The sequence below is a fragment of the Solanum dulcamara genome, chromosome 7, assembly GCF_947179165.1.
Source record: "Solanum dulcamara chromosome 7, daSolDulc1.2, whole genome shotgun sequence".
NCBI lineage: Eukaryota > Viridiplantae > Streptophyta > Magnoliopsida > Solanales > Solanaceae > Solanum > Solanum dulcamara.
Genome location: NC_077243.1, coordinates 270,852 through 378,761, shown reverse-complemented (window position 1 = coordinate 378,761; position 107,910 = coordinate 270,852). Strand labels below are relative to the sequence as shown.

Sequence of the window (107,910 nt, the reverse complement as noted above, 5' to 3'; positions counted from 1 at the left end):
TGAGTAATTCTCATGCCCAAAATTTGCTTGGCATGACCCAAGTCTTTCATAGCGAAAGACTTACACAGGCCTTTCTTCAACTTGTCAATCTTGGAAGTATTCCTGCCCACAATCAACATATCAACCACATATAGCAAGAGGATGATAAAATCATCGTTAGAAAGTTTTTGTACAAATACACAATGATCTGAAGAAGTCTTCTTGTAGCCTTGCTCTCCCATAACAGATTCAAAGTTTTTGTACCACTGTCTAGGAGCTTGCTTTAGCCCGTAGAGACTCTTCTTGAGTTTGCACACAAAATTTTCTTTACCTTTTACCTTGAAGCCCTCATGTTGTTCCATATAAATATCCTCTTCTAGGTCATCATGAAGAAAAACTGTCTTCACATCCATCTGCTTAATCTCTAAATTAAGACTAGCAGCTAACCCAAGAACTATACGAATGAAGGACATTTTCATAATAGGAGAAAATATTTCGTCAAAGTCAATACCCTTTCTTTGACCAAATCCTTTAATAACCAATCTAGCTTTGTATCTGGGCTTCAAGCTGTGTTCTTCAATTTTGACTTTGAACACTCACTTGTTCTTCAAAGCTCTCATGCCCTTAGGCAATTTCACCAACTCATAAGTGTGGTTCTCATGCAAAGATTTCATCTCATCTTGCATGACTTCAATGCACTGATCGTTATGTTCATCTTTCATGGCCTCCTCATAACACTCCGGTTCACCCCCATCAGTGAGTAACACATACTATGGCCTCCTCATAACACTCCGGTTCACCCCCATCAGTGAGTAACACATATTATGGCCTCCTCATAACACTCTGGTTCACCCCCATCAGTGAGTAGCACATACTCATTAGGTGAATAGAAAAAGGAAGAAATACATTGTCTTGTGTACCTCCTAGGAGGAATATTTGATTCGTCCACAATTTCATGAGCATGAGCATCATCAATAACAACATCATTGTTGTCATCAACATATTTATCTGTAACTTGATTCTGAGTATCACCATGATCATCAAGCCCACCAACGTCACACTTATATGAGTAACTTGATCAAGATGGACTACTCACCTGAACTTGAAGATTTTAACTTCTCTGCTTTGTCAATATCTTCAATGGTTTGATTTTTCATAGAGACGACATCGCGACTTGTTACCAACTTCTTCTCAATTGGATCATATAGTCTGTAACCAAATTCATCAAGGCCATATCCAACAAAGATGTACTGCCTTGTCTTAGCATCTAACTTTGACCTCTCATCTTTCGGCACATGTACAAAGGCTTTGCAATCAAATACTTTCAAATGGTCATAGGAAACATTCTTTCCATACCAAATTTTATTTGGAACATCACTTTGCAAAGAAACCGCAAGAGATAAGTTAATAACATATGCAACGGTCAATAAAGCCTCACCCTAAAAGGAGTTCGACAACTTTGCTTCAGAAAAAAAACATTTAACTCTTTCCATCAAGGTCCTGTTCATCCTCTCAGCCAACCCATTAAGCTGAGGAGTCTTAGGAGGAGTCTTTTAGTGTCTAATACCTTGATGCTTGCAGTATTCGTCAAATGGTCCACAGTATTCATCACCATTATCAGTACGAATACATTTCAGTTTACTTCTGGTTTCTCTTTCAACTGAAGCCTGAAACTTCTTAAAGATACCCAACACTTGGTCTTTAGTCTTCAAGACATAGACCCAAAGTTTTCTTGAGTAGTCATCAAGGAAAGTGGCAAAGTAGAGTGCACTACCTTGAGTGTTTGTCTTCATTGGACCGCATAAATTAGAGTGCACCAACTCAAGCAAATCTGTCTTTCTTGAAGGAGGATTAGACATAAAGGAAACTCTATTTTGTTTTACAGCCAAGAAGTGCTCACACTATTCTAATTTAGCACTTTGGAAATCTAACAGTAATTTCTTCTTGGCTAGAACATTAAGTCCTTTCTCACTGATGTGGCTAAGCCTTTTGTGCTATAACGTTGAGGAGTTATCGCTCTCACATGCATTCACCATATTGGCACATGTAGAAGCCGCAGTCCAGTATAAACCACGACGTTTGTTACCACGAGCCACAACTAAGGAACCCTTAATAAGTTTTCATTTTCCACCGCCATTGGTACTAACATATCCTTTATCATCTAGAACACCAACAGAAATTAGGTGCAGACGAATATCAGGTGCATGTTTTACATTGTTCAAAAATAGTTTAGTTCTAATACTAGTTTCCAAACAGATTGTACCAATGCCAACCACCTTAGATACAATCTCATTACCTATACTCAAGGTTCCAAAGTCACCAGGAGCATAGGAAGAGAAAAATTCCTTCCTTGATGTCATATGAGATGCGGCACCAGTGTCCACAACCCAGCTTGACTCATCACAAGTAATATTTATCAGATATGCATCAAGGACTATAACAAGATCTTCGGTGGAGTCGGTGGCTAGGTAATTTTCATTGTCATCTTCTTTATTTTCCTCTTTGTCTTTGTTCTCCCTCTTCAATTTCCTGCAGAACCTCTTTGTGTTCCTTTTCATGCCTTAATGATAGCACTCAATATTCCTAAGTCTGCCTATGGATTTGCTCCTACTATGTTCTCTATTCTGAGAACCACGATTTTTATTTCTCCCCCTAGAGCCAGTTACTAGGATATCCGACGAAGAAGAAGAACCTTGAGATTTTTTTCTCATTTCTTCATTTAAGACACTATTCTTGGTGGAATCCATAGAGATCACACACTATTCGAAGTAGAATTTGACAATGAAGTTCTAAATATTTTCCAAGAGTCTGGTAGGGAATCAAGCCTTGAATTTCTTCGTCAAATTTAATGCCCATAGCAAATAATGGATCATGATTCCCTGAAAATTATTCAGGTGATCTGTCGTCTGAGAACCATCATGATATTTTAAATTTAACAACTGCTTTATTAAGAATATTTTGTTGTTCCCAGTCTTCAGAGTATACAAGCTTTCAAGATGCTCCCATAGGGTACGCGCATGTGTCTCCCCAGAAATATGGTTTAACATATTATCGTCAACCCATTGCCTAATAAATCCACACACATGTCTGTGCAACAAATTTCACACTTCATCTGTTTTATTATTAGGTTTACAGTGGTAAAAACTGATTGATAAAAATTATTGACATAAATCAGATCTTTCATTTTTCCTGTCAAATGGCATAATTAACACCATTCAATGTAATCATTCTACTAGTGTTGACTTCTATCATTCCCCCCACCCCAAAAAATATAACTATAACAAATCAAAGTAAATCTTTTCTGATATGGAAGTTCAGACTATGCTGCAATCATAGAGCATACTCAGATAAAACCTTGCTCTGATACTAGTTTGTTGGAAAAATGCGGATAGCACAAAAATATATATAGTCAAAATGGTAGAAATAAAATGGAAAAAGTAATGACACCAAGAATTTTACGTGGAAACCTTTTTAAATAAAGGAAAAACCGCGGGCCAAGAGGAGCAACTGATATCACTATAGTAAAATTTTTTACACTGGGTAGTACCAAGTACAGCACTCAAAATAGACTACCATACTCAAAAGGAATAACACTCTTTTGATCTCCCACCTTACTAAAAATATCGTTCACACTCTATTTTTCTTTACACACTATTTTCTTATAGTCGTCGTCGTCGCTCGGCTTCAGCTACGACTTTGAATTTGGATTTGGATGGATTTGGTCAATTGATATGATTGATTGATAATCTTTTTGGACGAAATTTTCTTTAATTTTTTAATTAATATTAATTAATTAATTAATTAATTGAAAATCCTGATCCGTGACCCGGCCCATTTCTTTCTTTTCCGGATTAATTTAAAATATTTCCCTCCGTTTTTTCCAACAGATTTTTGAAAGGTTGCCTTGTCCGAAAAGTTGCAAACCTTTTCTCAACGGACAAATCTTTTCTCAATAGGTGCCTTTTCTTAAAAGGTGCAAACAGGCTATATATATTTGTTAATTCTCAGAATATTTCATACGAAATTTCTGAAATAACATCTTCTTCTTCTTTCTGCACTTCCTAAAATTGTGTGATAAACAGCCTTCGAGTAATTCGCAGTCACCAGAATTTGCAGTACCTCTATTTTGGTGAGTAAATCGTTCTATACTGAGAGGAAAGATTTCAAAACCTCGGGTACTTTGAGGGGAATAATTTCCTTAAGGACACACTGTGTATTCAGTGAGCTCGATTTTGTTCTTACAATAATTTTTATATACTGTTATTATTTTCAGTTTCAATCCAGATTCTGTCTTTTATTACTTTCAGAAGTTATTGTTACCGGTTTAATATTTTCCAATAGAGTTTATTAACAATTTCTTAAGCATGGATTGTAGTTTCCTCCCTAATTTTTGTAAGAGACTTTTATTTTGTAAGCGTTGAACGGTGTCAACCGCCTCATCTAAAGTTTTAAACATAGGTGAACTTATTCAGGTCATCATTGATGAACTTTCTCATGTTTTGATGCTTGAACTTCATTACCAAGTTACCTTAAAATCTGATGTTATCTTTCCCTATGAAACTATCCTTTTTAGTTATATTAATAATATTTCTAATGTGAACGATTCCCTGTGAAACTAGTCTTTCTTTCTCAAAAACTAACCTTTTTAGTTATACTAATATTTCCTCTACTAGGATGAATATATTATTCGAGTCAAATCTACTTATTAAAGTCCACAAGTATCACTTAAAAATTGATGGTTAACATAAGTACACGATTTTTCTTATGTAAGGACAGTGAAAATGATCTTGACCGTGTTTATGAAAGCAAACTATCTGAAAATTTTGAGTGCCCTTCTATACCTTTCTGAATTTTTTGTTGAAAGCACTCTTATGTTATTCTGCTCATCGAGTTTCGTCGTTGGTTAACCAATCTTACTCTGTAAGCATGGCATTCTGGAATTTAGGTATCTTGAACTATTAAGATACTTATCTTATGATTATACATCCCATCCTGCAGGATTAATTCATATAAAATAAAATATCTTTCGGGAAGATTTATTATATTTGAAGATGATCAAGTGCAGCAACATGAATCATGGACTATATCCTGTGTTAGTTGATCTTGTCTTGTTAATACAGATGAAGTTAATGGTCGTCTGATTGCAGCAGAGCCTGTCGAGGTTCTTACTATTTACTTGTTTGATTTCAAAATTATCATTTTTTTAAAAAGAAAATCTTTTAGTGTGCGCCAACTATGGATTTGAAGTATGAGGTTCTATCTCACCCGAATATCCTGCATGTTTAAATAGAATAATCATTATCTCAGACATGAATTTGTGTATTTTGTTTGTGTTCTAATCTTTTTCAGGTTAATGTAGATTAAAAGGTTCATCCGAGTAGTTTTAATAATTCTTTTTCCGACTTTTATATAATCATTATTATCACGAAGTTATGAAGGATGAGTAATTTGGCGTTCTTGCAGGTTACAGTTTGTACTTATCCTATAAATTCAAGAACATGAAGTGAAAAATTGAAAGCAAATCTAGTTTGCTACTGATGTTTCTCTATCAGCATTTGTGCTTCATCTCCGTCAAAAAATGTAGCCTATAATTTATGGAAAACCTTAAAACTTGTTTTGGATGATCTGTAATAGTTGAGTTCCTCTGTGTTGGCGTGTGTGTTTTGGCCATGTAGTAATATGGGTTGCAGCCTCCCCACTCCACAGTGCGCATTATACAGGGGATCTTAAAAAGCTATAAGATACATTCTTTTTACAATTTAGAGATTGCCTCCTCTTTGTGCTGAAATTTTACCCTATTTATGTTCTTTTTTCATCAGTGTCTCCAATGTGATATTCATATCACTATTTATAGAATTATATTGAGGGATATAAGGGGTTGACATGAACATGACATTTAATCCATTTGAATCATGGAGAGGTTGTGGACGTGTGAGAAATAGTGGACATTTTAAAACATTTCTCTTGTATGTCATAATGTGTCTCATTAAAATTTTACTAAAAAAAATTATAATAAAGAAAAAAATAGACTTATTTGTAATAATAATACAATGCATATTTTACTCCCTATGATAAAATATCTTTTGATATTCCAAAGACAATATATTCAAATCTTGTATATCAACTTTTCTAACAAATGTCTTTTCTAACAAATCTATTAAATTGTCACTTGAACTTCTTGAATATCTTTTACCATTCTTTTGAAATGATGAGTGAAATTACTTTTGGGGAAATGTGTTTTCTTTTATTCCACCTTCATCTTATATTCATAAGGTTTTATTTTCTAGTGCTCCAATTTTTTAGTATTCTGGAGAATATCAAAAATTGTAATATAAGTTGCTCAAAATTGACTATTCTATTTGCAATCCAAAAGTTTTCTGATTAAAATTTAGCACCAAAACACGAATCTGTTCTCTCCATTTTCACCAAGGGAATCTCCCCTTCTCGGTCTGTTGTAAAGGCTTTTCCTCAGTTTTTACTTTTTCAATTTTGGAGTACTTGAGGTAAATTAAAAAACTCTCTCCTTTTTTTTGGCAGAATGAAGCATGGATACTGTTCAGATGCTTATGAAGATTAAGGTGAGTTGTACAATTATGGAAAAATATTTAAAGGTTCCCGCTTATGTTTGAGATGTTATATACAGAATTGATAGACTTAATTACAACTGTTGTACTTTTTTTATTTTTGTAATCTCTTGCATCATGTGTTAACTCCATTGTTTTAACTTGTCTCTATTTGGGAATTCAGTTGTGTTGTCATTGTCCCCTAATGTCTTGTGTATTAAAATTGTTGGCACTGGTAGAGGGTCTGCCTTTTTACGTGATCTTAATGTTTTTAACAATGTAGGCATTATCCTTATTAAGATGTCACTATACTCCTTGATTGAATGCGTCTTTCTTGTTTTCTTTTTGTCTTGGTAGTAGTGGGTTTGGGGATTGAGGGCAAGAAGAGTTGACCTTTCGGTTTGGGTACCGCCATGTTGATCAAACATGATCCGTTGAATCCTAAAGTTTGGATTGCGCTTTGTTAATACCTATGAGTAGGATTATGTCTGTAAAAAGAAGTAGTCAAAGATTTTTCATTTGGGACTTATTTGAATTATGTGCTTAGTCAGGAAAATCAATTATAGTTTGGAAAAAAATAGACTGCATTAATTAATTTTCCAGTTTGTAATCTAGTCTGGATTGCCCTCTAAAACCCCTCTACAGACTATATATGTCTTCTATTCTTGGTAATATTGCTTCAAAGCAGACGAGCCTAAACAACAAATAAAAATGGGAGATGATGTAGCAAAAGATTCTTCTGCTAAGAGTATGGATTACTCATGGGTGCTTGCCCTCCCAGCCCCTTCTTTGTCACGGTCTGTAAGGCCTCCACAGCCTAAAGAGAAGAAACCTCGTGTCAATGGTACTGGCTATCCAATTTTTATTTGGTTGTATATATGTTGATTTTGATTTTTTTCTGAGGTTTGTTTCACAGTAGTCTTGTGTTTTCTAAATCTATAGATTTACAAAACCTCTACAAAGGAAAGAAAAGGATTATGGAGAATGATTCTCTCTTTCTTTCTTTCTAGATTTCTTGAGATCTAATCCCTTTTATTAACCTGTGAACTTGTACTTTCTCTCATCCCCCTTATCAACCCAAAAGGGAAAAAGGAAGAAAATCTGTCTCCCCCCCCCTCCCATCGCGGTGGAAAATAAAATAAAAGTAAAGTTGATAGAAAGCAAGTTGAATGTACAAATGTTGCGCAACATATACCTATTGCTGAAAATATATCTTATAAGGTCAGGTCTAATGTGTCTGTGCATAAAAAATAAAGAGGATTACGTGTTATAGGTCTAAAAACTCTCAACTTACCATACCCTTTCGTTTTTGCAATCTAATGTTGTACTTTTGGTGGAGAGACTAGTCATGATTATGTGCTACCCAGATAATGGTTCTGATGAGATATGTTTTTTCTAGAGCTGTTTGCATATTTTACGTTGATTCCCCTGGACACATATGACATATTCAGTGCTACTGTCAGTTCAACATTTATGTTGTGCATGTAGTAGCACATTCATTGAATAATTTAATCCATGTATAAATCCTGAAACTTAACATTCTTATTACATTTATTTTTGCAGAAAAAAAGCATGAAGAAACACATTGGAATACCCTGACTATCAATCAAGGACAGGTCTTACATTTATACTTCTCCAGTGTTCATATTCTTTTGGGCTTGAACATCATTTTTGTTCTGTACGCTATTTTCTTCTCTAATATTAGTATTTATATGGTATGCTTTTGTTTTGGTGCCTCCGTAATTTTCTGATTGTCCTTTCCGTGTAATGCATTTTCGATTCCATTCAAGTTTGCTTCATTATATTCAACTTTTTAGATGGTTACTTTGTATTTTTGGGTGGTAAATTGAACCAAGACCTGAATTATGACTATTGTGAGTGGATTGTGGATGGAGACTAAGGTCATAAATTATACGTTCATCATCTTCTAAGGAGATGCCTTTTGATTTTCATTTGTTCAAAACATTCTTTGTTGCTGATGATTTCTTGTCACTACCAAAACTTAAGCCAAACCTTCCAGAAAGTTCTCATTCTGTTCATAAAACCTTCATTTCTTAGCCAAAATACAAAAACGCTGTTCGTTGCACATTAAACGTTTTGAAAGCTTTCTAGAATTTCAGATCAATATTGATCAAACTTTTCGACAAAAGACCCTTTTGTCCCGTGGTCTATCCTAGAAGCTTGGGCTTAAACTGCACTTATCCTTTTCATATAGCTCTTCATGTTGCCAATAGCATTTTCATGTTGGTTAAAAGTACATTGCAATCCTTGAGATCAATTTCTTGAGAATAATGGTGATATTTGGGCCAACGTTCGTGCCCTACACCACTGAGTACTTGAATTCTCCTACCAATATAGGTACAAAATAACTTTCCCCTTGACTTAGGTAATAATAAAGAAGTCTCTTAGCTTTTTTTACCATGTTGGGATTCAAGCGCCAGTCTCTCCATGGTCATCACTCCAACACCCTTGAGGGCTCCCAGAAACACAGTCCCACTGCTGATATCTTGACCACTTACCTATTGCATGACTTCCTAGTAGCAAGACTAACTATTTTTCCAATGACCATGATAGAGTAGTCACTTTTCAACATTTTCTTTAGAAATTTAGTGCAAACCCATAGTCAGAAATAGGAAAACTCAGATTGTTTGGCTGTAGAAAACCATTGGTTAAGTTTTCATTCATTCACCGGAGAATCCATTGGTGTTTGAAGATTACATTAACTTATAAAAAATAAATAAATTGGTGTTTAAAGATTACATTACTGGCTTGTACTAGCTTAATGTTACGTAAATACGTGGATCATCGAAATTCAATGTGACCTAAGTGTAATGCCGTTGGTGTAGGTTGTATTAGGTAGTTGCCTATGTCGTTAACCATTTGGAAACATAGTTCATTTGTGTCCATTCTGCAACATAGTTCATTTGTGTCCATTCTGCTCCATTGTGGCCCTATATTCAATCAATCAACTTTGCGTCATTCTTAAACTAGTTTGGGTTGGATAAATATATCATCCGAGTCCATTCTGATCTATTGTTATCCATTTCATTCCAAAATTATACCATTTATCTTTTGAGGCAAATTAGGATTTATTTAGGTCTCACATATTCCTATATAGATATATAACTCCCGAACTGTGAGACTCTTGGCAATCACTGAACTTCATGTACTTTGCATGCTCTCCGTTTTCTTTTACTATGTAATGGACTTTTCAATAGAAGTAAGCAGGCTGTACATAGTGAGTGATTAAAGTGCACTCAAGGAACTCCATTTACCTTTCAGGATATTGGAGAGGAAGTTCTGACTTATTTTCGGAACAGAACCAAGTCCGAAAATTCCAATGGCCACGCATGGATGGGCAAGATCATCTCATCTGTTGGTTTTGTTATGCACCCGATATTGAATAGAGAAAATTCACCATCTTCTGATAAGGTACCTGATAATCTTATTCACATTATTTCTGTTTGCATCTCAAGTGTTTAGTCCGGAGCATTGATCGTGCTACATCATTACAATGAACTAGAACGTTGTTGCTGAATAGATAATGTGCATAGTGGATCTCTACTTTTCTCGTTCAATAGATGATGTACATAGTTTGTGTTATCTAGATATATATCTCGAATGAGATTTCTAATGTTATGCGTGTGAGCATTCTGACTGGTAAGCAGAAGCTCATTAGGTGTAGAAGCTAGACTGTGTTTAAATGCTAGAACCTAAAAAGGTATGACATTAAAACAATTCAATGCTTGTTATTTGCATGATTGCCTTGGAATTTAGCAGGCAAATCTAGATTTAATACTGCTTAAGAAGGCTAAAGCAAAACTCAAGCCTGCCAGGCTTTTCTTATAGTCACGACACTCTCATTTATAGATACAATTATTAACATTCATTAGACTCGACGAGTATGCATGGTTGGTCTAAAGGGTATTGAACACATTACTGCCACAACAATTAGCATTGGACAAGCTAATAAATATACTGCAAACTAGTTAGGATGACGTTGTTAAGGAAGTGTTGGGAATTCAGTTTCATAATATAGATGTACTAAAATATTGTGGTAACTCATTCTCAATATAGATAAATATTTATATAGTAGTAAATCTTCTCTGTAAAACATGGGATACTTTTTTTTTTACCCTATTTTGGACGCTTCAAAGTTAAGGATACTTATCTTATGACTATGCATGTCATCCTGCAGGGTTCATATGATATAACAAGTCTTAAGGGAAGTTATATTATATCTGAAGATGGTCAAGTGCAGCAGTCTGGACCACTGACTATATTGTGTGCTGGTCCAAGTAATGATATTATTGGAGGTGCAGTTATTGGCCGTCTGATTGCAGCAGGGGATGTCGAGGTTCTTACTATTTACTTCTTTGATGATAAAATTACCAAATTTTCTTTTTTTGAAAAAAAAATTTGGATTTGAAGTATCAGGTTCTATGTCTCCCAAATAAGTACTAGTAATGAAGCATTTATCATTATCTCGGACATGAATTTTATTTTGTTTTTGCTCTAATCTTCTTCAGGTTAATGTAGATTAAAAGGTCCGTCTGAGTAGTTTCAATTATTCGTGTTTTTATGTAATCATTCGTATCATGAAGTCATGTATGATGAGTAATTTGGTGTGCTTGCAGGTTACGGTTACTGCTTTTCATATACCCAGTTAAGATGAAGAAATGAAGAAAAAGTTTGAAGGGTAGCAAGCACATTTAGCTTGCTACTGATGTTGTTTCCTATTATACTTTTGAAGCAAAAATGAATTGGCTACATGTTCTCTTGACATTGATCAAGATAGTGCAACTGATGTAATAATTTATGGAAAACCTTAAAACTTGTTTTGGATGGATGATCTTTTAATTTGTAGTAGGTGTGTGTGTGTGTTTGGCCATGCATGGATTTGAAAGGTGAAATAATATTGTGCAAAAACTAAAGACCAAAAGGACGTTTGGCCAATTTTGCATGTATTATTCTGCAGTCAGGTGAAGTAAGTTTTTACTTGACACGATGTTCGAAAGGAGATTAATTCAATCTAAAAATAAGAAAATTTTCTAGTTATATACAATTAAACTGCCGAAAATTATTTCTAGTTCTAGAAAAATAAGAGAATTTCTAGTGTAATGGTAAAGAGTTCAATTTTTTTTTTGAATGACAGTTAAATATCACTAATTAAGTTCTATAACTTCGTCTCAAATTAATAGAGTCTATATTTTGCATTTTACGTATATATTTTGAAAGCATATCCTTACCTAGATATGAGTGTCTGTCAGCCATGAGCTCAATATAGTCAAATTTTTTATATATTTTTGAAATATATGAAGTTGTTAATTATTAGTTTACGTCATTTTCTAATATTGTATGTTACCTCCATTGTTTCAATTTATATGGCACAAATGGAATATGGAGAGCCAACCAAATTTTTAATATGGCTTTTAAATAATATAGTAATTTTTACATAATTTAAAATAATATTTGTTATTCTCCCTGTCTTAATTTAATAGAATTTCAAGCGTTAATCAACTTCTTTTTATAAATATTTTAAATTGTTAATTATTGTAATTTATAGTATTTTTTATATATTTTCAAAGATATAATCGAATATATTAAGTTATTACTTATTGTAATTTTATAATATGTAACATATTAAAAAGGAAACTAAAATAAATAAATAAAAACAAAGAGAGTATTAAAGTATCTCCCACGGGCCACGTCCTTGGGTATAAGCACACAATTCAAGCATACATGTTGTCCAACATAAATACCCTATTTAACAAACAAAAAAAAAAAGGGTGAAATAAAAACTAGTGTAGAAAAATAAAATTTCTGCCGTGGGGTTTGATGTGGTTGCTTCTTTCGGATTTGCCATCATTTCTTCTCCCAATCCTTTGAGTTGAGAAAAAAGAAATGACTATCCACCTTCCAACTTCAACTCTTTCCCTTTCGACTCATCTCTCTAAAATTGCAGCTCAATTCACCTTCCCCAAAACGAACCGTCGTCCAAGATTTTCAATTGGGTCTCTGAGATGTGCAGTTTCGGTTGTTTCTGAGCCAATTCTATCTGATATAACCAACAATGGCAAACCATCCCCAGCTGAGGTCTCGAGGACAATTCTGGAATTATCTTCAGTTGGCACTTTATCCACCCCGACCCAAGATGGTTGGCCTTTAGGCATTGGTGTACGTTTCGCTGTTGACCCTAATGGCACTCCTCTACTCTTTCTCAATCACTCAACTTCCAATTTCGCTCTCAATTCCAAGTCTAGCTTCCTTGTTCAGGTCACCTTCTACTCTTTTTTACTTTCTTTTTTTTCCATATGTCTCTTTCCCAACCTTTGATTTTCTTCTTCTATGAACCCAAAAATTTGAACTTGACATCAGTTAGAGCAATATGGGTTGCGGACTCCACAGTGTACCATACAGGGGACGCTACAAAAACCACAAGATACCACAGCTTTGAAGGTGATATAAGGATTATCTAATTTACACATCCCCGTTATGCTTTATATGCTCTCCCTGATACTGCTTAGATTGTGATGAAATGTAGGATCGTAGCGATTTAATAATCTACTGACTAGTTTTCAAAGAAGGTATAGCCTATTCATTCTTGTAACGGCCACCGTTCTCTTCTTCAATACTTTGCTAGTGTAGGAAAAAGTAATGTCATTTAGAAAGAAATAAATACACAATAACATATTCATGAGATTATCTGATTAATTTATCTCTGAGCGTGGTATTCACTATTTTTCAATAATTCTGTGCAGTTGACAGTAGTAATCATGTGTGACTGATGCACTTCTTTTTTGTCCAATTTCAACAATGCCATGTGTTCTAAGCTGACGCTTCATTAGTGATGAATTTTATCAAGTTTGTTTCTTCAATGATAAGCTGAACTCTCTATTGATGACACTAAAGTTTCTTCTTTTAGAAGCTTCATTCAGTTTGGGAAAAAAGATTTGGGCATGAAGTAGATGAGGATCGCTTATTTTTGCTTTCTGTCGAACGGGTACTTCAGATTGAAGATTTTGCAGAGGTTTGTTAGTCTATTTCCCATGAAGAACGGATTATTTTACCATTGGACCACTCATAGCTTTGTTTTGGCTTCTTTGGTAGGGATTGTTTTACCATATTTAATCTCCATATTAAAACCAAGTTTGGTTAGTGTATGTTAAAAAAAAATCATCTTGTTCTAATAACCCTACTTATCATTTGAACAGAACAAGTTAGTTTAAGTCAATCATATAAGAACATGTATTTAAATATGAGAGAAAATATTTACATTATGCATACCAAGCAGCCATTCAAGTTTATTCTTTTGCCCTGAATATAGTAGTTCATGCTGATTACTGATTGTGCAGCTACATTAATGATAATTATACGATATATACTTTCAGGATGGAATTTGGGTCACTTCATCAGACTACAAGTCGGCAAACCCAGATCCTCTTAGAGATTTTGCAGAAAGAATGATTGACGAGATAAATACTAACAATAGGGAAGACATCTTACGGTTTTGCAACATCTATGTAGATTTGGATTTCCAGGTTTGTAATGAACATAACATTGTGACTTTCTCTTACTCCTAATTTAGTTTTAAATGTTCACTTTTGTTTTGTTTTTTAGTATAATAGGTCTAGGTGAAAAAAAAAAATCTGCTTCAAGAAGGGTAGAGGGACCAACCCATTATCCACCAAAATTTGAGATTGGAAACAACAAATTTCTCAGTTATAAGAAAAAGAGTTGAAAATTGAGTTGTTCAATGTTTGTTCAAAGTACCCACAACCATGCTTTTGATTTTTTTTTTTGTTAAGAGAAGAGCAAATTATAGGACAAAGTTTGTTGAATCGAGTAGAAAAATATTTATCATTGTCCTCCTTAGAAAGGTAACAATGTTTTAGAATAACTGAGGAAGGAAAGCAGGGCAGCATTTTTTGGGACAGTGGAATGTTAATAAATCCATGATCTGTTAGGGTAAGGGCATATAGACCACTGAACTGTAGATTATAACTGAAGATAAATAAAAATCAGAGTTCCAAGGGTGATATACAAAAAGCTTTTGGTAAACCTAATCACTGGCCATACATGATCAAACTTTTCAGAGCTTAGGCTTTGGATTATGATATAGGATTAGCAGTGGCATCGTGATGGCCCTAGGTTCACATTAGCAGTTGATTATGTGCCTTTTTACCTGGCTCAAGTGTTTTGTTTGATCATTGTCTCACTCTCTTTTCTAGTTTGATAGGTATGATTTGGTCATTTTCTCCATGTTCCATTTTGACCAAATAAAAGCTCTCTTAAGTTTATAGTAGTAGATTTGCATGCAATGTTATCCATTACCTAGTAGTCTGGTAGAATGCTCAATTGTTTATATATTTCATATGTGCTCTGGGTGAGGGAAGCAAGCTGAGATTGTTCGGCATGTGAAGAGGAGGTGCGTGGATGCGCCAATAAGTAGGTGTGAGAATTTGGTTGTAGCAGGAGATGAGAGAGGTAGAGATATGCTGAAGAAGAATTGGGGGGGGGGGGATTATTAGATAAGAAATGACAAAACTTCAGCTTTGTGAGTGTTGTCGCCTTTAGATGGGAGAGGCAGGAGGCTAGCCACATCTCCTCACAGCCTTAACAGTAGTAGTTTTTAGTAATTACGTAGCGTTTTTATCCTTCAAGGTGTTTTACTATGTGTTGCTTCATCTTACCCTCCCCAAACCCCACTTGTGGAATGTTTTACTAGCGTTTTTTTCTTTTCTCCGGGTTAAGGAATGGAATGTTCTCCTAGTCTCTTGTGTACTTTCAAGAAGTATGTTACGATTTTGAACTGGTATTTTTTCGCCCTTATTTGGGGGCTTATTTGTTTTCTTGCAGGTTTGCGACGCGAAGATGCTGTGGGTTGATAGATTAGGTTTTGATGTGCGCTTCAGGTCTCCTGTAAATGATGTATTTGAAGCTCGTATCCCTTTTCCGAGAGAAGTTACAGATGAGAAGGGTGCAAAATCATCTTTCAATTGTATGTCTCAATTTGCTTGGGAAGTAGAAAAGAATTTCCATGCTGCAGATTTTGAAAAGGTGAAACAAATGAAAAAGATGGAGCACAGAGGACTCTGATCAAATATATCTGTGCCGATGGTTGTGGAGTTATGAGTTGTAATATGTTGAAAGAGCATTCTTCAATGTTATTTTTCATTAGGATGGGTGAGTTAGAATTGCAGCGGGAATGTAAATGTGGTGGAAGAAGGAACATGCCGGCTAATCATGTTGGAAAAAAAGAATATAAAAGGCAGTACTAGCTTAAGAAAATGGGATTCAGTCTAGGCTGTCTAAGGTGTTACCCTTTTACAATGTTTGGTTATGCAGTAACATTGAAAATCAAAACAGACAGGCAGGCAGGCTTATTTCACTTTAGTTTTGTTGAGCAAGAAAATGGTAAAGTGTTGTTTTGGAAAAAAAGTTTGTGATGTTCTCTAATAATTAGTTTTTGCTTTTTCTAACTAAAATCCATAAGAGTAGTAGTAGTAGCAGCTCAACTGCCTTCCTTTAATTCCGGATGTAAAATTCGGAGCTGAATCAAGATTAATTTTCCTAATAATATTGAGTAATTGTTTTTATACTCCATTTACTAAAATCAAGGAAAAGCCATCAATCAAATCTTTAACGAGGTTTGTCATTTAGGTCAAATGACATCACTTGCTTGTCAATTTAGACAAATTTTATTCATTAATTATATATTTTGAAAATGTCAAATTCACGCATTTGTACAAGTGAGGAAATTAATAATCTTTAGGGGTTTGTTTGGTAATATGAGAATAGTTATCCCAAAGACCAAACAATCCCCAGCACTCCATCGTTTGCAATTGGTTTGAATAAAGAAAAGAATTGGGGGCAGCAGATGGTCAATTTAGTATGCTCACTTGCCTTTAATTACGCCACAATCTTCGCCCTGCTCCTCTCCTTCCTTATATTAAGTAATTAATAAAACTAATAGCAGGCCAATTTGCTTGACTCTCTTTTTATTGGCTGCTATATATTACTACTACTTGTGCTTCAATAAATAAAATGTAAAATACTGACACTCTATCTCTAAATCTCTGCTTTTATGATAAAACATATCATCAAGAAATTACAAAAAGGAAATTAAATAAAGGAAGAGGAAGTTACGAGTACAAAAGAGTGAATAATTGATGGAAAGATGAGAATCCGTGAATTATTAGACCCAAAAAGAAACTAACCCATTCATAATAGTAATAATAGATTTGGTTGAGTCAGGTCATTCACTCAACATGTCATTCACTCGTGCACAATGACATATTCAATTTATACTAATATTTAGTAATTCAAATTAGTACTAGTTTATGGTTAAATAATATACAAGATGTGAAATTTACTAGTACAGTTTTGCTAAAAGAAGAAATGTAAAATTGTGTTTATGTTGTTACTCAAGGTTGGAAAGTGTCGGTGGAAGGAGACACTACAGATCCGACACACTTTTTAACTTACCTTACCTTACACACAAATATTTAAAAAGTAAAAAATATTATTAAAAAAGAAGAAGATAAAGATAAAGACAAATGATCAGTAGGCTCTGCTCTGTAAGCAATTTCCTTTCTCGTATTATATATATGCCTTTGTAGTAATAGTTTGTCCCCCCCCCCCCCCCAGAAGCAGAGTAAATATGGGTGTGGATGCGAGGCAAGTGTTGGCTGGAGTTCTTACTATAACTATGTTCGTTATGCTCGGAGACATGATCAAAAGGGACCACTTTGATTCCCTTCCTGTAATCAATAATTTCTCTCATGCTCTGTTTTTGTCCCTCAACCTCTTCCAAGCTTTAATACTTTCTGTTCAAATCTATGATTAAATTTGATTAAATTCCTTTAAGGTGGATTCTGAAGCATCAATTCATGGTACCAGTAGAAAGCAAAGTCTAGTTAGCAATGGAGGTGGACCTTGGAAACAAGATGGAGAATCCCTAAGCTCCTGTTGGTCTAAACCAGTTCTCGGTGACAGATCTATCTATCAATTAGAATGGACTGACTACTTTTTTATTTTATTTTAAATCTCTTGTTATATGTAACAGAGGAAGCTGACGAATCACAAGGATATGTTACCTTCTCACTCACTAATGGTCCTGAATATCACGTCTCTCAGGTATTCAATCATAAATTGGTACCGATCGAGTAAATTTAAACATGCATATTAATTTACTTAGTGTTTTAGATTGCTGATGCGGTAGTAGTAGCAAGATATCTGCGAGCAACTCTCCTCCTCCCAGACATAAGAGGAAGTGAACCTGCTCATAAAAGGTCACTTCTCTTCCTCTAGTGGACTTTTTACACATTCAGTTTTACTGCAAACAACTTCTTCACATAGAGAGAAGCTAAATTAGGTGCACACTTTATTAAGTATAACCCAAAATTTTGCGACATTTCAGGAAATTTGAACATGTCTATGATGTTGAGCAGTTTGTGAAAAAACTTGATGGGGTGGTAAAAGTAACAAAATCTTTGCCATCTAAAGTCTCCGGAAGGAATCTAGCAGTTGTCAAGGTTCCTAGCAGGGTTACTGAAGAATATATTGCTGAGAACATCGAGCCAATTTTCAGATCAAAGGGAAACATTAGGCTGGCCACATATTTTCCATCAGTAAACATGAAAAAAACCAAAGAGATGAGCAACATCGACTCAATTGCATGTTTGGGGATGTTTGCAACTTTACAGCTTCAGCCTCAAGTTAATGGAGTAGTTGAATCGATGGTGGACCGCTTAAAAACTCTGAGTAGCAAGTCAAACGGACAGTTTATCGCAGTGGATCTAAGGGTTGATATACTGGAGAAAAAGGGTTGCCAAGGAAATAGTGCTTCTAAATCCAAGAGTTGCTATGGTCCACAGGAGATAGCCATGTTTCTGAGAAAAATTGGTTTCAACAAAGATACAACTATATATCTTACTCAATCTAGGTGGGATAGCAGCCTTGATGCATTAAAGGATCTCTTTCCTAGAACATATACTAAGGTAAAAATTTCTTCTGCATGCTCAATATGTGTTTAGTTTTTGACTCTTTTCTCTGTCTTTGAATTTGCAATTGCAGGAAAGCATAATGCCCATCGACAAAAAGGCAAGATTTCTTGACACAGAGAATTCTGAAGTGGAGAAAGTTATCGACTTCTACATGTGTTCTGAGAGTGATGTATTTGTACCAGCCATCTCGGGTCTCTTTTATGCCAATGTGGCTGGCAAGAGAATCGCCTCTGGAAAGACTCAAATACTAGTTCCTGCTGCTCATATTTCTGCTTCCTCAACGGACTACATATCTCATTACGTCTCAAAAAAGAACCACTTTGCCTATTCCTGCTTCTGCTAGCTCCTCCTGAAGAAATGACCCAATATATACAGTAATAGTAAGATGGGAAATGGGTTCTCTCTTGTCCCCTCTCCCCTTCAACCCCTAAACAAATAGTGTTGATGTTTATCATTTCTTGGACATATGGTATTGTCATACGAATATAGTGATTTTGGATGGAATATTTTCAGTTCCATTATGTAGCTGTCCACTTAACGTTTTTGTTGAGATGAAGTACTAAGCACGTATTTCAAATTTGTCACCCTGGGGAAAACAAACCCTTCATTTTCCATTTCAATCATAAATCGTACAACTCTTTGCCCGATGATCAATTTGTCAGATTCATGTATTCGATTTCAGCTTCTTGTTGTTTGACATGCACAACCGTAATATTAGCGCAAAGTAGAAAAAAGATGAAACCAATAGCACAAAACACCTGTAATTTACACATGGTTCTGACGAGAATTATCAAATTTCGTGCACTGAAATATTAATATAAAATACGAGGTTCTAGCCATGGCACACGTTAATTATGGCTCTTCCAGTTGGCATTTGTGAATGCAAACACAACCAAAATTAATACACCTACCTGTTCGGTGTAACATATCTTCCATACATATCCGTACAACCATACAAATTACCTATAATCTCAACTCCTGTTCCGTAAAAGAAAATATAGATATTTATATCATTATATGTACTATAAGCAACATACTTTATGGTTGCTTTCTAATGGACACACCTGTCATAACATATACAAATTACTATAAACAAGATTTACTTGCTACTATTCTTCTGTAAAAGAAATATATACATATTTATCATGCATGCAACATACTTGCAGGTTGCTTTCTAATGTCGATCTCAATCTTATTGGGGGGGTTCTCTTTTCTTCCAATTCAGCATTATCAAATCCTAAATTCCTATATTGTATAAACTATTCTACAACCTAGTGGTGGGCAGTATACATATTTGTTATGTACTATAAACAACATACTCAAGGATTGTTTTCTAATGTTTTTTGGCTTCTTTTTTCTTCCAATTCAGCATAAACAAAAACTAATCATACATACTACACATATGCACAGTAGATCGCAAAGAAACAGCTGCACGAAAGCAATTCATTTATGCATTACGAGCTGCAATGCATCGCTGATATAACTTGATGAAGACCTTAGCCACAGGGGTCTTTGGAACTGGGATCAATTTTCCCGCAGCAGCAAGAGGCAAACTGTGACAATAAACAAAGATGTTAAGATGCGGATGACATAATGGCTAGTCAACCCAACAAAAACCCTGTTGTACGATACCTGATAATACCAATCACAAGTGAAACTATCCATAATTTCCAACTGAGTCCAACTGTAGATGCAAATTTTCCAAGGAACTCAATGATAATGATCTATTGTACGGAAGAATATGATGGTCAGTGACGAAAAAAGAAAGAATTCTAATCAGAAATTTATCCATGTTGAAAGATCTCTCACCTGAAGTATGAAAGTAGTTCCCACAACACCAGTAAAGAGGTGGTTTTTGGTCACGCCAGTAAAGACATTAATTTCATCTGGCTTTCGAGCATTAACCTCATTGAATATCTGCATTTGAAACTAGTTAGATGTCTGAGCCTTGAATAAGACAAGTGAACAAAGAAGATTATCGATAGCGGGAATAACCATTTAAAGAAATACACAGCATACACACTTTTCCTTTTTCATCAGATAAGACAATAATTTTTAAATGACATTTCAGACACACCCTTTCTTCTCCTAATTTGCACTAAGATGAAAAACTTACTTGGCAGAAAACAAATGCGTTGAATATTAAGGTATTCTTCACCATATTAGCATGTTTTGGGTCATCATTCTCTAAGCTGAGAATACTCTTGCCCTGGAAATTGAGAACAAGAAGGATTCCGATTTGGTAGAGAGCCTGCAGAAAAGAAAAAAAATGAATTTGTTGATACAAAAGTGTGCTATTAAAGTTTCTTTTTTAAGGTGAAAATAGCAAGATAGAATGAAACAACAATGTGTTATATCACTGAGGCCACAAACCTGAATTAGCAAGTTCCTCCACATGATATTTGTTACCAGAGGTTCCCTAAGTTTCACAAATGATAGTGTCAGAGCATGTAAAAAGCCTGAAAGAATTCTTGAGACACAGTAAAATAAGCAAAATAACACTCTCTGGTTAAAGAAAAGAATTTTGAAGAAAATCAAGCACACCAGGTGCGTGTCATAACTAGAAATTCACAATTCTAGAGAGTCTCAAGTTTCCCATAGAAAGCATGTCTAATTTTTTTTTTCTTCACAAGAATCATATACGGAGCCGTGAACTAGAAAAACCATGAAATATTAGGGAAGGTGCAAGGCAGTTTATTTTAGATAAAGAATATGTGTTCCATGATGAATTTTATTCCTGTAAGTGAAGAGTTCTGAGATTAAATAAACAACACAGAAGCTAACAAAAACAATTAGTAAAATTAACATATTGATGCACCTTTTGGAAAGAACTGGATAAAAGGTAGATGCATATTTACACTAGGGGAGTCTCTCACAATTAGTTGAACCATCATGCGCAGAAGATGCCAATGAAAGACTTTGAACATCACATCATGTGAAATGGAAAAAGATGCATATAGCATAGCGGTAGTTTCTTCACAATAATATAGAACACTTCAAGCTTACATTCACAGAAATTATAATAGATATTCTGATCATGCACCATTTTTGAACTCAATCTAGCAGGCTCTGTGGCTTTATTTTATTTTATGACAACCGGAAATCATAAAAAAGCATTATCATATATAAGGAGATAGCATGCTAAATCCCCATTTTGAAGAGTTGCTCACCTTCGACCAACAGGTGGTCTATGCATAAGATGGTCAGTTGGTGGTTCAGTAGCCAAAGCTAGTGCTCCAAGAGTATCCATAATGAGATTGACCCAAAGAAGCTGCAAAAGAGTATCCTTGAGCAAAACGAAAAAAGAAGAAGATTTCCAACAGTCTACAATATGCAAGTCCTCATTACCCTCTGAATGATAAACACAGTAAACATATACACTATATATCATTCCCAAAAAAATAAATATACACTATACATATACATAGTTATACCTATGAAATTACAATTAATATATGCACTCCTGCATCTGACTAGGTCAGGAGAGAGAGAGAGGGGGGGGGGACCTGCACTGTGTTTAGAGGAACATCACCAGAAGAAACTGCTGCCACAACATTGATTACAAGAGCTGCGACATTAACAGTGAGCTGGAACTGAATGAATTTCTGAATATTTGCATAAACAGAACGGCCCCAGCGTACAACCTACATTGAGATAAATTAAGTCAAGGACCATGGCTTTTCATTATGCTAGTACCCTAAGCCACCACAAACTAAAACCAGCTGTTACAACAAAGATATGGATTAAAAAGACACATCATCTGCTTCCTCAGTGTTCGGCTGCTTTCTCCAAGTTGTCAAATAAACATGGCTCAAAGGATGGGGTGCCAGTCAAAGAAGAATAATATCCACTAGGAAATTTGACGATGCAAAGGCAAAGGGATGCAATAATAAGATAAACAAGAAGCTTGCACAGCTTGTTTCTCGTTATCTGACTCCACGTTTTTGCCCTTGCACTCCCTCTGTCGCTACATCATCTAACATATATATCTGCGGAACTTTGATTTTCATGTTGACTTTCAGCTCATGTTACACGTGTTTGCAAAATCAATGAAAGTTCAGAGTATATTCTAATACCTACTGGTTAAAAATGCTCAACATCTACATGGTTGATGCAAAATAATAATTTATGATCTCAGAATAAGTGGTCACATTTTTAGAAGCATTATCCGTTAGTCCAAGTCACCTTCACAAATTCAGCGAAATTACCTTTCAAGATCAAAATAAAAAAATACAGAACATGAATACATGTCTGAGTTTTCATGTGCTTTCGACCTTCAAAACCCACCTTTCATAGTTCAAATAAATGTTCTCATCAGATTTCTGAAGTTCTGATAAATATGCTTATATTTAACAGTGAAGACGTAATAAGCATTCACAACATCACATGTAGTTGAGGCGTAATGAAAGTTCAGACTACGAATAATCAGTGAAATGTTTTAGAAAGTACCACCTAAACTTAAAAGGTAAGTTCTACAGAATAGTGGTTAGACCACCGTTGTTATATGGAGTAGAGTGCTGGTCAGTAAAGAACTCTCATGTTCAGAAGATGCATGTTGCGGAGATGAGGATGCTGAGATGAATGTTTGGACACACTAGGAGTGATAAGATTAGGAATGAGGTTATTCGAGAGAAGGTGGAAGTGGCATCCGTGGCAGACAAGATGAGAGAAACGAGACTGAGATGGTTTGGGCATATGCAGAGGAGGGGTGTCGACGCCCCAGTTAGGAGGTGCGAGCGGTTGTATTTGGCGGTTATGCGGAGGGGCAGGGGTAGACCGAAAAAGTATTGGACAGAGGTGATTAGACAAGATATGACGCTACTTCATATCACCGAGGACATGACCTTAGATAGAAAGAAGTGGAGATCGCGGATTAGTGTAGAAGGCTAGTAGGGATAGAATGGTGTCTTGCCGTGTGTCGATTTAGGGTGGTCGTAGGTCTAGACGTGCCTTTATAGTTGTGTTGTTATTGACTTCAATTATCACATTACTTTGCTATCGTTATTGTTTTTTTCTTGTAAAATTTGCATCGCTTTTCATTTTTTTTGCCATTATGCTATATATATTGTTTTTCTCTCTTACTTGGGACTGTGACTTTTAAGCCGAGGGTCTTTCGGAAACAACCTCTCTATCTCCATGAGGTAGCGGTAAGGTCTGCATACACCCTACCCTCCTCAGACCCCACTTGTGGGATTTCACTAGGTATGTTGGTACAATTCACCTTCTTTCACAGCTTAGGAAAATTACCTTACAAGATTGAAATAAAAACATATCTATGAGTTTTTGACCTCAAAACCCACCTCCATAGGTCCACAGATGTTTTCATCAGAATACTGAAGTTTATGATAAATGTGCAGTATTTTAATGGTGAAAAGATTTAATAAGCATCTCTGACATTCTACATAGTTGAGACTTATAATCACAGAAAATAATTTCTAAAAAGCAAACTAACATTTTCTTCAAACACCAAAAGAGATTTTCCAACTCACCTTCACCACTGTAGCAAAATTATCATCCAAGATAATGATGTCAGAGCTTTCTTTTGCGACTTCTGTTCCTTGGATGCCCATGGAAAGACCTATATCGGCCTAAATATTGAAACACAACGAAATTAATAAACACAGAAAAATCACTAGACAATACAAAATATAACGTTGAATAAAATGACAGCTAATAAAGCATTCAAAAAGAATAATGTAATTAGGCACCAAAAGCTGCTATTCCAGACCATATACAGCACCTGAACTTTGGCAATATTCTTAAGAACCCTGAACATCAAGTGATGGGTATATTACTTACTCAGGAGAATAATTTATATTTGAGATATTGAAGCAGATAAGACAGTGGTCCAATTGGAGATATGTAAGACCCCATAAATTGGACCTTTGTACCCGATCTAATTCGGCTTAAGAATCTTAAAAATCCCACCAAAACTGGAATGTGGGACCACCTGAGGATTTTAATGACAAAGTATTTCAACAGATTAGGACGGTATGGAAGCACGGTGAGAGGGACAAAGGTCCGGAACGATTAAAGATTTTATAGTGTGACTAGAAATAATGTTTGAGTTCCAAAGGAAGCTACAGACTAGTACCATATCTCATGGACATGATAATAAGTATAGGAAATGTGTCAGAAGTGATTTAAGGTCTAAGGAGAGCTCTAGCATTAAGTTGAGATTGGAAGCTACACCACGGAATAAGTTTTCGAATGAGCTTGCACAAGGTCCAACTTCAAACAAACATATCTACCCGTGTGTAGACTTTTATGCAACAAACCGTTCATCAATGAGCTTTATACAAAAAAATATGTACGTTTTACTGAAGTGCAATCGAACTGGCTTGGCGCCACGTGGCCCACATCGCGCTAAGACAACTTCAGGAAGTCGATTTTTTTCATCAGTGCTGGCACTCCGCATCGTGGTAGGGAAAAATTCTGCTTGTTTCTTCTATTTTATGGTCTACAAAGTGAGAGAAAGAGGAGCATATGTTTGGACAATTTTGGAGCTTCTCTCTCTAGTTTTTCTCCCCAAAGACCTCCCACACCAAGGTAAGATATTCCTTACCTAATTTCCTCACCTACTACATGGATTTACTCATGGATTCTCATGCGGATTTTAGAGCTCTCAAATTTCTTCACAAGAATTCAAGTGAAGGATTTTGCAAGGGTTTCTTCCTAAAGGTAAGACTACACCCTCAAACTCTCATGCATGAATAATTGAGGATGATTAGAAGCCATAAGTTCATGGCTTTTAGTTGATGAAAATGGTAGAGAATGGAAGACTGATTGTTATGGTGAAATTGTGGGATGAGAGCGAATTTTTGGACTCATTGGCAATGAAGGAAGTTGTTATGTATCTAAAAACGGTTGTAGTGTCATTTTTTGACAAGGAGAAGGGTTGTTGGATGAAAAAACACCATTAGTGGAGGTTGTAGAGATTCATGCTCAGTGCCTAGGCATCCTCCAAATGGGATATCACATCTTTGAGAGGGAAACAAGAGAATAGTATTAGGAAAAGATGAAGCGGAAGACGGTGGAGAGAAGATCATCTCCATCATGCATCCGTCTACATCCTACGTGCTCCTTCCTCTTCTTTACTTGTTAAGGTTTAACAAAGACAGTGATAACTCTTTGATGTTCTGCAGTAGAATATAGTTAAGTTAGAAGCTTAGATATAAAAGGTGCTTACTATATGATGGTTTTTAAAATATTTTTATCTTTGTTCCTCGTTAAATTATGCATATTTTATGATAGTGATATATTCCTCATGTTTAGTGAAGTTGAAAAAATTACTTGCCCAATTGTATTTGAAGGGATGACATCTAACGAGGTTTGGATGAAAGAAGTAGACTGAATGCAACGCTACTCAAGAAATCATAGAATATGACATAAAGTTAACTAAATTCCTAGCTTCCTTGTGTCGATAAAGTGCTAATATTAAGAGGAGCTTTCTAGTTTTTCCAACATCTTGGACAAAACTAGATTAGAGTCACTAAAGGGACATTCAAATTTAGGAATTAGAAGGTAGTCAATGCTATCCATGATAGTTATAGAATATTAGGGAGTTCCACCAATTTATGAGATCGGTTCCATATTTCTTAAGGTATATTGACCAAGTCTAATTAAGAACCTACTACACTGAAGCAGCCTTAAATATTAGAAAAGCTTAAAGTAGGAAATCCTACCAAAAATAATGATTATAACTCAGGCAATGAGTAGCAACCTTCATCATTAGAATGAGGTTTAGTTGAACCCCTAACCTTCATTTACTATTAAGTTTCCTTAAGTTCGCCTCTAGTATATAGAGTGCTCTCTGCATCATGTTTATCTTTTTCTTCTTTTTTAATTTATAATGACCGACCAAATCTCAATCGTTTATTTCTCAAGTGGCATAGAATCAAACCACTTCTTCTTAAAGTTTGTTTTACTGCTCAGAGACCAAACATGTACCAAGGATCAGCAAGTGAAGACACAAAAAGCAGAAGAAAACTAAACAATTGAATAAACATAAAGTGATAAGAAAGTCATCAAACCTCATGCAGTGCAGGAGCATCATTAGTTCCATCACCAGTAACAGCAACGACTTCCCCTAGTTTACGCAGAGTTTGCACAAGCAAAAGCTTGTCACTTGGTGATGACCTTCCCATAACCTAGAAACCAGCTTTCTACTTTTAACAAGATGTGCCAACATACTACTGGAGATACAAGTTGGAGATACAAGTAGATTAAATATATAAATCAGTTATTATCTCTTCATGGATAACATACCGACATTCTTTTTGCAACTTGTTCTCGCTCCTTCTCAGACAACTCTCGGAAGGTCTTCCCCTCAATAACTTCAAATTCTGTGACTTCAGTATTTGAAGTTAAAATTCCACACTCCAAGGCAATTGCTCTAGCTGTTTGAATATTATCTCCAGTTACCATGCGCACCTAACGATTCTCAAGAGTAAAGTTTTCTCTTATAAGAACGAATGCTTAAGCTAAAATGCATTCCAGATATCCTCAAATTGGGAGTTACAGTCATGTGGCTAAGTGTGCACACCCAACCATGACAAATAGTGAACTATATGCATCCTGAAATGGCTAATAATTGAAATATTTTAAAACCATTCAAGACCTACCAAATTTCCCAATAAATTTCCTGTAAAGAGGAAGATAGATTTGATAGAATAAACATAAAAAATTAGTATAATTAACTGGTTCAAAATGTTTGAAAATAGGTTCAATTAATTAAAAGAAAACACCTTGGACCAAAGTAAAAGTCTTCTTCCTGACAAAGTTATATATGATTATATAGTCGATCATATCACCTTGTTAGCTATTATTACATCCAAACAAAAAGATTACCTTAACACCAGAGTCCCTGCACTGCCTCACTGCATCCTTGACACCTGGCCGACAAGGATCCTATGTAGAAGGGCAAAGAAAGAAAAATGAGAACTTGCACAACTCACGAAAAATTAAATGCTGCGTCGAATAGTTTTTTTTTTATAAGGAGGTATCTCAGACAGCTGGGCCACACCTCGACTAACTCACGGGGTACCTACTATTTCCCACCGGTACAGGTACCCGATAACTCCACTACCCAAAACTTAGGCAAATGAGAAAATTCACCTAACGTTGATGTTGTACACTCCATCCATCTCATTTTGTATATCAGTTTTAGTTTAGTTGTCCACGAAGATTAAAAGTCAATTTAATATATAATACTTTAATAATATTACTCTATAAAATGCCTTCAGTTCTATTTTTAAATAGGATGTGACATCATTTAATCCTATCATAACTTCAATAATTGTTTACACATGTATCAAACAGAATAACTGAATTTAAAACCATTTTCTCTTAAACCCAACGATAGTTGCGCTAGGTCAAACTTCATAGAGGAGTAGGATGGAGGGAGTACATGTGCTGCAGACATAAGATTGCAAAGTAAAAGGATAAGGTATCGTATTTGTCATAAATTACCAGGTAGAAAAACTCAAGATGAGAGAGAACATGAGTAGAACAATATTCAAGAAACTATGTACATCCCAACTACACGACTTTCCATAACATGTACCTTTATTTTATATTTTGAGCTGCAAAAGTATGATTAAGAATATGTACCTTTATACCGAGTATAGCAAGCAAAATAAGGCCATCTTCTGGTAGAATCCATTGAGCCAGTTGTTCTTCATCAGTTGGAACCTCATCGACATTACAAGTTTGGTATGCAATGGCAACACACCTCAAACTTTTTGCTGCCATATATTCAATGGCTTCTTTCAAAGAACCCTGCAGCCAACATAATTACTAAAAAGAGATGAAAGGATAAAGCCTGCACGAAAGTGTCCTTTTGTGATTCATAATTTTCTTAGGTTTTTAATGGCCGTATTTGGGACAACATAAAGTCAACAGAAGTGTTCACAGGACTCAATTTTATCAAAATTTTCTCTCCTAGAAAGTAGTCTTATCTTCTTCTAACCTTCTCCGTTTCAATGGATTGTAAGCAGCCATTTGAGTCAAGGTATCCAGTACAAGATGCCAGTATAATTTCAGCTGCACCCTTCCAATGTATATGAACTTGAGAGCCACTCTGCAAAAGAAGAAAGAGAAACCATTAAATATATGATTAATAACCTCATGCATGTGTAGATAATTTAAAAGTTCATCCACTCAAATATATAGATTTAAGGAAATCAGAAGTGTGCATCAGTAGAAGAAACTATCATGCCACAGCGCGTCTGCTAGCTCTCATCCTACGAAGCCCTTATTTCATGAGTGCTTATGTACCTGAATGTCATAGTCCAAAAGCTAACTCTATTCTTATCTAACAACGGATAATCATACAATCAAGTGAGACAAATGCTACAACGGATCCTAGGTTAGTCCGAAAGAATCACTAGCATTGGGGCTTATTATATAATATTTATATCATTTATAGGAATTTTCTGGTTCTTAAAGCCTTGAGGACCTTTTGATACGATCTTTTGATTTGAAACACAAGTAGATTATAACTTAGCCTATGACGTCGCGTGAAGAGATAACTTGTTGCAGTAGATCATCCAACAACCCCTTACGTACAGACTACAACCTTGATTCTTGATTTTAGCATAATACTTGAAGCCTCACAAGGTAGGTTTTAATTACAAGTTAGGAAAAGAAATATCACAAAAAAGCTAAGTTTCTCTCATTAAATTGATTATGTGGAGCAATAAATCCCTCTAAATGGACATAATTATGTCAAATTTAAAATTAAAGAAAACTTAATAAAGAGAACAGGATTATGAAGCTGTAAGCATACAAATATCAGATAAGTTGATTACCTGCTCTCTAACTGCAACACCTCCTCTCTTCTTTGTAGAATTAAAAGGAGAGACATGAAGAATTATGGATTGTGATCTGACAACATCGAACTTCATTCCAATCTGAATAAATTGTGCATTAGTTGAATAAGCAGATTTTGTTTATATATAAAAGTAAATGGAAAGACAAGTTATTAATACTACCTTGACGCCCCATGAAAGAATGGCTTTTTCAGTGGGAGATCCTGAAACCTCTGTTCCCTTGCCATCCTACGAAGAGGGGAAACTGAGTCAAAAATAGAATGAACCAAAGGTAGTATAGAGTATAGACATGCATAATAAAGTAAACAAGAAAATCATTTCTACTGATTTGATAAAAGTATTGAGCATGGTGAGGGAGGGAAAGATGAAGAGGTGCAAACCAGTTGATCCAAATACTACTGCAAATGTGCAACAAGAAAGACAATGCATGTTTTTTCCTTTGAAGAGTTGATCTGTGGGAACTTATATTCAAGAGCATTTGAGTAAATGTCATCTAAGAAGACTATTAAGAATTCTCATCTCAAACTTTATCATGAATGCCTGTCACCCTAAAGCCATCAAAATACATGGCACATGTATGAGAGAGATGCAGAGATAACTTAGGGAGAAACAAGGAAACGGGGTGAATACCTTGGAAGTAAAGACACTGCCGGATGTATTCTGTGTTATGCCCTCATTCAGAAGAGAAGAAACAGCTGAATGCAACTGCGATCCATCTTCAGGTGAATCGAGCTTCTTTTCCCCAATATAGGCTTCTACGACTGTCATCTGCACGAACCCAAGCATATAAGTCATCATATAATCTGTGAATTAGAGTAGATATGTAAATGAAGTGGCAGTTTGAAGATCAAAAGCACGAAACAGCAATGTAACCTGATTCAAAGTCAGTGTTCCAGTTTTATCACTACAAATAGTTGTAGCAGAGCCCATAGTTTCACAAGCTGAAAGTCTGCGCACCTGCAAATTAATTAAAGAAACTATTTCAAGCATGCTTACCATAGTATCAACATTCTTACCTATTTTACTAAATAATCAAACAGATATAGCAAAGGAGAAAAGACATATGTACCAAAGCCTTGTCAGCCATCATTTTCTTCATTGAGTATGCTAAACTGTCACAACATTTAGATCAGGCAATGATTTAAGAGAACTATGAGGCACATGAAAATTAAGTCAATAGTGTTAAGAAACATTTTTTGATACTTACGTCAATGTAACAGCTAAAGGAAGACCTTCAGGGACAGCAACAACCACAATTGTGACCTGAAAAGAATTTATTGCATTAGATAGACGACTCGAATTGTAGGTAATGAATCTGTCAGACACTTAATGTCTTCCATGGACAACAAAACATGGACTAATAGTTTTGTACAAAATATACAACCATTCATTATTGGAGACTGAAACAGAATCAAAATATTAAAACATATGGGCACTTCTAACAGATTGTTGAATCCATTTTGGAGCATTTTTTAACATCTTTAAATATTTTATCGACACTTAACGTTTTGACCATAGAACAATGTGGAGTCCTGGAATATATTGTCCAAAAAAGGTGACCATTTGAAATAGACACTATTTAGGAACATGTCTCTTCCATTCTCTTTGTTTTTGAGCAATGCAAGTCTATGCAGGCAAGTTTACTTGAAAATCTCAAAAGTTCCACACTGTGGGCCTCATTGAGATAAGGTAGAAGAAAGGATAGAAATCTATAACAAAGAATAAATACAATTTATATACTATGTTAATTGTTAAGTTCTAATAATATGCATACACAAAGGGGATATAGAGAACTCATATAGCCGACCCCAACAAGTTCAGGGTTCAAGTGTGTAGTTGATTGATTTATCTATGACAAGACTCCACTTCTACATTCATTGATAGGTAAATGCATGTTATTATTTCGAAAACTAAACAAAACAAAAAGTCCTTCTGTAGTGCACTGTCTGTTCAATCTAACCCAGACATCTTACTAGAATCTTATCTCCCATGTCAATAATCCTAATTGGACATGACAAATAGCTTTCTGAACTACAGTACTTAAGAAAGGTGGAAATCAATAGAAAAGGGCTTTTTCAATTCTTAGATAGTGAAACCAAAATTTGCAACTCCACTGGTATCCATTGGAATCCACAATATATATAGTGCATGACTAGTCAGAGACTAAAGGGCAAATCCTGTAAGATAAAAAACTTAACAACATTGATCAGCAAGAACGTACAGCTGCAGTGATAATGTGTACAACTCCATCCATTGTTTTACTAACACTGGTCTGTCCACGGACAAACTGGGTAGTCCCGTCTGGATTTTTGCTATTTCCAGTTAAGAACCTGGGGGACATGATATTTAAAGTCATATGCAATATTTAGCATGCAAACCATACAGAAAGGATTTGGAAGGAAGCAATGTCTGTACCTGCTTAAAAGAACAATGAGCACAAAGAGAGCAACAGCAAGGCCAACGATGCCAATAAAGGTGGCAACCCCATTCAAGCGCACCTGCCATATTTTCATTGAAAAGCTAAACACAGAATGGATATAACAAGTAGAGAAATTGATATTCAAGGACAGCATGTTCTAATTATAACCTGCAAGGGAGTTTCTTCACCAGTATCCTCTGATATACTCGCCATCAACAATCCCCATTCAGTATTGATTCCTACACCAGTTACCTAAATAAAAATATATGTTTAAGGAGATAAAGATGAAGGTAACTTTGTTTTTAAAATAGAACAGGAGACGGTCTTTGAATATGGGATGTTTGGATAAAATTTAGCTGAAGTTGAAACAAAAGAGTATGAAGTTGAAGTTCAAAAAAGAGTAATTATACATGTTTGTACATGAATTTCACTTGAAAAAAAAAGTTAAAGTTTTGTGAGTGGACTACTATTTCATTTGAAATACATCAAATCAGTCTTCCAACTTATATTCTCTATTTCAAGAACTAATGGACCGAATTGTAAGACAAAAATCGGTTTGCAAATAATGATTTGAGTTTTTAGTTGAGATAATGAAATAAAATTTATGGCCAAATGGGGAAACAATGTCTAAAAGGCCATTTGCTCCAAATGGAAATTATCTCCTAAATCCTCAAAGGGATGGGGGAGGTCGGAATAAAAGAAAACAAAGAAAGAAATAAGATGATCTTACAAGCATGGTTCCAGCACCATCTGCTACCTTGCAACCAGCCATCAAGAAAGGTGCCTTTTGATTTTTGTTTACCTTCAAAAATGATATGATATTTAAGATCATTTGGATCACTGAGCCAACACATACTATGCAAGAAGGTCTAACCAACTTACAATCTTGCTTTCGCCAGTCATGCTAGACTCATCAATTGCCAGAGAATGACCAGAGATCAAGACTCCATCTGCAGGAACCTAAAAGAATACCAAAGCTTTATCTCTTTGATCTAAAAATGACTAGAGAAGAGGCAGAAAAAATCTTTATTGCCACCTTTACCTGATCGCCTATCCTGAGAGGAACAACATCACCAACAACAATTTCGTATATTGAAATTTTTTCCCTCCTGCCATCTCTTATAACCTTTATAGATCATTTTGAAGCAGTTAGTTTATCATCTATAAGATAAGAATCGTAATTAATATAATTGTCATGAGTCTATGATTCGTAAATTGCATTTACCTGTACTTGGATATTTCGCTTTTCTTCATTTAAGTTCTGAAATCGCAAGGACTGTCTGTAGTCACTTGTTGCTAAATGAAAATTTACAAAACAAAATAAATCAAATCAAAGATGAGTAGTAAATAAGGATTGGTAGGGGAAAAAAAGCTCCCCCACCCCCCGCCCCACCTTCTCATCATATTAAAGGAGTGTGGTTCTACCAATGAACTAAACACCTCAATCCCGAAATATACAAACAAATCCAGAAAATGATAGGAACTTGCAAATCCACTCTGAAAAGATAGACAAGTTACTTTATTGAAAAAAACATGCAACGAGGACAACCACATAAATTGAACTATCCTTTCAAAGAAAAAGAAAAGAAAGTTATATTATGATGATCAACTAGCAAGATTCCAACTCATGAATTGTTCAATTGCAATACTCACAAAATACACCTCACCCTAGAAATTCAAAATCTGGAATAGCAAACAGCCAACGCTTTTGTTTTATCAAGAAAGAAGAGAAGAAGATCGGTCTGATAAAAAGAATAAGAGTAAACATAATTAAGCTTAAGAACAAATCAGCGAATAGCTCTTGAAGAACATTAAAAGAACCTTTTCATTATAAAGAGAAACAGAATAATCAATTTATTTGATAGGAAGGAAAATGCCTGTAAGAATGCAACTTGTTATGTGGAGAACTAAAGCTACCATTAGCAAACAGAAGAAAGAAACTATATTCTAGCAACCAAAATAATAACTAAATATGATAAAAAATCTGCAACACGAATCTGGTGAGGCTTGACCAAGATAAACACGTGAATAGAGAGAGAGAGAGGAGGAAGTATACAAAAGCAAATTATTAATGAATATTTTTCAATTTATTCCAATAGTTAATACAATTTTAGTATCCTGAGATTGACAAAAGAGAAAGCAGCCAAGCCATTGTAGAATTTAATGAATTCTATAAACCCATTCACTTGGATTAAAAGTAGTAGACAAACAAGAAGCAAAGTAGTTACCTGTTACAAAAATAACAAGTAGAATTTAATGAATTATAAAATCCATTCACCTGGATAAAAAGAAGTAGACAAACAAGAATCATAGAAATTACCTGTAACAAAAATAACAAGAAGTACGGCAAAAGTTATGCTTCCACCATCATACCATCCTTCTTTCAGGCCCTGTATAAATAATCATGAATGAAACTATTAGTAACAATCATCATTAAATATAACATCATCTTCTGATTTCCTAAAATAATAAGGACCATCATTAATTTTCCATTTTATACTTGCTTCTGTTTGGTAAAGAAATGGACATGGACCTAACTTAATCTGCCCAAGACATATAAGGAGTCCAAGTGCTTATCTCACAAACGATGTGGGACTCAACACCACCATCACCCCTCGCACGCTCAGTACTGGACATAGCTGGAGCATGGACAATGTAATATGGAGGCCCAACACTGGGATTGAGCAAGAATTGGGGTAAGCCTGTACTGATAACATGATAAAGAAATGGACATGGGTCTAACTAAATCTCAAAAGCTAGCTCATAAGGGTCATTTGGAAAAGGCAAAACTAGTATGAAAAGAAAGGAAAAACTTTGATCGAGTAAGAGGTATTGGCTGCGCATCAGAGAAAGCGAAGCCACATCTGTTTATGCTAAGAATATAGCAATTCTGATAGCATGTCAAAAGAGGAAAAAGGAAGAAAGAACATTTCTTATTAATATATTTACAACATATATTCATATAAAGGTGATCCTTTTTCAATAAATTACAAATGTGTCCTTATGTTAACATAACAGTTCAAACTGCTTTGTGTTTTCCTAAAATTGGGTCTATACTGGTTGCTATAGATATCAAGTTGACAAGTGACAACTCTAAATATCCAGATATTTGGCACTTTCCAATAAAAGGTAAAAGATAGGGGGAAGAAAATATAGTACAATGCTGCAATATGAAGAGCAAAATACCTTTGTGTGTATTCCAAGTGCCAGTGATAGTACAGCAGCTACAATTAAGATGATGAGAGTCAGATCTTGCCAAGCCTCCCAAAGGAATCTCTACAAAGAACAAAGAGAATAGTCAAATCTCACTTCTCCTTACAGAAATCAATTCAACAAGACAACTTAGGAGAACTTAATACCAAGTAACTGCGACCCTTTTTCATGGGATACGTATTTGCCCCAAACACATTTTTTCTTTTTGACAATTCAACATCATCATCAACAATTCCTGAATCAATATCTGTTTTTAACTTCTCTGATAAACCTTTGGCCTGAAGATGTCAACATCAATATCAGTATGCCGATATAGATGAATCCCTACTAGTAGCATGGTTTTATGTAAGATAACTAAAACTCTCAGTGAAGTTAACTTACTCCTCCGTATTGTTGCAGTGCAGAAAGATTGTGATCCCTGGTCACCGAAGCTAGCTGTTCAAGTGAAATTCCATAGTCACCACAAGGAGGTAGAGGAGCAACTTCAGTACCCAACACTAGCAAACAGAACAAACACCAAAAACAAAGCAAATGACAGAGTTTAAGGTCCGTTGTTACTGATACGAATAGTTAGTATCTAAGATACCAATAGTTAAAGACAGAGGCTTGCAGTTAATTATATCCTCGAATTCATTTGATGTTCAAGATGTTGAAACTTTGGCTAGCACTTTATCTTTAGGCAGATTGACTACCTTGTATGTGCTTCCAAAAGACAAAGTGGGAAACAATAGAACAAACTAGAGCAAAATTTTCATTTGTTTCTTGCTTAGTTCACCAAACAATAGAATTATGTGCTCATAAGATAGATTTTTTGATAGAAAAATCATGCAACCATGAGACAAAATGACTGCGCTTACTTCACCTGTGAACCAACACGTCAAATGTGATAAAATATTCACCTAGAAAAGAAGAAGACTTTTACAAGTAGATGATCTCAATACATAGGAGAAAAAGAGGACAATGGGGTGAGACAGAGAGAGGGGGAAGAGAGTTCGCAAGCAATGAGTTAAGAAATAAAGCAACTACATTTACAGATATACTTCACCTGTGAACCAAAAAGGTCAAATGTGATGAAATATTCACCTAGAAAAGAAGAAGACTTTTACAAGTAGATGATCTCAATAGATAGAAGAAAAAGAGGACGAGGGGGTTAGACAGAGAGAGGGGGCAGAGAGTTCGCAAGCAATGAGTTAAGAAATAAAGCAACTACGTTTACAGATAAATCAATCAAAAAAAGAGTTCAGAATTCTCCATGTGATGGATGCTTTTCCGGGAATCTAAATTCTCCATTTAATAGTAGACATTCAATCCCAAATGCCAGTGATCTATCAGCAGTACTTATTTTACCAGTGTTATGCAAGATAAGCCACAATATTTAGTAGATATTTCAAGATAAAACATTAGTAGAAAAGGATTTGCAAAGTATATACCAATAGCTCGTTGTCCAGCGAGTTTAAAAAGTAGTGCTGCCTACAAAAGCAAACCAGTGATGGTGAGATATTCATCAAAGCAATCAAAAGAACACCATAGAAATGAATTTCTTCATTACTCTTATGACTTGAGCATGTGCTCTGATCATCCTTCTTCTTTGTTCTTTCTCTTCGGCTTTTTTCAAGTCGAGAGTATACCTAAATCGGCGTGAAGCATTAAGCACAAGTGCAGCTTCCTGTCAGTGATCAAAGGTTAATCAGAAAGATAAAGGGCGATGTTGATCAATTATTTCTTAAGCTATAGACAAGAAGAATGAGATATTAATGCGTCAACACAGATTACTTCCTTAAAATGTACTAGTCACAAATTCTAACACAAAAGAACACTTTAGCCACCATGAAAATTACAGAGCAAAAGAAAGGAATACATATAGAAAACTATCAAGGCACCATGATTCAATGGTTCAAATATCAGAGGTCATCACCTGACAGATTGTACTCATGACAACAAACTGCTAATTAAGACACGCAATTTTGTATGACTCGTAGGAGTTCATTAGCATATTTGTAGTCAAAATTTAATCATTGAGAATCGAAACCACATCATAGAGAAGTCCAACAAAGACAGATTGAGTTGAACCTGAAAGATAAAATGACTTACCCTCCAGCGTTTAAGAGCGTGGAAAGATGCATTCTTGGTATTGGCAATGTCGAAAGGATCAGAGAAGTCGCCTTGGATAGAAGAGTTGAGATGGGAGGAGCCGGCCTCCAGATCGTTGAGTTGCATGGTAACGGGCGTATGATCACTTGAAGCAGTCTAGATGGCACGGCCTCTTCAATGGAGCCAGCCACCACTCTCGCTCGGGGAAGTGAAAAATAGACAAGAGAGAATCGGAATGCAGAGAAAGCAGGGCCCCTATATACAAACAAAAATAGTAAATGAAAGAAATACATACATTTGTAGTAAGAAGAGAGCCAAAAATGTAATGAGGTCGAGCGACTATATAGGGAAACCACAAACCTTGAATTGGGGTTTTTGCCCAAGTACGCGCGATGCCGCTAATTACGAGTTTTTAGTTGATGGCAAATCTTGATAAAGGTTTTCTCACAAAACGCGCAATGCCGGTTGGAGTTCAAATTGATGGCTTGTGCTGAACGTTCATCATCATTGTCACCCATAATGCAACCTTTAACAGCATCACTTAATACTGACACTATACAACCAACATTGTCCTGTTGTTTTACGAATTTCATATCTAACAATCACCCATTATGGAGTTTCATACCTAACAATCACCCATTATCCATCAAAATTATCTTAAAGCTGATTAGACCAAATATTTAAAAACATTCATCAAAAAATCCTGACAAGTTAATTTGCCATAAAATTTCGTCTAGTTGATGATTTCACCTAGTAAATATAAATATTTGATAGTTCACTAAGAAACTGCAAGTTTGTTTTGGGCTATTTGAGCCGGTTTGAAAGCCTTTTTTTTTTTTTTTGCTTTTGAATGTGTTTGTCTAATGGTAACTTTAAACTATAAAGTTCTTAAAGTGAGCCAAAAATGAAAAGTTAGGATTTTTAACTTTTTTTTAAGGGCTTATAACCATTTTGTTTGACCATATAAATTACTTTTATATCCCTTATATTTTAACTAAATTCTCAAACTACCCTTATTATTCTTTTAATCCTAAAATTCAAACATTTATTTTCAACATAAGCACTTTTATCCAAACACTCAACTGCTTATTTATAAAAATAACTTTCAGCACTTCAAAGTTCTAAAAGCACTTCATACATAAAAGTTATTTTTTTTAAGCCCATCCAAACGGGCTCTTATTTCTTTTTAAATATTTTCTGCTTAATTTTTTTAATTATCTGCATTGGGGGTCGCTTAATTTCCTTAATTATCTGCATTGGGTGTCATATGGCATTCTTGAAACGAAGTGTTACAGACATTACAGTGAATTAAGCATTTGATCGTAACATGCTCACGGGGAGGCACCAATTGAATTATGTGCTTCAATGTCGACATGCTTAATACCAGGGACTATTTCCTGGATTTCCTTCTCTAGCCGATCAACTTCAGCCCCTAGTGCTGTCACAACTTCTTCACATGCCAAGATAAAGAAGTAATAAATTCATGAATTTGGGTGTCTAATATTCTCTGTCAACAAGAAAAAGAAAATTACACACGAAAAGTCTTTGAACCTATCCATACCATAATGTGACATGACTTCCATGACACTGCATCATCCTTCTGCTTTGAAGCCCTGCGAAGCTATAAAGAGGATATCACAAAAACTGTAAGATACAAATCTTGTGATTTCATAGAAGATTAATATTGAATTCTATGGGAAGCTAGCTAATCAATCACCTGTTTAGCCCACTGTTTGCGTCCAGCTCTGTTGAGATAATTTTGTACCAGCTTCACGCCATTGAAGTCTGCAATATAAAACCATGATACATACTAAATATTAAGAGATGTACTAAGAAACAAGCTGAAGGTGGATGCACTGGATTCAATCACCTATCTCAGCCTTAAACCTAAAGAAGCTAGGTCCAATCACCTCACTTTTGTAATCATCAACAGAATCGACAACCTGCAGTGACAAGAATATTTCGATACTTTAGTTAATTAATCAACCAGATTAGGAAAGAAGAGCAGTCCAGAAAGCACATACTGGATCATTTTTCAAAAACTTCGTAACTTTGTTCAAGGCTTTGTCATCAATTGCTCTACCAATTAAAGCATGTCGGTTCCTCAGAATTAAAAATACAGCAATCTGCAATTCATATTCCATTTGATGAGCCCGAGTTTTAATTATTCCATCCTACAAAGTGAATGCCAAATCATGCATCACTAACAACAACACGTACAAGTAGCTAGCTAGGAAGTCCAAATAAAAAAAAGACAATGTCTATCACCTCAGTCATGACAGCTACAGCTGTAGGATCATGACCACGCCAAATATACTCTCTCACTTTCATTCCTTCTGAGGCAGCACCTTTTCTCACGGATTGTATGGCAACTACAAGAGAAACACCTAAATAGATCGAGAACTCAAAATGAGACAGAACATTAACTTGAAAAGAATGGACAATCATGCTACAGCCCTAGTGATTATCGTTCTTAACCCCTAAACAACTTGACAGTGTATGATACTGATCATTGATCATTGAAGGAGAGGAATTAAGTGTGCTACATGAATCAAAGAGAGAGAAATGGTAAAACGATGTTGAGACGTACGGATGGGTAGAATCTGGTGCACGTTTAGAGCTATTTAAAACATATGCAAGGAGTGCCTACAGTAGGTATAGAGATGTTTGATCAATGGGTAGAGGGAATCCAAGTGGTAGATGAATGAGTTGAAGAAGGAACCTGATTTGCAATATCGGCAAGTGAATGTAGAGCTTCAGCGAGAATGACATGACTGGAGCTGACAAGCCAAACCCCAAGCTTTAGGGAAAGAACAAGAAAATTGCACCTTAAAGCTGTTGTGACAGCTCGCTGGCTACAAAAAACATGCATATTAGGAATGCAAAGGTGAGGCAAAAGTGGAGTTATATAGGACTTGGGCGTTACCCATGATCATCATGAATCTCTACCGCCTTTGTCTTCTTAGATGACTTAGTGAATAAACCTGCAAAATGAATACATTACGCAAGTAGTGTATTTGGGAGGAGAACATGTTTATTATAGGGACAGGTGGTTGGGTCTCACTCACCACGGGAGAAAATGAGGTGTTTACTGGAAAACGAACAAGGTAGAGAATTGATGATGCGAGTGAAGAGGAGGAAGATGGTCCCCTGCCTCCAATCAAATATTGTGAACCACTGAAATGAGGTTCAGGCTTCTCTTTGTCATGATCAAAATAATAATAAATAATTATTATGGGGAAAGAGTGTGCCCGCTGGAGAAGAGAGTCGATAACAATAAGGATGGCGAAGCAAAGAACCAAAACAAGCCATGGAATGGAAAATCAATAAACAGAAAAGAGTAGAGTAGTTAGTATCATGTGTGTGTTATATCATAGAGTCAAGGGACACCATTATCAAAGGGCATTCTTTCGCGGTGAGCGTACAGGGGAGCTATTCTTTCGCTCTTTTTACCACACTGACACAAGGAACGTTCCCTAGTTCCTAGTATAAATATGACTACCTGTCCATTGAAAGGAATAATTCCTTCACTAATAATTCAAAATTATTCTCTTCAACTACAATATCACTTCCAACTCTCTCTAATATGGCCTGCTCCTCTTTCCATGTGTATTATCTCTTTGTTTTGTTTCTCACAACATGGAGTGAATCAAACCCACCTTTAAATCCAAATTAAGATGCATGATGCAACTTCTTTCCTTTTGATATGGTTCACAATAACTTCTTTCAAAACTGACTAGAATTTAAAGTGAACTATTAAAAATGACAATGACTTCCATTTCAAAAACGTATGGGTAGTACGAGGATAAAATTATCCAGTGAATTCGAACAATGATTATTTGCATGCCAAAATATGAAATTCAACTGCATGCCTTACTAATTTTAATAGTTTCTACTATTGAACAGCAAAACATTCTTAAGATCACTGAGAATTGTATGGTTTCTTGGTTCGAAAAAGTCGTTCAGAATAACAAACCATAACATAGCCAAACCTAGAAATGTGATATCGTTAAAAAAAGGTTTAATCATTAAACTTGCTGAACCTAACGACAGAGGCATGTAACTAAGAAAAACGTATTAGATATATAGTGTCGCAAAGATATTGCATTCACAAATTCAGATACATATAAGAGATAACTCCAATCCCTCTCGAGGGAAAAAGATTGTAAGAGTAGCAAATTGCTCATCGAGCCCAAAAATGTAGAGCCGCCGGCCAAAAAAAAAAAAAAGTTGTCCTCTACAGTACACCCCAATATAAGAGGTGAACCTAAATTGCTATGCTACATACAACTATTGCTCCATGTTAGAGCATTTTATAAACTACAAAGTAAAGCAATACATCCAATTAATCCAGCCAATCTGGAGTTAACAGAGGGCAGATCCTTCATCTCAAATGCAAGATTAATGAGGCTAGCTAGCACTTTCTTGGTGAGTGGATCCCATTATAATTAATCAACAGCTCGATTAATGATGAACGCGAAATCGACCTTCTTTCCTGGTTCGCAACTGCCTATCTGATTCTTGGCTTCCACCTGACCTTCCAGAACTCACTGCCCGATCATTCCGGGTAACAATTTTTATGGGGTGGGCTTCTGTATTGAAAACCCACTCATCTAGGGGGATAACTGATGAGGGAGAAAAAAGAAGATACAGATATTTAAGAGTCTCGGCAAGAAAGAAGCTTTGCATCATATTATCTTTGACACCAGTGTTGACCTGGGCAAAACCAGCAAAAATGTGTTAAAACAGATGCTACATGATATATGAACCAAATCTTCACAACCAAATTTATTGATAACCTTTGAAAAAACAGGAAAAGCAATCATACTAATGATTACAAGCACAAAACCCTGAGTACTAGAGGTTCTCAATGACTTTTGACTGCTGACCATGAAGTCACGTCATCGTGATAGAAGTTGGCAATTATACATGCTAAAGTTAGTTGCAACAATTTAATTACAATCTCAGAAACTAAACACCTTGCATGTCAAAAACCCTCCACTTCATTATTATCTTCACAATTTCCTTCATAACTGGAGAAACATTGATCTAAAAGGATGGAGTCAAGTTCTAGCTGTGCCAGGACAATAAATTTAGCTTCAAATAGGAGAAGATGCAACGAAAAATATTGAGAGCATCTATAAAATAGGGTAGCTTTGATTTTGAGCTTCAAGTGAGAGAAGATAAAGATCAGAGGCAGCAAGAAAACAAAAAGGGGTTCTCAGCTAGTTCAATGTTGCTCTTTGCTTACAGTTGTGTAATGGATGGTGGGCTGGCAGACGTAAACCTTTTCAAGGGTTGGTTACTTCGTTCTTCATTAAATATTATAGTTGCTCAATAAATCAAATTTGAAACCTGACTGTGGCTAAAGTACAGTAAAAGTCTGGTGTTTACAAAAGAATAGCATCAAGTAGGAGCACCAGGTTTTCTATCAAACAATATAACAACATACCCAATAATCCCACAAGTGGGTTTTCTATCAAACAATAGCATAAAAAATCGCATGCATGTATGTTCATCTCAATCATCAATATTTAAATCCAATAAAAAGAATGTATTTCACGAGGTGAGACAAGTTTTTGGCAAAGAACATGAGAAATAGCAGCAGTTTCTTAACGTCCAGAAACAGAATAAAAAATGCAGTATTTGAAGGCATTTAAAGGAAGAAGATAATGGAGGAGTAGATACTAGCTAAAGTTAAAACTTAAAAGAATTGAGTTTGTTCTTACATCTTTAAGTCCAACATATCCAGACTCTATCCTTGAGTTCTTTTCAAATGCTTGAAATATGTTCCAACCCCACTCTTGGTATGTCTTGTTTCCAGTTAAACGCCAGAGGTAAAACAGTGACTCAACTGTCTCTGGCCTTAATATGTTCCATGATGTGCCCACACTCATATCCTGAAGAGCATTAAACAGGAAGAACAATTAAAGTAAGTTATCACTTATCACCATAACAAACAACAAAAACAAACATCATCCTGAACTAAACTGAAATCACTGACTTGGCCGTCATTAAAAAAATAGTTCTCTCCTGCCAATTTTGTAGGTGTTGACTGGTAAAAGTTATAGCAAGTCCAAGCAAGCTGCAAGAGAACACTAGGATATTCAGCAAAATAAAAAAAGCAATACTAGAACTTTCTGACAACAAGAAACAGCACTGTATTCATTAAAAGCTCCTACAGATTGAGCCCACCGATCCTCTGGGCATTCCTATGATGTGAAAGGCAAGTTAAATCATAGAAAGCAAGCACACTTAAGAGTCACTAACATTTGGGTCTTATCTCATACTTCACCCTTCAGCAACCCCAGCCAAATTTAACAGCCAATGAAAGTGAACATCCGGTGGTATGCGAGCATTGCCCACAGCCCACCATAGCTAATGCTCAAAAGTTGAACTAAAACCTAAAACTTCTTCAACAGAGATCACTTCTCAAATCAGTTAATCAATTACTAAACCTCGAACACAAACTAGTTCTTTTGAGAATGGTAACTTGTATATTACTGAAAAAGAAAATAAACAGCACTAGGGCCGTGCCAAGCCATATTTACAAGAAATAAACCCAAACTAGTAAGAGTTGATTATGTGAATCCTCTATCCGTTTTGCTCTACTTAACCCATTTCATTCCAATAATAAATAACGGTTCACTAAACCTAGAGCTAGATGTGCTCTAGGTGATGCTCTGTAAGTTAACAATACCTCCTCAGCTAGTGATAAGAACTTCTGGGCCTCATTTGGGCTATAACCAGATGATCCTAAAGCTAACATTCCAGGAGCAAAGCATGCAAGTTCATCCATCTGCACAAAATCCAAAGGGTAAATAAAAGTATAAAACAGAGTCAAGAACTTAACACATCTCGGTCTCCCCAAATATATGCAAAAGCCTGTACATCACCTTGTCATTTAAAGAACTTCCCATCTTCTCACAAAGATATGCAAAAGATGAAGGGTTCGTCCTCCGCACCAAGCTTAAAAGACCTTTCATTGATGTCTCCCACATTTTCCTGTTTGCAGAATTAGTGAAAGAATTATATTGAGGAACACACAGGAATGCAAAACTTTGTAAAAGAAATATAAGAAAGTTAAACAAAATCATATATACCAGTTTCAAAAAAAAAAATCATTTCATTTTTCAAAACATATCAAGTCTCAGAAAGGCTAATATGTATCAAACTTTCTTTATTCTTTTCCACATCAGAGGTCCCTTTTTGTTCTAGCTAAGCACTTATAATAGCACAATCTTCTCACTATAACTAATTTCATCTTCTGCATCCTAGCACCAGAAAAGGATAGGATTCAAGGAAAGACCAACCAACTAAAAACAGATTTCAATAGTACTCAATGCTCTTCAGATTTGACACTTCAAGTTCAACCCCCGTAAAATTTACTTCAAGCTTCCAATTAAAGGAAGAGTCTAAGGAGCATAACAAAGTGTAATACTCCAGCTATGTCACTTTGACTACTGTAATGTGCTTGTAAAGGAACTTAATAAAAAGTTTTTGAAGCTTGAAACCAGTAAATAAATACATGTGAAAAAAAAGTATAAATATGTAAAAGATCAAAATATTAAATGTAAACAGCAAGATAAATTTTCTAAGCACTGTTACAATATGTGAAGCCACGCTCTTCAAGCGGTAGCTTTTGCACTAAGTAGAAAGATCAGTATTAGGAGAGTGATATAAAACTAGTACTCCCTCCGTTTCAATTTTTTGTTTGGTTTTGACTTGGCACGAAGTTCAAGAAAGTAAAGAACACTTCTGAATCTAGTGGTGTTAAACTAAAGATATGTAGCATATATCAAAATGTTCTTTAATCTTGTGGTCTTAAACATGTCACGTGGAAAGTTGGAATTAAAGAGTTGCCGAAAAAGGCATTCTTTTTAAAACAGACTAAAAAGGAAAGTAATACAAACAAATTGAAACGACGGGAGCAACAACTTTAATAACTAGAGTTATAATGATATGTATTGAGGCCATTGCTGAATAAAGCATTCTACTCCCCGTTTATCCAATGTGCTTCCATAAAACCTTGTAGAGTGATAGAAAAAATATTAGTCATTTATTCAGGTCTGACTGAAATATCATCAAAAGTCCCTGCTTGCTTCGATTTAGGTGTATTTGCTGCTGTACTCAGGTCCAATATCATGTAATCACAACAATTATGTGGACTATTTGGTGAGAAAGAAATAAGAGAGCTTTAATAGTATAGCCAAGGACTATGTACATCTAAGGAATAGCCTTGTATCCCTGATTTCCTTTTGGTGCACCCATGAGATCCCTGTAGGTATAGAAAACTGGATGCCGTTCATATCTTTTTGTAAGATTTTCTACTTTTTGGTATACTCCTTGTATGCGGATGTCTAATGCCATTGCCCATTGGTTCATAAAATTTTATTACTTGATCCAAAAAAAAATAAAAAATCATGCATTCACAGAGACATCATATTTCATATATGTACTTACACCTACAGGAACCATCAAGTGAAATACCGGATGGACTGAATTGAAACTTTAAAAGGACAACAATATCTGGAGTGAAAATAGACACAAGTAAACTTAAGCTGCTTACCTATAATGACTCACAGCAGCAGTTCTGTTTCCTTGTATCCAGACCTTGAGTAAATATTCATAAAAGCTGAAACAAGAAAATAATTAACTTTTTATATGAAAAGAAAACGTGCAAGCTCTATATGCCAATTCACAAATGTATAGAACGAAGGCTCTCCTCCATTTTATTTTTTTTATTTTGGGGAAAAAATACTCCTATTCAGTCAGGTTTTCACAGGGATCATTCTGGAATGGACAAACGAAGGTCATTTACCTGTCACCCATTGCGCCAAATGTTATAGTTGAGTATGATGTTGTGCCTTTATGTGGATTAATGTATATTGGAAGCAAACCATCATCCGGAAAAGTTCTATTAAGTTCTAAGATAACATTCTCCACCTGAAACAGGAACATACACCTTTCATCACTATTGAGAATATAATTAAATATAAAGGGGGGGTCTTTCTAATAGCTTAAACTTTTAGATGAGATAGTCACACACTTCAACATGGTATCAAAGCAGGTGGAGATCTAAGATCAAATACAAACCGTCACCCATTATCAAAAAAACTCTACGTGCTTGGATCACGAAAAAAAGAAAGAGTCAGGCCCGCGCGTGAAGGGGCATGGTGAGAATATAATTAAATAATAATAGCATGCTCTTTCAGAAAATTTTTAAATGAGATTGTCACACATTTCAACAATCACCCGAGGAGACTGTCCACTAGACTTCCTAGGTAAATCCATTTTATTATTCAACAATGAGCCACTAGACACTACGTATCTACTGCACATACTTGGTGGGTATTACATAAGTTTATAATATATGTACATATAGATATTTTATTCACATAGTGAATAATTCCGGAATTAAATAAAAAAGCCCTTTTAATTCAACGGTAGAGTAACGACATGGTAAGGCGTAAGTCATCGGTTCAAAACCGATAAGGGTCTTTGTAAAACCCCAATCTAGTATTCATATTTTGATGGGAGAATTGTATTTTTGTTTGTAATAAAAACAAAAGTAACTCGAGAATTGTATTTTTGTTTGTAATAAAAACAAAAGTAACTAACTGGATAATACATTATAATTATACTCAGTTATAAAGTTGAACATTTATTTAGTCAATGTTCAATAGTATGAATTTAGGAATAATGAAAAGCCACTTCTTGAATCACCAAATATTCCTATTTTCCATTATACCAACCAAATCGATTAGAAAGGCAAGAAATCAACAAAAGAAAAAGTAACTGGACCTGACCTATTTTTATTTTTTTTGAAAATGGTAAAATTGTATTCTTCAGCATTAAAGGCATGCTGGCCACCACCAAACAGTGTCAATTACAAGCTTCCTATCAAATCTACAATCTGATCTATATCTACTATACATAACTGTTTCCACCAAAAAAGTAAAGATACTAGACAATTCCATTTGACCTTGTGTATGGAATTGGATCTATCTTCAAAACATCTACCATTCCTTTCCATCCAAACTGACCACCATATACATGATGGTATTAACCTCCACCATCTCCTCTGACTCTTGCTGCCTCCTCTCCTTACCCGGCTCTTTAACAGCTCTGATGTATGTTCTGGCATTGTCCAATTCAAGGTTGAAATGCTAAGGAACAAATTTCAGACTTGCTTGGTAAAATTACAATGCAAGAAAAGGTGGTTGTTTGTTTCTCCTGTCAAATTACACAAAAAACATCTGGGGACCAATTGTCTACCCTTCTTCTGTAGTACTTCCTGCATTAAACAAGCCCTCTTTATCACTAGCCAAGTGAAGCATTTCACTTTTGTAGGAATGTCCCCCTTCCAGAAATAGTTCCATTGATGCTTTGGATCTCCAGCCATCAGTTGGAGACCTCTTCTGTAGGCACTGCTAACTGAGTAAAGACCATCTTTTTTTCTTTTAGATGAAGTAAGATGTTGTCATTGATATATGGCAACTGGAAGGTGCCAAATTACAAAAGCAGAAGCCAGTAGGCTTTTGAAGCAAAAAACAACCTGTTAGCCCCTATTACAAAAAACCTATACCAGTACCATGGAGCTAACAAAGTCCAAAAAACTGTCCATGATATTAACAGGAGTAAGAAAATTCCAGCTAAACAAAACAACTAAGCATCTAGCTTTCAGGGCTTGAGTTGGAGTTGATATCCCATCAAAACACCTACGGTTTCGTTCCACACAACCCAAAAGATGACTGGGAGGTATCATTTCCCAGACCTTCGTGATGGTTTTGTAACCTCTCCAAAAAATCCAGCTAGTGTAAGCTTCCTTGATGGTCCGAGGGAGGTTCCAAGATAGTCCAAAATAGATAGGAAAAAATTCCAGATTTCAGAAGTAAGAGAGCAGTGAAGAAGTAAGTGATTGACACTCTCTAGGCTTTGATGGCATAGATAACATCTGTTAACTAGAGCAATTTTCCTTTTACGGAGGTTGTCTTGAGTTAAAATTGCTTCCCTGAGAGCTGTCTAGGTAAAGCAAGAGACTTTGAGTGGCATTTTGGTTCTCCAGATATGTTTCCAGGGACTTTTCTCAAGCACACCATTTAAAGAAGACAAAACATTGTAACGTTCTTTGACTATGAACTTCCCTTCCTTTGAGCTTCCCCATAAGAGCTTATCTGGTACTTGATCTGTCAATGTGAAAGTCTCCAAAGTGGCTAGGAGAGTTATCAGATCAATGATCTCTCAGTCACTTAGGTTTCTTCTTAGTAAAGGCCTCCATATGTTGTCCTCTCTATTTTGAGCCACAGATGAATCCTGGTTGCTAGCAATAAGGAATAAACCAGGATAAGAGTCCTTAAGTGTTTCATTACCAATCCACCTATCTCTCCAGAATTTCACATTCAAACCATTTCCAACTTTAAAGGATATGTTCTGAAATAGGGCCTGATGTAAGTTGCTGATATGTTTCCAGGGGCTAACACCATGAGGATCTGTGCTTTCCTTTGGACTCCAGTGATTCTGAGCTCCAAATTTGGCTTTAATGACCTTTTTCCAGTAAACTGCATCTGGCTGTCCATACCTCCACAACCATTTCATTAGCAAGCTTTGGTTATGTAGTTTAAGATTCCTGATGCCAAGTCCTCCAGTAACTTTTGGTTGGGTGACAATGGGTCATTTCACCAAAGAGAATTTGTGAGTCTCATTGCGGCTTTCCCACAAAAATCTCCTTCTTAAACAGTTCAGTTGCTTTAAGACCGGGGCTGGCATAGGATATAATGACATAATGTAGGTTGGAATGTTGTCGAGCACACTACTTATCAAAGTCAACCTTCCCCCCATGGATAGGTATTGCATTTTCCATGTTGCAAGCCTTTTTTCCATTCTTTCTATCACTCCATTCCAGATTCCGGTGGATTTAAAATTCGCACCCAAAGGCAGCCCAAGGTATGTCGTGGGTAAGGCACCAATTCTGCAGCTTAGAGCTTCTGCTATACCTCCAAATTTTGAACATCATTGACCAGATAGATAGTGTTCTTGAGCATGTAAATGTGAAGGCCTGTTAAAGCTTCATAGAGGAGCAGAATAAGGTTGAGATTTATGACTTAAGATCTCTCAACATCGCAGAATATCAATGTGTCATCTGCATATAGAAGATGTGTAACACTGATTGAGTCAATTGGATTACTGCCCACCTGAAAACCTTTTATCCACTGAAGCTCCTTTGCTTTACATAGCATCTGAGTGAGACCTTCCATTGCCAAAATGAAAAGGAAAGGGGAGAGAGGGTCCCCTTGCCTTAAGCCCTTACCAGGGGAGAAGAAACCTACAGAATTTCTATTAACCAGTACAGAGTATTTCACAGTTGAAATACAAAATTTTATCCACCTTATACACCTAGCTCCGAATCCCATTTGTCTTAGGATTTCAATGAGGAAGGGACAACTTAATAGGTCAAAAGCCTTTTCAATGTCTAATTTGCACAGAAGACCTGGTTCACCACTTTTGATTCTCCAATCTAGAACCTCATTAAAAATAAAATCTGGAGAACCAAGAATAGAATATGATTGCCACCATTCCTTAACCATATCCATAAAACCTTCATACTTGAGCCACAGGTTTTCGAATTTGAAGTAAGAAGGATTTGGTACCCAATCACCACATTCCAGGACAATAGGTTTGTGGTCTGAAATTGCTCTGGGCATTGCTGACTGCTTCACATCCTTGAAGGCATCGCTCCATTCATTTGAGTATAAGAACCTGTCAATTCTAGAGACCTGAGTGTGGTTTTCACCTCTGGACCAAGTGAATTGAGCTCCAACTAGGAGGGTCAATTAAGTCCAGCTCCAAAATAATGTTGGAAAAATCACTCATTGCTAGGAATCTTCTGGAGCAATTAAATCTTTCATTTTCATATCTATAAACATTGAAATCTTCCGTAATTACCCATTGATCTGACCATAAACCTCTGACCGCTGCTAGTTCATGCCAAAATTCCACTCTTTCCGGATTAGAGTGTGGACCATGTATCCCTGTGAGTGCCCATTTCAAGTCCTCAGTTAAGCTTTCAAATCTGCAAGTAATTGAATATATTCCATGTTGAGTGTCTACACAATTCAACAACCTCCTATCCCACAATACTATAATTCCCCCCTTGCTCCCATTAGCCTTAAGTTCAGCCCACGAAGCCCATCTGCTTCCCCAAATTTGACTAGACAAAGAGTTATTCCAGTCCCCAATTTTTGTCTCTTGTAAGCAAACAAAATCGACTCTCCAGTTTCGAATTAGTGACTCCACTGTTCTTTTATTCCTACCATTGAGGCCCTGCACATTCCAACTAAGTATTTTTATCTTCATCTGGAGTGAGAGCTTTGCGACCTGCCCCTACCCTTTCTGTCATTGTTATCCTGAAGCCCCCATGTCAACTTCTTAAGTTCTGATTCCCTTTACTTCTCCCCTTTTTAGGACTTGCAGTCGTATTGCTCCCAACCTCTTGTTGTTGTTGAGCCAGCAATAGAGTCTTTCGTCTCTCCTCCATTCTTAATACAATATCGAGGATATCGTGTTTAAAGCCTGTTGCATTGATCCCGAATGCTTTGCAGGCTTTGACCATCATAATTTTAGACCATCTGGACGTTTCTATCACTGAAGGCTTGTCCACCATTTCATGCAGAGGTCTACTCTATCGTGCCATGGAAGGGGAAGAAAATCATTGAAAGAGTTCAAGGAGAGGTCTGATTCCATATCAGATTCTCCTTGATGTGGCATGCATGGAATCTGCATCAAATTGGGAGAAGGAGGGCTCTCCCTTTTCTTTTGTTGTCATGCAATTAATCGCATGAAGTTCTGCAGTCAAAGGGTCGAAGAAATTCCTTTGTTCAAAGGAGGAACCATTCTATAAAAATGGGTCAACGTTAATTCCATTAGCTTTCCGGGAGGGATAAAAATTGGGCCTTCTCCTTTGCCTTCTCTGATGTGGGCCTTTTGTAGAATGAGCATTAAATGAGCCCAAAACCCCTTTCCCTTTAAAATTTAGGGTTTGAGCTTTTATATTGTTTTTAGGTTTTGCTGGCTCATTAAACCTTAAATTTGTGTCTCTCACGTGACATCTGTCTGCACGTGTGGGCCCCTTCTCCTGTCTACCAGCCCTGGTAGCACGTGAAATCTCAAATATGTCTGCTAACAGTGGTTCCCCACAAGAACCAGAGGATATTGGCTTGGACCGACACTCTGAGACAATTGCAATTTCAAAATTCAAACCCCCCAGATCAATTCTGACCCTTGTCGGAATGTCCTTGCCGGAGTTTCTGACGCATATTCGAGCCCAAAGAAGATGATTCCTATTTCTTCTATCTTCGTCTTCTCCAATAAAACCACCGCACTGTTCCCCGATGGATTTGAAGGTTGTCGAGGTCCAAGCATTGAGAGGGACTCCAAAAGCTTTGACCCATATATTTTCCGGCCTATTAGACTCTGATGTTGTGACAAAATCTGTAGTCCACCATTGAAGGGAAAGATGTCTCCCTTTCCAGAACCAATACCTTGTTATTATCCTCATCGCCTCATGCCTAGAAGGAAATTCGAATAGAAACCAATTATGATGCACAAGGGTTACTTTGAGCCCAGCACTAATGTTCCATCTGCTCACTTTTGAATGGTTTCTGTGTTGGGGCTGATGTTGAAGGGATAGTTGAAGACGCCAATCAGGCACTTGGAAAGGGGATGCTCTGTTTCACCCAACTTTGATGTCTTTTTCGGCCATTCTTCAATTTTTGCAGCATCACAGAATGATTTCTTCAAAGGAGAAGCTGGACGGAATGGGACATTAAAGGTGGGGTTTCCCAAAAATCGGAGGATTTTGTCAGCGATACCCACCCAACCGCTGTTGTACTCCAACTCCGGAATGATCACAGCTGATTTCCTTTGGCCTTGCCACACTTCTAGTCTTAAAAATCTTCCATAGATGCTGTAATTTTGATAGACCCTGTAAAGGAATTGTTGTTGAGATCTTCCCCATCTTCTGTATAGACCCCTCACTCCCTTTGATGCTTGCTTCAAAGCGTTGCAAAACCATCTTAAGTTTTTCTCATCGAGATTGATTCTGCTGGTGAATCAGTTGCTTCTTTCAATGAGAGAATACCATTTAATCTGAGAATCCCCAATGCTAATTAGTTCGAAAGATTTATCCCCAGAGATAAAAAATGTTTGTTTCCCCATAGATAAACCAGAGAAGAAGAAGGGAAGAGAGAAAAGAAAGAGATGTTAGGGATAGGAGAGAGGAAATGTGGAAGGTTGTTTTCCAGTGATCAGAAGGATCACCGGAGTGGGCAGCACTGACCAGAAAAACTTCCTAAGTCATTGCATCGAAAAAAGTGCCTGGGAGCATTTCCCTGCTTTATAATCCTCCTATAGATCATTTTTTTATGCTTCCACAGCATCCTGTCTGTGGCATTTGTGTCTATACTCATTCCACCTAACTTCCCGAGTAAATCTGTAACCCTTTCCACCTCCCAATCATTGAGAAATCTTCTGAAAACTAAATCCCATCCTTGTTCTGTCCAACAATCACTTACATTAGCATCAGGGTTCTCACAGATTTGAAAGAGATCTGGGAAGAGATCCCTAAGAGGGGATTGTTCTATCCAGATATCCTTCCAAAATTTAGTTTTACGGCCACTTCCCACTTTGATAAATAGGTCTGCCTCCATTTGTGGCCACAAACTTCTGATTGTTCTCCATACTCCCACACCACAAAGTTCAACTGTGTTCTCTGTACACCAGGGGCTTAGCTCACCATACTTAGCTTTAATCACCTCTTTTCAGAGAGCATTTCCCTCCAAAGTGTACCCCCACAACCACTTTTTCAGCAGACTTTCATTTTGCAATCTCAAATTTCTAATTCCCAGGCCCCCCTCTGTCTTTGCTAAGGAGTGCAGTCCTCCCATTAACTAAACTATAGCCTTTTGCTTCCTTGTTACCTTGCCATAGAAAATTTCTCCTTAACTTGTCCAATTGTTCCACTACTTTTACTGGAATTGGGAATAAGGACATCACATAAGTGGGTATAGAGTCGAGAACAGAGTTTATAAGAATCAATCTTCCTCCTAATGAAAGATATTGAGCCTTCCATCTAGACAGCTTCCTGGACCTGACCTATTGAATCATGACTATATCCGCTATTCTGATATTAAAATTCGATAGGTGAATTCGCATTCCGAACACTATGTATGAATTGCTAGGTATATGCACATGTATCAATCAAGTGAATTTTGTTCTGGAGGGATCAATTCAATAAAAGAAAAAAGCAATTCGATCTGTAGCTTAATCAGTTAACGCGGTACCAATTTTCATATCATAGTTTCAAGTTGTAGTTCTTTGAGAACATGAATTAATTAGTATTTTTTTTAAAATTCGCAGGCATACCTTTTGTTGATATTTTCGGTCTCCTGTCCTCTGTGAAAGAGCAATAAACTCAAGCTGCTCAGTACCAGAATCTGCCAGGATACTATCACCCTGAGAGCAAAGAGCAACATAATTTCACAAAAATAAACTCACAAACCACCCCCTGGAAAATACATGTTTCCGCAACTATAAGAAATATGTGACATGTGCAGACAAGAAGATCACTATCAGATCAGTCAATGTGCTTTGCACGAAGGGAAAGAATACAAGTTCTTGAAAAGAAAGAGGATAGGTGAATGCAGGGAGGAGAGCGGAAATACGAAGAGAAGCAAACTAATTGTTCTTTGAGCATATTAAAAGGAAACTTCAAGAAACTCCTTCGTTCAAGCACCTTCCAATAGAAAGATACTCTTCTCCTATGTCAAGTTCCCTCCACAATCTTCATAGAACATAAGAATCAGAAGACCAAATCTTATAACTTGTCACATACAGTACTAATCACACCCACCCTCCCTTCCTTTTTGGGGATAACTGATCCCTCCATCCTCTTGCCAGGAGAATTGTAGTAATATCACAAGGGGACTTAGGTGCCATTTATTAAAGTTCAAGCTTACCCCTGTCCACCCAGGGTTATGTGCATTCCCATGAGCCAAGTTGATAATGTTGTAAGGGATGCCAGATTCTGTATTCCATGCAGGCAACAATCTGTCAGCAATGTCTTGAGCCTTATCAAGGAAAAGCTTATCACCAGATAGATCATATGTACTAAGAAGCCCACCTACAACCCTGAGTGGTTGAAAAACATAATTAACCAAATGAGAATCATATTTCCATATTATTGAAGCCGCCGAAGGATAAGGACAACTCATTAAAAACTCATATTAAACCTTATAAAGCAACCTTATGGTTGTCTCAAAAACACTTGCATCATAGTTCTTGTTGAAATCCAAGGAGTTTGCAACCCATCTGTCATCAGTAAATTATTAGCCAATGTTAGCCCTGTGGAATAGTTCGACAACAACAACATACACAGTGTGCTACGTGGAATAGTTCATTGGAAACAATTACATATGGAAAGTTATATACCTTACATACTGCATAATTTGCAAAAACAAATCCATAGATTAAAGCAAATATGCTTAAGGAAAATGGAAGTGATGAAATTAACACTTCAAGATTTGGCAAAGGTCAAGATGCAAGGCATCAAATCCATAGATAAAAGAAAAGGCAAGCAAAACAAGGGAAAAGGGGTGGAATGGGAAGGTAAATGGAAAATTGACAAATCTCGACCAATTGCAGATGCATTTTAACTTTAACATAGTGACAACACACGGTACCTTGCTTTTGACAATTTTCACTATATTTTAGTTGAACATTTTCTCGTTTGATGACAAAACAAGGATTACAAGTAATACAGAGAAAATTGTCCTGCTTGTAGTGTACAGCTGATAAGTCACAATTGTACAAGCAAGAACAATCACAAAATTACAATATTCTTAAATCTGATTACCAGAGGTGATGCTGGTTCCTAGCTATATAGGAAAAGAAAGATGATTCTAGAGGAGGCAAGGGAACAAACTCACTCTCTAGCTCTCTGAAACTGCTCATCCAAGCCCATGATATATAGTGTGTCAAGAGAATCTATCAAGGTTGCTCCAAGACCACCAAAACTGTCAACACCATTCTTTGTTTGCGGCTGGTATTGGATATTTTCAGCATATTAGTTAAGTAATTTTTACAGAAGTGCAGTAAAGAAGCAGTGTATGAAGTACGAAAAGCACACAGCAGAAACAAACTGCAGTATCAAGGCAAGTTTCAACTCCTAAATATATTCAATTATGAACAAAATAATAAGGATACGTCCAACAGATTTCATGCAATCACATCCTTTCTGATTTTCAAATAAATTATAGTTCATGATCAAAACAAAGAGAGGGAGAGAGAGTAAACTAAGATTGCATGCAAGGCGATACTATTTCCCTCTATAGGTAAATATTTCTTTTGGTTACATCATATCACCAAAGAAAGTGCTGATTATGCAAATTACAAAAGTCAGTTGCATCTTAGACTTCAAGGGAAGTAAGAGAAGTGACTATTTCATATACATATAGTTCTTTTTTGAACAAAAATTCATATACATATAGTTCTTAACAAAAGTAGCAGCAAAGGTGGATAGAAAAAAATGTTTATCAATATCCAAGTCTATCTTTTCATGAACAGCTAGATGACTTTATCGATAACAGAAAGGTGCAACATAAAGCAGGCCTCTTTTGAGAAATATAACTTCGCAGTTGGGTGAGAAGTGTGTGGGAAGAAAAATGGGGGATATATGATTGAATTATTTTGGGACCAGATTCATGGGGAGCACAAAGGAGTAGTACTTTGGGACCTCACATTCAAGAGAAATCTACAAGACCAGAGACGGAAGAGTTTCAAAGGTTGCTGGAGCTACTTTACGTCAGGTTCAACCTTTTTTACTCATAAAGGTGGGCATTTAAGAAGCAATGGTATGTTCATGGTCAAATCTCTCCATCAGATCTTGCTTGTGAGAGACACTTTCCACAACTTTCAATTTGGATTCATCGGGCGCCTAAAAAGGTGTGTTTCTTTATATGGATTGCAGTAAGGGGAGCGATTCTGACAGCCAAAATTTGAGGAAGAGAAATATTACTTATGTTAATTGGTGTTATATGTGCAAATGCTTAGGTGAAGAAGTTGAACATCTCTTGGTGCATTGTGAAGTCGCATCGAGCTTCTGGAGGGTGGTCTTGAATTATTTTGGTGTGCAATGGGTGATGTCAAGTATTGTTAGAGATGTTACACAGTTGGGCTGGAAGACATAGACGTAGAAGACAAAAGGCATGGAAGATTGCTCCACTAGCCCTCATTTAGGTCGATGGAGAGAGAAATAGAAGAGTTTTTGTGGGAATCGAAAATGATTTTGTACATTTAAGGAATAGCGTTTTTTCTCTGATTGCTTTTTGGTATACCCTAAATCTTTCCTACTTGTATAGAGGATTGGGTGGTTTCGTAGAGAATCATGTTTTGATGTAGTTTCTCTACTTTTGGAATACCTGTTGTATACAGGAAATTTTCTTCCCACTATTTACCTTACCAAAAAAATTAATTTGTTAATAGTAAAGGTAATTTTGGTAAGTTGTATATATTCATATTACGTGTAAAAAGTCTTTCCTTATTTCATATATTTTGTACCCAGCAGTCGCATAAAATGGGATGGAATGAGTAAAAACATAACAACAACATACCCAATGAAATTCCACTAAGTGGGGGTCTAGGGAGGGTAGAGCGTACGCAGACCTTACCTCTACCTCTTGAAGGTAGAGAGGCTGTTTCAGTAAAAACATAACACAAACAAAAAATTTAATCTGTATGATAGTAGGAACGGTAGAGAATCTCTACTGTTAGAAAGCCTCAAATTATTGAACGTTGAAGTGAAAGGAGCCCAAATAGAGCAAAGGATATCATGATAATTCATATTTTTGAGGTGTAGTAGTTGTTGCTGCTGTAAACTAACCTACAGAATATTGTAATTGAAAAAGTAGGAGTCTCACAATTATCTAGTCAACAGAAGGTATAGCACTTTGGAAGCTCAAAAAACTGAGAAAAGAAGAGGTAATGGAGAACATCAATCAACAACTACAGTTTTTTTGGAATTTCCTTCCTTGGACAAGCACCTAGCAAGAGTGCATCGGCTGCCTTTTTTTATGCCTCCGCCAATGATCTGATTGTGAAATCGCAATATACAACAAAAAACGGCAACATTAACAACTTAAAAAATAACTTATTAGAAGTAACATCCGAACCTGTAGTTCATCATGGCCCCATGCATATTTTTCATAAGAGCTCCAAGCATGAAGCATAGCATCTTTCACTTTCTCTCTTCGCTGAGCATCGAGGATATTATCTGGTGAGTCCATATTCTTCACCGTCTGACCACCTTCGCCGCTATTTTTCTTTTTTTCAACTGACAGGTCTCCACCACTCTTCAATTCTTCCAGCTACAATGTATCCAGAATAAATACAAACAAGTTGAGCGTTTAAAATCAAAAGCTTGAATGCTTCACTGCAAATAACAGAAGATAGATAGACAGAGAAGAAAGCAAACATGAAAATAGCACTGGCATGACTGGCTATATATTTTTCATACTGAAACGTAACTAATTATATTCATTCTTTGTATTTCTTTTTCCAGAAATGTAAACCGAATCACCAAACTTCTAGACAAACAAGAAACAGAAGAAAAGAAGTACATAGCACATAGATATGTTTGTGAAGTTACATCAAACAGAGACACATATATGTGTTATGTGTGTGCATTATTTTGGAGCATCATTTTAAGCCATTGATGTTGGTAGTCTCAAGTTTTCTTGCATACTGCTCCAGTCCTCCTTAACGCCAAAGACAAAGCCACTCCCCATGCCTCGGCTAGAACGTTTTTCCACCCAATGTCATACTTCCCTTTAATGCTAAGGGAATAGCACAAAAGGCGCAGATTTGTGGTGCACCATAGGTGAGTTGCAATAGCTTGACTCAAACTCACATCCATCATATCTTGCTTGGTCAGTACTTCATCTGCAAATCTTTTCATCCTGCTTAGAGCTCAGTCAAATGTATCTCCTTCTTTAGACTAATTTACTTGATTTCCTTTTATGTTTTCTGGATCCTAACTCTATTTTTTCTGCTTTTGTTCATTTCCTATAATATCTAAACTTGGTAGGATGGTCCTAAGCTTTAGGCAAAATATTTCAAAATCCAAGCCAATTCAGAGATAGTACAACGACAATCTTCACTAAGCTTACCAAATTAAGTGTTGGGCACTGGAAGTACAGCCCTGAACGAAGTTAAGCAAATTGAGGTATTAAGCTCAGTGAAAAGGTAGTAGACGGAAACTCTTCGTTAAGCAAACCAAATTCAGGCTTCATAACCAAACTGGCCATATAAATCCCTCTAGGCATTAATACTTTCCTATATTAACACGGAGATGTTAAATCTAACACGAATTAGTAAGTTTATCCGACTATTCCACTATAAGTAGTTAACCAGATTCTTAACCTCATTTAATTTGAAAAAGGAAGCACAGGAGGTAGTTCGTGTAATTGCAGCTTGTACTGGCATGTATCAAAAGATGCTCTATGATACCAATTCCCCAACAAGGCAAGAAGAAGGATGGCAGCCACAAAAGAACCAAAAATAGTAGGCTGATTATTTAACTTAAAAATTCCACAGCTATAGAAAATTCAGCGAAGAAAGTTAAAATCACTTACCAGATTCCGCAAGTGTATCACTTCTTCTTTCAACTTAGAGATCTCTTCCTGCAAAAAAAAAAAAAAAAGTTCAGGTCACTTCACTGAAAGAAATTTTTCAGAATGTTCAAGAAAAAGAGTAGACATATTGTGACTCGTGTCCTGACAGCTGCTCACTTGGGCCCCCAACAGAGTGGGAAAATGGCAATCAAGAGAACTTCTGAAATATCCAGGCAATAAGTCTACCAATACAACAGAATGCCAGTAGAGGCTAACTTCTTTTTTGGTTCCTTTTAGCAGCGTTTTAAAGTAATAAAAGATAACATTCAGAGAGGTTAGAACTAGCAAATAAACAGTTCACAAAAGAAGAATGGGAAAGGAAAAAGAAAAGAAAAAAGAAAAAAAGAGGCCCACTTAACCCAACTCCAACAGCTCATTTAGAAACTTGAAATCCCCTAAATCACATTTATCCACACTGATCTTCAATAATCAGCGAAAATCTCTTTTTTTCTTCTTTCCAAGGAATGTGAAAACTTATCAGATCAGAGGAGACAAAAAGTTCGCACCATATGTTGTGTACCACTAAAAGCTGGCAACTTAACATCCGGAGAGTACATGAAAATGAGGCATAAATGAGAAACCTAGCGCGTGAATTCTATTTTAACCACCACCTCAGTCCAACCATCAAAGGAATCTGAAAGATCCCTTTAACTAAAAGACACATGAGACTGATGTCTCAAGTTCCCGTAGCCTTTCCTATGATGAACTTAAACCCAAGCGTGAGGGATGGATACTTGATTGGACAGAAGGACTTGCTAAAGACTTGTCAGACCCGCTGTGTCTTTTCAATATTAACAACAACAACTAATCTCAATCTCAATCTCAAAAATCCCAAACAGTATCAACAGTGAGGGGGGAAGGGAAAATCAGTATGGGGGGAGTAGTAAAACAGATAAAAGCTCACGTCACATAAAAATAGATGTTTTGATGGGGCATCGACTCTCATTCACGGGTATGATATTTTAAACCTTTTTAGTTGGCATAATATGTTGTTAGCACTTTGTAGTGGATGTCATCAATTACTTCAATTCGATCATAGGAGCATAAAAAATCTCCAAGTACATAGTTGTATCATAAGTAAAGATCACAGATTGTTGAACGAAAATTGAAGAAAGAATAAGAGGAACCTGATGATCACGGAGTAAAGTTTGACGATCCCAAAAGAAGAAGGTTGCAAAAACAAAAGCAATGAAGAGCAAGGCGAGGCGCTTAGGTCGCTTCAAATAGTAAGCCGGATTTATGTAGCGCCATATAGTGGAAGACGATCTACTCCTCGCCATTCCAAAGTGCAGATCGATCGATGCAGAGTGAATCGATTGAGTTTTGGGGGAACCAACGACCAAGAAGTCACTGGACTTATATCTACACAGTAAATAAAGGAAAAATTGAGTAGATTGAATTATTTTAAACAGTTTATAAATTAAAAATTGTTTATAAGTTAAAAAAAATGCAGATTAATTTATTTTTTTTGATTTATAAGCTGTTTTTAATTTATAAACTACTTTTATCCAAATAAACTCAATTATTTATTGGGACTTATTTTAAGTATAAAATGACGTTAAATTGACCAGTCAAATACTAAAAAAACTTAAAACAGCTTATAAGCAATTTAGAGCCCGTTTGGATGGGCTTAAAAAAAGTAACTTTTATGTTTGAAGTGCTGAAAGTTATTTTTATAAATAAGCAGTTGAGTGTTTGGATAAAAGTGCTTAAATGAGGAAAATGATGTGAATTTTAGGGTTAAAAGAATAAAAAAGGTAGTTTGGGAATTTAGTTAAAATATAAGGAATATAAAAGTAATTTTCATGGTCAAAGAAAATGACTTTAAGCACTTAGGGAAAAAAATTAGGAATCCTAACTTTTCATTTTTGACTGTTTTAAGAACTTTATGGCTTAAAGTTAGCATTAGGCAAACACGCTCAAAAGCTAAAAAAAGGCTTTAAGTTGATTTTGACCAACTTAAAGCCTATCCAAACAGGCTCTTATAAGTCAATCTAAACGGCCTCTATGTATCTAACCAAAAATTCCAACTTTGGTTATAGTTTAAAAATATTATAATAAAGCAATATTTATTTTAATAGCAAATTATATATTTATAATTATCCTCCTAAAATACATGGTATATTCCCCTTCAACCCCACTCTCTTTTTCTATTCATTCATGCTTCTCTTTATTCATTATATTCTTTTTCACTTATCCCAGCTTCTAGATTCTTCCTCTTCTTCTTTTTTTGAAAAAAAAAATCATATAAAAGATTTCAATCAGAATCTCATTGAATCATGTAACTTCCTATTTGATAGGTATTTATCGAGATTTATGTGGTCAGGTAACCAATATTATCAGTAATTGTATTTTGGTTAATATCAATATGTTTTTTTCTTATCTTTCATTGTTGTATTCGACAATTGTTAATCTCTCTCTCATTTTTACTCTCTCCACCATTTTGGTCGGATCTGTAAGTGACGTTTCATTATTTTCAATGGCCAAGTCGTGATTTGGGGGTGTAAGCAGTTGAGGAAAAGATAATGGTGAGTGGAATTGTCCAGTCGCCAACAACATTAGCACATTCGGCTTGTTCCGATGGTTTCAACAGTGGTTGGGATGACTTCAAAATTTTATTTTTGTATTTTTATTCGCACCATCATTTGTATTTTTTCATAGTTTTGTATTTGTAATTGATTGTATCATTTATTTTTTAAAATAATCGATACAAGTACTAGATACAAATACAATATTTATTGTCAAGTGAATTCACTATAATGACTATTGTCAAAAAGATGATAATAATACAAATACAATAATTTTTGTGTATATGATAAGTAAATATGAACACCAAAAAAAATCCCACCTAATATACACTACAACCAAACGTTAATACTTGGTAAATACTTTTGAGAATGCCTAAAATGCTCTTAAATAATGTCAATGCCATGTTTGGCCAAAGTCTAAAAATAAGCTTATTTTAAAAATTATTTTCTAAAGAAAATGTATTCTAATTTGTATTTGTCTAATAAGGTTGAAAAAATATTTTTGAGCAGTAATTAGTGTTTGGTTAAAAAAAATTTAGTGTATAACTCAAAAAGTAATTTTCAAAAAAAAGTGTTTTTAGAGGAAAAAAATTATTTTTTGAAAAACAACTTCTGTTACTTTTACAGAAGCACTTGTTTTCTCCAAATTCTAAAAGCTTGAACAAATACCCTGGTAAAATAAATAATTTTGACCTCTCAAAACCTTGATCAAACAAACTATAAAAAAAAAATTGAGATTTTTATGCCCTATTAAGGTAAATATATATAATTAAAGGAAATTATATATTTTACATAGTTAGAAAAATTACCTAAATATATGTTATGTATTTACCTTAAAAAGCAAGAGTTTTAAGAAATAAAATAAATATTAAGAGTTTGAATTTTATTTGTTTTGCTTATCAGTTTGCTTGGGATTGTATTTATTCATTCGGTATTGATTCACTCTGATATAGAAAATCGATACAAAGCGAACAAATATAAAGTGAATTGGTACACTGATACAGAGCGTATCACTAGTTTTTATAATAAATTATTGATATGTTTGGCAGGGCGGAGCTAGTAACCCGCACACGGGATTGGCCAAACTCAAAAGGTTTTGCTTAAACAATATATTTGTTTTAATAAATTCATTAAATATGTATAATTATTAAATTTAGAACTCAATTATTATTATTATTATTTAAATTTCAGAACCTTTCAAGTTGAAATCCTAACTACGTCTATGACGTTTGATAATTAATCAAACTATTGTCACGCTTAATAATTAGTGCTCAAAATATCGTTATTTCAGAAAATTCTCTTACCTTAACTATCTAATAGAGCAATGAGAAGACATACAAAAATAATTTTAAAAATAGAACCAAAAGTATATTATTAAAATGCTTTATTAAGAATTGTGTTGTTCTATGGCATAATTCAAATATTTTAATAAAATATCCTTAGAAGTTAAGGCTTTGACATTACTTTTTAGTTTCCAAAGAAAGACCAGTAAAGAGTGAAGAATGCTCATCAATCATGCGCTGTCGGTGCTAACGTGGACTTGTGTTCCGTTTAAGATTAAGAATCCCACTTTACCTAGGACCAAGGACACGAAGCCATTCCTCTATGTCTTCCAATATTTGGTCAAATCACGTTAATGATCTTTTTCTTTACTGAAAAATCATAAATTCTTTTAGAAAATATATTTTTATAGTAACAAACATTTATAGTGATGAATAGAATTTTAAGAAAGAATTTTATATTAAATGAAAGAATGTAACCAAAAAAAAAATCAATTTAACGAATTCTTGACCCCTTTGAGATTTGGAAGATACTTCACTTACAATGAATTGAAATGTGTTCCAGATGGAGTAACTAGTTTGAAGTTGGTGTGTAAAAGACGCTCATAAAATTGAAGAAAAATTTACAACATGTAAATTGTAATATAGCAATAAGAGTGATTCAAATTGAAGTGAATTAGTGAAAGTAAAAGTAGAAAGTAACTATAATTTTAATTGCTTATGATAATCAACGCTCTTTTATTTGTAAATTAGGCATCTCCCTATTCATGTAACAGAAACCCATATTGAAGTTGAAGTGTAAAATTGCACATTTAACTTTGACAATTATGTCTAGATCTGTACCTGATAAACATCTGACTCTTATTTCTTTCCTAGTCACTTTCAAGAAACAAACAGACGAAAGGAGAATTATTGTTTTAAAAATATATCAATTTCGAAAGGGGAAAAATTGAATTGAAGAGTAAAGCATTTCTTCAGTTACTTGCAACGTTAAAATTGAAGCTAAAAGAATATACACTGCACACTCTCTCTCCACTTGGTAATTTGTTTCCAACAATGCTAAATGAGGCTGTACCAAAATAAATTGCATGGAAAACATAGAAAAAAGGAGAAGAATAACAAAAAGAAAGGAAAAAAAAGGCACTTGCATGCATTAATTTACACTAACATTTCTATATTAGGCGGAATTTTAGGTAAAATTATGAGCTCATAACAACTTTAGTTTAGTTCTCCACATCTCTCCAATGACCTTCCTTGGTGATGGATCATCCGGTCCTTTGTCTCTTTGTCCTGATGTGAAGTACAACCATCCGTTCCAGAAGCCAACAAGAGTTGTTTTTACACGGTAAGGAAGTTTGCCTAAAACTTTCCATGTCTGCATTGGATCAAAACCAGCAGGTAAAGAACCAAGAAGACAAAAACAAGCTCATAAGAAACATGTCAACTTCAAGAATCACATCACGTAAACTATCTTAGATTACCTCCACTTTCACCTGACACAGTTATAAAGTGGATACTTAAAAATATCAGTTGTTTGACATCAATCTGTGTTGTGAAACACGCAGAGTCTATCGTGGCAATACATGATTTCTACATGTTGTGTCGACTCAAGGTAATTGCATGACCAAAGTGGTCAAAGAGATTCAATGAGAGTGATGATCCTAAGGTAGAGATGTGAACCTAAGATTCCAGGGCAGAGTATTTGTCGAGACAGCGAACAAGTCACCAACATGCAGACAGTTCAAATGATTGATTAGAAGAGAAAGAAGTCGATGTAATTTGTGTAAAAAGTTAAGAATCTTCGCTAGCATAGCCGTTTTAATCTTGCATTAATGTTTAAATTTGAGGACCAATTTAAAGGCATTGATGAAATCTAAATCTGAGTTGTATTTGTTCTGTCCCTGTGGATTCTATGTGAGAGAGAAATGTGGAATTGGAATATACAAAAAAGCCACAAGCAGGCATATCTTTGATGAGTTACAAGTCTATCCTGAGGAAAGAAAGGCCTAAAGGATGATTTTTAACTGCTACACCACATTTTGAACAGTTGCCCTCCAATAGACCTATAGAAGACTGGTGGGGTAGGTAGCAACAAGATCCTAATAAGAAACTCTAGATCCTCTGTGTACCTTCTGTAAAGAGTGAACATAAATTGAATTGAAAGGATAAGCCTAAGAAAATCACACAGTTTGATGTATCTACTAAGCTAAAAACTGATGGAAGCGGCAGGCTACAAGTCAGCACTAAATTCTAAGACAAAATAAACATCATTAGTTTGATGAAGATTAGAAACAATACCTGTGTATCAAATTGAAATTGGAGTATTTCTCCAACGAGGGTCATCTTTTTGGTATTTGGGTGCTTCTCAGTAGTTCCTCCAACAATCACAAGAGACCTGTTGACAACAGCCCAAGCAAACTCTATATGGGAATCTGGCTTTGGCATGGGAGGCAACACTTTCCATGTCATATCGTCATCTAACATGTAAACATCATCATACACAACCTGTAAAGTCAGACCCCATAGTCATATTCAGCCAAAACGACATTAAAGTAAAACACTATCAACCCCTACATCAGCTCCGATTCTCAGTATGTTGGGAGTATGGGACTTAATCTGCTTTTTTCAAGCCCCAAAAATTCTTCCAGTTTTCATCTATTGGCTATACTGTTTTCCAATTTGCAAAGGATCTGGATAGTAGAGAGCAAAGATGAGAATGATTATATCAACTAGAAATCAGTAATATCCTTCAATTGTGGCTGGTATAGGCGACCAAAGAACCAACTAGTGAAGAATGTCTTCTTTCTTTAAGTAATAATATGCCAAAAAAGCAAAAATGACCTTCCATTTGGCAAATTTCATATAACAGTACTAACTGTTGACACCCAAAATGAGAAAAAAAAAACATGCTGGCCAAGTTTTTTTCACACAAAACAAAATAAAATCCTATAAGAGGAGTTATTATTGCCCAAAGCTTAACTGGAACACAACACTTTAAAATTCGTTAGCCAATATACAACTTACAAATTGGTTGAAGAGGAACAAGAGATACTTTGAAGGTAAAGAAAAAAAATTCTTCTTTTATAAAAATAAGATGCCTACAGAACTTATAGTTTTGGTGTAGAAGTAACATGATATAAAACTAGTCTCAGTATTTTGATTTCCATGAAATTTTGGGGATATAACTGGAGCATATTTCCCCTTGTTTGTATTTTTATCATACATCCTTGGTACTATCTTAATTAAATTTTCTCAACTTATACAAAAATTACAACAACTAAGTCACAGTTCGATTACCTCGTTTCTACGTGAGCACTTGAAAATAGGTGATCCAGGTTTAGCCATAAAATCACCCTCTTGACCACCAAGGACATAAAGTCGGTCCTCAAACACAACACAGGCCCTGCATGAAAGTTCAAGCAAGATCCAGTTACTTCTATATCTCCTCTATTCCTCTATTCCCCTCCTCTGCCTTAACGATTTGCAGACATCTATTCCTGCTCAAAGCACAAAAAGGGTATCTCACAAGCATCTAACAAAAACCAGACAAGCTACACGAAAGAGTTCTCCAGAGTACCAGACTATCTTATACCAACTCCAACCCAAAAGAACACCATTCAGTTAAAACTGAAAGGCTAAGCTGGACAACAAAAACAACACAAACTATCAACATCACAATGGGCACAATATCTCCCTCAACAGAAAAGAAAATGTGGCATGTAACTTCCCTCCTTATCCCATGTTATCCCACAAATAACTGCACTCCTGTGAATTTCAAACCAACTACACAGAGAAACTATCGCTAAACTGCCAAAGTTCTCATCACCTGAGAAAGATTAGTAGGAAAAATCATTTATCATTATGGATTTAAAGCTCCTAGAACCCAGTTACTATTCATTAGCTGCTCTATACTGAAAAATTATATTATCCAAAGTATAGTTTCTTTCAGGTGTAACATTCATTCTCTCTAAGATGAACCCTTCACATCGCCCATCAAGATTTCCCTTTCAGTCCTTTTCCTTCTGAGGGTGCCTTATGTAATCTACTGCATATATTATATTATTCTTAAGACATAATATTTGCATGAAATCGGCAAATACCTGTGAGGTCCACCACGAGGAATGGGTATCTCAGTCCGCCACTCCGTTTCTAAAGCTTTTCCATCTTTAACAGCAATACTCCAATGCTCTAATCCTGGAGTATGCCGATTCTCTTTGCTCCCACCCATTACATGAAGCCTGCCTCTCCAGAGCTGTGTTGCCGGCGCATATCTGAGAATCAAGCTCATTAACACGGATATTACAATTTTACATAAAACTTAAACATATTACAGTAGTCTTATCTAGTCAAATATCTCAAAATCAATATAGTATGTTCGGTCACTACGCCTTCTAGAGGTAGCAAAAACTCCAGGGTGACTTAGAATTCAAACTTAATTGAAGCTTTGGAAAGATCTAGAAAAATAAGGACTTTGAGGAGTCGGGCAATAGTTTCTTTCCACTGTGCATTGTCAAGCAAAAGAAGTGGTAATAGCTGTTTACAGAAATCAAATATAATGTAGGCAAAGGCTAGTTTCTGAACCAGATGTCTCTTACATTCAAGCAATTTTCTGAACAACTATCTAAGGTAGTTAATAACCTTACATTCATACAGAATTTAGCATTGTAATGGCAATTAGTAACTAGTCTTCCAAAAGAAATGGTTTAAAGAACCAATGGCACCAGTCATGCAATACATACAAGTCATCTGAAAAATCAATTTCCTGATGTTAAAACTTAAAACCAAAATCTAGGTTCCCATTTTGATGATTCTTCCAGACAGCAAAGGGCAAAATAGAAGTTGGTAGAGAGATTATATTCACCAGTTAGGATAGGTAGAAAACAATGAGTTAATTCTTGTAGAAGTAATTATACAAGTGGTAACATGTCCATTTGGTACAAATTGAATACCTTGGGACTGGTAAAGGAGGCAAGTCTTGCCATTGCTTGGTTTTGGTGTCAAGAACAAAATTGCGGGCAGTAGGACCCCGGCACTGGGGACCGTATTGGCCAGTAACAACATAAATGTATCTGCCATCAGTTACCATACCCAAGTGTGAATGAGCCATTTCTTTGGGCATATCAAATGTTCCTCCCCATGAGTTGGCCGTGAAATTGTAAACATCGACATGAGAGTGAACCTGATGAAAATGAAAATGAAAAAAACCAAAGGGCGTTCAAGTATGAGAAGGAAAAAGAAAAGAGAAAAGGATGGAGAAAGGAATAACGGACATGATCAATGGTTCCATAACCAGCAAATACGAAAAGAAGGTCGTTGATCTGGAGAGCAGCACCATCAAGACGAGGGACAGGTGATGTTGCCATCTTCTCCCAGTTCAATTGTGGGGCAGGAAAATCGGCAAAGGTAGCTGATAAAATCCTGGCATCTCCTTTTTTGTTACTGTTTGTTACCGTCTGATTAGGAAAGATGAGAACATTGGATGCTGGGAGTGGCCAATTGAAGGAGGAGGAGGAAGAAGAAGAGGAGGAGGCCCAGAGTAGATCTACAAGAAGAAAGGTTCCCAACAGGGCCACACAAAGAAAGATCAACTTGGTGGTGCTGCTGCTCGTTGCTTTCCCTATTCTCATCTCATTGCCCAGATCTTCTTCCCCTGTCGGTCACTTTCCCCAATCTCAACTTTTTTCCAACTCGAATCAACACTTATTTGCTTTCATACGTAAAAATTCTAATTTTTGCATTGGGAATTTGAAGTGATATTTTTAAGAGAAGACAGTTACTGGTATTAATATAAATATTTTGACTTTGTGGTACATTACACATGTTATTTTAGTCATATTATCCTTTTAACAAAAGAAATTTAAAAATAAAAATAGCTTAGTAGATTTTGGTAGAAAATAAACCATAATTATATGGTCAGTAGATACATTGTTTGTCATCAAGTTCCCTTTATGTCTCTACTTTGTAAGCTGGGGTTAGGCTGGACTTTTTGTCAAAATGAAGCAAACAGACCCAACTTAGCAAAAGTGAGAAATCGACAAACTAATTGATAGTAATTGACACCTTTCATCTTGTCATTTCCACAGAGCTGATACATGGATTGTATATTAGTGATACAAGTATAATCACAACGGCTCAAACATTTCATCTAACCATTCTCTCTATTACAATACATGTCATATAAAGTTTTAAACAACACCTAGTAACTATACAGGAAATGAAACACACTATTTTCAGATACCTCTCCATAATAAACATTCTTAACCTAACATCACATACCATCTTAAGTATGCTCAATATTAAACCTATCATACTGGTATAGCATCAACTTTTGACGCGTCTTCACATCTTAACACAATGCCCTCAAGGCTAGCAGGAAATATGCATTTCAGCCACTGGCACCCTGTTGTAAATGGCTCAGGAGGAGGGACAATCATAAGCACGTTCTCATTCCTCTGAACCACTCCAATCACGCTCACTGTGCTTCCTTCTTTTATATACCTATCAGAAACACCAAATACACATCTTAATTAGCATCTCCAACCACCTAGCCACAAATTTGCAGGATACAGCATACACGATTCAGCAAATGGTACAAATACATTTAGGTAGCTCCTCTGCAACTGTTGCCAGAGAGTAAAGAAATAGTTTAGGTCAGGAAGCTACACTGGCATCGAACTTTAGCGCCTTGGAGAAATTGGAAAAAATACGATGTACTGGCAATGCACTAGTAGGAACAAGTAGAGAATGAGAGGGAAAAAATCCTACCCTTCCTTTAGTCGCATTACACGATCATCACTTGAAAGGTTTCTTTCTCTCAACCACCTGATAAATTCTGGAGATAACTCACTATTCAAAGGATCCACATCAACAACTATTGACTCGTCTACATAAGGAGTCACCTTTGCACCAAAGCCAGTCTTAACCAATGCTCTTAACCCTGACTGGAAATCAGAGATATAAAAGTCGACCACATGCCTCTGCAAAACAGTACACACAAGGAATTCAAGTCAGCAAAGTAATATCTCAAAAATATTTATAAAAATTTCATACATCATCCAAACAATGAGATATCTTTAACCCGGTGTCCTAGGACTGAATCCAGCATCATCATGAGAACCTTCAACTTTGAATTAGGATCCAGATCATCCCTTTCAACATATAACAGGTATTTGAGGAACCTAAACAGGATAACAAGATTACAGAATCTGTCTAGCGACTCACTTCTGAAGACCTGAGGCCCCATGTAAAACGCCGGTGAGTAGGATTTGCAGCTTTTGAATCCCACCCTCGATACTCATATAAACTTGTAGAAGTATAGACACACCTCGGAACTTTTTGGAAGGATGACTCAAGAGGCACATTTCCACAAGTCACCACCTTCATGAAAATAGAGTGTTATGATAATTATAGTTTGGACAGATGTCAATCAACAACAGGAAAAGTAATTGTTGAACAGAATTCATATGTTAAAATATCACTTCGGACTAAATAGCAATAATAGCTTTATCCCATAAAGAGACAACCAATATCCAGCAGTTCTAACCTAGCAAATTCACACAATATAAGAGTTTTGCCTAATACAAAATTTGTTCAAGAATTAGAGCTGATAAGAAATGATGGAAGCAAGATCTATTCTCTATTAGGTAGATAGATTTAGAAGACTAGAAAGGCACACACAACACAACAACAACAACATACCCAATGAAATCCCACAAGTGAGGTCTCTGCGGAGGGTAGAATGTAGCAGACCTTACCACTAGCTTCTTGGAGGTACAGAGGTTGTTTTCGAAGGACCCTCGGCTCTAGTGAAACAAATCCCGACATAAAGAAGGAGACAAGGGAGAGAATATAGCAAATAACATACAATCAAGTGATAATCGAGACACCATAAACAACAATGATACAGATAAAAAAACCAGAATTACAATAATACAACTAGTACCATCGCAAACACCAGCCACCCTATGCAAGACAACACTACACTACCTACTACCTTAATGTGAGTCTTCCACACCCTCCTATCTAGGGTCATGTATTCGGTAACCTAAAGATGTGCCATATCCTATCTTATCACCTCTCCCTAACACTTTTTTGACCTACCTCTGCCTCTCCTCGTGCCCTCTATAACCAACCTCTCGCACTTCCTCACTAGTAAGAATGACTATGACTTGTCTGATGAGGGATGAAGGATACTTGGAGAGTCTCTACTACTTATTGTTAGAGTGGGCTAGAATCCTATATTGGTTGGGAAATAGGCTAGTGGTCTGCCTATATGAACTTGGACAATTCTCCCCTCACCTAACTTTTGGAGTTGAGTTAGGCTCAGTTGTCATATCTTTTCATGGTATCAAAGCCAGGTCAATCTCCATTTGGACTCTCGGTCCACGCTCCAGTTGGATCTGGGCATGAAGGGGGGGCATTAGAGTAGGTTAGAGTCCCACATGGGTTGGGGAATGGACAGGTGGTCTGCTTCTATGGACTTGGAAAATCCTCTCCATCTAGCTTTGGGCGTTGAGTTAGGATCAGGTGACCTATCTTTTCACTTATAACAAATTACTTTGTGTAAAAGGCTTTAAATTTTTATGCAAAAAGTGATGAACTGAAAAGAAAAGACAACAAAGGAAGCTCAATTGGGGTTTCGCTGGCAAAGCTTGTATTCCAGGTAGATGCAGGCTACAAACTAGTACTGCTAACAAGAAGCTAACGAAGCAAAGCTGCTGAAAAAAGCTAGTTCCAGTCATGGATACGATAATGGTGCAACTACACCACGCACCATACCCTAAGGATGATATTCTATCCATTTGCTTACAAATAACATGCATGAATGAGAAGGGTGCACACTGCCATGCTGTTTTCTGATTAGATTTCTTTCTTGCAATGAGAGCTTGAGCATCAACAATAATATATCAAACTTTCATATAACAGCAAATAGTTGAATACAAAGTCACCCACAGAAAATGAAATAGGTCCTTGATGCTAAGCTCTTATCTTCCTATTTCAAACTTCACAGCATCAAATGAATTGTTAGTAGGGAAAACAATTGGTTCAACGGTTACGCCAGTGCCAGCATTAAGCAAATCATCAACTGTAACATAAAGTCGATCCTGTGCATTTAACAATATTCTAGAGATAACTGATGCTTACTTTGATTGATACCTACAATTTTGTTTCTTGCAACTCTTCCTGGTATTTGGGATTCATAAAAGGCAAGAACAACTCAATAATCCTAGAGACCAAAAGCCATTCAACAATTTAACCAGCATGTTCCACATACATTACCCACAAAGAAAACCCAACTCCAACACCAACACCCACCAGCTTTCACCCATGTCCTTACTAATAACCCTCACCACTTGAGACTAGGGGTGTCAAAAGCATATGAAAAACAGACCGAACCTAATCTTACCAAATCGATTTATATCATTTTTTCAATAAAACTGTGACTTTTATTTAAGTGTATAACCATCCCAAACAATTGGGATGGTCTTTTTAATTTATAAAAAATAAAACGAAAAAATTCCCGAGATGAAGCGAATAATCTTACATATATGTAAAAATTTTACATATTAACATTATGTTAAATTTAATATGTAAGTATGATTTATAACATTTTTCAAATATAAATATAACCTAGGTCCTAGGCCTCTGGTGACTGGACGACTTTGGGTCTTTGCTCTTTAATTAGCCTTTAATTTATTAGGTTTAAAATTAAAAGATACTATAATAGATACTCCATCAAACCATACGGTAAAACCTATGCAAGCACTCCTATTAAATGTTTAAGATCAAACAATACGGCAACAAGGTTTTACATTTTTGACTTCTTGGTGAAGAATTGAAGAGCTTCTTCAAGAACATATTTGCGAAAGAAATATTTTTATAATAGTATATTTTGAGGTGATACTTTAAAAGTAAAAAAACGAAAATTAACCGAACCATATCGATACCGAAGAGAAATCGATATGATTGGGATGGTTTTAAAAAACCTAATTTTGGTTATATATTATAAAATACCCAAAATATTGGAATGGTATAATTTTTTAAAAATAACCAACCGAACCGTCCCATTGACACCCCTACTTGAGACATTTCCATAGTGCACAAACTACCATAGCAGACATTATATCAGCCACTAATATCACAACTGCTTCCCGTGAGCAACCCATATGCAAATACCAAATAAACTCTTCCAGAAAAGGAAAAGAAAATAACTACCAAAAGTGCTGCCGACACCATCACGCAGCGGTCATGTGCTACTTCTCATCTACTGCAGACCACCACCTGCCATCTATAAGTCATTACCAATGAAACCCATATATACTCTCCAAGTTGTAGTTCACCTAACTTCAACAGACCATGCTATTGGCCATCATGTCCCTCAAAAAAGGAAGGAAAATGGCCAAATCTAGTTGCACTAGAGTAACAACCACTTTGATTTGAATATGAAGAAAAAGTATTTGGAAAGGTGAAAAGGGTGAAGTTGCCTTTTGAAGAACACATATCAAATGTTACCTCTCAATAGATTTTCTTATCTATTTGGGTGTAGCACACCATATAGGTAACTAAACTGCAGAAGAGATAGCCTAGAGTAAAAGACCCACCACCTCCAAATAACCAAGGGCACAAATGGAAAGGACCACAACGGACTCCTAAGTGGGAGGATTTGGGAGGATGGCGTTACAATATCAAAAAGAAAATTAAGTTAACTGGACTAGTTGAGGACTTCTACTGGAAACTTCGTAATTACACTTAAGATCATTTAGATTGAGACTAGGAATTTGTAAGTGGTAGAAATGGATTTGCATCTTGCAAGATAAATATGACTAGAAGTTCAGGAAAGAAAATTCTATAAATAAGGTAAATTAATACGATAGCACAACTAAGAAATTAATCAAAATAACTCAAAAAAGAAAGAACATACAAACATTCAAACATGGTCGCAAAATTAGGACCACAACCACTGGGAACTACAACAACTACTACCACTACACGTCAAAGCCCCAAACAAGTTGGGGCCGGCTATATGAATACTCACTAAAAATCATGATTCTTCAATTAAACACATCTCAAGCGACCACGGGAACTACAACGTGGAAGAAATACTTCTTAAAGCCTTCTAAATATTACAGCCAGGCTTTAAAGATAAACTTATTACCTACTAACTACCAATATGACAACAATATAGAAGGCCAAAAATACCTAGAACCTTAAAAACAGACTACTAATATACACTTTATGCATTAAATACTATTTTTTAAGAAGCGGAAGGTGTAAACAACAGCAAGACTATTTAAGTTAAAGTGTAAAACAATAAAAGACTCTTGGGGCATGTTTCTTAGGAATGAAGCACACAATTTACAAAAAACAATGGAATTCTTCAATTGATAATTGTAGTATGACATCAGATTACATTTAAAATTACTAATTTTAGCATCCAGTAAACAATCATCATTATTAATCCAATAACTCATACGAGAAGAAGAATGAATCATTACTTAACCCCAAAAATAAATAAAAAATAATCAACATACTATCTCAAAAAAGAAAAAGAAAATCAAGAAGGGAAGATAAACAGAAGTAGTAGAAGATGAGTAATTACAAATTGAGAAGAAGAAGAGGGCAATGACAAGGAGAACCCTTAAGTGATCGTGCAAAAGAGTCTTAGTACTCAGTTAGCAAGTGTACGCTTCTTACACGCGCATCACTTTTGTCCATGAAACTTATCCCTAACATTGCAGCGTTTCATTTCTTTAAAAGCAACGAAACAATGGCTACATAAAATGATGGTATTTCATTTACCCCTCAATTTTAGATGAGAAACGAGATATCTTCTCAGACTTTCGATAAGGACAAAATACCCCATTGTTCATACATTTTTTGGATAGTTTGAGAATAATCTAATGAGGGTTAAATAAAAGGACAAAAAGGCCTCATAATGAAGGGGAATTTATATTTGATGAAGCAAAATAAAATTGACTTGACAAAGCACAAAATTTTATATAATAAATAAAAGAGAAACAAAAAAGTTGGTTGTCTAGTGGATGTATTTCATACAAAGACCAAAAAGAGAAAATTATTATCATAAATATAATTCTTTGATTATTTTGCAGAATCCAATTCAAACACACAGTTTACATGATCATTGAATTCGTTTCACTAGTCAGAAAGTGTAATCACATAGAAAGACTAACTACACCATATAAAGCCACAGTCTATATATAATCATGTACTTGTTACAATTGTTCACTCTCCGTAGAAGAAATCTTCACAAGATTCTTCGCTTGAACTTTACAAGAATTGGAGAAGGAAGAAGGAGAGGTTTTGCCTATACATTTTAAACTTACAGAAAATGAAAAGATCCGTTGGTTTCTCCTGTGAGAATCCTTTTATAATTCTAAAGTGACACAACTTTTCAAACAGTTGTGTCTCTTCTCTTTTATTTATTAATATATAATACATAATTATATATATATATATATATTTTCTCTTTACATGGATCCGGGTTGACCCACATGGGTGACCCGGTCCAATTTCCTTCAAACTTTCCTACATTGTCTACTTTATAGTATCAATCAACTATGCCTCAATTTATATGTAAGCCAAAGAAAGAGAGAAGGGTTGGCAATTGCAATTCCTTTTTTGTGCAACTTAATATTCGGCTCCAATTACTTAAAAAATTGCATTTGTGATTCTAAATGAAAGTGGGCTGAGGTTTTCAATCTTTCTTTATGTGCGCAACGACATGGAGGAGAAAAGCGAATGCAGTGAGATATTAGTTTTTTTGGAAAAAACAATGCAAACATCATGTTTATTTTCTCTCCCCAACTACTAATGATAGATAGAGATCATTTATAGAAGAGTTCAACTTTAAAATCAATTTACAAAAACTAGATGGATTTGTAATGCCATAAATGACCTAGTGTCATTAGTTACAATCTATTACGAAGAAACTTTACTAATTTTACTTAATCACTCGTTAAAACATACCCAAACTCAACAGAAAACGCATAGAGTGGAATTGGACTATACTTATCTACAGTTTGTACCATCTTGTTCCTCTCACAAAATTTTCAGGGGGTGAAGTGGAACTAACCTGAAATGATTGCAAGATCCTAATGTAACAAAATTAAGATATGAACTAGGTTTATTTTTATATAGCTATCATCATAGCTAAGAATAGACATATACGACAAGTGGACATCTCTCATAGGCATAATATAAGTTTTAAAGAGAAACAAAATTAAAAGAACCCACAATCAATGGCTCTAATTCCCAATCAAGCAGCACAAAGTTAAATGGTAAGAAGTAAGATATCACGATATTATGGAGAAAATACATACCCCAGAAACCTTGACATATTCGCCATTTTTTGCTGTTCTTAATTCAGAATCTGGATAGCGAGTAATAAAACCAACTATAGCACTTCCACCCCAGCAAGAGTTCCAAGCAAACAAAGCAGCAACAATTCCAAAGAGAACCACAACAACTATCAGCAGAATAGCATTGTGCACGGCTGCAAGAATAAAACCCCCAGCAATAAAGCCCATCACAAATAACAAAATCATTGCCCACAGGATAGGTTTAGGGAAGCTCCTCTTGAAAGAATACACATCATTTTGACTGAGAGTGGTCACGGCCTGGCTGTTAACAACAGAAGGGCCATGAATCTTGGCTGAACCCATTGAATCCAACGGACCTGAGACCTTTCTTGGGGCCCCAGAGGAATTGAGAGGCCCAGAAGAGATAGGACCAGAAGTAATAAGACCTGTTGCAGGGAGAACTGGTGCTTGAGGACCTGAGTTTTGGCGGCCAGTTGGTGTCACTCCTCCAGATTGAGGACCAGATGACTTTTTTATAGGCTCACCATGCTTGCTAAGGGGCCCAGAATTTGATTTCTTTGTAGAAACTGAACCAGGCAGCCCTGAGGATGATATGGGACCTGAGGTCGAGTAGCTAGCCCTAGCAGCAGCATTAGAATTGATAGGTCCTGAATGTGATGAGGCACCTGTATATAATCCAGTTCTGGAAGGTGCACTTGTTATGGGTCCAGATTTCCTGGATTTGGAGCCATCTACAGGGATATCAAACATTTTCCCAAGTTCTCCTGACTTCTTAATGTCACCGCCAGTATAGGGCATGGGCGCAGAAGTCATTGTCGGTGTTCTTTCTTTGGGCTGCTCTGGCCGACCGGAGACGTAAAGGCCATTGCTGAGCTGGTGAGATGGGAATCTTGAACCCATTAAATCCTTTTCCCAACTGTACAAGTCTGGCACAGGCACACTAAATTCAGTGAGTTTAAATTTGTATTGTGCATTTAGTAGTCAGATAAAAATCAACAAGATTAAGATGCTAAGCAACACAAATGCGTATAACAATTATAGTGTGATGATAAGGGGAATTTAATAAATTCATAGGGTGACAGGTTCTATCCACATTGCAGTAAAAAGGATATTATAATTGGAGAAAGAATATAAAACAAGTAGAGTAGAAAAAATCATGCAGTGAGTTAAAATGTAAGCATTAGGATACAAGAGCTAAAATTTCCATCTTTTGTGCGTGTGATTTTGTTTATTTATTTTGTAGAAAAAGGGTACTCAGTGAGAAAGAGCAAAATTTGTGGATATACACTGGAATTGAAAAGAGTTGCATTAGACGTCAAAATAATAATGAGAAAAGTGCAAGATTGTTCTTGTATCAACTAGCAATGAGTAACCCCAACCCCAACCCCAACCTGGGAAAATGAAGAAATAGGAGTTTAGAGAAAAAACACGAAAGGAAAAGAGATAAGGGTAAGGAAGAAGACGAAGAAGTGAAGTGAAGTGAAGAGTGTGTGTAGGTGTAAATTGTAAATAGGTAATAGGTGAGTAGCAGTAAGGTAGGTTACCCTGATAGAGATTGTCCGTACTCAAAGCATCTCTTCCCCTTGCCTCATCGGAGTAGTCTCTGATGATTTCAACTCAACCTAAAGTAAAGTAAAGGGAACCGACGGGATCACTAATCACCCATTTTCACCTAAATCCTTTTTTACCCTTTTTCTTTTCTATAATATATAATTCTTTCTCAATCAATTAAATGCTTCACATAACTCAACCACATTTTTAAACCTTTTCTTCTACCTACAATCTCTTGCATTTTTCTTAACAATTTACTAATAAATAAAAATATTACCGCATTTAAATTTAAGTGTTATTCACAAATCATTGCAAAGGACCATAAACTTTAAGTCCAGGGATCTCAAATATAATGCTCATATTTCGTGTCGTATTCATTTTTCTCGTGTGTTAAAATTGTATCTTAACGTGTTAATAACGACCTTCACAAAATAGTCCGACAAAAATAAAATATATTAAAAAGAAAATAGAAATAAAAAGGAAAGAGGAAGTAACCTATGAACAAAGTGACAAAGAACTGGCTCATCACCAAATAGGAACCAAACAAAAATGTAAATTTCAAAAACACAGGCACAATCTATTAGCTTGTGTTTCAATTTGAATGTGATATTCCAAATTAGGTAGTTTAAATATCAAAACTAATGAGTATACAAAACATTAGTAATTATTTTGATATTTGATTAAATAGCTTAATTTTAATTTTACTTAAATATCTCGACATGATCTTTCAAACTCACTATGTTCAAATCATTAAAAAAAAATCAATAAATAAAAGAGAAAATGATGGGTTCATTACACATGAAAAACACTGATATTCAATTATAATCATTTGGTTAGATTTGGACGCAAAGTAAGTGTAATCATCATCATTTTTCTTTTTCTTTCTACCACATCATTCATTTTATTTTACTTTTCTCATATTATTTAAAAAATAACATAAAAGGAATAAAATATATTTGCCCCATTCTAATTTTTACTGGACAAAAAAAATATATTAATCCCTTCGTGTTCACTTCATAAACTTTGATATCTATTGTTAGACATAATTTGGATCAAGTCGAAATTCAATTTTTATTTGAATTTTCGAATCAAATTGAATTTGAAGTTTAATTTTAAAAAATTAGAATTTAAATATGAAATTTGTATACCTTATATCTTTTACATAGTAGACATAAGTTGATATACCTAATGTTAAGTCTAATATCACCTTATAATGCTAAAATAGTGCAAATTGAAATGCATTCACTGTGACTATACTTTCATTACTATTTGAGGAGTTGTGGAATTGCGCCAAGGAGGCACATTAATTGATCTTTAAATCGCATAGAATGTACATTGATTGAGTAGTGATTAAGTATAAACTATTAGTAATATGATCCATCTACAAAAAATTATACTTTGTTTAGATAAGGAATGTTTTATATAACGATTTCATTGTTTGAATGAACATTTATTTGGATGATTGTGGCGCAAATGAAAATTATCAAGGCAATTTGACATTAATAACCAAACCAATTAATTCAAAAATTGAACTTAAGAAAACAAATAAAATCCAAACTTATCTGAATTTGAATTTCTAATCAAAAGTTCAAAGCAAAAAATTTCACATCTCATCCGAAGTTTCAACAATATGCACAAACTTGACATTCACCCAACCCTCCGTATATTTGCTCTTTATTTATAATTATATTAGTTTCATTTTTCAAGCAAACAATACTTGAGGAATTAGTTATTTTATCATCAATCAAGTCTACAATTACCAAGACGTTGGGAGTCCTATTTGGCAACCACCAATAGATAATTTTTGGACATATGGGCAGCTACAAAGATTGTCATGTGCCACACTTGACGTATTTCTCATGTTTAGCTTTGGTTTAATTGCCTCTAGATTACAATGAAGCGTGGCCATAATTCAACAATAACAGATGCTGCCAGGTCTTCCATAACTTCACCGGAGACGCAACAGAAATGATTTTCAATCATACTGTAGTCAAGATAATAACATAATGAGATTCTCAAATAACATGCTGTAGATACCGGGATGTAGCAAAAATCTTTACATCAAGTCCTTGAACGTATGAAACATAACCCAAAATAACATTTTTTGACTATTCCAGGCGTGACAACACTAAGTACAAACGATTACAAGTTAGGAACTTGAAGTATAGCAAATTTTATTTTCTTCAGTCTAAATGAACCACATTTTGCACACATTGGTACATTAGGAAAAGGAAACAGAGAGTAACCAACAACACCAACGATAGTCCTTCACCGAACCATCCAACTCCGACTCTCATGATCTGTCAAGAAAGGCAAACGGATGATGAGCTTTAACATACAACTCTGTTGACAAGAATGTAGAACACTACTCCAAAATCCATGCAATTAATGGGTGTTGTTTTCTCTTTCAACAACCAAAATCCACTTCGTCAAACAGTTCCCCTTAGCTTGTACAAGAGCATATACACCTTAAATACACAATCAAATATCTACTTAAGTTTAAAAGTCTCAGCATATCGAAACTAAACATGAAATCAATGAAAATCAGCCCAAACTATCAAAACGGAAATTCTGGGCAGCACTACTGCCTTGTATTGTTGCTCAGTTTCGAAGGAGTAAATGGGGAAAATAGGCTTTGTGGCCTCAATGAAAGTTATAGAGATATGTCTTAAGGTCTCATGCAATTTCGAATCACCCCTACAGCAGTTCTGTACAAAAAGATATGCTCAAAATACCAACAGAAGTACATGTAGGATTTTCAAAACAAAAATCTCGACAGCACCTCCCTTGTACTTCATCACCCTTTTTCGAGTAGATAAAAGCAAAACTGGGTTTTAGAGCCTAAATGAAAGTTTTATATCTATGAAATAAATTTCCAAAACATCTTGAATCACTCGAAACTAAGTTATACACAAGGAGTTATACTAAAATTACTAACAACAGTCCCATCCAAAAATGAGTTTGCAGAACAAGAGTTTATTCTCCCAATTTCGAAAACAACAACTTATCAACAACATAAACAATCATTCTACATCATAACTTAACCAACTCCACCCATTTAATCCAACCAAAGCAGCCCCTAATCCATAAATCTCAACAAGGCACAAACAAGTTTATAACGCTACTTGATGCTCGACCTTTATCGGTTGACAAACTAAGCATCTAGAAATAAATTCCGTAATGTCCTTCTTCATACCATTCCACCAGTAGTGTTCTTTAATGGTTTGGTACATTTTAGTACCTCCAGGATGCATTGCATATGGTGAAGTATGTGCTTCATTCAAAATTTCTTTTCTCAAATTGTCATCTTTAGGGATACATAACCTATTTTGATAAAGTAGAACACCATCCTCCCTCAATTTCAAATCAAGTTTTTCCCCAATTTGAGCTTATTTGATCAATTTCACCAGCTTCTCGTCTAACTTCTATACAAAAAGATATGCACTGATACCAACACTTGTAACATCCCCTTTGTGAGGATGCCACTTACGAAATAAAAGATAGTTTTTTTTTTATAATCTCAAATAGTCAACACATTGAGAAAACTTATTTTGAAATTCTATTTTCAATTCAACACCATTGCGGGTCCATAAAATACACAAAACTCGAACTAGTAATTATCACAAAACTATTATCTTCCCTTGTGCATAATGACAAGTCAAAGTATAAACCCAGTACATGGCATGCCTTGAGATAAAACCACACTCCAAAAGATAGCAAAACTAGTCACCCAGTTCAAGTTACAAGCATATGGTTTTGTTTTCACAAGCCTTCAAAATTTCATACATAAGTGTCACATGTATCCTGTACAAGTCCCCAAAATATATACAAAACTAGATGCATATGCAGATGTGATCTTCACCAAGGCTCCCAAAAAGTCTACTCCAAATGGCCATCTTCAAATTCCGTCTCGCGCATTACCTACGATAGAAAACAATTATCGCTAAGCATAAAGCTTAGTGGTGCATAAACTTTGGGCTTGGAGCCATTAAATTCGCCAATTCCCCTGTTCGACGTAGGTGGCTCAATAAGGTAACAGTAAGTCCAAGTGAACAAGTATAACAAAGTATTGAATACAAACCTTGGATAGTTTCAAAATATCAACACTACTATTCGAAAGCTCAAGTATCAAGAAAGCTTATAATTCAATTCAAAAGAGTTGTCCAATAATCAATTTCGCCCAATATGTACGTCATGCCATCGCACTAAAACACAATCATTATCAAGACGGACCGGAGCCCCGAAATCAAGAAGGACTGAAGCCCATATCAAGAAGGGCCATCACCCAATATCAAGAGGATCAAAAACCATGTTGAAAGTGGCTTTCCACGCGTACTCGAGAATGGACGAAAATCCATCGTCAAGACGAAATGTAAATCCAAAGTCAAGATGGGCAAGATCCGAATCGAGAGGCATGCCAATATTGGTGAAAAGTCACTCTTACAAGAAGGACAAAGTCTCAACAAAAATGCAAAGTGATCAAGCAATTCGTACAAATAGGCGATTATTTGTAATAAATTTCCATAAGAACATTGCAATAATAGTTCAGCTTCGGAGACACACCATACATGATTAAGCCCAACTTCTACAAGATTGAAATTTACTTAAAAGAATGAGCTTACGAAATATATTACTCTAATAAATAAATAAATAACACCTGAGAGAAATAACGAATTTCTCAGTGCACCTGAACAATGCATTTATGCTGAGGTTGAAAATATTCCTCCTTGAGTAGTTTTGTAAATTTCTTACATCAGCGTTTACTCGAGTTGAAGAATAACAAGCCAGAAACAATGAGTGTATACGCTTAGCTACTAATTGATTAATTTGAAAAGTTTAAAGTGGCTGCTACAGCTAGGCAGTGATGTACAGGGGTTGCCACACTCAAAATCTATGAAAGGAGAGTTCAATTTTTGCAATAAATGCTGCCCAAGAAACTCTAACTTAAGATGATGTAAAACACTTGTTCCTACATTGTGTTGTGGCCAGATTTTTTTTTTGATAAAATAATAACTTTATTAACATGTTTGGGCACAAAAATACCCGTATACAAGAAGTATATCAAAAAGTAGAGAACCTAACAACAACTATGGCACCCAAGGGCCAAGGGGTGTAGCCTTAGTGGATAGAATTACCCGATACCCTGTGTTGGTGGGAGGTACCAGGTACCCGATTGAATTAATCGAGATGGGGGTAAGTTGGCTGAACACCGACAAATATTTTTAAGAAAACAGCCATTTTCTACAAAAAGACTCCAATCTTCTCTCTAAACGAAACCTCATGGGTGCACCAAAAAGAAATAAAGGAAAGAGGTTATTCCTCAACTATATTAATAAACATCTCAACACTTTCAACGGTTCTCCTAATAAACATAGTGCTAGTGGAACAAACCTTCCAGGTATTGTACTTCCCTTCTATCAACCACAAGTTCAACTGAACATCAAATCCTTCCGGAGCATAGCATCACCAAAGTTATACCAAACCAGTAATGAATTTCCCACCATAACCTCAAGGCTATCCGACAGTGAAGGAGAAAATAATCAACATTTTCACCCAAACAGTTACACATACAGCACTAATTAATGTATGTGACTTTTCCAGTCCCTCAGATTTCAGGTTACAAGATCTCCTCTCTTGTTGCTCACCAAGGGAAGAAAGACAACCTTCTTTTGCATAGCCACCTCCTGTGCTGTGGCCAGAATATAAGGGGTATGTTTCTCAGTATCTTTTGTATACAATGGATAATGCAGTACAGTCCTAAAGAAGCTTTTGTAAGTGGGAGACTGTGGAACGCGGAGAAAGAAACGAAAGAGATGGCAAGCAGTACCTTATTACATTTTTTGAACACTCTGGAAGGAAATGAATACCATATGTTCTGAGAAACTTCAGCTTCATTCCCAGTACTAAACATTAGATGTCGATTGAATTTTCTTTTTGGTGTAATCATAGGAATGTAACGGCGTACATCATTTTTGGGGATTCAGTGACTCAATGAATTTTGTTTGGCAGACGCATCATACTCCGGTAACTGGTGCATCATCCGAGTGCTAATGTGAACTATACTTCATCAAAAGAAGATCAGTGTAATTTGCAAGGATAAATACGGGAAGTCATGTAATAAATCATTAAATAAAGCACAACAATTTTCTATCACCATTGCCGGGCTAATGGATACAAATGAAGAAATTCTCAGAAACGTTATCGACTTTATATGTTCATCACCCCAAGGGGAGTTGCAGCTCAGTACGTACTCAAACAAGCCGATCGGTTATCATTTTCTTAGCCTGTTCTGCCACTGATACTTGTATGTAAATTCATCGATAAACATGAAGGAATAATGAATTAAGAAGATACCTAAGGAAGTCAGTGCTTAGCGTGCTGTTTGTGTTCAAGGTGGCGACGCGCAACGAGATAGGAGAAAATCATGCCTCCGAAGCAGACGTGGTAGACGGGATCAACGGAACTGGTTTGGATGTACTTGGCATAGTAATTGTCCAATCCCCTCTTCACAGCACTCTTGGCGTAACCCACAGACATCATCGGCTTCAGGTAATTCCCCACCTCCTTCACTCTCATGCCCTTAATCTCATTGTACAAGTTCGAAACCCTAACCCTATGAAATGAAGATGATTGGAGAGACCGAATGACAACAAATGTCAAATGCGTACAACACCCTCAAACTCTTATGTTTTTCCCTCCTCTAGCCATAACCTTATTGGATGATACATAATAATCCCCTAATTTGCTTAACTTTTGACATTTACACCTTAAAGTTTCTGAGACTCATCGAAATAGAATTATTATCACCTAAGTTAATGTAAAAACAAAATTCAGTTACTTATTTTATTACTTTTACATTCAATATTTTTTACCTTTTTTTTTTTGTGTGTGGGGGGGGGGGGGGGGGAGGGGGGCGAGGGGGAAAGGGATTCAGTGGAGAAAGAAATAAGCACCTTTCTCCATTAAAGCTAAATCTTATGTATCTTTTATATTCAAATTGTGTTATTATTTATTTCTTTTGAAAAGAATATGTAAGATTAATTATTATTTTTTTATAATCAGTGACGAGTTAATAATCTACCTAATACAAATTTGTAACAAGTATATAGAAATCATCGTATGTCAAATAACATTTAAAGTGTTGATTTTAAATGTTTTTTCATCCGAATAACTTATTGGATTGTTGCCAGCAAAATAAATGCGGTATTTTAGAAGAATTAATCTATTACCGCATGGTCTTATTGGTAATAACAAGAGCATTTTCAATACTCAAATTTTATTATCTGAAGTGAGTTCTCAAAAAATTACTTGAGATTTAGTAAAAAAGGCTCTCCAAAATCTTATAAAATAGTTGAAAGGCCTAAAAGAACCTTACTAAATTTCTTACAATAATTATTTCGAATTGCTAGGTGTAGTATCGATCAGTCACTAATTTTTTTAACGCTTATGATAATGTTCTATATTAACTTGAAAATGATAATTAAGGAGTAATCGTACAGAAAAAATAATAATCATAAAATAGTTAATGTGATAGTTTGACTTGGAAAAAATGATAGAATACAAATGAAAACAGACTATTTGTCTTGTTAAAGCATCATCTTCTATTTATAAAATTCGTCCATTTTTAAAATATAGAATGTAAAATTCATTTGACTCTTTGTATAATCACTGACAAATTGATGATCTATCTGTCAGAAATCTTATCGATTTTCAACGATAGCTATTTCAATTCATAATATGTCATATGAATATAATTTGTCAACTTAATACTCGTTAATATTATAATGATATATTTGTAATGATTTGTTAATTTATGAATGAGGAATAAAAATGAATTAAGATGACAATTCCGCTACCCAAGGCGGCAAAGCAAGAGCCAAGAACGAAGCTAGAAGGTCCAAGAAGCTATCCTGCCTCGCTTCCTCCTCGCTTCTTTCCTGGCGACTAGCTTCTCAAGTGGAGAATTGAATCAAGATTTTGCTTTCATCATCAATTGAATTATTAATCGCAACTCAAAATTACATCTTATCATCAATTCAGTCCCTATTTACAATTTCTTCTTATTATTAAAGAATATTATTTACTAATATGATCTAGATGTTTCGTATATCTCAAACCACAAAATAATTGTGCATGTGTTCGCTTAAATTATAATATTTTTCAACATGTTTATACAATTCAAGTACATTATTACATTCAGAAGCGCCGTAATAGATTGATAGAAATATCACGAATTGTTCTATAATAAAACAAGTTATTGTCGATACCTTCATCTTAATTCCTTTTTCTCATAACCATAGCTCAGAATAGTAAGATACAAGAGTGTCATATGGAGAATGTGATAATAAATTCACGCTAGTGTTTGACCATAACAATCGAATTGACTGACTTCATATATAAAACTACTACATTACATAGTAGAAGATTTGAAAAATCATTACAAACATTTCTTATTTCTTTTTATATTGCAGTTATAAATTTTTGTATGATGAATTTCATATATAAAAAGAAATTGGAAAAGATAAACTTGCAACGACATGTGTTATGTTAATAACACCAAAGGATATCAAATGAATTGAAGTGGATATGGATAAATTATAAGAAAACAAAGTCACTATGAAAAGGGACATGTAAGGGAACTGCTATGTAGAGTTCTCGAGAATTATGACAAAAGCTTTGAGCTCATATTGAAATTTAATTTCTTTATGTGACAATTGAAAATTGCTTTTGCTTTCCTTGAGTATTTATGGTCTGAAAGTTACAACATAGGATATAATTGATTAGAAAGTAAAATTATATTTTTTCTACTATATATAAATCAAAAGAATATATATGATTACCAACTTATCCAACCACATTTTATCAAAATCAAACTTAAAATGTCGAATTAATTTGACGTGCGTAAGATCATAATTATCAAACCGAAGCTTTCAATACCATAGCACCCCTGTCACCCCTCTGATGGTAAAAGCCCATAACTAAACTATCATAAGAAAAGAAGAGTGAAATGGATTGAGCCCAATAATCCAAAGTGGATGAAGCCCAACACTGGTTCTCAAGCCTCAACCCTAACCCTAAGGCAGCAGCCTCGTTTTTTTTCTTTTTTTCCTCTATATATACATTGTTCTGCGGTTTCCCTTCTCTTAATATATCTTTCATTGCCCGCTTCACAGCCCAACCCTAAATCGTGTACCCATCCTAATCCCTACGTTTGTAAATTGTTTACTCACTGAAGAGCTGTTAGATTTGGGGTATGATGATCAAAGGAATTATACAGTTATCCCTGTCTGATTTATTCAGTGCTGAAGGTTTTCCTTTCATTTCTGACCCATCGCCATAGTTCCTATTTTTTTTCCTTTTTTATTCAGTTGCTGAAGCTAAGCTTTAACATTTTGTAAAGTAACTATTCGAATTTATTGCCTATGATGACATCTATATAGCCACGGAGATGCTAGTTTTATGACTAGCTTCAATGTTGATTATGGCATTGACTAGGACGGTCTGAGGCTTACTTCCTATTGCATCTTTTTTTTTGGCCATCTTCTATACTTCCATTGATTGATTGCTATTAATTTGGTCTTTTTAGTGTTTTTGTGATTCTATATACTTTGAGAGAGGCATATGATGTGTTTTTCGGAGATGAATACTCATAATTCAATTTTGAGTATTATGATCCTCATCTGAATAGGAAGATCTGATGCTTCTTCTCTTGGTTGTGTATTATTGAGTACTAACTAGTATGTTTGTTTTCATACCATCTTTTGATCATACGTTATCATTATCATTGCTCGGATACTACTCTTAATCGGATTCATGTGTTGTTCCTGGTTCCTTTTGGCTTTTTCCTTTTTTATTAGATATGTTGTACATCTAACATGGCGTTTTACCTACAACTTTCATGGCATTCTTCATTTGTTATCAAAGTCTTTTATAAGTTATGGATGATGAGATGAGCAATTCACAGTTATCCCTGTCTGATACATTATGATGAATGCTTGTGATCTGACATGACATCCATATGGATATATTTGTTTAGAGATTGGTCTAAAGTGCTTCTTTACAGAAAGGAGGGACCGAGGTGTGAAACTCTAATTGCAGTTCTTCTCGATGAAATTAATAAACTTACAACCAGCCATAGGATTAAATGTATAAGCTAGTAGGACTGATTAATTATTGACTAAATATGCTTTGGGTTTTAACTTTTTTTAAAGTCATTTTAAACTTATTTTAAGTTATTTTTGACTTTGCTAAACACTTTCCAAAGCTAAAAGTGACATAAAGAAGATTTGATCAATTTTTAAGCCAATTCAAATAGACTTTCTTCTGCTTGCAGGTTTTGAAAATTATGCCACTTCAATTTTTGATGCGGGATCTGTACATGTACAAGTTTGTCAAGTAGAGTAATGTTTAATTGTTACATTTTCTTGTACTTTTTCTGGAATTACATTTCAGCATACAGTTTTTTTTTAAAATTTAATCTTGCAAATATTATAACTGACAAGTAAGAAAGTATTTGTCATAATTTCTGAGTGTTAATTGTATGTATATTAATTTTGACAGAGGAAACTCTGTAAACTCTCAAATTCATGACAGCAGAGTTTACAGGGAATAACATTCGAAGAAACCAAATCTGGAGGGGTGTAGAGAAAATAAATTATAACAAGCAAGAAACTTTTAGTGTGGAAACAACAAATCTTTTGATGTGAAACATGACAAGCATTGCTTAATGTATAATGTATATGCAGTTTGTTAGCCAGAAGCTGCCCATGTGTGGAACGATAAAAATAAGCCTGCGTAGAAAATGAGTTGATTAACATCACAAAATCCATATCAGATAATTTTAAGGTGAGAGCTAGCTTAGAAAATATTTATCATAATTTCTTTGAAAGACAACGCGATTTTGAGTAGAGCCTAATAACCCTGAATGTGATCCCCTTGGCAACATGTTGTTGTTAACCTCGCGGGGCAATAATAAGCTCACAATATATATATAAATATGTAGTACTACAGTGTCTCTAAACAATAGATAGTAATAAACAATAGATAATTATGGAAATCAAAGAACAAGAAACTACAAAAACCTCCTACCAGCTAGAAGGGACATACTCCTACATACTAATTTTCTATCTTAATTTGTGTCCTTTACTATGAACCTCGAGATAATTGAAAAAACTTAAATACAATATAAAAATTCAAATCTTATCAATTTAGATAATATAATAAAAAACTGACAGTTCAAAAACACTTCTAAAAAATTGAACACAAATTCCATTTTATCACTTCTTCAGTTTCAATCTGTTTGTCTTAGTTTGATTGACTTAAATATTGTGGTCTTAAAAAAATAGCCTTATAGAAAAGTGTCATTGTTTTGGAAACAACTAAAAAGAAAACAAATAAATTGAAATGGAGAGAGTACTAGAAGCCCTTTTCAAATAAGTTGTCCAAACACAAACACAATTACGGAAAAATAGTTTTTCTGAAACTCTTTTTGGCATGCATCACTTTTCAAAATAAACCAATTCTGAAAGTTTGACCTATCAGATGTTTGGGTGGTTTAAAAACTATGAAAAGATCTGCAACCCTACGAAAAACCCTGTCACACTCTACGGGCTTCAATATCTTTTGGCAGCACAACCATATTCTCCCGCTTAAACTATAGCTATTTAAATCCAGTGAGGGTGAGGTAATGACTGCATTGGATAAAAAAATCAAAACTATTCAAAAATACCAAGAATACAAGTATAACAAAAAAAAAATAGCAAGATTTTTTTAAATATAAAATAGAAGTCAAGAAATGAGGATGTGCAATCATGATATGTCATCTATTTTCTCATAAATATGAAATATCTATGTTTTTTGATGAAGTATGTAACATTATGTTAGATATATTAGTTTCAAAATAACAGTAGATAACTCTTAAACAAGCATGCCTGTGGGCTGTGTGGTGACAGAACACTAGTAATATTATCTCAGTTGTACCCCTTTTCTAATTTATGTAACACACACCACACTTAGTCTAAACATAACATTTCCTATTTTGGGATTCCAAATCACTTAAAACATTTAGGGAACTAGATTCAAACCTCTCTATAACAACCTTGCCTAAATTTTTTTTAATTTTATAGCAATCGACTCAAAGCACTTTCCCGTGTTGATGGGGTTGCACCAAGAATCAATCCTCAACCCGTTTTTATTTGCCTTGGAGATGGATGTATTGACACGACATATTCAAGGTGAGGTGCCATGGTGTATGTTATTTGCGGATGACTTAATTTTGATTGACAAGACTCGCGACAGAGTTAATGCTAAGTTGGAGGTTTGGAGACAAACCTAAGAGTCTAGAGGGTTCAAGTAGAGCAGGACCAAGGCTTGATATTTGGAGTACAAGATAAGATCAGTGATGTGACACATGAGGTTGATGTGGAAGTGAGGCTTGATACATGTGCCATCTAAAAGAGAGGCAGTTTTAAGTATTTTGGGTCGATTATCCAGGGAAATGGAATGATTGACGAGGATGTCACTCACCGTATTAATGCAACAACAACATACCCAATGAAATCCCATTAAGTGGAGTCTGGAAAGGGTAGAGTGTACGCAAAACTTACCACTACCTCGTGAAGATAGAAAAATTATTTCTGAAAGACCCTTGGCTCAAGTGCATCAAACCCAAGAAAAAAAAAGAAAACAATGAATAAGGCATAACAATTAATATGAAAAATATTGTAAAGTCTACCAGAAAGAAACAATAATAACTGTAAAATAATGTGATAATCGAAACCAAATAAACAACATATGGCAAGATCTACAAGAATACGACTAGTACTATGACAGACAATAACAAGCATGCGCCTTCGCAAGGCAAGACACACTCTACCCCTACTAACCTTCTATCCTTATACGCGACCTCCACTCTTTCTTATCTAGAGTCATGTCCTCGATAATATGAAGTTGCATCATGTTCTGTCTAATCACCTCTCCCCAATGCTTTTTCGGCCTATCTCTACCTCTTTGCGTACTTCCTACAGCCAACCTTTCACACCTCCTTCCGTTATCTTGTCTAACCATATGAGTCCCGCTTCCGTTATCTTGTCTAACCACAGAGGTCACTCTCACCTTCTCCCAGATAACCTCATTCCTAATCTTGTCGCCCCACCGTATTAGTGCAGGTTGAATGAAATGGAGGTTCTCTTCCAAAGTCTTGTGCGATAAGAAAGTGTCAACTAAACTTAAAGGCAAGTCCTACAAAGTGGTAATTAAACCAACTATGTTGTATGGGGCTGAGCATTGACAAGTCAAGAATTCTCACATTCAGAAGATGTAAGTGGTGGAGATGAGGATGTTGCAATGAGTGTGTGGGTATGCTGGAGAGATAGGATTAAAAATGAGGATATTCGAAACAAGGTGGGAGTGACTTCAGTGGAAGACAAGATGCGAGAAACGAGTTTGAGATGGTTAGGGCATGTGATGAGGAGATGCACCTATGCCCCAGTGCGGAGGTTTAAGAGGTTGGTTATGAATGAATTCAGGAGAGCTAGAGGTAGACCAACAAAGTTTTGGGGAGAGGTAATTAGATAGGACATGGCGTAGATGCAACTTGCTAAGAACATGACCTTAGATAGAAAGGCGTGGAGGGAACGAATTAGGGTAGAATATTAGTAAGTATGAGTGATTTGTCTTGTTGCTCTTACTAGTATTCGTAAGACTACTCATGCAGTTTGTTGTTTTTCGATTTTTGTTGCTATCTATTATCTGGTGTAGTTCGTTTGTTGTAGTGTTGCTCCGTTACTATCTGTTTTTGTTACTGTTTATTGTCTCTTGTACTTCCATTATCTCTTTTCTAGGTTGTTTTTGTCTTGAGTCGGGGGTTTATCGGAAATAGCCTCACTACCTCACCTCTAAGGCAGAGGTAAGGTCTGCGTACATTCTATCCCTCCTAGATCCCATTGTGTGAGACTACACTAGGTATGTTGTTGTTTTATAGAGACTGATTGTTATACACCTATAACAATATTTGACAGACTTATTTGACTATTATAGACAAAAAAGATGCAATTTCTTTTTCTAATTTTTCATAATCATATCTTTCCTAGTATAACTTCATTGCAAATCATATCTTTCCTAGTATGCCCATACATCCATCTGAGCATTCTTATCTCTGCTACATTCATCTTTTGAATGTTGGCCTTCTTGACTAACCAACACTCTACTCCATAAAATAATGTCGATCTAACCACCACTATGTAGAATTTACCTTTCGGCAATGGAAGTTTTTTTGGAAGACTAATGCTCCTACAAAGGTTATGTGTTTCACCTGGTTGGTAGCTAGAAAGACAAATTTGACTCAAGAAAGATTGAGAAGAAGAGGATTCCATTTATGTTCCAGATGTTCGTTCTGTGAGTCTTAACACCTAAATTAATAGCCATTTGTTTCTTCATTGTTCTTTAACTTATCAATTGTGACGTGTCTTTCTTAATTTGGTGGGGATCGAATGGTGTATGCCTGCAAACACTGTGGATCTTCTTAAGAGCTGAAACAGTTTGGGAGATATGGTTAGACAGAAGAAATGGTGGAGATTGATTTCTGCTTGCATATGGTTTGACAGTTTGAAAAGAGAAAAACTCTAAGAGTTTCTGAAGATAGGGGCAGTCATATGCAGGATATTAAGATAAGGTGCTTACTTTTGTTCCACTTTTAGTATAAAGAATGCTTTTTAGAGGAGGAAGTTTCTTTAATGGATTTGGTAGGGCAACATTCATTATTTCAAGGCTTCTGTTTGCTTGTGGTGATCTTTCTCTATAAATATGGTTTCAGCACTGCCCTAGTGCTTCAATACCAATGTTACCAATTTTTTTTAAAAAGAATTTACCTTTAAGCCTTGGCGACCCATTCTTATTGCACAACACCTCGGATGCAAGCCTCTATTTCACCCACCCTGCTCCAATATGATGTAGCACATCATCATCAATCTCCCCATCTCCCTGGATTATGGACTCAAGATACTTGAAACTTCTTTTCATGATGATGAATTGGGCATCGTTCTTCATTTCCACCTCCGCCTAATGCATCACGTCACTGAACTTGAACTTCAGGCACTCTATTTTAGTTCTGCTTAACCTAAAACCTTTAGACTCTAGAGCCTGTCATCTGTCGACAAACTTCCAACTTATCATTAACTCCAACGCACATCTCATCAATCAGTACTATGTCATAGCATACACCATGACACCTCCCCTTAAATATGTTGTCTCAATTCGTCCATCAGTAGGGCAGGACATGACGCAACTTCAACTTACCGAGGACATGACACTTGATAGGAGAGTGTGGAGGTCGAGTATCAGAGTAGAGGGATAGTAGGTTGTGGAGCATTTTTCTTTTTTCGTCCAGGAATATTAGTTTCATTCTTTTTTTCTTAAATATCTAGTTAGTGTTATCAAAGGCGAAAAGCGCAAAAAAGCTCTAAGGGCCATTGGGGCTTTAAGCAGAGCACAAATAAAGTGTGGGCTTTAATGAAAAAAGGCGCAAAGGGAGAAAAAGCTACAAATATATATGTTTAGTCCAAGACCAATAATTATTAACATGAATGACAAATATATGACCAAAGGAATTGAAAAAAAGGTATGATAAAGTGAAATACCAATTGTTTAGTGTCACTTCTTCAAAAGAGGCTCATTGGCAAGGAAAAGTTTGCCTTAGAACCTTGATGACCACACTGAAGCGCACATAAAGCGAGATGAAACGCTAAACACGTTTTGAGCCTTGTTCAGGGCTTAAGCGCGCTTAAAGCGCGCCTTTGACAACACTGTCTCTAGTATTACCTATTTGCTTCTTCCATTTCGTGTATCTTATTATCTTGTTGTTGTACTACTTACTTTTCATCACTTCTTGAGCTGAGGGTCTATCTGAAATCCCTACTTTATGGGATTATATTGGGTATGTTGTTGATTGTTGCTATTATAGGTAAAAAGTTGTTATAAAGGTAAAATTTAACATAAAAAATCAGTTCCTAGAAAAAATTGGCTTTTATAGTGAAGTGTTGTTATATAAGGATGATGTTATAGAGAGGTCCAACGGTATAATTCTCTAATCTAATATGACTTGAATTACTACCACTTGAAACTGATAATTAAACAAGCTCAGCATCACTTCAGAATTTTCTTAGCCTTCTACTTCTAGTCCCTGTTCTTGATACTTTGAAAAGGGTGGAGCAGCATAATTTTGTGCAACCAAACATGTCAATATGACCAAAATTGATGTGTAACTTCAGCATATAAATATCAGATGTCATTGTAGCTAGAGTACCAACCTAGATTGCCATGAGCTTCAATAGAGCCCCAGCATTCTTAGCTCTGTAACGTGATCAGGATCAAGTTCTGGGACGTCTTTCATTAACCTTTCCCGATCTTCTACCACATATTCCTGTCAATACAACAATAAAAGTGTAAGCAAATTAAAGATGTGGGTGGGTGGTGAGGTGGTGGGGGTCCTTTGGTTTTGCAATATTGAAAAATTGATCTCCATATAAAATTCCATATCACTTATACAACATTTGATTTCCGATATAAAATCTATACAACATTTAGTACCGGAAACCAAATATTACAAATATTATATGAGTTATGCAGTATGCAGAGTTTGAAACCAGAAACTAAACAATATGTATACAAATTGCGGTTTAACTTACACAAGAAGCTATGTATATAGAATGTAGGATATGAATACATGTATAAGCATGCATGGATATGAGCATCTAACTACATAAACAATCCATGTAACTTTATTCATCGCATAACTATTCCTACATTATTATTCACCCCATCAATCCTTGCATTATTATTCACCGTATAAATAATCCCGGCACCATAATTCTCCTATAACTAGGCCATAAACCAAACAACCCCATTGCTATTATAGGTGAAAGGGACGGGGCATAAATAAAATATTGCCAAAGTCAATGCATCATCAGCATGTCTGTGTCTTAGACAGTAGATGCAACACCTTTGTGAGTTCTTTTTTGGCAAGGACGTGATAATGACGTTCACTAATTCTCTGTCCACAAATTATTGCTATGAAGAAACCATAAAGCAAACCCACCAGTACAATTGCCAAAACTGCAATCAAAGAAGACATATTAGTCGGCAAGTTAATAAGGAGGTAAAGGCTCACAAATCATTTTGAAGGGCACAAATAAAGCACAGGAGCACATTTGATCCACTAAACATTATTAGAATAGCTGCATTGATGCATCAGACCACACACATGTTCCTTTGGCAGTCTTCTCTTCTTGATAAACATCCCATTCTATCAATTAAACCTCGTATGATTCAGAAAAATCAGAGAGCATTATATCTTGATTGCTTATGATCACTTAAAGATACCGGAAGTAGTTCATCCAATTATAGAACAGTAACATTACTGTAAAACTTCCCATAGATTCAACTCTAGAGAATAAGAAAGAAATATGAGAACCATACAACCTGTATCTTAGAATTATCTTTTCCTCTTGTTCCTCTATCCTTTAAACCTGTTGACCATAACGTTTCATCTCATGATCAACCTCACATAATGGTTAAATATTAAGAATATTGTATATTAAAATCAATGTATCTAAGTGTCTCCATACCGTTAAAGAAGGGCGTAGGAGATATATGTTTAACTTTTTCACGTATATATCCATTAGTAAAGGAAATAATTTCCATCGTAGGGTTTCTTGACAGATAACCATCATTTATGGCAAATCATCATGGAAAAAACCAAGACCTCACTAAAAACAGAGACAATGATGATATCCCTAAATGCATCTACAAGTTCCACATTTTAATCATATGAAGAGAACAGTTTATTTATAAGTAAATAAGAAAATGTATAAACAGGTCTTAAGGTCTAAAATAAGGGGAACTTGAAACTAGAGGATTGACTAAGTAGACATGCTATATTCATCACCTAACTTTTATCGTGGAGCCAACAACTTCGACATAGTACTAAGGATAACAACTTCCACCATACATTTGAATAATGCATTTTGTATGGTAGACATGGTCTCTATGTCCCATGTGATTCAACTACAAAAAGGGACAAGAAAAGATGATAACTCATTAGTACACTTTCAACCAGTTTGAGTTCCACTAAAGTTCGAGTGGTCCTTCCTTATTTTGAGCAAATCAACCACAACATACCCAGTGAGATCCCACAAGTCGGGTCTGGGGAGGGTGGGGTGTACGCAGACCTTACCACTTCCTTGTGTGAGGTAGAGAGGTGGTTTCAATAGACCCTCGACTCAAGAAAAGCGTTTTCGAAAGAACGGGTTTGACAAATACAAGAATAAAAGCTATGATGAAAATATTGTAGAAAAACAAATACCGACAACAAAAATACTAGAGATAACCCCAAGTAAAAGAAACAACAACAATAATATCATTGGAGAATAATATAATAATAGACTAATAATAATGTACTTATAAGTAGAAGAGAGAGCACACAATGTGCTCTAAGCTAGAATTATGCTCACCCACCGGAAAGAGAGAAATCGCTTGACTACCTACTCTAACCCTCTAACCCTAATCCTCGACCTCCCTACTTAGATTTCCAATCTAGGACACGTCTTCCGTGAACTGAAGATGTGTCGGTTCATGTCTAATAATTTGAACATCTAACTAATTGTTATATATCGGGTTGTTTTAAGTGAACATAAACAATAAGTTTTTGTCAATGTATGCAATAAGAACAACACCTCCATCACAAACAAGTAGGATCAGATATGACGCCTCTATATTCATTTGGCTGTATTTAGCTTCATCAAGTTCCAATCTTAATAGTTTGTCTTTTAAGACAAATTAGGGATGCCTTGAACCTGGAGATTTTTCTACATCTGACACTTATCCTTACAATGGTATATATATCTCCAATCAACCACCAGCTGAACGACGATTGTGCTCTCAGCTATTTCTGTCTAACCTCTCGGCCTGCGAAAATGGTGAACGTTACTAAGACCAAGAAGAGCTACTGCAACTGTATGCAAGTCCAAGGAGTGCAAAAAGCACACCTTGCATAAGGTCACACAATACAAGAAGGGGAAAGACAGCTTGGCTGCTCAGGGAAAGCGTCGTTATAACAGGAAGCAGTCTGGTTATGGTGGCCAGACAAAGCGCGTCTTCCACAAAAAGGCTAAGACCACAAAGAAGATTGTGTTGAGGTTGCAATGCCAAGTCTGCAAACATGTTTCACAGCACCCAATCAAGAGGTACAAGCATTTTGAAATTGGTGGGGACAAGAAAGGGAAAAAAAAAACTCTCTTTTCTAGATTGCCTGTGAAGTCACCAAGAACTTCCTTGTTTTTGCCTTCTCTTATGTTGCAATGTTGAACTTTGGTTATTTTGGATGTTGGTTCTTTTGTGTTACATTGCCTTACAAGAGATGATTTTCTGCTATGATAGTTATATGAAGATAGAAGGGGAGCCTTGGAGTGAAGGGGAGCCTTGGAGTAACTGGTAAAGTTGCTGCCATGTGACCAGGAGGTCACGGGTTCAAGCCTTGAAAACAGCCTCTAGCAGAAATGCAAGGTAAGGTTGCGTACAATAGACCCTTGTGGTCGGGCCCTTCCCCGGACCCTGCGCATAGCGGGAGCTTTAGTGCACCGGGCTGCCCTTTATAGTTATATGAAGATACAATCTAAAATAAAAAATTTAAAATTGCAAACGCTAGACCAAATATAACTATGCCAACACCGACTATTCCTTGATTCCAACTAAATGGCATTGCCTATTGTTGTGAGCACTGAGAAGACAAGTGGATGTTAGGCCTAAGAGTGTGGAAACTTATGCACAAGATGGAGACCTTGGGCTGGGTACAAAACTAAGAAGGATCCATCAAATTAAACAGCTCAATAATATGCTGAAGGACTTTTTGTGGAATTAATTTGATTCCAACTAAATGGCATTACCTATATTGCTCCCTAATATCCTCTGTGTTTTGTTCTTCACGAAGTCCACAATGAAATTATGTATTAAACTGCTGAAAAGGCAATACTTCTATTTTCATTGTGCAATAGGCGATCAGTGTTTTTATATCCAACTTGTTGCCATCATGTTGATTAAGTTTTTACCAAAGTGGTGCCACAATTTTACATGGTTTTGATAATTAACATCTCAAATGATGCTTAATCAAAAAAAATTAACATCTCAAATGATAGCAGGTGACCCCAACAGCTCATGACTTCAGATCAACAAGGTTATTAACAAGACAGCAACCAGGCATCGCCTATCAAATTCACCACTGTAGAAGTGTAGTCTCATTGATCAGTTCATGGTAAGCCTTTTCCTCTCTCCTGGAGGCAGGAATCCGTTTTATTTATCGTTGTGTTGAATGTGGCAAAGTAAGGCCAGCTTTCTTGAGAGCAAAACAAAGAACTGAAACTAACAACTGAAAAGCTGCCAGCACCTTTTCCTTTCACCCGACATTGTAATTCCACCCTATTCCCCAAAACTGAATTATTGTTTTCCCCCCAGTGTATTCTTTCCAAAAATGCATTTAATAGTATCTAAAGATGTTTAGTCAGTTTATTCTCTTTAACACAAATCAAGGCACTTACAACTTTTTCCAGAACGCAGAAACCAAAATCGAAACAAATTCTCCCACAACCAAGCGGTTTCTAAACAAAGCACCACTTAAGACGAATCTAAGAAGCCGTTTGATTGCACATAAATCTTCACATCAACAAGGGCTAAACAGCTAGAATTTTTATTAAGGTCAATGATGAAAACTGCATATATGATGATATTTTTTGACGAAATGACGATGTAACCAATACGTGATTTGTAAACCAACAAGCATAGTATTAAATGGTCCACAAGTTCTAACGAAAGTTAATCTGATGGATCAAGTCAGAAAATACCTGCCATTGTATAAAAGCCATATGGATGCTCTCGGTAGCCAAACATTTCCCTTAGTTCTTCTCCGTAGAATTTGTACACAAGTATACCTAAGAATGCTACAATCTGTGATAATTGTTCATTCAACAATCAGCAGGGACAGTTACTGGAAACAATTGATATGCATGGAAACAATTATATCATTATACAATATCAATAAGTTGCAATCGTACAGACAAAAACTCCCCTAGGTTTAGCTTTCCCCCCTACGTTTTGTACATTCTATGCTCAATGCAGATTCGCTTCCAAGCTGCTTGGCATAATTAACTTTGGAAACTCTTTGACGCTATAATAGGAAAGACTAGAAGGAGTTCATGCCTGGTCCACGATAAAGATGAAAGAATTGCACAATCCTTTTTGCCCAACCAAGAGGTCTAACCTTATGGAAGATCTCTGAAAAGGAAAAGCATGGTCTATCTCTAAAAATAAAGTGTATAAGGGCATGAGCGGAGCTAGGGGGGTTGCAAAGGGGTTCATCTGAAGTCCAAACCCCATACAAGGTCAAACTTATTTTTTTTATTTATATAGTAGATGATGAATCCCCTTGGCTTTTTTATGCGTTACTTATTTGTCTTTTGAATTCCTTAGTGCAAATCATGGCTTCACTGGCTTTGCCACTGAATAAGGGGGCCTATATTTCTAAACAAAATGGACAGCTTTGTAAAAATGAACTTCATAGGAATTGGAGGGCCAAGTGACCTAGTATTACACAGCATATTTGCCTATTTAGCTATGTTTCATTTACCTACATTGAGAGGCTTGAATTATTGAATGGATGAGAGAAACCAGGAAAAAAAATGTAAGAAAATTTCAAGGTCTTTAACCTTTTAAGCCTACTTATATCAAACAAACTCCACCTATGCAGCAAAACTTATCCAAATCAAGCCTGGATAAAAGCAGGACTGCAGTAGGTTGACCAACATAAAAGATAGTAACTGTAATGAATCTTATAAGTATGATGGATGCAAAGAATCATATAACTGATCCTAGCTAATTTGGATTGAAGCATAATCGAGTGATTGCTGGTGAATAATCTTTCGAATCTTGGGCACATTATTTCTCCATGAAATGAATCTCAGGCCCTTTTAAATGAAATTTCAGTAACATAGCATAATAGCTAAAGGAAAAGGCTATGGTGATACCCAAAGAAGATACTCTTGCTCACACCTAAGCCGAAAACCATTAATAAAGAATTAATTCTAAAAAAAATGCTAGTACATGGCATTATTTTACTTTATCGGAAAAAAAAAGTAGATGTCAGGCCTCTGCTTTTCTTTTTATTAATGAAACTGTCCAGTCTGGAAAATCTTTAGTAACCAAATTAAAATAAGAACAACAATGAATTGGCTCTAGGCTTCACAAACCTAATTAAGTCATTAACACTTCCAAAGCTCCGTTTCAAGTAAAAGAGAAAGAGGTGCAAACATTTGAGATAATCTTGTGCTTGGCTGTAAGAGGGTGTTTGGCTTAGCTTAAAAGTTGGCCAAACTAACTTTTAAGTAGTTTTCAGCCCTCGAAAGTGTTTGGATATTTTGAAAACGACTTAAAAAAAGTTAAAAGTAGATACCCCCTACTTTTCATTTTTTAACTTAAAAGTTACCGAAGTTTGACTTTTCAAAAACTACTTTTTAAAAGCTACTTTTTTTAAGCTAAGCCAGACAGGCAATAAGTGTGGAGCTCTTCTAATTTGATAAACTTATGGGGGCTCTTATTGACGGCCCTCAATGTCTTCTTGTTCATTACGGTAAAACCACCATCACAAGCAAAGTAAGTTACTGATGGCAGTACAGAAGAAAGTAAGAAACATATCCTGCTGACATTGCAAATCTATCTTTGGACTATTGAATTAAGGTTTTAAACAAGTGGTAAATAAATACAAAGCAAGAAGAGCAAAAACAGAAAGTACAGCTATATGCAACTTCTGTACCATAAACTATAGCTAATATACACCACCTTTTAACTACAATATTGGTAGGAACATAAGACAGAATGGAAAATCTGGCTAAAAGGAATTATGTCCATACCAACTGAACAACGAGAAAAATGAATGCATGGTCTCTTGCCACAAGGAATTGAAATTTTAATCTCAACCACCAGCGATCAGGTGGGACATTTGCCCGTAATATGAACTTTGCCCTGCATTCGGTACAGTGAGCAAAAGCAAATCCCTCCTAGAAAACGGAGCCACAAACACGTTACCAACATTACAAAACAAAGAAGATGACAACACGTCTTATACAAAGTACAACCATTAATGAAAATTTCAATGTATGTTATCCCTTTATCTTCAAAGAACGGCTGTTAATGCAAAAATGTCAAACTCAATGAACTAATGAGATGTCAATTGATTGCTAATAATATTGATCCCAAACTACTGCAATGAGAAAGCAAGTAAGCAACCTGATTAAAAAAATATACATCACCCAAAGACTCACAATAGTTCAATAAAGGATAGTTTTGAATTCTAACTCTCTCCACAGATACATGGAGGGGATCCTGAATAAGAGGGAATAATTTATAAGACAGGGAAAAAGGAAAATTACATAAAGTATAGCAACCTAAAAATAAAAATAAAAATAAAGAAAATAACATACTCTCATTACATCTGGTAAAACTGAAAGGATTTTACAAACATGAATTAACACTTTGTGAGATTGTATATCACTTCCTTCAGTGGTATAAGGGCTAATGAGCATAAGATACCTTGTTTAGGTTCAAGGGTTACATAGCTAAATATAAACAGTGGATACGCAATGAGCATAGAGTATTTTATGACATACTAGTTCTTCATAATGGATAACTTCGTATATGCTTTCCAGATACTCTGACTTCCAATGTAAACTGCTCTATGCATTTCTTTGTGATCTTTTGATGTAAACTAATTATACAGCAGTCTGAGTTTGATGAGAATTAAATTTAAGTTCTCCAACAAAATCTAACTTTTTGGCTACTTCTAGGACATGACACTGACCATTTGTAGATAACATGTGTATAAGTTAATTCACCTTAGTTGATCTCCAGTTATCGAGACATGATCTATGGACATACTTTTGTGTTCCTTTACAATGGCAGGGCGCAATCAGATCTTCTCCTGAAAATCAATCACCAAATTCCAGCTGTAAGAGCAGTAACAAACAATAATTCCGAGGATATATGTAATTACAATCATGTAGCTGAAAAAACAAATTCTCATCATTATCTTCCTAAATGGTTAACACAAAACTAAGTGCATAATCAACACCTTCATTGTCCAAGCATATGCGACACTGGGACAGTTCAGCATGTGACAAAGATTGAATTTCGTAGACTCCAACACTTGGCAAGTCACCAGCAGTCTCCAAACAATCCTCAGTAATTTCAGTTGAATGTGAAGTGTCCTCAGATTCCTCAACAATAGCAATCTGAGATAAGATGGGCTCTGTTTCTGAACTATCCACTAACAGGCTATCATTTGACACTATTCGCATCGCGAGAAATCTTGACTCCAGATTATGCTGTAAATCTCATCACTGGGGCGATTGTCCCTACAGACCATTTCAGTAGGGACGGGGAAAACTGCAAACAGTAAAATAACTGAGAAGATAAGGAATTTCAAGTCCACTTATAATTGAAATGCTTAGGTTCGACTGCTCAGGCACAGCAGCTGATTAAATAATATGTACAGCACCAACAACACTCTTTTACATATGGATGCTACGATCGCTGCTAAAATACCATCTAGTTATTGCTGGAAAGTGGAAATGCTTCATGGGCATTATATTTTCGGGAGATGATCTGTTCTCTTAAAATCCATTGAAATAAGCATTTCAAAACCATTAGGATACAAATTACCTCTGTAGCTGCATAAATTTTGACTGTTATAATTTATAAGCTTAATATAAAGATTCCTGTAAATCTCTCTCAGAAAGGCACACCGCATCTGATAAGAGCACATATATTTTCAGCAAGAATTTCACTTCTCTTAGAACTTTTTGACTACCCGAGTGTTTCATATGTAGAATCAAAACTTTATATGCAAGGCCAGACTATATGATGAGATGACTTCGTCTAGATGAATATAGATATCTTGTGACAGACATTTTATTGTGTCAATGGAATTCATTCTTTACTTGTAAGAAGAGATGTATCAATGATGGAAAAGAACAATTTGGGAATTTATAGCACATGCATTTACTTTTTCCACCTTATTCTCTGAAGATGTACATATCTTAGAGGGCAATTTGTGAATTTATTGTACAAGTCTCTGCACAAAGCAGGAAAGAAGCAAAGCTGATGCGAGCAGTCTAAGCACACTCATACCTCAAAAAAACAGCTGAGTGGTAGCAGGTGACTGGTGTCTCTTCAGAAAAATGGCACGTCAACCACAGGAAAAGGTAACAACCGAATATGGTGAATTACTTGACCTCGTCATGGTGATATTAACTCTTTCTAACCATTACGTACAATTTAATGGTGATAGTAAGAAATGACAATGGAAATTGCGAAATGATAAGTAGCAAATCAAAAGGCCTACGTAGGTAGGTATTGAGGTAGTAGTACAAACAATAAGTTATAAAGAAATTGGAAGATGATTAGGAATTATTTAAAAGAAAGTGAGCCATCAGAGATTGACTCTCAACTCCAAAGGAATAGGATGTTCTGGAAAATGGATGAATCGAATGGAATCTTGTATTGAGCAGTTTTAAGCTAAGAAACAAAATGATGTAGAAGAGGGATAAGACTAACCTGATAGATGTTCAGGAGTAGTTGTTGATCTGGAGATGCTTCGACGATGACATTGGCCAAGTTGACGATGGAGAAGAAAGCGATGACAATCTGATAATAGTTTTGCCGGAGGGCGGCGGGGGAGCTTGGAACTTTAGCGATCGGCACCAAAAGGGGCCTGGAATTTCGAACTCGCAAACGACAGGACACGACGGAACTCTTCCAATTATTGTTTTTTTATTTTGAGTTTTTGGACCTTGCTACGTACATCGTATTTTTTTTCTTTTTTCTTGGCCATGTATGCCTTTTTCTTTGAATAAATACGACCATATGTGTTCTGCCAATATATTTGCTTTAAAATAGTTTCTTAAGAAAAACATAATTACTGCATGAATTTTTAAGTTTTTGTATGACATTCATATTTAGATCACTATTTAAGAGTCTTTTATTAAATTTTATAAATTTTTTCGTGAATTAGTGTGAATATTTGATAGAAAGATATTTTTTTTTTTGTATGAATATCAAGGTAAAAAAAATTGTAGTATAATTTTTGGCAACTATTAAATGATTTCATAAGTTGAAGTTTGATATTTGCATACATAATAATGATATTGATACATCAAGAGGAGAAATTTATTTCTATAAATAAGTAGTTATTGGTTCGTTGACTCTCGTCTTTTGAGATTTTTGAGTCTTCTTTTTTCTTTACTTATATTTTTTTGAAGTAGAAGAAAGTTTGGTTGGTTGTGTCCGAAAACGCAAAAAATAAAATTTTATCAAACCTCATAAATTTTTAATTTTATTTTTTTACTATTATCTTATTTACTATATATTATCTATCTTTAAATATAGAAGCTGTGATCTAATCAATCTATATATATATTCGACTTTCGCAATATCTTTGTCTTCAAGTTAACCCAAAAACATGAATATAATATATATATATATATATTTAGTAACATCACTACTTTAAAATATATGGTAAAAGGATAATCTTAAATGAATTTGAAACATCTAGTGCTCAAGAAGGAGTCATTTTTTTACTAATGTGAACTCTTATTTTTTTGGGCAACCAAATTTTACAATGTTTTTATTTATAGAATTATAATATGCATCATGAAATATCAAATAATATCATAATCACGATTAAATATTATTTAGCTATGATGACAATAAAATGTTATGAAAGTAATGAAATAAATATCATTAAATTTTTATATTAAAATATCTATAAATGATTTATTAACATATTTATTCTTGTATATTAGAAATAGAGATACAACAACAACAATTCAGTGAAATCCCACAACGTGGGATATTAGAAATAGAGATATATGGAAAATTATCAAATAAAAAAAATAGAATCATCGACCAAAAAAAAGTGTAATATCAATTCTTCTGTCAGCTTTGTAATTTATATAGAAGATTTATTCTTGTACATTAACAAATGGATTAATAGGGTAAATTGTCAAAAATAAAATAAGGAAAAAAAGATCCTTGATCAAAAGCGAGGTGCTGTATGGCTCTCTTTTTTTTCGCCGAACTTTATAATATATGTATATAAATATCCATACAGATTTGGAAGCCAACTTTTAATCGGCGTTGATCATAAAAAAAAAATATTTTTTACTTTATTTGATATTTTTTTGTTGGAGTTGAATAAGGAGTTGTATTTGATTTATTTATTAATATTAGTTTTTACAATGAATATTTGGTTGTTTAAATATATTTTATATAAGGGCCTATTTGGAAAGCTATCTGATAATTGGATTTGGTGTAATTGGATGTAATTATACAATCTGGCATGTTTGGTTGACCATGTAATTACTTGGTCAGCAGATAATTTGGTGTAATTGGCAGGGGTAATTACAAGGCTGTGAATTAGTGTAATTACATGATGTAATTACAAGTTGATTCCTTGTTAATTTATTCCTTTTATTTCTATTTTTATTTTTTTCATTTAAATTTTTTTTATTAATATTTTTTTAATTCTTATTATTTTTATTATTCTAATATTTTCTAAAAATATATTTTTAATTTAAATTTCATTTTCATCTTTTTCTCAACCTTTCCTTCATTGATTCCATGCAATTTTTCGTATTACTTTTTTATTAGTTTTATATATATTATTTTAATTAGGATAATTTTGCTAGTATTCGAATTTCTAAATTAAAGTATAATTCATTGTTGAATAAATTTTCAGATTTACGTTTTTCTTTTTTTTTAAAATCATATTTATGTACATTATGTTGACATTTGACATAAGAGTAGTATTGTGTTTAAAATTTTATTTTGAAATTAAAACTTATGTTATATTTTCAGTTTCATTTATTTTATGGTATTGACATGATATTTCACTTTGAAAACCATTTATGACATTATATTTATAATATTAATATTTTTTGTCAAACATGCATTTCTTGATGTTTAAAGAAATCTTGTATTTTTAGTTAATGTGATTAATTAATTAAAATATACTAATTTTTAAAAATATAAATCAATTATTTTTTATAATATTAGAAAGAACGTATTTTTATTAATTAATATATTTTCAAAAGACATTATATATATATATATATATATATATATATATATATATAAATTTAATATTATTTATAAAGACCCTTATTTGTCTAATATAAATTTTAAGTTTTGATAATTAACTTTTATTTTAAAATTTTAATATAACCTTATAATTACTCTTGTACAACCAAACAGTACAATTGTAATTACACTGTAATTACACTGTGGCAAACAAACAAGTAATCATAATTTCTAATTTGTATAATTATTAGGCTGATAATTACTACCCTGATAATTATATCAATTTCAATTACCATGTGACTTTTCAAACAGGCCTTAAAAGAAAAAACGTGAAATATAATTTATATCTTCAATTTATATTTAAAAAAAATTAGCAAATCCACTCAACTCGATTAATATAGAAATATCAAATATACAACAAAATCAACTCTAAAAGAGTAATACATAATAGATAATCAAATAATGTCAGAAATCTCATGTATATTTTTAAGTACAAAAAATTACCACAACAGTTCAAATATCATAATCGATATTTTTTTCACTTTTTCTTTTTTAATAAATAAAATTCAATTATGAAGATTTGGCCTGACCTGACCCAAAGTTCAAAGAGATGACGAACAAAAAACTCGGGGCAAATAGGATGGCTGATTCCATTTGTTCGAAACTCGGGGGCAAATAGGATGGCTGATTCAATTTGACTCGAACATCTATGGCCTATTTTCCATTAACCATAAAATGCGTGCAAAGAAAAAAAAATACAAAATATGACTATTATTTAATAATATTAGACTAAAATTAAACTAATATGAAAAATATCATTTCAATTATAAGATTATTCCTTCATTGGTTACAATAAACTCAAACTCCATACAAAGAATTAAATTAGCACACATAAATCAAATATCAACATTTGTAAGTGAGCAACATAATTGAGAAAACGATAGTTGTTTTTGGACCACACTTGATAAATTGATATAAGAGCACTTTATAAAATGAAAAAGGGTTATATATGTCTATGTGCTCTAAAAAAGGTCATATTTATCACTCGTCGTATTTTTTTGATAAATTTATGCTTGTCATTCAGTTTTTGGACATATATTTTTTTTGTACGGTTATGTTCACGTCCCTACTGTCATTATCATATATGACCCTTATATGGTATCTACATGTCTATAGTTATAGGTCAAACCCATCGCTGGCCCCTTAAAGTTGGCGTCAACTTTCACTTAAACACCTAAACCAAGATATGTTCATTTTAGACACTTAATGTAAGGGTATATTGTGTCATTTTGACACTTTTTAATCAGTTGGACTCTCGCGTGTTTTGCACTTACTAGAGGTGCGTAGAAGCTATTTTTTCAGCTGATGTGACATCAGAATTGGCCTATAACGGTCATATCCCTCTTATCTATATATTTATGCATCTTCTTCTTCATTGTTGCCCTAATTTCTTAGATTGTTTCTCTGATTTAGGGCAAAAATCAGTTCTCTCTTCTTCTTTGTTTTTTCTCTCTTCTTCTTTGTTTTTCTCTCACTCTTCTCCTACACTTCCATGTCGAGCTTCTGCAACTCTTCCATGGCCTTTTTGGATGAATGTCGATATTGTAAATGTGGTAATGAAGCACTATTAGAGACTTCTTGGACTCAACTAAATTCAGGTCGTAGATTTTTTACTTGTAAACTTTCAAAGGTAAAGTAATTCTTTATGTTGATATTTTTACTCATATATTGCAACTTTTATTCAATGTGAATGTTGAAGCTCCATTTATTTCATGTAAGTACAAAAAAAAGGAATAAGTATTTTCTGTTAATTGTGGGCTTCTAATTTTTTTTTGTGATTGATTTTGTAGAAAATGGGTGGATGTGATTTTTTTTATTGCTATGAAGATCGACACCCTCCTCAAGCAAATAAGGTGATCTGGAGTTTGTTGAAGAAAGTCAAGGCTTTTGATAAAAAAATAAATCAAGCAAGAAATATATGTATTGTTGGTGTGATCGTTGCTGGGTTGGTAGTGTTTGGAATATGGAGATTGAAGCCTAATTGTTAAAATGTGTTGTGTATTTGCCTTAAAGTAACATTATGTTTTGTTCAAGAATCTGCTGTAAAATTGCTTATGTTTTGCAGTATTAGTTTGATGTTGTTGTTGCAGTAAAGTTGATGTATGGGTGATGTTGTTGTTGTTGTGAAAAAATAATCTTCATGTTGTT

The 107,910-nt window shown here is 35.2% G+C and overlaps 8 protein-coding genes, 2 long non-coding RNA genes, 2 other non-coding genes and 2 pseudogenes across 16 annotated transcripts; 7 read left to right on the top strand and 7 right to left on the bottom strand.

The window, feature by feature from the left end:
• The first annotated feature begins 7,174 nt into the window (after positions 1-7,174).
• LOC129896666 (AT-hook motif nuclear-localized protein 8-like) lies at positions 7,175-11,385 on the top strand. The gene is made up of 5 exons (XM_055972602.1): positions 7,175-7,386; positions 8,106-8,158; positions 9,825-9,974; positions 10,741-10,899; positions 11,180-11,385. The coding sequence occupies exons 1-5, from the start codon at positions 7,254-7,256 to the stop codon at positions 11,210-11,212; spliced, it is 528 nt and encodes a 175-aa protein (XP_055828577.1). The 5' UTR covers positions 7,175-7,253; the 3' UTR covers positions 11,213-11,385.
• Positions 11,386-12,321: 936 nt separating this feature from the next.
• Positions 12,322-16,004, top strand: LOC129895911 (glutamyl-tRNA reductase-binding protein, chloroplastic). The gene is made up of 5 exons (XM_055971699.1): positions 12,322-12,818; positions 12,921-13,001; positions 13,468-13,572; positions 13,934-14,083; positions 15,402-16,004. Exons 1-5 carry the CDS (start codon positions 12,447-12,449, stop codon positions 15,639-15,641), a joined length of 948 nt encoding a protein of 315 aa, XP_055827674.1. The 5' UTR covers positions 12,322-12,446; the 3' UTR covers positions 15,642-16,004.
• A 1,164-nt stretch (positions 16,005-17,168) lies between these two features.
• LOC129893892 (protein MANNAN SYNTHESIS-RELATED 1-like) lies at positions 17,169-19,071 on the top strand. Its single transcript, XM_055969316.1, has 6 exons — positions 17,169-17,307; positions 17,413-17,533; positions 17,611-17,681; positions 17,751-17,836; positions 17,965-18,544; positions 18,621-19,071. The coding sequence occupies exons 1-6, from the start codon at positions 17,206-17,208 to the stop codon at positions 18,891-18,893; spliced, it is 1,233 nt and encodes a 410-aa protein (XP_055825291.1). The 5' UTR covers positions 17,169-17,205; the 3' UTR covers positions 18,894-19,071.
• Positions 19,072-19,464: 393 nt separating this feature from the next.
• Positions 19,465-37,820, bottom strand: LOC129893891 (calcium-transporting ATPase 9, plasma membrane-type). The gene is made up of 34 exons (XM_055969315.1): positions 37,466-37,820; positions 37,106-37,360; positions 36,564-36,680; positions 36,445-36,484; positions 35,396-35,511; positions 35,161-35,292; positions 34,988-35,077; positions 34,122-34,191; positions 33,027-33,097; positions 32,844-32,927; positions 32,684-32,761; positions 32,532-32,603; positions 31,970-32,053; positions 31,798-31,880; positions 31,604-31,712; positions 30,590-30,645; positions 30,452-30,494; positions 30,256-30,339; positions 30,013-30,150; positions 29,545-29,610; positions 29,362-29,463; positions 28,521-28,631; positions 28,163-28,330; positions 27,401-27,460; positions 26,819-26,983; positions 26,584-26,700; positions 24,040-24,138; positions 22,057-22,194; positions 21,721-21,821; positions 20,924-20,969; positions 20,667-20,801; positions 20,360-20,467; positions 20,183-20,274; positions 19,465-20,103 (listed from the first exon to the last, which is right to left on the bottom strand). The coding sequence occupies exons 2-34, from the start codon at positions 37,229-37,231 to the stop codon at positions 19,998-20,000; spliced, it is 3,207 nt and encodes a 1,068-aa protein (XP_055825290.1). The 5' UTR covers positions 37,232-37,360; positions 37,466-37,820; the 3' UTR covers positions 19,465-19,997.
• A 616-nt stretch (positions 37,821-38,436) lies between these two features.
• On the bottom strand, positions 38,437-40,788 carry LOC129893833 (metal tolerance protein C4-like; annotated as a pseudogene).
• A 377-nt stretch (positions 40,789-41,165) lies between these two features.
• Positions 41,166-60,198, bottom strand: LOC129895850 (mannosyl-oligosaccharide 1,2-alpha-mannosidase MNS1-like). Its single transcript, XM_055971622.1, has 14 exons — positions 59,958-60,198; positions 58,792-58,839; positions 57,331-57,525; positions 55,090-55,202; positions 54,407-54,472; positions 54,121-54,292; positions 53,528-53,617; positions 45,927-46,051; positions 45,675-45,740; positions 44,002-44,110; positions 43,806-43,904; positions 43,110-43,190; positions 42,835-43,005; positions 41,166-41,821 (listed from the first exon to the last, which is right to left on the bottom strand). The coding sequence occupies exons 1-14, from the start codon at positions 60,108-60,110 to the stop codon at positions 41,570-41,572; spliced, it is 1,740 nt and encodes a 579-aa protein (XP_055827597.1). The 5' UTR covers positions 60,111-60,198; the 3' UTR covers positions 41,166-41,569.
• A 3,394-nt stretch (positions 60,199-63,592) lies between these two features.
• Positions 63,593-68,384, bottom strand: LOC129895849 (kelch repeat-containing protein At3g27220-like). The gene is made up of 6 exons (XM_055971621.1): positions 67,909-68,384; positions 67,588-67,817; positions 66,739-66,909; positions 65,936-66,041; positions 64,937-65,143; positions 63,593-64,013 (listed from the first exon to the last, which is right to left on the bottom strand). The coding sequence occupies exons 1-6, from the start codon at positions 68,263-68,265 to the stop codon at positions 63,846-63,848; spliced, it is 1,239 nt and encodes a 412-aa protein (XP_055827596.1). The 5' UTR covers positions 68,266-68,384; the 3' UTR covers positions 63,593-63,845.
• Positions 68,385-68,681: 297 nt separating this feature from the next.
• LOC129895193 (uncharacterized membrane protein At1g16860-like) lies at positions 68,682-77,705 on the bottom strand. The gene is made up of 5 exons (XM_055970874.1): positions 77,523-77,705; positions 75,979-76,904; positions 69,860-70,015; positions 69,404-69,615; positions 68,682-69,136 (listed from the first exon to the last, which is right to left on the bottom strand). Exons 2-5 carry the CDS (start codon positions 76,876-76,878, stop codon positions 68,944-68,946), a joined length of 1,461 nt encoding a protein of 486 aa, XP_055826849.1. The 5' UTR covers positions 76,879-76,904; positions 77,523-77,705; the 3' UTR covers positions 68,682-68,943.
• A 3,419-nt stretch (positions 77,706-81,124) lies between these two features.
• LOC129895665 (uncharacterized) lies at positions 81,125-83,996 on the bottom strand. 2 transcript variants are annotated; one of them, XR_008767816.1, is made up of 3 exons: positions 83,884-83,996; positions 83,357-83,586; positions 81,125-83,218 (listed from the first exon to the last, which is right to left on the bottom strand). It is a non-coding gene; the product is annotated as an uncharacterized LOC129895665 (long non-coding RNA). The 2 variants fall into 2 exon arrangements; XR_008767815.1 differs by lacking the exon at positions 83,884-83,996 and having other exon boundaries at positions 83,357-83,874.
• Positions 83,997-86,458: 2,462 nt separating this feature from the next.
• On the top strand, positions 86,459-88,006 carry LOC129896164 (uncharacterized). The gene is made up of 2 exons (XR_008767920.1): positions 86,459-86,837; positions 87,863-88,006. It is a non-coding gene; the product is annotated as an uncharacterized LOC129896164 (long non-coding RNA).
• On the top strand, positions 87,156-87,230 carry LOC129898097 (small nucleolar RNA snoR64a). Its single transcript, XR_008769013.1, has one exon. It is a non-coding gene; the product is annotated as a small nucleolar RNA snoR64a (small nucleolar RNA).
• On the top strand, positions 87,463-87,542 carry LOC129898081 (small nucleolar RNA R38). The gene has a single exon (XR_008768998.1). It is a non-coding gene; the product is annotated as a small nucleolar RNA R38 (small nucleolar RNA).
• A 43-nt stretch (positions 88,007-88,049) lies between the features above and the next one.
• On the bottom strand, positions 88,050-103,437 carry LOC129896162 (uncharacterized). Of its 3 annotated transcripts, none has more exons than XM_055972001.1 (8): positions 103,180-103,432; positions 101,696-102,009; positions 101,460-101,545; positions 100,479-100,625; positions 98,418-98,520; positions 94,526-94,638; positions 93,834-93,946; positions 88,050-88,319 (listed from the first exon to the last, which is right to left on the bottom strand). In XM_055972001.1, exons 2-7 carry the CDS (start codon positions 101,919-101,921, stop codon positions 93,851-93,853), a joined length of 771 nt encoding a protein of 256 aa, XP_055827976.1. In that variant the 5' UTR covers positions 101,922-102,009; positions 103,180-103,432; the 3' UTR covers positions 88,050-88,319; positions 93,834-93,850. The 3 variants fall into 3 exon arrangements, 2 of the variants coding, with proteins under 2 accessions (XP_055827976.1, XP_055827977.1); XM_055972002.1 differs by lacking the exon at positions 88,050-88,319 and adding an exon at positions 88,767-89,219 and having other exon boundaries at positions 103,180-103,434; XR_008767918.1 differs by lacking the exon at positions 88,050-88,319 and adding an exon at positions 95,005-95,051 and having other exon boundaries at positions 103,180-103,437.
• LOC129896163 (60S ribosomal protein L44-like) lies at positions 96,431-96,967 on the top strand (annotated as a pseudogene). The gene has a single exon (XR_008767919.1). The product of XR_008767919.1 is annotated as a 60S ribosomal protein L44-like (transcript).
• Positions 103,438-107,910: the final 4,473 nt, after the last annotated feature.

Coding starts and splice junctions, on each gene's coding strand:
- LOC129893892 (XM_055969316.1), top strand. CDS start 17,206: ATGGGTGTGGATGCGAGGCAAGTGTTGGCTGGAGTTCTTACTATAACT. Junction 17,534..17,610: donor TTGGTCTAAACCAGTTCTCG/GTGACAGATCTA, acceptor TATATGTAACAG/AGGAAGCTGACGAATCACAA. Junction 18,545..18,620: donor TTCCTAGAACATATACTAAG/GTAAAAATTTCT, acceptor TTGCAATTGCAG/GAAAGCATAATGCCCATCGA.
- LOC129895911 (XM_055971699.1), top strand. CDS start 12,447: ATGACTATCCACCTTCCAACTTCAACTCTTTCCCTTTCGACTCATCTC. Junction 13,573..13,933: donor AGATTGAAGATTTTGCAGAG/GTTTGTTAGTCT, acceptor ATATACTTTCAG/GATGGAATTTGGGTCACTTC. Junction 14,084..15,401: donor ATGTAGATTTGGATTTCCAG/GTTTGTAATGAA, acceptor GTTTTCTTGCAG/GTTTGCGACGCGAAGATGCT.
- LOC129895849 (XM_055971621.1), bottom strand. CDS start 68,265: ATGAGAATAGGGAAAGCAACGAGCAGCAGCACCACCAAGTTGATCTTT. Junction 66,910..67,587: donor CCTCCTTTACCAGTCCCAAG/GTATTCAATTTG, acceptor CTTGATTCTCAG/ATATGCGCCGGCAACACAGC. Junction 64,014..64,936: donor AATTTCAATTTGATACACAG/GTATTGTTTCTA, acceptor GATCCAATGCAG/ACATGGAAAGTTTTAGGCAA.
- LOC129896162 (XM_055972002.1), bottom strand. CDS start 101,921: ATGCGAATAGTGTCAAATGATAGCCTGTTAGTGGATAGTTCAGAAACA. Junction 98,521..100,478: donor TTTTTCTCGTTGTTCAGTTG/GTATGGACATAA, acceptor CAATTATCACAG/ATTGTAGCATTCTTAGGTAT. Junction 93,947..94,525: donor CCAAAAAAGAACTCACAAAG/GTGTTGCATCTA, acceptor TTGTATTGACAG/GAATATGTGGTAGAAGATCG.
- LOC129895193 (XM_055970874.1), bottom strand. CDS start 76,878: ATGGGTTCAAGATTCCCATCTCACCAGCTCAGCAATGGCCTTTACGTC. Junction 69,616..69,859: donor GGGGCCTCAGGTCTTCAGAA/GTGAGTCGCTAG, acceptor ACTGTTTTGCAG/AGGCATGTGGTCGACTTTTA. Junction 69,137..69,403: donor GTAATGCGACTAAAGGAAGG/GTAGGATTTTTT, acceptor TGTTTCTGATAG/GTATATAAAAGAAGGAAGCA.
- LOC129895850 (XM_055971622.1), bottom strand. CDS start 60,110: ATGGCGAGGAGTAGATCGTCTTCCACTATATGGCGCTACATAAATCCG. Junction 53,618..54,120: donor ATAACCCTGGGTGGACAGGG/GTAAGCTTGAAC, acceptor CTTTGCTCTCAG/GGTGATAGTATCCTGGCAGA. Junction 43,905..44,001: donor GAAGTTCTTTAAATGACAAG/GTGATGTACAGG, acceptor GATTTTGTGCAG/ATGGATGAACTTGCATGCTT.
- LOC129893891 (XM_055969315.1), bottom strand. CDS start 37,231: ATGCAACTCAACGATCTGGAGGCCGGCTCCTCCCATCTCAACTCTTCT. Junction 35,512..36,444: donor CGCTGGACAACGAGCTATTG/GTATATACTTTG, acceptor TCTGTTTGCTAG/TGTTGGGTACTGAAGTTGCT. Junction 26,984..27,400: donor GCAGGGACTCTGGTGTTAAG/GTAATCTTTTTG, acceptor GAGAATCGTTAG/GTGCGCATGGTAACTGGAGA.
- LOC129896666 (XM_055972602.1), top strand. CDS start 7,254: ATGGGAGATGATGTAGCAAAAGATTCTTCTGCTAAGAGTATGGATTAC. Junction 7,387..8,105: donor GAAGAAACCTCGTGTCAATG/GTACTGGCTATC, acceptor TTATTTTTGCAG/AAAAAAAGCATGAAGAAACA. Junction 8,159..9,824: donor TGACTATCAATCAAGGACAG/GTCTTACATTTA, acceptor TTTACCTTTCAG/GATATTGGAGAGGAAGTTCT.